The following is a 132,927-nucleotide window of genomic DNA, read 5'->3' on the forward strand; positions in this document are numbered from 1 at the left end:
AAGAGGTACTAATGTTAAAATTTGAGGAAAGATTTCATTCAGTGATGCACAACATGACCATTTGCACTGACCTGAAACAGAAAACACAGTATCCTGCTTGAAAAACAAAGCACACACCAAGACAGCTGGCTATGTATATTACTTTTTCTTTTCTTTTTTATATGTATGTTACTTACAACCTATATCTCAAGTTAAGAAGAAGATGTAAAAAAAAAAAAAAAAAAAAAAAGTTTATGCTGTATATAATCCTGTGAAAAGCAGTTCTTGCTTAAGGAAAATGTGTAGAGCATGAATTTTCTTTTTGTATGAAAGAGATCTCGATCATATACAAAAACCTAGAACTGTCTATTCACACCATTCATTGGAAAGATCGAAGACACTCTTACTTAATCCTTCATGCTGCATATCATCACTAAAGCGCAAAAGTTCTTGGTTTTCATCTGAGATGCTGCCAAATTTCTTAAATCCAAAAGTATAGCATTGCCTGTTCATAAAAATTTGTTTGTGTTATTGAACTTTTAGTTCAGGGAGAACGTAAGCATGAAGTAATCATGAATCCAGCACACATTTTGAAATTCTTGTATCCATGAACATAGCACACATTCATTATGATGAGAATAGCAAACATGCAAGAAAAAGTAAATGGATTAACAAATTAAAGACAAGAAAAAGATCCATACCTCAGTAAGAGAATGCAGAGGTTGCTGATCTTGTGGAGGGGATTTCTGAGATCTCCAACTTCTTTTTTTGATCGGCGTAGTTCTCCAACTTCTCAACTCGGTCTGTATCATATTAAGCTGCTCACGTATCTCCTTTAGGAACTTCAACTCCTCATCCCCTGCCTCACTAATTTCTTGCCTGAAACAAATTCTCTCTCCCTCAAGCCGTTCAATTCGCTGAGACAACCGTTGAAAACTGGCTTCACATTCAGAAACACCCGTTCTTGGGTCAATAAAAGCCATATTGCAGGCAGCACCTACTGCATTTCTTGCTTTACATAATTTGTTATCATGGTTTGCACAAAGCATTTTATTTGCCTCTTTCATATTCAATTGAAAGGTATCCCTGGCAACCAAATCTGGCTTTCCTAGCCTGTTCTCACCTTCCAAGATCGGCTTACTCTGTTCTTTTTTCCGTTGTTTAAGTGCTTTGCAATTTCCATTAGTTTGTGGGACTTCAAAAATATCCTGGACATTTGAGGGACAAAAAGAACTAACAATTGTCTCCCTTTCCAGTATATGATCAAGAAGTTTGACTCGATCCAGATTAGTAATACTTTCTCCACCTGTTTGGTCACATAATTTGCCAGTGCTTTCTTGTGGATTCTCACTCTTCAAACTTGCAGAATTACGTTTTCCAGAAACTTTACAATCAGATATCTCTTTTACTTGTTCATCTAACGCTCTGATCTGCTCCAAGTACAAATCAAAGGTTCCACTAGTGAAATGTCCGGCTCTCTTCTCTAAACCCAAGTTTTGAACATTAATTTCCTGGTCTGTATTTTGCTTCACCATCTTTGGAACCAAATCTGACACGGGGATCCCAGATCTTTCTCTTTCCACATTATTTTCCTTCTTATGGAGATCTTTGGGCTGAATTGAAGGCAGAGAATTCCATCTTCTTACAATGCTATCAACACCTGTTTCCACCTTGCAAGAGTCATTCATTTGCAAAAACAAATTCTCTGGAAATCTACTTTCATGGGCACCCAAATCACCACAACCCATGCTAAGAAGCTTCCACCTATAAGCCTCAACTTGAAACTCAAGAGATGCAATTTCCATCTCTTTATTATGCATAAGATCTTCAAAAACTGAAAGAGAGTTCTCAGCATAAGACATTTTTTCCTCTGCCAGTCTCTTATATTGACTTGCTTCCATCTGTACAACAGCCTTTTCTTCTTGCAAACGCAGTATCATGGACAGAGCTTCACTAGCTGCGGTTGACGAAGCTTCTCGTTCCTGATCCAACTCAATGTACAGTTTTTGCAAAAGTTTTTGTTGAGCTTGAAGAGTATCTTTGAGAGCTGTCACTTCAGTTTCAGACATCGCTGAACACATAGCACTTTTGACCACAGCACACTTGATTAGTTGCAGCAATGATCGTAGTTCTGAGCACAAAATTATAATAGTTTCCGATCTGCATCAGTGACATATACAAAGAATTACCATTCTGACAATAAATAAAAAAAGGGGGGGACAATTTTCAAATTAGAGTGATAAGTAGGCAAATCTGATGTATCCCAGTGAACAAACACAGAGGCTTGAGGCTTGATCCTCTTCTAACCTCTCCCTCCAAACTTGCTAACAATGTAAGGCTATTGAATTTCTTGTTTGGCCGTGCACTTATACATATTAGTGAGAAAGAGAAAGAGAGAGCAATAAGCTTTCAGAGTCTGTTAAGTCAAAACCACTTCCAGAAATTTTTTTACAAAGACCGACTCGATCGAATATAATTTCAGGAAAAAAAAAAAAAGAAGAGTTAACTAAAAAGGGGAAAAAATCAAAAACAAAATGCGCCTGCTTTTTAAAAAATAAAAAACCATTCTTGAAAGATGCCCGTCCTTTGATAACGTGAAAATGGTGCTTTCTACTCCTGTTCTATGCTTATGAAATGGGAACAGGGAACACTAGCGTTTCATCAATAGAGCCAATTTTCGTGGGAAAATTGGCCTGAAAAGACCAAAATGCATTAATTGAGAGGTGGTCATGGAGAAAAAGATACAATCATAATTGATATGCAAACAACATAAACATGTACAGACAAAATGATAAAAAAAACAAACAACATCCAGAAAAGAAGAGAAAAAGAAACCGAAAGGAAGGTGACTTTACCTGGTCGTGTCCAGACTGATCCAATTTCCCCAGTTCAAGACCCAGTTGATAAGAAAAAAGAAGCTCTGACTCTTTCTTGAGAACAATAATCAAACAAGACAACATATGTGTTCATGAACAAGTACAAGAACCCACCATCAATCATATCAGCTTTACAACTCAGAAGAGCATGAACTAAAATAAGACTAATGCCGTGGTTTCCACGAAGCTCCATGAAACTTATTTCACGCAAATATTAGTAAGGAAAGAGAGTAAAAGAAATTCAACTTCCAAATCACACCCCAAATCAAGCTTGATCAAAAATAGCAGGCCCATCAATGCAAACTCTCTCTCTCCTCCAAGATTTCAGACCCTTGACCAAGAGGGTCCTCTGGGATGCCAAAAAAAGGCTGCAGTTTAGCAAGAAATTACAAGAAAACGCTACAAAGAACCAATCTTGCTTGTTTCTCTAACACAAAATGGCTTCGCTTTTCTTGCAAAAGCAGTTTTGGCAACGCAGATATCCGGAAAAGAACATATCTATTTACAAGGTCGAAAACTGCGCCTATTACCAACCAAGAAGTGAACAAACAAACAAATTTTCGCAAGACAAAAGTGTGTGATTCCTGGGCACTCTGTATTGGTGGTCCAAGGGGTCAGTACGAGATCGTTTTGAAGTGTTCAGCTGGGAAAAAAATACAAAAAGGAAAAGAAAAAACTTTAGACCCGTCACTATCATATCATTCTTCTTTGGATTTTCGCTAATCCAAGCCTGATCTAAAGTTGATTTTTTTAATCTTTTGACTAATCGTTGCATTGTGGACCCACTTGGCTCCCTTGTCTTTCCCCGCAAAAAGTAAATGGAGTTCTTTAAAAGGTACGGAAGCGGAGAATACAACGGCTACAATAAAAAGTTCTTGCATTTATTTATGAGAATCCAACGTGAATCTGAGCTGACAAGATGAAAATATTTTAAAGGATAGGATTATAGCAATGATGGTTGTCTAAATATTACGTATTCTTTTAAAAAAATAAAATTTATTATTAAAAAATTCATCTTTTTTCATAAATCTGATATTTATTTATTTTTAAATAAAATGAGCATTTTATAACTACAAATATTATTTTTTTTCAAATAATTCACTTTCATATTTTGAATGAAAAATACTGCCTCACAGAAATTATTTTTATATAATTTTTTTAGTTAAAATATTTATAATTTTTAATTGTTTAAGCTTGAGAAATAAGTTAATGATGATGATTTAATACATTAATACTTCATCCTAAATTTCAATTAAATATCATCCTGAAAAACAACAAGTTACACTAATTGTATATTGAGTTTCATGCTTCAAGGTCAGAGCTATGAACTTTTTACACTCTCAAATGAATGATTTGACCCAAAAATTAAAAAAAAAAAATGCATCCTTCCTACTCCTAACATCCACACAAACGAAATAAAAGCTTAAGAAATGGAATATGTTTAATATTTGACTTTTAGTGAAAAATATGTGTTTTATGAAGCCAGTGTCAACAAGATGACAACCTTGACATACTGCTCAAGAATTTTTAATATGTGAATATCATAATACTTGGATCATCAGTAAAATAGTCATGTTCAACAAGACGTATCAGTTGAGCTGAAACTATCTATTCAATAAGAGAAATGATATTTATAGTAATACGTTTCGCATTCTTTTCAAAATGAATATATAACATTTACACAACCCATGGCTGTATTTGACATTAATTTTGACATTAATTATTAAATTTATCTCTGGTTGAGTTTGAAACTTTGAACCCTGTATTAAGTGGGAGACTATTTTTCTAGCTTCGGATAATTTTTTAACTTGGTTAGAGTAAAACAACATTTTCTTTTGTCCATTCTGTTTTATCTTTAATGTGCAATCCAAAGGACTCCTCAGAGAGAGAGACAAATCTGGCTTTCCTAGCCTGTTTTCAATTTCCAAAATCAAAAGGGGAAATGTTTCCACCTGTTTTTGTCTCATTATTGGTAAATGCTTACTTGCGGAAGTTATGAACAAGACAAAAGGTATGCAGCAGAGTGGCACCCAGCAAAAACAGCGTCATCAACAAAATGGAAATGAATGGCTAATGTGCTGCTGAGAACAATTTAATTCAAATGTTCCAAGTTTATTAATTAAATACAGTACAAGCATCTCCCTGCCATGGAACTATAAGCAGATTAATGGTGAAAATCCTAAAGCCAAGAAATGCCTATGGAGCACCAAAGGGAGAACAGGAGAATAATTGACATAACAAATGACAACATTTAATGTTGTTTACAAGAATTTATTTTTGTTCCTTCGAGTTTAATCCACTGGAACCTCGACCTCCATCTTCAAACCAGTATTGCCAAGAATCTGCATGAAGCAAAGGCAAAATTTCTTTTAACAGCTTAAACAAAACACTAAACACATACATGTCTTAATGCAATGGTGTCTGCTCAAAGTTCAAAAAAAAAAAAAAAAAAAAAGTCAGTTAAAAAATATCTAATACACATATACATATGTCATGCACAATCTAGCATGCTGAGACATTTGATAAAGACTCCTTATATATCAAGTAAGCTACAAAATACACAATGACACCTCAGTAACACATCTTAGTAGCTAATGATGGGAAGGAATCACCCTAGAAAATCTTTTAGAAGATGGCTAATGATAACAAAGTGAATGAGCCATATTAAAGCAAAAAATATCTCTCAAGAAATATTAGAATAAGTAATGGATGCTTAATAGGACAGGTTCAAGGACACTAGAAAATGCAATCTCGTAGAAATCTTTTTTTTTTTTTTTTTTTTTTTTTTTTTTTTTTATAAGTAAACATTCAATACCGATAGGCGTAGCTAAGTCCACTGGATGCATACAAGAGAAACACCTAGTTGGGGTGCAGAAAATCTCCGTACATACAAAATCCATACAGAATCAGTATTTCAAAACTCCCATCTCACATCCTCAATAAACTCTTCAACAACTCACCTAAATGACCATATGCATGCCCCTACTGTCATTACTCATACACAAGAAGGAAACTATAAATGAAATGTTTCATAACAATTAAATTAAATACATTTAAAAAAATTAGTGCAAAGTATTTGGAAAAACTTCATGAAATCTTAAATACAGGGAAATTTATTTTGAAATAAATCTAAACAGTACCTTCATGAAGTCGGACAAAACTAAAAAAGAATCCTTTGTGTAGCCTGCTTCCTCAAGGACTTGGGTTAGAACTTGCTGTACCAGATGCCAACAAAACCACACACGAGAAACAAGATGTTCAGCAGCATAATAAGTACAGTACTTGTTTAAGCTTCAAATTTTACTATCTCCATAAGCAGTAGCGAATATGATCTGTCCCAAGGTTTCTAAGTTAAGACATGCTATGAAGATCAGTAATATGTAAATACAGCTGATTTGGTTCAATGCCCGTATGACAACTTAGACCTAAATTTCCAACCCTGTTGGTTGCCAAATCAGGTAATATTTTATTAGTCCAATGAGCTCTAGCACGAAAAGTACTTCCCCTCTTACAAATAGATTGGAGAGTGGTGTCATGGGTTAGAGAAAGAACATATTGCATATATTGGAATCTTCATAAATCTTAAAAATAAAAAAAATAAAAATTAAAGAACTTAAAAGTCCAATAGCCCCATGCCAAAGAGCATCAGCATTTTGAAAGTGCCAAATTAGACAATGCCAAGTCTTTCAAGTGTCTCCCCTTTGTATTTTTATTTTCTGTTCGTATTGTTTCCAATAACCAGATCACTTGAAAACAAGCTAAAACCTAGATGCAAATACCATGCAATTGGAGATAACTCTGAGGGCATGTTTGGACACTTCAAGAATTCTCATAATTTTTCATAATTTCATTCCCAAACATCACCCAAACAAAAAACACTTTTCGATTTCAAATTTTTAACCTTTTCATTTAATCATTACCTAATCATTATTCAAACAAAAAAATCAATACAACTTTTACAAACTTCTTAACAAAACACAAAAATCAATACAAATTTTACAAACTTAAAATAAAAATATTAAAAAATAATATTCAAACAACTTTTTAATTTTATAATATTTTTATTCAATTTTTTCTCTCTCATTTCCCAAAACCTAATAAAACATATTCATTCAAACTATTTCACTATTATTCACAAAATTCTGAGATACAAAAGGCCACTGGAGACGGCTAACACAACTCAGTTGGCATGTTCATTGCCCTAAGTTAAAGGCAATCCACAACAGTTCACTTCACAGATTAAAAAAATTTTACGCCCAATATCTACTCAAGAGGAACCTTTAAATTGTACGACTACTGGAAACCTGTGGATTAGAAAGTAAATTTATATAAATTGCATAGTCCCAAACCTTTTAAAAAGGCTACTACATGAGATCTAACCTCTCTCTGTTGTTGAGATATAAATTGTCCAGTCAAATCCCGCAAAACTTCCAGCATGTCATTCATTGCGACTCGCCCATTGCCATCCGAATCGTAAACCTTAAAAATAACTAGGGAAAAACGAGACGCTATCAATCCAATAAATGGGAGTTCAGAGAATAAATTTCTAGACAAATGACTTCACAGAAACTACAAGAAAAAGAGTCTTTACATTCAATCTTCTGTTGTGTGGTCGCACGAGGACTGAATGCGGACAAGAATGCCACAAATTCCTTAAAGTTCAATCCATCCAGCATCCTCAACAATCTCTGTAAGATAAATGACGCAGTACCACTATCTTAGTAACCAAATTGCACACAAGAAATAGATATAACCATAACATGCATAAATACATACAGCAGACTATAACAACTACAACATTACAACTTATGTGTACGCCATATGCTTATAGACAATAAATGTACACACACAGCAAAAGGGGGACCTGAGACACAGGGTTGACGGCGAATTCAGGAACGGACAAGAACTCCTCGGCAGATATGAAACCACCGCCATTGCGATCGAGCTGACAAAACCTCTGGTACAGTGACACTATCTCCTGCTGCGAAACTACGCACCGAAAACAAATCTACGACTCATAAACCCTAAACTTCACCATCCATAAAACACGAAATCCAAAACGACCAACAAGAATTTGAATAAATGCGTAAAACTTACAGGTGCAGTTGCAGTGTTCCTGAACCTCTTCGATATCGTACTGCGTGAGCATTGACGATGTGTTACCCATGGTGGTGGTGGTGGTGGTGGTGGTGGTGAAAGTGAAGACTTTCGGGAAGTGGGAGCGGGAATCAGTTGGGATGGGGATGTATGAGAGCTGTGGAAAGCCCAACTAGATTAGATGATGAGAAGAAGATGGGAGGAATTGGGAGAAACAGGCAGACAGCTGACAGCCACCTTGGTGAGGTCGCAGTTCGTCGGAAAGCGATGTAAAAAGAAGTTGGTTGGTTGGTTGGTCATTCAATACGAAACGGTTTTTGTAATCTTTCGTCGAGGTTTATTAAAAGCCACCTACCCTTGAATCCTTTGATTTAATTTTTTTTTTTATTTAATAAAAGATAAGTAGAGGAATGATATTTACGATTGGGAAAAAAAACTACTATTTCGCTTAAGAGCATCTCCATTAAGTTTCTTATAAAATTTTTTATAATTTAACTTAAAATTATATTTTTTTAAATTTATCTTTAAATTTTATTCATCTTTTAAAAACTTTCTACATTTTATTTCTCCTCCCTATCTCTATTATATTAAATAATATTTCTCTATTTTTTTTATTACTTTTTTCTCTCTCTTCCATTTACAATCTTAACTTCTAAATTTTTATCTTATTATCTTTTTTTTATATATAAATCAAATTATATAAAATAAATACTTCACTTATTATAATATAAATACTTTTTTTGATTGATATTGAATTTGTAAAAAAAAAAAAATTCACAGGCACTATAATCCAAATAATCTCTCCAGCCACCCTCTCTCCTCTTTCTTCATCTCCACGAAAAAAAATCCCAGCAACTTGCAAGTCTCATGGAACACCTCTCTCTCAAAACCTCACTTGTTCCAACGTCCCAAAAACTCCAAATCTCTCTCCGAAAATCTCCCTTCGTTCTCCAGAAGCTAGCCTCCTTCTTGCCCAGTCTATTCTCACTTGGCCCCTTCGTGGGACCTTCCTTTTGGCCTCATCCTATCCGTAAGTCAATTTCTCTCTCTTGCTTTCTTCATGCTTTTATTTGCAGCTCAAAACAAAATGTATTGGCCGTGGAGATGAATGATTAAGTTTTGAAAACTTAAATTTTAGTGCTGCGTGAATTTTTGGTGCTGAAGTGCATGGGGAGTGGCCAACCTTTTACAGAGAAGAAGATGCGGGATGAATGAGAGAATGCTCGGGAAATGGAACAATGCAGATGTATAGTACTTCAACAAATATGGAAAATTCGTATACATACCGAAAACGAAAATCGCATAATGGGAAACGGGATGGAGATAGATTTTTTTAGCAAAAACCCTAAATTATTTCCTAAATTATAAGGAAAAATAGAAGATGTAGATTTGGATGAGGATGCTCTAAGAATTACCGCTTTAGTTGACCACTTGCCAAATTATTATTTTTTTAATAATTAAAAAAGTGATTTTAAGTGTATTGATATATTTTTTTTTTTTTAAATATAGTTAAAAAAAGTGAAAAGAAAAATTAAAAAAAAAGTTCAAAATATGAAAGCGGTAACAATGAGCAATGCAACTCAGGCGGCAGAATAATACTACTCTTACGATTTTATTTAATTTTTATCTCAATCATCTCATCTTAACTCATTATTTAAAACTAACTCGAGAGAACTTATGCGAGGAAAATGATTTCATGCAAGTTCTAGTATACGTGAACTATGCCTATCTATATCAATGAAATAACTTATTCAAAAAAAAAAAAATTACTTTCATGAATGGTAGCGGATGTTGCCGTTATGCGGTGGAATATGTGCATCAATTTTAAGATTGCATTTTCTAAATTTCATAACTTTCAAATGATTGCAAGAAACATCTTGTGTCTTTGGCCATTGATTTTGTTGTCTAAAAATAATATTTTATTTATTTTTTATTTATCATATATTTTTATATTTGTGTAACCAAACGAGACTTAATATTTTGCTTATATGCTTATTGTACTCTAATAGATGCTACAATAACTTCACCTTGATTAGGATTTCTTTGGGGAAATTGAAGCTGTTGTGCTTCCTGTTGATCTCATTGCTGCATCAGAAGTTGGTAAATAAGAACTTATTTAGATACTAAGAATATCTTAAAATATCTATAAATAGTAATAAAATAGTTTATAAATAGTAGTGAAATAATTTAAATTAAAATATTTTATTAAATTTTAAAAAAAGATAGAGAAAATTTTGAATAAAATATTATAAAGTTCAAAAATTATTTAAATATTAATTTTTAATATTCTTTTTATTTTATAATTTGAAAAAAAGTCTTTTTTTTTTTGAAAAATTTGTAATAATTAGATAATAAATAAATCAAAAGGTTGAAGATTTAAAATTAAAAAATTTTATGTTTAAATAATGTTTAGAGAAAAAATATCTAAAAATACCTTTAAACATATGATTCCAAACAGCCCTAAAAGGTTGTTTAGATAGTTAGATGAAAAGGTTTTAGATAAAAATTAAAAATTAAATAAAATTTTATTATTATATTATTTTTTAATATTATTATTATTTAAAAATTTAAAAAAATTAAATTATTTATTATATTTTATGTAAAAATTTAAAAAAATTATAATAATAAGATAAAATTGAAAATATTTCCCAATTCAAATGCCTCAAAATCCAAACGCCTCTAAATCTTTTGATGATGGGTCCCAACATCTCAACCGTGTAAAAGAGTGAGGTAAAATATAGAATCTGGCCCAATGAGAAGGATTAAGGAATTTGATTCATTTAATTAAATGGATCAAGTAACGATAGACTCACACTAACCCAATTTGACATGACCCCGATCCGAATGATCAGCCCTAGTTTTCTACATTTTTACCTACCCAACAAGAACCAACTCTAATAACTGAAACCCCCTTCTTTTTTAATAACATCTAGCTTTTAATTTTCACTCACCAACCAAAATGCTCTTCCTAAGCATGTCTTCAAGATAGTGTAGTGGTACAAGAATATTTATTGGACATGAAGTAAATGGCAATCCAAGAAGCCTTTAATTTTGATTCCTTGACAGGTTAATAACCCTCCTGAGGTTCTGTTACCAATTGCCACCATCTCCATCACGAGATTGATAGAAGTCGTTTGGCCGTACAATGTTCACCTCCTCAAACTCATTATCATCTGGAAGCAAAAAGGAAAGACTGTCATAAGTTTATTTTAAATGGTAAACAAGTTGGACACAGTTGAGATAAGAGGACTGCTATAACTACAAAGAGATTACACAAAAGCAATCCCACAAACTGACGTAGTTTCATGTGATTCGTTAGATCTACTTTACAATAAAAGTAACTTTATAATATAACGAACCACATAAAGCCATATGTCAGTTTGTGGGATTACTTTTACTCAATCCATTTGTGGATAAAGTATTTCTCAAGATAAAAATCTCTAACAATCGTCCAGAAACTACCATGAATGAATTCTACTTGTACAATGACCAAAGTATGATCTCCAGTTGATATTCATGGTTGCCATTCGCTCAAACAACAATCAGTCAATATAAACACATCAATTTTTGTGAGCAGAGAGAAACATCTTCACTAGTTTAGAAATAAACTCATATATCTGTTTGTGAAAGGTAAGAAAAAATATACAAATAGGGTTGCATCCCAAGTTTGGAAAGTGCAAAAATAAAACTATATTGTTGCATCCCAAGTTTGGAAAGTGCAAAAATAAAACTATGTTGTGTAATAGAATAACATATTGATGATAGTAGTTCTTTTTTATAAGCATTGATTGTGATAGTAATAAGAACAAGATCAACATGTAAAGTGCCTGTCGGCGTGGAATACTTCTCAATATACGAAATATAATCCAGAGAATATTATATTTCCTCTCAGATATAGATCATCTGAGCTCCTAACTATTTTCTACAAAGAGTGGCTTAGGGTAGAACCAAGGTAACATTATAGAAGTTACACACATACAACTTTTTTTGATAAGTAGTTACACACATACAACTTAACTTTAGTTCGATCAGTAGACTTACAAACCAACATTACGAAATAAATAAAAGAGCCAGTTGGTACAAAAGAGTTGCATAAAAGAGAGAGAGAGAGAGAGAGCAAAGTGAGAAGGAGGGTTTCAGGAAACTACCTTTTCTCAAGGTCAGTGCCACAACTGCATCATTTTCAACCTAAAAAATGCATTGACAATGTTACAACATATTTACAGCTCACACGATTAGTGACAGAAGGTTTTAAGGGTCACACCAGAAAACAGTTCAGTCACTTTCGAGCACTAATTTAATAATTACAATAATCAGAAAAAACGTTGCAATTGATGGTACCTTCTGATCTGCCAATGTCTTTGAATCCTCTAATACTTCCCCGGTACCAACTAGGATTAAACGCTGATTGATAACTGGTTGTTCAATGAGGACATGCAATTTCTCCTTTATGTCTAGAATTGTTTCAGTCGGATCACATCGAATAAAGTAAGTTGTCTTGATACGCTTAACACGGATATACATAGCCTGTATTTACAACATGAATCAGTCAAAAATTTGCAGGAATCCAAAAGAGTGGGAGGTTTGTTTTTAGAACTCTAACAGTAGCGACTAAGGAAAGTAGAACTCCAACAATTGCTTCCTATAAAGCATGACCGGCATGACTTCCACGCTTTCATATCTGAATTCATTATCTTGATCACATACTAATCAATGTAATCATCTTATGTGGAAAGTGATTCATCTATGTTCGTGCACTAACTAAGACATTTTTATACTGAATAACAGTCCTACAATTGACACAAATTAGGGATGCACATACCATATTAACTGCGCACTAAATAAAGCTTCAGACCCAACTTGGAATGCTTCTTTCTGATGTTGTGGAACACCTGTAGAACATTATGTTTGGTGCAAGTGAGAATGATTTTGGAACCTTTTTACTTAAAAAAAACCTAATTAAAATCTGAAAATGCTCAGAAATACTTCGTCTAATTATCTCACCCTTAAAAGATATAAGGTTTTCTTTGTAGCAAAGAATTAATTTAACTTTATCAGTAATTCAGTAAATATAGTAGAAAAAGCTCCAAATTTTCAGCAATGGAGCTTCTTATTATGGCTGGGATCCCTCAGAAAAAAAATTAAGCTACAACACGAGATTCCAAACTCACAATTGAAAAAAATCAAGCTACAACACTATCAGAATAACAAAGCTCAAAGCTTTGTCTTGAATCAAGACAGTTCTAGATCATGGAATAAGGATGTTAATCACCCTGATTAAGATACGTCCTCTGTTAAGCACACTTTTAGATTTTTTTTTTCTTCCATATAACATTGTAGTTGGGTATGAAGGGGATTGACGAATGAGTTTCTGGAACGACTAACTCCATCTCTCCCTTTTTATATATTAGTATGGATAGTACTTAATATGTTAATAGATATGTGGGCTCCATCTACCTTCATGAGACGATAAATATAGAGATTGAAAGCAGTAAAATACATCAATCACGAATAAAACAATTCTCAAGGCTGAGATGCTTGTATACATCCGTGTTTGTGTGTGTGTGGCTGGCATATCTATCTCAAATTCATGCTAATTATTAGTCTTCTACTTACCAAGTTATTGTCTGACTTTGACATAAATAGTCCTCAAACTTTTAATTGAAGATTTATTGTTTGGTTGTTCTCGGGTGCTTGAAATTTAAAAGGAAACGCCTTTCCGTAATCACCATGACAGACATTACCTAGGCACCACACTGTAATCAGGTTGGCCATAATCTAACACAATAGTAACCTCAAGGAAAGTTTATTGATTCCGAGAGTCATCCAAAACAATAACAGAGGAAACTCATGCCAAAAATGATGATAATAATATCTTCCAGAAACTACTCCCAGCCATCTACAACCTAATCCCACAAAAGGTAATGTGACTGTAACAATAAGATAATACTTGAGGAAACAATTAAAGAGTAATAATAAAATAAAATAAAATAAAATGAAATGAAATTCATAGTAAATATCAAAGAAAAATCCAAATCTTCAAGCCATTCGATGGGTTTCCACCTAACATTCCCCTCCCAAAGAACAGCGTTCATGAATTCTCATCTCCCTATATTTTCAACACCGCAGAACTTCAATTATCATGGCACAACGGCCCCCAAAAAAGCCCCCGCTTCAATTGATAGGTACTTTGCGGGTTACAGAGGTAAAACCGAGAAGCAAAAAGACTGACTGGGGGTTTCATTGGCGAGCTCAAGCTCAAGAACCTCCATCCCCAACCACTTCGCACTTCCACCAACAGCGATCACAGAAACGCACCCCACTAATTAATCATACAGCTAACTTCAAACCACACCCACCAACTAAAAACCACAACCAAGCTTACAAAGCCCCCGTCAAAACAGCCATAGCCTATTTGCAATAGAGGGTAGAGAGTCACCTGGGATGGATCGGAGAAGGGAGAGCACTTAAGAGTCCGACCACGCTGGGAAGATGGGTTCGAAGTCGATGGGCTACACCCGTCGCTTTATATTCGGCAAAATTGCGGTCAATTAAAAACTAAAAAGGATGAGATTTGTTTATTTATCATCTTTCAATTCGTAGTCAGTTTCATCTGTCTATTTATTTAACGAAATATATCAATTGAACGCAAAGAAAACCCATTTAGAGCATCCTCATCCGGTTTCTCATCATCATCCCTATAATTTAACTTAAAATTACATTTTTTTAAATTTATTCCTAAATTTTATTCATCTTCTAAAAACCTCCTATATCTCATTCCTCATCTCTATCTCTATTCTATTAAATAATATTTCTCTATTCTTTTTTTATTACTTTATGCTCTCTCTTCCATTTACAATCCTAACTACTAACTCTTTTGTCTTATTATCTTTTTTTCAAATATCACTTTCTACTAAATATTTATATGATTATGACTACCCAATACAGTATTTTTTCAAATCATTAATCGTATTATAAAAATAGTAAATTTTATTAATAAATTAATACATTTTCTAACGTGATGAAAATTTTATTTAGAAGAGTACTCTTTATCAATTAAAGATTAATGAGGATCCGTAGTCACGTATTGATGATATAATTTTTTAAATTGGTTGTAATGGTAATATTACCTGTCCTTTCTCCAACGATCATATTTTTTGTCCTTTTTACAACGGTAACATTTTTTGTCATTTTTCCAACGGTAATATTTTTGTCTTTTCTCTAACGGTAACTTTTTTTATCTTCTCTCAAACGGTAACATTTTTTGTTTGTAGTGTAACGGTAACTTTTTTCTCTATAAATTAGCATATTGCTAACATTCACATTCTCACAAACTCAAGTCTCATTTCATTTATAGAACAGAGATTTTATTCTATCCTTTGATCTCCCACTCCCTTCATCAAATGGCTCGTACCTTCTTTCGCAAATTATTGACATACGTATCCTTTGAAGATGATAGCGATGTTCATACTGAGGAGGTCGATGGACAGTCATCGAGGCAGCGTGACAATAGGCACCCACGTAAGTTTATTCGGCGTGATCATGCCCAGGGGCACGAGCGCCTATTTCGTGATTATTTCGCAGAGAATCCAGTATATCCCTCGAATCTATTTCGAAGGAGATTTCGGATGAGCCGTCCCCTATTTCTTCGTATTCTAAATGAGGTAGAGTCTTACGAGCCGTATTTCGTCCAGAGAAGAGATAATGCCGGAAGACTCGGTTTATCTTCAGTGCAAAAAATAACCGCAGCACTTAAAATACTGGCGTATGGGGTTACTGGAGATTTTATGGATGAATACATACGTATTGGTGAAAGCACTGCAATGGAGAGCCTAAAAAGATTCTCTGAGACAATAGTAAGTGTTTTTTCAGATGAATATTTACGGTCTCCAAATGCTAATGATATAGCCCGATTGCTGTTGGTTGGTGAACAACGAGGATTCCCAGGAATGCTCGGAAGCATTGATTGCATGCATTGGAAGTGAAAAAATTGTCCTGCAGCCTGGAAAGGTATGTACTCTGGCCACATCCATGAACCAACTATTATTTTAGAAGCAGTTACTTCATATGATCTTTGGATATGGCATGCATTTTTCGGTATGCCCGGTTCACATAACGACATTAATGTGCTAGAAAGATCTTTTATTTTTACGGAACTTGCTCAAGGGCGTGCTCCTGCTGTCAATTATACTATCAATGGCAACGACTACACTATGGGGTATTACCTTGCGGACGGTATTTATTCCAAGTGGCAAACTTTTGTGAAGACGATTCCATCACCACGAGGAAACAAGAAGAAAAATTTTGTGAAAGCACAAGAATCCGTAAGAAAAGATGTCGAGCGTGCATTCGGAGTACTTCAACAACGATTTGTTATCATTCGTGGACCTTCCCGAATGTTCAAAGTTAAGGACCTAACAAATATTATGAAAGCATGTGTTATTTTACATAATATGATCATTGAAGACGAACGTGATGATAGTGAGAGTCCTAACATTGAGTATGATCAACTTGACGATGATCTTCCAGAATTGTCACGCAATCATACAATTGAGCTTACGGACTTCATCCAGCATCATCATCATATTAGAGATAGCTCAGCACATCATCAGCTCCAAGAAGATCTAATTGAACATCAATGGTTATTATATTCCCAACATTAGCCCTGTTGCATTTAAACTATGTCCTCTTTTCCTTCGTGTTATTTACTTTTATTGTTTGAGTTGATATGGCATGCATTTGTATTTTCTTCATGTTATTTAAGATTTATGTTTAACTTAATTTGCTTTGAGTTTGTATTTCCTTCGTGTTATTTACTTTTATATTTGAATTGATTTGCTTTGCATTTGTATTTCCTTCGTGTCATTAGTAACTATGTTAATGGTAAAACCCTTTTAGTAATGCATTTCCTTGAGTATAATCTTTGCAATCTATATGATGATGAAAATTTTATTTTTAATAAAAATTAAAATTATAATAACATATTACCTGCACAAGCATATTGAGGGACAATACTAAAAATGTTAAAAAATACAATCACATGCTTTTTATATATTTATCATTGTTCAAAACAAAAAATAAGAAATACAACTGAAAATGGTAATATTAAAAAACAAGAAGTTCAATCTTGAGAAGTATTGCGTCTCGCCATGATTTCCCTCTGGAGTTACTGGAAATATAACCGCTGCAATTCAGGCATGCCACTCACGTCCATCATCATAATGCGCTGATCTTGATCTTTCGTAGCAAGCTCCACTTTCTGCGCCTCCAACCTTAACCTTTCGTCCTCTTGACGAATTTTGGCGAGCTCCTTTTCCCTCTCAATTACCATCTTCTCGGCCTCCAACCTCAGTCGTTCATCCTCAAGGCGTATTTTTTTTTTCCTCTTTTTCCTTGTCATACTTCATCTTCTCGGCCTTCATTCGATAAAACTATTTCTCCTGAGCGCGTGACTCCTCCAAAAGAGTATACTTCATCTTCCTGAGTTGGAAAGTTTCCTCTACTTGCTTGCTTTGGGCTTTTCGTTTTCCTTTCTCAGCTTTCCTTCCAATTGGTCGGTCCAACTCGATAACTTCATTCTCCATGACTTCATCCGCCACAATATCAAAAGCTGAATCAATTGTAGCGCCAGAACATCGAGTTGGGGTCGGGGATGGGGACATCGTCTTCCTTTGTTTTGGATCCTCCTTTGTGGCGCGCCAAATCCACTTAGGTTGGTCCTTCAACAGGTGCCAACAATGCTCAAATTGGAAGGAGCATTTTTCTAGCGCTTGGTACATAACCTTGGCCTTGTCGAACTTGCATGGAAAAAAAAAAACAAATGTTAAACCAATATAGAAGATAATAAATTTTAGAGTAAAATAAGAAGGATTTCGAATTTTTACCTTGTCTTGGTCGGTCATGCCACTTTGATTTAACCCTTCAACTTGGGCTAGTTTCGCACAAAATTTGTTTGTGGCCTTTTGGATAACCGACCACCGATGAATTAAAGATTTTATTGTCTGCTCATTTGTGGTTTCTTTAAATTGCTAGAAGTACTCATAAATTTTTTTTCATAGTTGGGAGTGTTTTTGATTTGTTCCCTGAACGGCATCAAGGCTACAATTTAACCAAGCGGAGACAAGTAACTTGTCTTCTTCGGGGGTGAAATTCGCACCCCTGACTGATTTCCTAACGCTGATGGGCTCGTTAGGGGGTAGGGTTGGAGAGTCATCAAGGGTAATTGGAGAAGTTCCACTTTGCCCACCATAAGTGGGGTCGAGTTGAGGATCTTGACTAAGGAGGTTGGTGAAGTACATACTAGTCAAGTCTTGTGAATCCATCTCTAAAAAAACATTTAGAGATTAGAAAAGATATTTGAATTGATGTATGGTTTTTGATCAGGGCTCAAGAACCAAATGGCAATACAAAAGATAAGATTGCCACCCACTCATAGCTGCAACAACCGGTTGTCAGTACTTCATGGCCATCCGGGTTACCTAGCCATTGAGGAGATGGTAATCAAAATCCCGTATCCCCACATGCTGTTGTCATCATCACAGCCGAGGAGGTTGAGTTTATACATTTATTTCTCTATCAGAACATAATACAAAACACCAACCAAACAGTATGCAAATCATGAAAATTTATATAAGAGCATCCCCATCCGATATACATTATTAATATAACATATATTAATAGGAGAAATGGCTCAGAATGGTGTAAATATGCTCAGCATGCGTAAGTAAGGTGGCGAACATCGAATGGCTGCAAAACCCCACTCGGACCCCGATTGCCTTTTGTGGAAAGTACCACAAACTGCAATATGGTCATCAGAATGAGGATTACCCCGCCATATCGATGGGTCCCCTAGTACACTAGTGAAATACCAACATTATAACCATCATCATAGCCTGTTAACAGCTCCCCTCCCCGACATATATGAATAACTGCAAAGAATCCAAAAAGGGGCAAATATTCAAGCAAACTACAAGGAAACTGTCACAGCCACAATACTATTATCCAACAAGATTGAGTATGATCATAAGAATAGGCAAGAGCTCTAGCTATAGGATCTACACGGTGCAAAACAAAAATTCTTGCATGATTTTCTCAAGTGTGTCATCAAGCAGCTTAAAAGGATTTAAAAAGACATACTATGGAAAAAACGATGCTCATACATTTATATAACTACATTTATGTCCACCTCTTAAAGCTGAAAATTAAATCTTTTCCAAGTCTGAAAAGGGGCATATCAAGTTAAGGCAAATTTGACAGTATATATATATATATATATATAGATGGCAAAGCAACAAAACAGAGATGACTGCGAAAAAGAGAGCTAAGCTGTGAAATGAGAATTTTTACATCCAAGTAAACTGCTTTACACATGCACATTGAATTTAAAAAGTATAACCATTTCATTTGACAAGCAGCAAGGTCCTTTTAGTAAAGAAGAAATATAATCCTCATCCGGTTCCACAAGCATGTATAATTAAAACAAGGGAAACCAATAACTACTTAGGAAACCAGCAAATCCGCAAGTATAACCATTTCATTTGACAAGCAGCAAATCCGCAAGTAAAGAAGAGATTTACATGAAGAGGTTCCACAAGCATGTATAATTAAAACAAAAAAAATCAAGAACTACAAAAGAAACCAAAGCAGATTCATTAAATTATAGAACAGTTAAAAGAAATCAATAACTAGAATAAAAATAGAACCTGGAACTACAAGGAAAAGCAACAAACAATTGACCTTTGATCCTTAATTACAAAGGTGCAGCATATGGTTTCATGAACTCTTTCCACAAGCATGTGTAATTAAAACAAAAGAAACCAATAACTACAAAAGAAACCAAAACAAATTCATTAAATTATAGAACAGTTGAAAGAAACCAATAACTACAATAAAAACAGAACTTGGAACTACAAGGAAAAGCAACAAACAATTGACCTTTGATTTTTAATTACAAAGGTGCAGCATATGGTTTCATGAACTCTTTCCACAATCATGTGTAATTAAAACAAAAGAAACCAATAACTACAAAATAAACCAAAACAAATTCATTAAATTATAGAACAGTTGAAAGAAACCAATAACTACCATAAAAATAGAACCTGGAACTACAAGGAAAAGCAACAAACAATTGACCTTTGATCCTTAATTACAAAGGTGCAGCATATAGTTTCATGAACTCTTTCCACAAGCATGTATAATTAAAACAAAAGAAACCAATAACTACAAAATAAACCAAAGCAGATTCATGAAACCAATAACTACAAAAGAAACCAAGAACTACAATAAAAACTCGGTTTAAACTACAAGGAAAAGGTACTCAAAAAGTGTAATTAAGATCCTAAATGACAAAGCTCCACATTATCCAAAATGAACTGTTTCCACAAGCATATATAACTAAAATAAAAGAAACCAAGAACTACAAAAGAAACCTTTTATAAATACATGAAATTATAGAAGTACAAAAGAAACCAATAACTATAATAAAAACAGAACATTAAACTACAAGGAAAAGCAACCGAAATTTCAACCTTTGGAATTTATCAAAAGCTGGTCCAGAATATGGAACCAAGAACTCTTTCCACAATCTTCCTTCCAATTAAAACAAAAGATACCAAGAACTACTGATGATGCCGAATCAAATTCATGAAACCAAAAACTACGAAAGAAACCAAGAACTAAAAATAAAAACATAACAAGAACTACAAGATAAATCCTCCAAAAGTGTAATTAAAAGGCTTACTCATCAAGGTCCACAATATCCAAAATGAAGAGGTTCCACCAACATGTGCTATTAATCAATGAAACCTCCATCTCAAAACATCATCACAGCAAATCAGCGCCATGTTTAGTGAATAAAAATCCATGCATTTTATTCATGACAAAGGGGCATATGAGTAACATTTTCCTCTACCACACAGCCAAGACATGATATATATATACTAAATAATCAAACAAGTCCAAATGCAAATCCAATTCTGAAAGAGAATTTCCTTCGTATAAGATTTATTATCGGCCAACAAATTCCAACAGAATCACAAATGCATGTGATGCTCATATAGGTCCATGTTATCAAATGGATCCATCCCTTTCCCTCGAGTTAAGGTATGAAAGAAAGCCAACAGAATCACAAAGTAACGCAGAGAGAGAGAGAGAGAGAGAGAGAGAGAGAGAGAGAGAGAGAGAGAGAGGGAGAACCTGAAACTTATAGGCGATTAGCCCCCAACACCGAGGTGAGCTGTGAGAGCTGCGAGCAAGAAATAGTCAGAGATTTCCTTATCAACAAACACCTAAACTAAATGCAATAAGCCGTGTACTTTGAAGAGAAATTTCAGCTCTCACAGCTCTCCCATGGCGTCGAGAGGAAGAAAAATGGGAAGAAATCAACAGGAAAAATAGAGAGAGGAAACAACCAGAGAAGAAAAATAGTTGGGTAATCGGGGAAGACAATCAACCAAAGAATCGAAATAGGAAATTTTTCTCTTATTTTATTCGGTGATTCACTGGTGCATCGATGGTGCTTGAAATGTGAGGGAGGAAGCAAACCATTCACCCTAGCGAGAGGGAAGAACACGCGGGACAGAAGGGAAAAAACAGGAGACAAATACACGATGCGGATGTACAGTAGGTCCCCAAAGATGGGGATTTCCTGTACAGACCGGAAACATAGATCGTAAAATGGGGAACAGGATGTGAGGTGTTTTTATGGCAAAACCCTAAAAAAATCTCTAAATTATAGGAAAAACTTCCATACGCAGACTCGGATGGGAATGCTCTTATAAGGAAAGAGTTATGCTTAGGAATCCTATACCATATACATGTTGAATAGAGTTAGTAATATTATATACAGTTTTATAATACCTAAGTTTTGAATATTATTTAAAAAAATAAAATTTTTTTCATATAAATCTTATGTTTATCTATTTTTTTAAAAAGAATATACGAGATTGTATATTTTAAAACTGTAAATATCATTTCTCTTTTTTAAAAATGTAAAATTATAATATTATTTTTTTAAAATAATAATTTTTTTTACATTTATTTATCAATAAAACTGTATACGTAATCTTTCATTCAAGACTTCAAATAAAATTTTTTAAAAATTAATATTTTTATATAAATTATATATATATATATATTTTAAAAAGAATATACGATTATAAATATTATTTTTGGTAGCGTAAAACTGCTGAATAGAATTATTCGTAAGGTAACAATCTCGTCTTAGATGGAGATTGATGATATATGCCGACCGTCGGATGAGATTGTGTGGACTGAGGAGATTCTAGTCAAATTGTTTGCGTGAATATTCCGTTAATTCTTTTGAATAAAACTGCAAGATATGATTTGATTTGGAAAAATAAAAAAAATAAAAAAGGGAGAGGTCGTGCGCGTTAAGGCCACTTCGTGCCAAGTATCATAGGGATCCGGATTCGAAAACTCTTATGAGATCTCATCACAGTTTCTTGGGCTAATGGCCTCTTGCCACGTGGTAAGTGGTCCTTTCGGCCGAGATGATATGGTTAGTGGGTCCATGTATACTCCTGGGATGGCTTTTTTCTTTTCTTTTTTTTTTTTTAGTAATTTGAAAAGCAATAATGATATCCTATATTTTTTCTATTGTTATTTTACTATTTAATGATTTTTTATTCTTTAAATCTAGGTTGATAATTTGAAAAAATAAAAATTTTCTATAATTTAAAAAAAATTTAATTAATTAACATAATTACGTAATTTAATTAAAAATAAATTATATTTTATACAAATTGATTAAAAAAATAAAAGAATGTCAATTTCATGAGTAGTATATTATGTGGACCAATTCGTTAAATGAGTGGTACGATACGATCGTATAACTCATTTAATAATTAATTTCTATTGGATTAATTTAAACACGACTTATTTAATTAATTTTAATATTTTTTATTTATTTCATATAAATGAGTTAAACTTATTGGTATATTTATTTCAGCCAAAATCCAAAACTAAAATTATACTCAATTTTCAAGTAATTTAAACTTGAAGCAACGAAAACTCAAGCTAAAAAGATAAGGTTATGTTTAGATGTTAATATCATCTCAGTCTATTTTAAACCAATTATTGATAGTACTATTATTTTTTTAATTTTTTATAAAAAGTTTAAACTCATCTCCACCTGATTCATATATTCAAATATATATTTGGACCTATTTATATTTAAACCCTAGCTAAGAAGAAATAATAACATTCATGTTTTGGGTTGTGACTATCGTAAGGATATATACTTAAATTCGATATTTTGATTACACAGATGAGATGAAATAAAAATTATAAATTAAATAATATATTATTAAAATATAATTTTTATTTTGAAATTTAAAAAAGTTTATTGTTTATTATATTTTGTGTTATGGACATATTTCACTACCACTTACCCACAACTACATGCAACCAAAGATCAAGATGGTTTGGGGGATTCGAGGGAACATTTCCGATATTTAAGTCAGTAATCAAATAAATGTTTTTCAATACCAATGAATTAAATGCCTTTTACATATCTAGATTCTTCATTTATATAAAGCCTCTGAAATGTTTTGTTATTACATGATAACGAACACATGTTCTTTGAAACTCAAACTCGGGGATGAAGGGCTCATCTCATATTTATTTAAAATGATAAGTACTTTGATCCCACGCCACTTTCGAATGGTTATTCAATTGGTGTTAGTGATGCCCCCAAAATTGAGTTGTGCTTTTGTGTAGTGAGATGGGTTATGGGCTTGACTAATGGCCTCGGCCCATTTGGGTTTGACCGATTATAATGTCCTCTCAATTTTGTACGAAAATTTAAAAAAATTATAATAATTATATAATATGATGATCTACCAAATCAAATCAAATCTTATTCTATAACAAATTTATATACATACTTGACCAGCAGTTAGAAATTCTAACTATAATATATATAGATTGGCAAATTTTATTTACAAGTCGGTGTGGATAACACATTTAGTAAATTGCTTATAATATATAGTTTGATTTAAAACATAAATTTTAAAATTTAATCTTATCAATTAAATAATATGAATAATACCATTTTGGTTCTCTCCAATATTTTAATTGAAAATTACGTAGTTCAGAGGAAAACATAGTCATGATTATATAGTTTGGCATGATGGTGCATAGGGTTGCAAACGAATCGAATCGAGTCGAATTCGAACAAGGGGTTAAGAGCTCGTTTAGCATATATATCTACTCGAACTCAACTCGAGCTCGAAAAAGATTGAGAATTTCTGATCGAGCTCGACTCGTCTAATGTAAAGTCTGATCGAACTCGACTCGAACTCGAGTACAAAAAGTACTCGAGTTGATACGAGCTCGAGTAGCTCAACTCGAGTTCGATTTAAATCATACCCACAATTTTTTATTTTTTATTTTTGTTGGCTGAAGTAGAAATGAGATTATTTCTCTTCATCAACTTTAACTAGAATTATGATAATATATATTAAATTGAGTTCTTAATGATTATTAGACATAAATCAATGATTCATCACTTATCACAATATAATTAAAACTTACAAATAGGTAAAATAATAATTCCAACAAAATCTATCAAACTTACAAAAATAATAAATTATAATTTCAAATGATAAATCACTAATTACAGTTACAATTTCCAGCAAATTTACTAAAAGAATAAACTTAGCAGCTTCAAAAGCTTACAAACTTACAAATAATGCCCATTACAAATATAACACAATTCAATGACTTAGTTCTTAGTAGCTTTAGAGCTTGACAAATAATAATAAACAAAAAATTATTACAAATAAATTAGTAGATTGATAAAACAATATCAAAGCCTCCATGGCACACATTCAGAAATCTGACTAAAAATTAGACGAAATATCAAAAAACAAGCCCACTTACCTTTGTTTACAAATCTCTATCAAATAATAAATTCCATTTCTTTGATCACCAAGTACAAAAAGAAACACTACAAAATACATTCTTATAATTATTCATATTTCTCCATTCAACACAATTATACTTTTACAAAAAACTAGGGCTGCAATTCAAGTAAGTCAGATATTCAATTAATGAAATTACTTAGATCCAAGCTTCCAAAAAATTCCAAATTCCCAACCTTGTCTAGTTGGACAGGTTCAAGCCTCCAACCTCTAATGAGTCAATAAGTTTGATCCACAAAAATAATTACAACTTTTGTCTTAAATAACATGTTCTATCATTGTTCCTTGTAGTATTTCTAGTAGATCAATTCACAAAAAGAAAAAGAGATTAAAAACTAGTCAAATGCCAATCACCATCAACCTATAATGCAAAACACACACGATATAATTAGCAACATGATATAACAAAATAACAATTCAAAAATAAATAGCATTATACCAAAAAAGCAAAAATATACACTTGTCACTTGATTCCCATCAAGGCAGTAAAATCTCCTCATAAGTTGGTTCTTCTCTCTAGAAAATGAAAGAAAAAATTAGTTAAGACAAGTTCTCAATAAGTTAAGACAAGTTATAGATGGCAATAAAAAATCATTAAATAAAATTATACTTATATTTGATGATTTTTTCAAATAATCAAGTAAGATACGTACACAAAAATTAACATTACATTTGTTCTTGTTATAAACAGGAAACCTACAATATGGCATGCATATAACTTTCTTGATATCCACAACAGCCTAAAAGATAATAGTTTAGGTGAAAATAAATAATTAATGAGAATGAAGAAGAAAGCATCATAATATCAACTGTGGATTGCATGCCAATTTTTAAAAACAATAATGCATTATATTGGGTTGTTCTCATTCCTTTGAGAGTTACCTTGTATGTCACATCTGTGAACTGCGATTTCCCAAATAAGAATTCATCCTCAGTGAGCAAATTGATTACACATTCTCTTACTTTAAGCTTAAGGTCAAACTCGGATTTCCTAGCCTCAAAACAGGAGTACTCAAAACCAGTTAGGAATATGAACTAGTTCCTCTGCTTCTAAAACCCAATAGCCGTTACTACTGCTGGAAAGAAGGGGAAGTCTTTTACATAAATATCATATAGAATGAATCTCAGTACAAGATTGAACCTGTCCATGCTATATAATATTTCTATTGCTAGCCATGTTCTATGGATAGCGTTGATGCTATATATGTGTGTGTGTGTGTGTGTGTGTGTGTGTGTGTGTGATCAATGCCCATTTATCAACTATGCAATTCCATAAACTTCAAACAACTCACTTAAGAAAAAATCTATAGTCGTATTTGATATATAGAATGTTAACTTCACACATGGTTAACCCCCAAAAGAAAGCAATAGCAAAGAAAAGAGGCCGACCAAAAATAAACCAGATCTGTGCAAAACAATCTAGCAAAAAAAATCCAGATCTAGCAAAAAAAACCCAGATCTAGCTAAAACAAAAATACCCAGATATAGCAAAAAAAAAAAAAAACCCAGATATGTGAAAAACACATTACAAGAGAAGTGCAACGACCCATGCATTCAGGCAGCTTGCGTTTCCGGCCATTCTGAAAATAAATAAATAAATATATATCAATGAAAATAACTCTAATTATAAGGTACCCCATTGGCTCGGTCAAAGCAAGATTCAATAAATTGCAATTTGTAGCACTTAGATAGTCAGTTTTCCACTTTATTTTGAAAGAGAAGCCTCCACATGGATCGACATAAAAGGCAAAATTATAAAGAAACAAATAAACAAGAACAGAGCAGCAAGACCCTTACAACAAATTTATCAAGTTTAGAGAAGAAAATTTAAGAGAGACATATAAGGAGATCTTCACAAAAAGAACAAAAAAAAAAAAAAAACAACTGAAGTTTACATGGCTAGGAAGAGACACTCTAGTGGTGAGACCAGGGATGATAAAGCTCTGGATGGGGCCGTGACAGCCTGAAAGCGATTTGTTAGCATCAGGCAAAGGCTGTCCGGCCGATGGGTGGCGAAGATCAAGGACACCTTTCAATAGAGTGTGAAAAACACGTAGTTGAGAGGGATGAGGGATCTAGGGTTTCAAGGATTTGGGACGATTCTGGGATTCAGAGAGAGAGAGAGAGCGAGCGAGAGAGAGAGTGTAATTATTTTTTTAGAACAGTGCGGCGCAGAGAGGGGGAATGGGAAAATTAGATGAAACTAGGGTTATGGGAGCTCCAAAACGATGTCGTTTTGGATGGGTTTAGAGGGCTGGGCTCCAGCGCACGGGCTGGGCCCTTCATATTACCAAAGCCTACAAGATTTTTATTATAGTATTTTTGTTATTTCCTATAGACTTATAGTGTCTTTTAAAAATGAAATAAATTAAAAAATATTTTTAAAAAATACTTAATAAATTTTTTTGCAATTGGTCATTTGTAATGTGGTTTAAATAATTCAATAAACTTGTTTCTACTTAAAAAAAATGACATTGAAAGAAAAGCTTTTTGTTTTCATAGATAAAATTTTACCTATATTTAACTAAGATGCTTTAGGCCATATATTTCTCTTATTATCAATTTATTTTCCATTATATTGATATTTATTTTTCATATATTCATTTTTCTGTTATACTTAATAATTATTTAGGTGAATGCTATATAATAATTATATTTTAATAAGAGCATATGAAAATGTAAATATTTATTATAATAGATTTGTATTTTTCACAATGCACATGTGCCTCTTACTAGTAATATTAAATATGGCCAAATAATCAAAATGAAATTAGATAAGAAAGTGTAGTAATCAAATTAAAGTTGCTTACTCTTTATAAACATTTGACTCAATAATTCTTTTGTGAACTTAATACATTATTATACTCAACATTATTCCTTCGTCACCTTGTTATACATAAAGTAACAAAATATATTACTTATATGAAGTATAAAAATAATACATATAAGTTTATAACACATAAAATATATACAATAAAAGAATATATGTAAGAGTATATATATAAATATTACGAGTATTGTGACGAGCTCAAAACGAGTCGAATCGAGTTTATACGAATATTGTTCACGAGCCTAAACCGAATCGAGTCGAGATTATACGAGTTTTGCTCGTTTAATATTCGAACCAATATTAGTGCTCACGAATGACTCATTTATTAAATGAACCGAGTCCGAGTCGAATTTATATGAGTTGATCTCGAATTGTTCACTAGCGGCTCTGTTCGTTTGCAGCCCTAATGGTGCAAGAAGTACTTGGACTTGGAGTGATGATTCATGACAAAATACAAATGTTTTTGTTTTTACCGTTTAAGTATTTTTGAATAATTATTTGTGAAGAAATACACCATGTAGTCCTTAAAACATTTTGACATAACAACAAGAAGGATACATGGTCGGAATTTTCTATTCTTCAGTGACGGAATTCTTAATACTAACCTTATTTTACAGGTGGCTCTACCGCTATTGTTGGGAGCTCCCGATAGTGTATATATATATATATATATTTAAAAAAAAAAAAAAAAAAAAACATAAGGAGCCCTTAGCGTTAAGAATAACATTTTCCTATTCTATATTATAAGGGTTTTTCATCTTTAGTCAATTGCTTAAATAAAAATGAACTTAAAATGTGACATACTGGTTGTTGATTAATATAATATAAATTTTTAATTTTATTATTTAAGTCTATTATATATAATATAATATTTATTATATACACTACTTATACTATATTAGTATAATTAGACACTGATAAATTAGTAATTATTAATAATAAATATTAAATTATAACAATTAAATTTAATATTAAAAAAATTATAATATTAAACTTATGTAATGCCATATGTGTAAACCGTAAGCTAAAAAAATCGGATTGAAATTAAAAAAATTTTGATTTTGATTTTGATTTTATCTTATATATTTATATACTTTAAAATTATATATATATATATATATATTTTTATCTTAATACTGTATTTAAAGTTATTTTTATTAAAATAAATCGTATTTTACCCTAGACAACTGCTGTTCTCGCAAATAAATAAATAAATAATAATAATAATAATAAACCTGCTGTTCTTGTTAATTTGAAAACAAAAAAGAGGTATTAAGCGGAAGGTATTCGTTATCCCAAGTTCCCAACTCGAGCAAAACTGCCGCTCTTGTTCTTCTGCTAACGATGTCTCTTCTTCCCTCCAAGCTCTTCCCCCTCCATGTCCAACCTCTGATTCCTAACTCTAGAATCCCTCATCACTACCATATACTTCCTTACCCTCGTCGTCCCCAAGCACTGCGAGTTCTCTGCTCCAGGAGGTCTGGCAAGCAGCGGTACCCGTCGGAGAAGAAGAAGCTCAAATATAAGCTCAAGGAGAACCGAATCCCGGTCGAGGAGAACAAGTACGATGGAATCTGGAGGCTCTCCAACCTCGGCGTTCCGGTTCACAGGGATCCCGGGAAGGACTTTCTGGGCATCTCGGACGGTTTGCTTGCAGCGATTGCCAAAGTGCTCAAGTTTCCGGTAATTTGGGCAATTGAATTTGTCTTTCTTTAGAGTTCGAGGAAAATAGATGAGATGGAAAATTTGAGTATCTTGGGGATTTTGGTACGTTGGATTACGGGAAAATGAAAGACTGACCTCGATTATGACAACTATTTTATGGCCAATCAATTGAGAACATGACTACTATAGATTTTCCGTTTGGGTTTCTTGAAGCCAGATGACAAGTCTAGTGAATCCTACACTCCTTGTCGGCTCAGGGAACAAATTTCGATCTCGTTGTTTGTCGTAAATTTTCTAGTCAGCCAAACTAGATTTATTTATAATTCTCGATATTTTTTTCAAATATAATTTTGTTTAGTGCTTTATCTCATATATAAATTATTGGTTTTTTGGTTTCAGTTGGGACAAAATTCTTTTTTCTTTCGGGGTTTTACATTCAAATGGTGAAAATTTAAGAATCAAAGTTTTGCGTATCATTCAACTTCCCATATTTTCGCAGTGACTACAAAGTCCCACTAATGCACTTGGTTATTTTATTAATGGATGATAGAACTTCTCGTGGTGAGATATTTCATCAACATTTATTTTTCCCATCGTGCCAGGTGGCTTCGATGCTGCCAATGGCTGCTTTCACCGTTGTTCGGAAATCTTTTGATGCCAGGAAGGTTTGCTACAGAATTTTAGGTTTATGATTGTGTTCATTTTGAATCTATTAGCCTTTGAAAGAAGATAAATTTCAACTGTTGCCTTTTTATTTGAGAATGAAAAATAACCTCGGTAACAACTTGTTGCATGTACTTAACCCAACATATCGTGACAGTTTTATGTAATGACACAAACTAATGTTTTATCCATGTAGACTGTCTCGATGGGGATGATTCATGCCTATCCATATGAAGCTCTCTCTCTCTCTCTCTCTCTCTCTCTCTCTCTCTCTCTTTCTCTCTCTCTCTCTCTCTCTCCATAATTTAAACACAGATGCCTTTAACGGAGGCCACCACATTCAGCACTTTGGAAGGGTTTCCATGCATCTTATTTATCTTTATAGATGTAGATAATATGAAATGCAGCAGGCAGTAAATTTTTGGGAAGCTACCATATAGCACAATATAGTTTTCGCTACACGTTTCCCATGGAACCTGAAATTTTACTGAAGGATATCTATTTTCATTGCATGAATATGACATTAGACTTGTGATTAAACTGTTGAAAACATAAAAGGAGTATTGTATAATAAAAACTTATTACTTATCATACCAAAATGGTTTTAGTGTTAAAAACCATATTCCATTGAAGGTAGAGGAAAATGCCATAGAAGTAAAGAATTGGCTGCCTTTTTAGATCACACCTCAATGACCTATCAATAATTCAGAATTTCAGATACAATCCTCGGAGAAAATATGGTTTGCTCATACAGTAGACTCTCTATTGCTATGAATAATGTTCTACCTACAGAGTAAAATAAAATGAACTTATTATATGATGGACCTGATGCTTCACGTAAATAGTTTTATTTAAGAGTTAGTTTTCTTAGCTTCTGCCATTTTATTTTAGTTTATTCTCGAAGTTGCTGCAGCTGATTTCAATTCGTATGGAACATGCTTTGAAAGCATTTTAATGGGTCTTTGAATTTACATAACTAGTTCATGTCTGTATAATGCCTATTTGCAGCAATGCTTTCTTCAGCCAAAGCCTATTTTCTTTTGTTCTAGGTGATATGATATCTTTGTTTATTTATCTCCTGTTGTATCTCTGTTACCTCTGTTTCTTGTTGTTAATGGCTATAGACAGAGGCAGGAGGAATATAGAATTGTGTTATCCATTTCTCCAAGTAATTTTCTTCACTGATGCTTTCCAGCTGTCAAAGGAGCCAAGATTTGTATATACTGTGGATATAGATGTCAGAAAACTCCTGAGTTTAGAGCCTCATACTTGGGATTTCATTTATCGACTGAAGCCTAAAGTTGGGCTAGTTGAACATATGCCTAATGAAAGAGTTTCTGGTGATTTGATCAGTATAATAAATGATGTCAAAAAGAACCACCGCGGTTCACCAACAAGAGAAAATGGATCCAACATTGGTTTTGGGTCAGAGAAATCATACAAGTGCCCAACAACCAGAAAGCCAAAAATTGCAGTTGTTGGTAGTGGACCCTCTGGCCTCTTTGCTTCACTTGTTCTTGCAGAACTTGGTGCTGATGTTACCTTAATAGAAAGAGGCCAAGCAGTGGAACAAAGAGGGCGTGACATTGGTGCTCTAATTGTCCGTCGTGTTCTGCAAATGGAAAGCAATTTTTGCTTTGGGGAGGTCATATCTCAATTCACTTAGTTCTTTTAAGGTTGTTTTAGTATCTTCAATTCTAGTTGATGCAGTTGCTTTGTTCAATTCTTCACCCTATTATTTTAAGAGGAATCACGCGTGTTTGCCTATTTGGCCAAGTGATGTCGAGAATATTCATTGTCACACTGCATTCTATTGACTGAGTCCATGACTGTTTACGTCATATCTTAGACTGATTGTTGACTTTTTGGAGACTAGAAGGATCTTAATAACTGACCTAAAAGAGTATACTTGTGCTTCTCTTTTTCTTCTTGTCCTCCTTTCTTTGTTGAATGAAATTTTGAAAATAGTGGTTAAATGGAAGATATGGCTAGCTAAGAATTATCAATTTAAGGAAAAAAGAACTATCTCTTTTATATGCTCTCTATGAGAAGTTGGTTCACTATCATTTTCTTTCCAGTTTTTTATTCACTTCAAAGACAATAGTATTAATCAAATCACCAGACATATACAGAGGCATCAAAACTGACAAAGTTGTCTGTGTTGGAAAACTTAATATAACATACGTATATGCTATATGCCTCTGTATGTCAATCTAATAGCCAAACTGGGACACCCTGCATCTTGATAAATTTTTCGGTTTTGATGGCTCACGGTCTTACTTTTGAATTTTTCTCTAGTTGATGCTTTAGCTAACATGGCATATGAATTGATGGCATAAATCCCTAGGGGTTGACTCAAGTTGTAAAGGCCGTCGTCTTGGGGGTATGCTCCCTCTAGGTCTAAGGTTCAAATCCTCTTAGGTGCAAACAGTTCCTAGGGGCCATCAGAGTGGGGGATTTTTCTCTTGAATTACCCGAGGTGCACTTATAGGTAACTTCTTGTCGAGGGCCTGTTCACCTCCAATGTTAGTCGGGACGCTGTTCTTGGACACCCGGTGCCAATAAAAAAAAAAAAAAAGAAAAAGAAAAAGAAAAATTGATTTTGATTCTCCTCTAGCAACATTCCTTCATGCTGTCTTTTTTCTGTCACTAAGAGATGCTCCTCTTTATTCGAAATCAGTGAAATTATGCCCCTAACTAAGGCATGCTTCCTGGATAATTTGAGGAGCAGGCATCTGGAACCATTGGTCCATTTAAACCAATTATGCAGCCTGGTTTCTGCATGCTATGAACTTATAAAGAAGCAATTGCCAGAGTTTATGGCACATAGTGCACTTAGCATGAATTTTCATGGCATATCCCTTATGCCAAGCTACCAGTTATTGTGTGTTACTGTAATTGCACAGAGGGCAACATCTTGTGTTATAGCTTAATCCAATATGCGTAAGAAAGATTGCTTATTTGTAACTTCAAATACATTCACATGGATTTTTTTTTTTTTTTTTTCTTTCTTTCTTTCATCATTCTTCTTCTTTTTTCATGATCATTTTAACTTTTTTCTCATCATGAAGGTGATTTTTCATTATTTATGTACTTTTGAGCTTTGAGATTTATTAAGGACTTATGCATGGCAGGGTGGTGCAGGTACCTGGAGTGATGGTAAGCTGGTAACTAGAATTGGAAGAAACAGTGGCAGTGTTCTGGCGGTAGGACTCCACTTCTATTTTTACATTTTTTTTCTCTGTTTTTTTTTATTTAAATTATTATTTTCGTAAAATATAAATTCTTCTGTTGTAACTTTGTGTTGGAACTATAGCTATCATACTCCTGTTAAAAGGCAATTTGTGAAAAAGTTTGCGCATGCCTATGCACACACACACATTTTTTTTTTTATAGGTAAAATAATAAGTAAAATTGATAATTATATTGCCCTGTTCCTTTTTTTTTTCTTGGCATGTATATCTGCTCCCTGTTTTGCATAGAAATATTCTTTGCTTCAACTGACAACATAGTTTATCCAGTGATGATACTCAGTAAAATCGAGGTATAACGTTTAAGATTTTTAGCGAAAATTAGATTTGAGATATGATTGGTTTACTTTATAATGTTGGTTGCTATTCATGAAAAAGGAGAATTGTCAATTTAATGAACTCTTTGCCTTTCCCATGACACGAAGAAACCCATTCTATTCTTAAATGTAATTGTTGCGCCAGCAGTTTAACCTTGAGTCTCCTATGTCATTTTTCCAAAGCACATACTTGACGCTTTTAAGTAATTTGAACCCAAAGAACACAAAACACAAGCAAATGATTGGCAGGTGGTCCTGTAAGATATTCAATAACAATAATAAGTAAAAAAGACTTGCATGTAGAAGTTGCAGATTATGTTTACCACAGAGATGCAGCAATGGGACCATTGAAGTGGTTATTCGTATTAGCTAAACAAATGTGTTCATCGCCTTGTTTGAAATGTTGTTGGCCACATGATCATTTCTTCCACAAGTCTACTGACATTTTTTCTTGTCTCAGGTTATGAAAACTTTGGTTCACTTTGGAGCTCCAAAAAATATCTTGGTGGATGGTAGGCCTCACTTGGGAACAGATAGATTGATTCCTTTGCTCCGTAACTTTCGGCAACATCTACAAGCATTGGGGGTGAGTAATATACATCTACCTTCTTCCAATTAGAAACAAATGGATGCATACATATGCCACGGTCAATTGGCATACTTGTGCATATTCTGAGATTTTAATGTAAAAGTTTATGTGCTTAGGTCACTATCAAGTTTGGGACCAGGGTTGACGATCTGCTTGTAGAGGGTGAACGTGTTGTGGGGGTGAAAGTTTCTGATTCAAGTGACAAATTGCAGTCCAATAGCCAGAAGTTGAGATATGATGGTGTAGTTTTGGCTGTTGGGCATTCTGCACGTGATATATACCAGATGCTTCTTTCTCACAATATGGTGTTGGTCCCAAAAGATTTTGCTGTAAGTTTGCTTCTATTTTCTTTTTATTAATTGATCAGCTCTAATTTCAATATGTATGTGTGTACTCGTGTATTTTCCAGTTGAGAGTGTGTGCATAATTTTTTTTTGTTTCCAACTCCAGAGATTATATTGCATGGGTAAAATTCTTTCTGGCACGTCTGTTCAATATTACAAAATAATAATAATAAATAAATAAAAGAGGAGATTCTGGGAATGGAAAGAAATAAATGGAAGCTGTTTTGGCCGATTGACATGTTGGCGCCAGATGAACATCTTGTTTAGCCAAAAGCGTTTTTACTTAGTTCACTTCTGCGGCGCCATGATGGATTGTGGCTTGGCATTATGGGGATTCTCAGAGATAACAGTCTTCTATACATATAACATCCTTAGGCACATGTATATGCATGAAACTCTAGTCTTATTTGGATTGTCTATTCATATAAATAGACTGTGGGGGGTGTTTGTCTTCTAAAGAGCAGTAGAAATGGCTTGCAAACTAACTTTTAGGTCTTCACAGGATGGAAAGGTACAGATATTGACTTTTGACATCCATTTGTGTATAAACTTTATGTATTGGCTTTGATTCTTGAGTTCATGAGTTTTCTCTATTTTCATTGCTCTAACATGGCTGAACAGGTTGGTTTGCGGATTGAGCACCCTCAAGAACTAATAAATAGAATACAGGTTCGTTATATTTCCAATTCATTTCAACAAAATTGATCACCCATCGGTTCAACAAATTTACATCCTTTTTTTTTTTTTTTTTTTTTTTAATAAATGCGATATCATTCAGTTATTCAGTTTTTATTTTTTTTTATTTTTTATTTTTATTTTTATTTTATTTTATTTTTTTTATTTTTTATTTTTTTAATTATGGACGTATGTCCTCACGTTTGTTAGTTACAGCAGCCAAGCAATATTATTTGATCGCAATATTTCTGGTTTTATTGTCATACAACTGATCAGAGAAGAGCATAACTCCTTAAATTAATTTATGCTTATTTCTACTTTAACAAACCTTGAGCTTCTAACCTATGCGTTGAAGAAATGTGGAGTCTTCCAAAATAATGATTTGCTGCTCATGGGTAATGTTAAAAGTTAAAACCTTATAATATGACTTCACTTTACACTTATGATCCTTGGATGGGATCTGGCAAATACTGCCCACACCTCCTTGGCTAACTCTAAAATTACACAAGAGAAATATCTCAATGAGTACTTCCATTTCGAATTTGCACATTCTCTGCCACACATGCGTCCTTCAGCGAGCAATTCCATACAATTCCAGGTAGGATATCTTTAGAGGTTTATCCCCAAACCACATGCCTTAAACTAACCCCAAACCAACTGATTTCATTGGAATACAAATTGTTGACAGGCTTACCACATGAAATTTAGCAACATGATGTAATTGAAGTATATGTGAATCTAGTGGTATGAAGCTTGGATATGTTTTTATTAGTGGGCAAAGTTCTTGCAGTTTTCCTTCTCTTCATAAAATAGATAGTAGACTAGTTCATTTAGTCCAGTCTATGATTTGATGCCAATAACCCTAAATTTTCAGCTAGGGCTTGGAAAAATTCCAAGTCTATTGATTTCTACTGCTTCATTTTGTCGTGTAATTCAGTTGTTTTCACTTTTCATTATCTGTTGTTTATTTTCACCAAGATGTAAACACTCATTTGTACAAGTGCGTAGTATTCTGCATTGGCCACTGAGGTTTGTAAAGGACGTGGAAAAGTACCGGTGGCAGATTACAAGGTCGTCAAGTATGTTTATGGAGAGGATGGTGACCCACGTTCCAATTCAGGAGAAATGAGTTGCAGCTGCTACTCCTTCTGCATGTGTCCTGGTGGACAGGTAGCTTTGAAACCCCAAACCCCCCCCCCCCCCCCTCTCCTCTCAAAAAAAAAAAAATCCTGTTAGGGATAGGATGCTACAGTATATAACTTAGTGTGTGAAGGGGCAGGGTGTAATGGTTGCTTATGGTAAATATTGACAGATTCAATGAATTCATTCACATTTATTTTCAGGTAGTTCTTACTAGTACAAATCCATCCGAACTATGCATCAATGGCATGTCTTTCTCTCGACGTGCTTCAAATTGGGCAAATGCTGCACTTGTTGTTTCTGTCTCATCAAAGGATTTTGATGCACTAAGTTTCAACGGACCTCTTGCAGGGGTGGAATTTCAGGTATCTTTCAGGCCTTACTCATGACCTTCTGAGTGTTTTACTTTCCTGATTACATCACCGCACATGATCTAAATTGTCATTGAATGTTCTTCTATGGTTTCAGAGGGAATTTGAGCGAAGGGCAGCTATAATGGGTGGGGGGAATTTTGTGGTGCCTGTGCAGACGGTTACTGATTTTTTGGAAAACAAGCTATCAGGTAAGTTTATAATATCATTTCCTCAAATTTTTTTCACACATTTGTTTTAAAGTCTGCAGCTAGCATTATCTTTACTGGTTTTGTCAGTAACATCTCTGCCACCATCAAGTTACCGATTAGGAGTGAAGGCAGCGAATCTCCACGAGCTATTTCCAATCCATATTACAGAGGCTTTGCAGTATTCCATCTCAGCATTCGACAGAGAGGTTTAATATTTTTTGTTATCTTCATTTTTATTCTTCAGCTGTGCTTTATGATAAATTTGTGGAACTACAACTTGTTTACACCCCAAATTTTGGAACTTTTAGTTGCCAGGATTCATATCCAGTGAGGCCCTTCTCCATGGAGTGGAGGTAATCCCATTGAATTGTGTTTCCCGTTTATGTGCCAAAGGGATCCTTTAGAACATGTTTTCTTCCTTGAGATTATCAAAAATCATTTTCATTTAATTTTTGGATCCAGACTAGAACCAGCTCTCCCATCCAGATTCCACGCGACATTGACACATACGAGAGCACATCATTGAAAGGACTCTATCCAGTTGGTGAAGGAGCAGGTTATGCTGGAGGGATTGTAAGTGCTGCAGTTGATGGCTTGTATGCAGGTTTTGCTGTGGCAAGAAATTTTGGTTTGTATGATGATAGCATAGAGAACATTTTGGGAAAGGCTCAGAGCCCAGGACTTGTGAAGTACTAGGAGCTATTTGGTTGTTTCACCATTAAACAATGCAAGCCGCCTGAACAACCTCAATTATCTACATGGTTCCACATAGCCAATAAAGGTCAAGGATCAGGTTTCACTTTCGAATCCTTAAATTGATTGATAACCCGTTAGTAGAATGCTTCACCATTTTCTTCATTGCAAGAACAGTAAAAGAATTCCTGAACTTTGCAGTTTGCATCCTACGGTCATACCTGGAGGCAAAGTCAAGGAATAATGTCTGTTGGTGTCGATTAGACATTCCTACATAGTATGATTGACTATTATAAATCCGTCAACTGTCTCTGTCTTTTGGTTTTGGTAGGGCAGTTTACTGTATAATTTGCTTCCAGTCTGCTGTGAAGTGGATCCTAGGGTCGGCCACCGATCACTTCGATGATGCAACCATAGTCTAACCTTGGGGAAGTCCCGTAGCAGGGGCAACATCTCAAGCAACCAGGACTTGAAAAGAAATTTTGTAAAATTAGCCCTTGTTATTTACAGTTGATCAGAACATTAATTACTTAAATTGAGCAAGTGACGTTTAAAGGATGAACATATATTTGTCATATAGAAACCTTGAGTAGGTACTCATTCTATCAATGTAAAGTTCTGCCCATCAGTGTTGTAGCTTCCTGTTTTGTCTTTGATTTATCTTACTTCTCCCTTTTAACAAACCATGTAAACTATAAATTAAGCAGCATTCATATATGAGAAATGATACTTGCAATCATGAGTGCGTAATGAGTATGTAAGCACTACGCAATTATTTTGAGAAAAAAAAAGTGCATAAATATGAGACACATGAAAAAAATTAATTTTTTAATGATAGATTTTACTCTTTTTCAAAGCGACTGCTTGATGCTTACACACTTTACGATTGTATATAGTATCACTATTCATATATATATATTATGCAGTTTTTCATCTACTAAATCTATCTTCCCTTCAAGTAAGACACTATTCAAAATGGCAGAATAGAACTTCACCCTTTTCCGGAATGAAATAGGAAAATATATCCCATGCGGGAGAAATTTAAATAAATGCAACATGCAATACGATTTTCAATAAAAGATTAATAAACCTCAGAGCCGTAGTCTTCTCCCATACCATATATTATCATGTTGATCATCATGTTGAAGGGCATCCAATGTCAACCAGTACAATGATTCTTTAGAGCAAACAAAACTACAATTGGCCGGTGAGAAAGATATTACACCATTCTATTACAAGGACATGCACCAACAACATTCTGAACCATTCCTGGCTGGCCTGTGCCAAACAACATTTGATCTGGTCCCAATAAACTGTTCCAAACAATAAAGAATGCCCACATGAAATTTGGAAACTGGGGCACCTTATCATGTGTTGAGAGCGCAGATTTGGGTGAATTGTTAATTGGGACCCATTAAGAGATCTTTTTTTTTTGGGAGAAAAATCTTGAAAAGGCAATCAACAAGACATGTTGGAGAAGAAATGCATCAGCATGGGGACATGCAAATGGCATATGGCGTTTGCATGGGCTACTCTGATCACTGGCCATAATTGTGCATGCAGCATCTTTTCGGCACATGATCATGATCATAATGAGTGCCCATAATTTTGTCTTTGGAATCGTTTAAACTTTAATGCATGCGGAAGATTGGCTGATCTGATGTGTATCCAAATCTATATTAATTAGCATCCTTTTCACATTTTAAAATTTAATTTCAGACGATCTGTGGCACCATTTGCTGTTTTAATTTTTTAAAGCTATACATATATATACATGTATATATGTATATATATAGTTTGAACCCTATTAATGCATTTCATCATTTCTAATTCCAACCAGTCATTAATCCCCGCGTGATGTATGAGAATGCTGGCTAAAGTTTTTTAATGAATAATGAATAAGAATGATGTCGAAGCATGCATGCAGTCTTCTAGCTTAGCTAGCTAAACATTCCTCAGATTTCACAGATAGAAAGCTTCTTCTTCTAATTACAAAAGAGCTCTCTCCTTTCAAAATTACACGTACAGCCTAAAAGATATACATGACAAAACTTTAGAGACACATGCACGCACATACAGTCGAGAGAAATAAGCTCATGTGAGTACTCACACATATGATATTGAAGCCATAATTAGATTGCTCTGCAAATATCCAGTTGGCTTTGCCTGGCATTTTCCTTGGGATAATATTGTACATAAACGTAGCTAAAGAAGGCTATCTTCCATTAATTTATGATCTACATATTCCTTGCGTGAGGGAAGGGGAAAAAAGGGAACACTGATCTTTAGTAGATGGGACAAAGGCCCACATTCTTGTTGTTCCGAGAGTTACACGACACACTGTACGTCCGAATCATTGCATGTGGCTGCTGTCATGTCAAGACAACTCGATCCGTCAACAAAATCCTTTCCACAAACTCCACAAATTATATATGATCAAGATCATGAATTTATATTTAGAAAAATGTTTTTCCATTAATACAATATTGCATCAATATGATGAATGCATGCATGATGCCCTTTAATTAATTTATATCATAGCACCAAGCATATTGCATGAAGATCACTCTAGAATTATATTAATTTATGAATATTTTGTAAAAATAAATGGGTTGTGAGTTAAACAAGTATGTGTGTGTGTGCATATATATATATATATATATCAATTAATGGATAGCTAGTTTCTAAACAGTTCGACAATTTATGTTTTGACTTTTAATTTTGAGAGCTAGCTGTTTACTTTGTAGTTAATATATATTAGGTTTGGGTTACTAGCTAGAACAAGGTTATCAATTTCCTTTATTTCTCATATACTTAAATATATTTATATATATATGTATATATTCCAAGATAAGAAGTACTGATTTCAGGAAGTGTGGAAGAAGGGAAGTGATAGATGTTTCTTCTTTTTTTTTTTATTTATTTTTTCTTCCTGGAGGATTGTAGGAGAAGTGTTGGGCATGCATGACTAAGGGTTGGGAACACATTTCTCTTTGTAAGGACGTACATGGCAAAGATGAGAGTGAGACACACGATCTCCCAACATGCAACTGACTGACAAAAGTTGATCTTGAAGTTGCATGTTCAGTTAATAATTGTAACTAGATGATCAAAACAGAAAAAGATCCTAATTTTGTTGCATTGGTGGTCTGCTGCTAGGGCTGGTTTGGCCCAATTGGATTTGAATGGGAGGCTGTGCATGCATTTGTCTAATTGTCTGTGCATAGTAGGTTGAAACCTACTTTCCTAATCATAGTTTGTGGACCCAAACTTCACTTTCCCCTCTATGTTCAGTCAGTATCTTTAGATGTTTCTTCCACCTTTCGGCTAAAAAGTGGTGGGTCAGTATTACTTTCTTCTTTTCTTTTCTCCAAACTTCTTTGGCTCTACCCCTCCAGTCTTCCTAAGATCAGTTCTTTCTGGTTCAGTAAAAGAGATAAAAAAAAAAACATGTGGAAGAACTTCTCTTTTGATTATACATGATGCAATATTAAATATACAGCAACTCAAAAGTTTAAACTGAAATATATCAGTAGTACTGTTCTATGGATATCTTTTTCTTCAAGTGAGATGATAATTTATATGTATATATACGAAAGGCATCAATATATACTTAGATACTTCTTTATTTGCGAGATGCTAGATTCAAGAAATTTAAAACTATTATCTTTAGTATGATTCAACCTTCTATACATGCATGCTGCTAGCTGCTAGCTGCAATGCAGTGACTGTACAGGTTTTGTTTTTTGTTGTTATAATCTAGGTGGCCTTTGAGAATTTCCAAAGGAGAGGGATATATGAAGTCTAAAAGCATACATTGATATCACTATTATTGGCTGTGTTAATTAGGTCAACCCAGGGACATAATTTGTTTGCTTATGAAAAGGGATTTGAGGAAGATGGAAATACATTAACATTGTCAAACCAGAACAACCTCGACCCAACCCTAAACCCGAGTACGTACGTACGTACTGTTTGTTCAGAATGTTCCCACATGATCACCTCCACATGACCACTTTTGGGTTTTTGATGATTCACACATTGTTTTACTTGATGAGTATTTTCATCCATCTTGACTTTGTCCATGCATGATTAATATTGGATAGCAGCCTTAATTTGGAAGAAACTCAATGGAAGAAGATTTTGTATGTAGAGAATGACAAAGTAACACCATAACTGCTATAGTTACAAATAAATATTGTAAAAGTAAATTTATAAATTGACATAATTTTATATGATACGTTCGATCTATTTTATAATAAAAGTAACTTTACAATCTAAGCTATCACATTAAATCACATCAGTTTGTAGATTTATTTTTATAAAATATTTTTATGACTAAAATATATATTTCTTAATTAACATTAAAGAAAACAAAAAGATTTTTCAACTTGTGCTTGATAAAAACCTGATAGCTAATATTGATGGTTAAATATGAACCTTATAAGTTGAGAGAGTAAAAAGAATTAGAAACTAGGAGACAAGCTAGACAGATCAGAATCGCTTGCGGCAAGTGAAAGAGAATTCCTGTCCATTGATGATGGTGACAGATGGTGATCACATATAATGTTCGCTTCCTTCTGTCGGCCGTGGCCCGTGGGTCAACATGAATTACATTTAATTTGGATCATCTTCGATCTGTTACTTCAACGACACTCGAATATCTCACTAATATCTGAATTATTTGTAACTTGCCGGAAAAATACGACTCAAAGTACTATTTGTTACCACAATGAAATCGAAGAGAAATACTTTAGTGAGAAAGAAATTTTATAAATATAAATTTATAAATTGACGTGACTTAATATAATACGTATATTAGATTGTAAAATCATTTTTATTATAAAGTAAATATAAATCATATTAGGACAGCTTCTAAGTATATTTGTCTAAAGTCTTTTTGTGATTGTATTAGTTCTCAGAATTAAATGTGTATGTATATGAATTTGTTGTATGTTCCCTCTCTACACAGAGTTTCTTAAGGCCATTGGGGTCTCTTGTTCATTGGATTAAGTCGTATAAAATGTTTATAGATCATGAGGACCATGTCATTAAATTAGCAACATCGAAATTCTATAGTATCCTTGGATGAGGATGATCTTGTGGTGGTAATTGTTTCTTAATGTTGTCGATCGATGGTGTTTGTATATTCATGAATCAATATATTCTTTAAGAAGCCACGTTTTTCATTATAGTGTAGATGGAAATCATGTAAATGTATCAATTTATGAATAAATTGGTGACATAAATTAATTTCCATGAACTTTTCTTCCCTTTTTATTATATATGAGACTCTATTTGATATATATATATATATATAGGTAATGGGCAAGAAACTTGGCATCCACTTTTTTATAAGTTGGAATACTATCACGGTGATGAATAAAAGAACTCGCCCCGTTTGAATAGTAAAAATATTTCATGATCTTATTTCATCATTATAATCTTTTAAAATTCTCACACAAAATATAATAAACAATTTAACTTTTTCAAATCTCAAAACAATAATAATATTATTTTAATAATATTTTATTCAATTTTCAACTTTCATCTAAAACCATCTCATCATATCTCATTATCCAAATCGCACCTTAATTTTAAGTGAATTAAATAGACAGCATCTATTTAATATAACATACGAAATATTCCAATTATTTTATATGTCAAACATAATGCGAAATGAATAAACTACTCCATATTTTATACTATTTATTTTAAACGAAATAGAGAAGATATTCATGTTTAGTCCTAATTAGATTCATACTACTGATGAATTTAATGTCACAATTATGGTTAATGCGATATATATAATTGGAAGGTAGTGATAAAATTATTAGCACTTTAGACATGATTATTTTGTTATTATATGTATGCAAGCATATATAATTGCTAGGGCAAACTCTCTATATATAAAATCAAGTAGACTTTATAGCAAAGATTAATGCTACACGATCTACTAATTATTAACATTTAGATTTTTTTTTTGTAATACCTTAATTAATCAGAAGATCAGAATGCAACCAAATATTTCTTCTATTCTTTAATTTGGTGTAGTTGGGCAATCTTCTTGGTTTTGAATCATGAGAGATCAGCCTCCTGGCTGTGATCATCATGTAAAATATACATATTTCATGTTCAACAGAACATCCTTTCTAAATTTGAACACCCACATTAGCATGTATGCATGGTTTTAATGTTTTTTTATAGAATATGTTCGTACAACTTTACTTACAATATTGTATGTAATATTTTAATGAAAGATCCAAACTATATAATCTATACTTTAAAAGGACTAACTAATGATATAATTGGAATTCTATCGGAACCTTATAAAGAGTAAGAACTTCTAATTTCCAAGCAATATGAAATTTCATTTACCACAGATCCTTATCTTTATTATATAGGGTATTACAATTTATCTTTCTTAAATTCCCGATGTCCTCGTTGGGCCTATCTATCATAGATGACACGACTCAAGTCTCATATTTCTAATTGAGATAGACTCTAATATCATTTGTAACACCTCAATAAAAAATTCAAACCATATGACTAATATTCCAAAAGGACATGATATAATTGGAGCTCCATTACAATCTTATAAAATGCAAGAACTTATTTTTTTCAAGCAATATGAGATCTCATTGATCACCTATCATTATTCTTATCATATGGCCGGGTATCACGTTATACTTATTGAGTTTCAGTCTCATTTTATCAGTTTTTAATTTAAATTTTGAATAATTTCAAATTTTAAATTTTTATCATTTCAATAGATGATACGTCAACCCGCATGATGATGTATATAAAATTGTAAATATAGATAGTATTTTCCATTTTCGTATATAATATGTTAAATAATTTAACTTTAAAAAATGTTAATATATAAGGGTCACTGTTGATGAACTTGGGGATATATATATTTTGTATCCTCAAATGATTTGTGTTTTACACTTTATGTCTCCTACCATCAAATTAACACATTAAACATTCTATTTATAAAATCTTGGCATTTTGCACCCTCATTCAATTATGATTTTTTACCACTAAAATGGATGAAAAAAAATAACAAAGCAATTTTGATAGTTGGATTTTAGTGAAGGGTATATAATTAAGGTATCAATTTTTAATAACTTAAATAAATAATATTTAAAATACTTTTTTATTTGACTTTAAAAGAAAAAAATAGAATTCATTATTTTAAAATAATTATTTAAAAAAAGGAAAAAGGAAATTAAAAGCCAAAACAAAATATTAGAAGCAAATAATAGCAATATAATTTTTTTTGGGGATTTTTTTTTTTTTTTGTTTTGTTTTTTGTTTTTTGTTTTTTTGTTTTTTTTTTTGTGTTAGGAAAAAAAAAATTAAGTAGAAGAGTGTTTGTCAGTTTGATCAAGTTAAGTAAGCGCTAATCGGAGTAGGTGGCGCGAAAACAACGTCCTCGTCGTCGTCCTCGTCGCTAACTCCCAACTGAATCAAACCGTTTCCTGTCTTTCTTTCTTTTCTCTCTTTTAATTTATTTTATTTTATATATATATATATATACACACACAATCCCAGCAGGAAAATTGACTCTCCGACCGAAGTCCGGCGATTCCTCTGATGCCTCAGCAGCTTCTTCCGATGCTAATATTTTCCTTTGAAGAGATCACAGAGTGATTACTGGTAATTCTAGAAGGCTTTGGTGGTTTGGTGTTTTTGGGTGAATGCATACAGCTTGTGACCGTTTCGAGTTTTAACGTTGTTGCAGAAATTTGCCATAGTTTCAAGGTGAGAAGATCGATTGGTTTTGATGTTTTTTAAAGGAGATTCGCTTTGTTGTTGATTACTGAAACTGAAAGTGAGATCAATTCACCAAAACTAATCGATCTGATGGTCGGTGTTATTTCAAGTTCCAGATTGAATAAAAAAAAATAAAATTAACAATTAAAAACTTTATTTTAATTATAGATGTCAGATTGTTGCTACTTTAGGAATATATCTGAAATTGTTTATCAGAGAGATGCAATGAACTCTCTCTCTCACTCACTCACTGAGAGCATGTCTTCAAAACCGGAGACAGGGAACCTGTCGAACGCATTTGGTGTGTCACAAACCGGTAAGTCTTTTACCTGTGTTTCATCGATCTCCGTTCCTAAATCTCCACGATTAATCCCGGATCGTCAAAACGGAAACTATTTTTTTTGTTTTGTTTTGTTAATCTCATTGGTCTTTGTTAATACTTTTTGCTTAAATTAATTTTTTAAGTCAAATTCTGTGCTCTGTGTTTGCATACGTAAATTCATGTTGATGGACGATGATATCCCTTGCACGTGGCCTCCATTGTCTCTGTCTATTTCCATTTCGCTAATAACATTAGCACCTCCAAGCTCAAACCTTTCTGCTAATCAAAGAATACTAACAAAATGCATAATTCACTGTTTTTCTTGAAAAAAAAAATATTTTTCGAAAGCCCATTAATTGAGTAAAGTAATCGTGTACTTCATCTCTGGGAATCACAGTGGATCCAAGAAAATTGTGTTTCTTCACAGAGAAAGAGAGAGAGGAGAGTTTTGTTTTGGGTTTCTTTTTTTCTTGCTTTGACAGTTTTGGTTGCATTTTTGTATTCACTTCATTGAATTGATTTAGCGTCGTGTTGTGCTGTGCAGTGACCATGGCACTCCCGTGAGAGGGACAAAAGGGAAAACAAATAGTATTATAGGATCAACCTCCGTATCCTGCGCACCTCTCTCTTTTCCTGCACCAACTACTACCCCAGTTCACTCCCTGGGGCCTGGTGGTCTCCTCAATTTCTCCAAGGGGACCCCTCCCCTGCGAATGCAAACCTCTAATGATAATCGTCAGTGCACGTTGTTGCACTTTCCGCAAAATTTATGTGACCCCATTTGTACCTGATGTTTTCTTATCACTCTCTAACCGCTTCGTTACGCTCTGATCTGCTTGGATTTGGGCTTACTTTGATTAAAGAACAAGACCCATTTACGCTTATTGGCTGTGATTCTCGAATTCATTCTCTTTCAGATCTGGGTCTCTGTAAAGATGTATTCTTTTGAATTTTCTTTTCTTTTTCTATTTTTTCTGTTTTATGGGTTTTGTTATTCTTTGCTTTAGTATCTTTATTACTTTTGGTTGTGCGTTTGTGGCAGATTTATTGCAGAGAAAAGGATCTTTCTTTTTGAGTGGGTGGTGCTATTCCTTTGAGTTTTTGGGGTACATGAATGCCAAGGCTGTCAAATGTGGTTTAGACATGTGAAGATTTGTGTCAATGTGGTCTAATTTGTTTTGTGTGGATGGATGTATGCGAGTCAGAGCAAGCATTGCGGAAGCACAGGACAGTGGAGACGCCAAGACGACCGTTGGTCCCGGCCGAAAAGAACAATGCAGTCACCACCGGCAGGCCTCGGACGAGGGACGTTATATCTAGGTACAAGTCACCTTCCCCTGCAAGGCCGGCCACTCCCCGGCGTTTCCCTTCTCCGAACCTCACAAGAACACCGCCGACTTCCTCCCATGTGGCATCTAAGAGAACCCAATCAGCCGAGAGGAAGCGGCCTTCTACACCCTCTTCCCCATCTAGGCCGTCCACACCAGTCCATGATTCAGCGGTTAATATACAATTGTCATCCAGGGGAATAGGGAATGGTCGGTCACCAGAAGGTTTATGGCCTTCCACGATGCGTAGTTTGAGTGTTTCATTTCAAACTGATGCCATATCAATTCCTATTGGTAAGAAGGAAAAACCAGTGAATGCTTCTTCAGACCGCACTTTGCGGCCGGCATCAAATGTTGCACATAAACAGGTAGAGACACCTACTATGGCGCGCAAAACTACGCCGGAGAGGAAGAGGAGTCCTCTTAAAGGAAAGAATGTGCCTGATCAGTTGGAGAATTCTAGACCAGTTGATGGTTTACGTACCCGACTCATAGATCAGCATCGATGGTCAAGTAGAATAGGTGGGAAGGTATCTTCCAATGCGTTGAGTAAAATTGTGGATCTTGGTGACAAGACAATCGGGGCTTTAAGTACCCCAGTCCCGGGAATTGGGTTATCTCTGTCGAGGAGAACATCTACTACACCTGATGGTATAGGTAAACAGTTACAAACGTCTGCAAGCGATGGCACGAGGCTGTTGTCATCACTTAATGGGAGTGCTGGATTAGGATTTGAGACAAATTCAATTGACTGTAATCCACTGCAGGTATTTGGACCTCACAAGTCTGTTTCTACTAGTTTATCAGATAGGACAACATCAGTGACGCCTGCAGCTCGATCCCAGTCCTTGCCTAGTCCTAGATCACGGATACCTTCGCTTAGTAAGGCCTCGGTGGTGTCATCCTCTGTTAATAATAAGGTCTCGGTGGTGTCATCCTCTGTTAGTAGAGGTATCAGTCCATCTCGGACCAGACCATCAACTCCTCCTGCAGCAGGGATTAGTCCATCTCGGATTCGGCCTTCCAATTCTTCTACCCAATCCAACAGTACTACTTCAGTGCTTAGTTTTATTGCGGATGTTAAAAAGGGAAAAAAGGGTACGAGCTACATAGAAGATGCACATCAGCTGCGACTGCTATACAACAGATGTTTGCAATGGAGATTTGCAAATGCCCGGGCCAAGGCTGTATTTTATATTCAGAATGTAATTGCAGAGGTAGGTTTTGATATCTATGGAATTAGCGAACTTTTTATAATGCAGGCCCTCTGATTTTGCCATATGTTTGATTGCCTATATCCATTTGTTATTCTGTTTAATGGTATCATATCTAGGTTGAGAAAGAAAATGTTGACAACTTATATACAGGCATGCACACACATAGATAGATATATGTATACATACACTTGTACTCGCACACATTCACTTAGATTATCTTGGTCAATGATTTGCAGTACACAACGTATCGGAATTTTCGGTACATACTAAATAATGTATCCCATACATTCATGCCTAGATCTACACACGCTCGTACACATTTGCTTCTAATTCTATTGGTCATTGATCTGCAGTCCATAACTAGTATTTTTTATTTTATGCCGCAACATGGTACTGTTGTATGTTATCCACAGTAGTGGTTTTAATCTTAGAGAATAATAGAAAAACAATACTGTCAGAGTATGTTAAGTCTTGTGGAGAAGACTGAATACTTTTTTATGGTTTTATCAAACATGTTTTACTAATCACGGATTGAAGCTAACATCCCGTGTCCTCTAGTTGTAACTTTGAATATTGGTTATTTAGTGCCATACTTATCTTCATTTGTTAAGCATGGAATATAGATTTTTGTTTTTAAGTTATATGTTAATATTTACCTGAAACTCTGTTTGATGGTGCAGAGAACTTTATTTAATGTTTGGAACAACACTACACTAGATCTGTGGGATTCAGTAATCAGGAAAAGAATCAATCTCCAACAGTTGAAGCTAAAGCTTAAGCTAAACTCAGTTTTGAATGATCAAGTAATGTGTCTTTCTCTCCACAATTTTATCATGTTAGTAATTTTATCATGTTAGTATAAGCTTCTATTTAATCGAATAGATCACAATTCTTTCTGGTCAAGAACATATTATAATTTTAAGTTCTCTATGATCTTTTTTCTTAAAGTTGCAACTCTATGAAGCATATGGAGGGAGGATCTATATGTCTTAGAGTTTGTACATAACATGTGGGGCATAGTGGCAGACAGCCCCTCTTTACTTGAATATATATATTTAATTTCCTCTTTACTTACATATCTCTTTATTTTAAAAGACATGAAGTTATTTTACGAATTTAAGATGCAGTTAGCAAAATTAGTGTTGAAGTTGCCTTCCAAGTCCAAGTTTCTCAGTTGTGCGCATAGAGATTGAATATTGTAAGATCTCAATTATATGTGTTCCAAATCGTGATCTGATCATGAGGAAACAATGAGAGTCAAATCCGATAAACTTCTATGTCTTCAGTCCTACCTTTTTCTGGTTCCCTCTGATTCTGGTTGGGGAGGATTGAATTCACTTGTTGGAAAATGCAAGATTAAGTACCTGATCTTCTTTTCTTGACAAATGCCTTTTCTAAGTGCTTGAATGTGTAATGATCATTCAGATGGTCTACCTCAATGATTGGGCTCTACTTGAAAACGATCATATTCATTCTTTATCTGGGACTGTGGAAGATTTAGAGGCAAGCACTGTTCGTCTTCCAGTAACCACAGGGGCATGGGTATGTCAAGTTTGTGAAAACTTATTGGATTTAATTTGTGAAGAAAGAGCTCTTTGCCCTCACTTTTAGATTTTTACTTTTACAGGCAGATATTGAATCTTTGAAGGCTGCCATTTCCTCTGCTGTTGATGTTATGCAGGCAATGGGATCTTCTATAGGCTCTTTGCTCTCGAGGGTGAGATTTGCATTGTTGATACAACCATTTCTGTTGCTTATATTGTAATGCAGGTTCTATGTGTGAATAAATTTCTCTTTACCCCACTTCTTTTTGTTACTGGACAAGTCTCATTTTTCACTCAAGTGGTTTGTCCTATATGCGTGTGGGACTCAAATTTACATGCCATAATTCAGAACTTCCATGTGCTTTTGTAAATTGATTGTTCCAATGTTTGTAGTTGGATAGTTAAGAGAATGAACCTAACTCTATAAGATTATAACCTGTTCGGGAATATCTGATTGGTCTTCTGTGTTTTGACAAGTTTATTATGTGGCAGGAAAGGTTGATCATAAAGGTAGTAGGTGCAATATTTGCCCGTGATTTCCTGCAATTATGTGTTTTTATATCCGACGAAGCTTGATTTAGGAAGTTTCATTGTCACTATAAATCTAAGAATTAGGACCGTATAGATGCAACAATTTTCTTCCACTTTTTATAGAACTGAGATCTACCCCAGCAGACTTTCACGCTTTCACCTCTTGACCCATCACACAGATGGCAAGACCTGTGCTGCTCCTGTGTTTACAGGATGTCATGACTACTTTGTTAATATTTGTTTTTTTTGCTTATATTGAAGCAAATTCAGTTGTTAATAATTGATGCTGAATGCTACCTTGTATATATATTCATGTGTTTAGGTGGAGGGCATGAACATTCTGGTTTCTGAACTTGCTGTCATGGCAGCACAGGAGAAAGCCACACTTGATGAATGTGAAGCACTGTTGGCTTCAATGGCCGCTATGCAGGTGAGATGATAATATATGGTTGCAGGAGCAAAATGAAATTTGTGCACTTGAAGCTCTAGTACTTGAGACTGCCATTTTAGATATTAAGTAGGCAATTATTGCGACAGTTTCATATCATTAGAAACTCAGTGCTGCAATTACTTTATGATTGAAACCTAATGCTTTAAGGATGTCAAAAAATCAGTTGTAGTGTTGCAAGATTTGATATTTCAGTGCAGAATTGTTCTAAAATTAATGCTTTTCGAACCATTAGAACTAATGAGATGGGTAGCTTGCTTGTGACTTATTTTTCCCTGCGGCATACTGGTTCTTATTACTCATGAGATGCAAGCAGTTTGGAGTCTCCTATCAAATTGGATCATATAGATAGTCTTTCATTGCAATTGCTTAGCTTGAGCTATTACTTGTTTTTTTCTTCTTTTAAGTACATGTTGCTGCTTGCTCCTTAACAATACATACATGGTGGAATTTCTGAGTACTTTTGGCTTGAAGCAGGTAGAGGAATACAGCCTTAGGACACATCTCATGCAAATGGAACAAGATCTGGAGAATGGTAAGCAACCAATTTTGTCAATCAAGACGCTTCCATGGCCCTGACCGGCTGCCAAGCTAACAACTTACTGCTTTGTCACTTCAGCAGATACAAATAATTGTCTGCTCGGTTCATTGTGAATGTAAATTATTTATTTTTTTCTCCTTTTCTTTTTTAAAGTTTTTATGATAATTAATCATGTTTTATCTCATTTTTTGCCCTTTCCTCGACACGAGCTATTGGCTCCATATTCCACTTGTAATTGTTGTATCATGCACATGAAAAGAAAATGCAAAGGAAGCAAAAAAAAAAAAAAAAAAAAAAAGAAATTCACTGAGATTTGTAGGCCTTGTAAGTTGTAAGCCATTATTATGAACATTCACCATGGATTTGCATAGCTCAGTACTCATAAACTGCCAAATGGCCATATTCATGGCAGCAGGGAACAAAAAACTTAGGGTTTCTGGTTCTTTGGCAAACACCCCATAACATTTTGTGATTATGCACCTTCTAGGATGTTTCATACTAATAATGACTTCATGTAGCTCCATGAGCATACCCTTGCTTAGTTAACCTAATATTTTGACCTGTGTAGTAAGGCTATCCTAATTTTCCCTTAAAGCGATGAGTTTAAGGTTTGGTTTGTCCAAAAAAAATCTCATCTCAAACTCAAAATTCTCATTTCATCATTACAATTTTTTCAAATACCCATACAAAATATAATAAATAATTCAACTTTTTCTTAACTTTTTCAAATCTCAAAACAATAATAATATTAAAATATAATTTCATCTTAAAATTCAAAATTCTCACTTATCAAACCATACCTAAGAGAATATGCTGCATTTATATTCTGATGAGTAATGCTATCACCCACTATCATTTTTATCATCATAATTCTACCGTTTCATCATGTGGTATTAAATTATTAGAGATTATTTATTATGCTTAACGTGTGGGTCAATTATTCGATGTCACTTTATAAGATGTGAAAGGGATGATGCTAAAATGGATAATAATTATAAATTTTTTAATACGATAATATAATCTTTTGGAAAGTTTTATTTTCTTTTCAACAAGTAGAAATACAATATACAATGTTGGATAGAAAATAAAATGACAAGCAAGGCATAAGTACAATATACATTGATTTTTTTTTTTTCTCAAAATATTTAGAAGACGAATTTTTCTGTAAATTGATTTGATATTCACAAGTATCCCAAACATTTTCCAATGGACTTAGAACTTCATTATAAATAAATAAATAAATCCATCAAAGATAGAACACAGAGAGAGGAGAGAGAGAGAGTTTCCCGCCCAATTTGGAACAAATAGTCTATGATCTATATACGGGGAAATGACCCGAACGTTTTATTTAACGGTCACTTAAATAAAACATTTTATCGAACATCTTGCAAGGCTGACGGCTCGCACAGATAATGATTTGCAGGAACATAGCCGTAGCTTCTTGTACACCACGCGACCGCAGCTTCTTCTTGGACCTCCTAAAAAAGGCCACAACTCTCTCCCACCTCTCCCAAACCCACGCCCAGATCATCCTCCACGGCCTCCACCAAGACCTCGCCACTCTCACCAAACTCATTCACAAGCTCTCCGACTTCAAGGCCATCCACCACGCGCATCGCCTCTTTCTCTCCACCCGAAAACCAGACCTTTTCCTCTTCAACGTCCTCATCAAAGGCTTCGCCACCAATAACTCTCCTCTATCTGCGATTTCGCTCTATACCCATCTGAGAACCAGGACTAATCTTAAGCCTGATAAGTTTACATACGCCTTTGCGATATGGGCCGCCATGGGTCACGAGTCCGAGAGGTTTGGGATTTTGTTGCACTCAAATGCTATTGTGGATGGATTCGGCTTCGATCTGTTTGTTGGATCTGTGGTGGTTGACTTTTACTTCAAGTTTTCGCGGGTAGAAATGGCAAGAAAGGTGTTTGATTTGATGCCGGAGAGGGACACTGTTCTGTGGAATACAATGGTATCCGGGTTGGTGAGGAACTGTTGTTTTAACGATTCAATAGAAGTTTTTCGGAACCTGGTTAAGGGAGGTGTGGAATTGGATTCTACAACTGTGTCTACTGTGCTTCCAGCTGCAGCAGAGTTGCAGGACTTGGAAGTTGGGATGGGCATTCAGTGTTTGGCTCTAAAAGTCGGGTTTGGTTGTGATGTGTTTGTGATTACGGGTTTGATTTCGTTATATTCAAAATTTGGGGAGATTGACACGGTGAGGTGGTTGTTTGAGCAGATTGATCGACCAGATTTGGTATCTTATAATTCGATGATTTCTGGGTATACTTACAATGGTGAGTCTGAATCTTCGGTGAGGCTATTTGTGGATCTGCTTGCTTCTGGGCAGAAAGTCAATTCAAGCACATTGGTGGGGTTGATTCCTGTGCATTCCCCCTTCGGGCATCTGCAGCTCACTTGTTGTATTCATGGTTTCTGTGTTAAGTCTGGTGTTGTTTCACATGCTTCTGTTTCAACTGCTTTAACTACTGTTTATAGTAGGCTAAATGAAATTGAAACAGCGCGGCTACTTTTTGATGAAACTCCAGAGAAAAGTTTGGCATCTTGGAATGCCATGATATCTGGTTATACCCAAAATGGGTTAACGGAGATGGCAATTTCTCTTTTCTGGGAAATGATGCTTGAAGTCCGTCCAAATCCTGTAACAATTACAAGTATTCTTTCAGCTTGTGCTCAACTTGGAGCGTTGAGTCTTGGCAAATGGGTTCACAATCTGATTAAAAGCGAGAATCTTGAGTCTAACGTATATGTCTCAACTGCTCTAATTGACATGTATGCAAAGTGTGGGAGCATTGTGGAGGCTCGGCAATTATTTGACTTGATGAAAGATAAAAATTCGGTCACTTGGAATGCCATTATTTCTGGTTATGGCCTCCACGGACATGGGAATGAAGCACTAAGACTCTTCAATGAGATGCTGCATTCTGGGGTTCCTCCTACTGGGGTTACATTTCTCTCTGTGTTGTATGCTTGTAGCCATGCCGGCTTGGTGAGGAAAGGAAACGAAATTTTCCATTCTATGGTCCATGATCATGGATTCCAACCATTACCTGAGCATTATGCCTGCATGGTTGACATCCTTGGTCGGGCTGGACAATTAACTGAGGCCTTGAAATTTATAGAAAAAATGCCAGTTGAGCCAGGTCCTATTGTCTGGGGTGCATTACTTGGTGCTTGCATGATTCACAAAGACACAAACCTAGCCCGTGTGGCTTCTGAAAGACTATTTGAATTGGACCCAGCAAATGTTGGATATCATGTCTTGCTTTCTAATATTTACTCAGCTGACAAGAATTTTCTAAAGGCTGCTACAGTACGACAAGTAGTTAAGAAAAGAAGGTTGGCAAAGACCCCTGGGTGCACTCTAATTGAAGTTGGTGGGACTCCACATGTCTTTACCTCTGGTGATCTGTTCCATCCGCAAGCAACAGCAATCTACAAAATGCTAGAGAAGTTGACTGGAAAGATGAGGGAGGCTGGATTTCAGTCACAGACTCTCACTGCTTTGCATGACGTGGAGGAGGAAGAGAAGGAGCTAATGGTCAAGGTTCACAGTGAGAAGTTAGCCATTGCATTTGGCCTCATTGCCACTGAACCTGAAACTGAAATCAGAATCATTAAGAATCTCCGAGTTTGTTTAGATTGTCATAATGCAACTAAATTTATATCCAAAATTACAAAGAGAATTATAGTGGTTAGAGATGCGAATAGATTTCATCATTTCAAGGACGGCATCTGTTCATGTGGAGATTATTGGTGAAAATATTGTTTTCTACACTGATCAGGTATGTGGGTAACTTTCCAGTTTCATACTCTATATAACGGAAGAAACTAGGCCCCATCCAAAGAGGCATCATGATGGCATTTCACACCAGTTTGCTAGGATGATCAAAAGAGTTCTGCCCAAAAATGTTTTTAAATTTTGTTTTCATATTTGAATGCTATTTTTATTTTTAATGTGGGAGGTAAAAAGTGAATATAAATATGAAATGTGAGCAATTGCCTTGTAGCAAAGCATAATGAAGACTAATATTGCTTCAAGTCAACTCTTCTCATTAATTAAACTTTTAAGCTCTTTCAACATTATGTTTATTTTTATCCTTATATTTGGATTCATCTGATTTTTCAATATTAATCTTAAGCCAGTTTTTTTCTCTTCAATTTTCAAGCTCCATCAGAATATTGCTGGACTAATCAGGTTATTTTTCTTGTCATGCTGTTGGGTTCAATTTCATGCTATTGGGATTCTACAAATTCAAAACCTTGTGATAATTTTTTCATTTCAGTGCGAGAAGGAACTTTTTTTTTCTCTTTACAATTGAAATAGGTTAGCTTCTCTTAATATCTTGTGGGAAACATAGTTCACATTCACAATAGATGATTTTACACATGTCAAGGTTTTGTGCGAACTTTTATTTGGATGTGCCTGTGTTTTATTTGATTAAGGAGATGAGATTGATGTTTATTGCACTTTTCTCTGCTTCCTTTTCTTTCTTAGATGTTCCTGAATAAAGCTTCGCAGCCAGGGACAATGAAGGCAGTACAATTCTGTTTTGGAGAAAGCAAAGAAGGTATAACACATTTCAATTGAACTTTAGCTGAAGATGCATGGAGTTTTAAGCAATTTTTGAAGTTTGCCTTTGACAATGATCCAAAAAGAAGTTACTAAATTGTACTTCACCTTTGCCCTGAACTCTGTTCACAATATTTACCTTCTTTTTGTTCCCTCTTTATTTTAGCTTTGTTTACCGTATGCACTTAAGTTTTCCTGTTTTTGTACTTGTATTAGGTTCCATGAGCTAAACGCCAGTGCTGCAAGTTTACAAATAAGGAACTGAAGTTTCTGACGTATTAATTGTGAATAAATTTACAACGTTACTGATAAAAGAAATTACTTGTGAATAAATTTGCAACGTTTGGCAAAAGCATTATAAGCAACATTGTCTTTCCTTCACTCTCAAAACTGGGTACCTAGCATATATACTGCAGAAAAGATTTCACTCTTACTTTATTCGATCCTCTGCATCTCTCCTTTGTTGGTTCATACACTACACTAACGAAAGAAGATTGTTGTGTATCTTCTAGTAGCTCAGATCTTAGCAGTTAATTCCACATTGCTTGGTGGCAGGTCCCTTGGTTTTTAATACAAATGGATAAAAGAAGTTACTGATAAAAGAAATTACTTGTGAATAAATTTGCAACGTTTGGCAAAAGCATTATAAGCAACATTGTCTTTCCTTCACTCTCAAAACTGGGTACCTAGCATATATACTGCAGAAAAGATTTCACTCTTACTTTATTCGATCCTCTGCATCTCTCCTTTGTTGGTTCATACACTACACTAACGAAAGAAGATTGTTGTGTATCTTCTAGTAGCTCAGATCTTAGCAGTTAATTCCACATTGCTTGGTGGCAGGTCCCTTGGTTTTTAATACAAATGGATCAATGCGGACCCAAAGCAAGGAGAAAATGGAAGCCAAAAGGATTGACCATATGACAACAATGGTCGGTGTTCGGTTCTGCCGCCCCATCAAACCTTTAAGGAATGGATAGAGATGGACAATCACCCAGAAGGAAAAGAAGAGCTTGCCAAATAGAGGGCCCCATGATTCGTATCCATTGTTTATGGCATCTGAGATCCCAGCAACGACTCCAACAAGGTTGATGATTAAGATGGTGGTCGGAGGGATTAGAAGCGTTGTCCATTTAAAGGTGTATAATTCTCCAAAATCCTCATCGTCTGATGCCTTGGATGTGACAGTGAAGTTAGTATCAATTCCAGCCAAAACCTTCAGCAGGCCTTGCACAACGGCAAAGAGATGTGCTGAGACACCTCCAATGACCCAAAATTGCTCATTTCTCCACCATTCCTCAATGGTGACTCCGCTCCATCTCAGCTCAAGAATACCAGTAGCAAAGATTGAGATGAACAGGGCAATGAAGTAGAGACTTGCAAAAGTGCTTATCTGGTTTCATGTATATATTGAGAATAATATCATTAGTGGGCACAGAAAAAACATTTAGAACTCACACTGGAAGCTATAAACGCTTTATTAAACAGTTTCTCCAACTTTCATATGATTGGAATATGTTAAAATACAAATTGGCATATGCAAATTCTGATCTTCTCATCGACTTAAATATTTTGTACAGTGATCCAACATCTTATCGAAGTACGAGGTCCTAAATTTGAATTATGACCCCACTCTTCACCTCCAATTTTAGTTAGATATTCTACGTGCTAAGCCCACATATCAAGAGGATGTTTGGCTCACATGAGAGGGGGGTGATAAAATATAAATTTAAATGTTAATTTCATTTCTTAGGGCTAGAGTAGTGCTTAACTCTTGTATCTAAAGAGATGGCTATAATTCATTATATGTTCTTTTCCACTAGATTCCATTGAAAATCATTATCATCCTTGGTCTAACTATCTCCTAATTGTCATATTTCCAAGTTTAAATAAAAAAACAGGGGTTAGAATGCTACCGGTGGCATGATGAATTTATCAGTGAGCAGGCAGATGGCAGGAAGGGTACAGTATGCAAGGAGAGGTAAGGAGGTGAAGGGGTAGACAGTGGTGTTGACATAGGCAAATCTCTCGAGCCACTTGAGTTTCCCTTTCTTGTAGCCGTACCAAACAGGGCAGTGATGACTGAAAAATATCTCAATGGAACCAAGTGCCCACCGAAGGACCTGATTCAGCCGATCTGACAGATTGATTGGAGCTGTGCCCTTGAATGCAGGTCTCTTTGGCATACAGTATATCGACCTCCAACCCCGGCAATGCATCTTGAAACCAGTGAGGATATCCTCTGTAATAGACCCGTAAATCCAACCAAGCTGCTCATGCAAAAGTGACAAACCTGATTACACATTTGAGATATTGATCCTGGGAAATCTGTAGGCATATGCTGAATAGAGTGGCTAACATTACCTCAGTACCCCATTCAGTTTTGTCTTCATAGCCACAGCTGATTACATGTATGGCTTCTTTTAGCAGGGCTGCAGGACTAGAGGAAGGAGGAACACCACCCTGTTCCATTAAGGTTGAAGTCACAAAAATTGCAGACTGTCCAAATTTCTTTTCGAAATTCATCTGGGACATCAGTAGCTCCTTGTCACCATCCATATCAACTGATCAAATGAATATGATTACAAGTTAATGATGAAAAGATATATGGTAGGGAGTGAGTTCACAATGAAAATACAAGTTACAAGGCAGAGATCTCAGATAACCTTGTACACTTGAATCATCTCCACTTGCCCCATGCTTGGCATATTTTAGCTTCTTGCGGCGTCCGAAACATGGGCAGCAGTCACAACTTACCATCTTTGGGCGCTTAGAACCTTTTGGAGGATTATAGCCATACAAAGCCTGCCTTCTGAAAACACATCCTGTGCCCACATATACAGGACCTTGAATTCCATCTAGACCTTTCATGTTAATCTGCATAAGAGTAAAGGAACATTATTATCTCGTTTCAGGACAATCCAGGAAATAAAAATGAGCAACAAAGATCATTGTAGCAGTAATATTGTATCACTGACTTACATCGAAGAAGACTGTGTTTCTGTTGGCATAACGATCATGCCTATCAATACCATCGAATCTTTGAGGGAATTGGACATAGCAAACCTTTCTTCCAATCTGGGGGTCCATCAAGAAACACATGGCCTCTCTCGCAGCTTTGCTGTTGTTAATATAGTGGTCACAGTCCAAGTTTAGCATGAAAGGAGCATTGGTAAGCACAGCAGAGACCCGAATCTGAATATTATCAAAGTTTTAGAAGAAGCATAAATATAGGAACTTATAAAGATGAGGGAATTCTGATCAAATAGATGATAGGGGGAGCTGGAAAATCTTACCAAAGCATTCATGGCTCCTGCTTTCTTGTGGTGTTGAAAACCAGGCCTTTTCTCACGAGAAACATAGACAAGGCGAGGAAGCTCATTTCCTTCAGCATCAAGACCTCCACTGTGACCAAGAAAGACCTGAATCATACCAGGGTGATCCTTAGTATTGTTTCCTGGCCATGGTGTCCCATCTTGCATGATCCATCCTTCTGAAGGAATCTTCACAGCTTTGGCTACAAGTGCATTTATCCTAACCTTGAATTCTTCATACTCTCTCTTTCAAAACACCAAAAAACAATAAAATCGAATGTTAAACAGCTTACATGATGTACTAATTTTGGAATGGATGACATTAATGGGTTTAGTACAAACCTTCATAGCTCGACGCTCCTTAACAAAGGTTGGCTGAACTTTGTCCTTGAGATAATCAATCTTCTCGGAGAAGTACATCTCGGGAGCTCGAGGCTCTATAGAAAATTTCTTGCAGAAAGGTACCCATTTCCGCCCAAATTCTGCAGTTTCAGACAAGGCTTCAAACGTGAGCATGGAAGCACCATCATCCGAAATGTAGCATGAGATCTTATCAACCGGGTAGTCCATGGCCAAGATCGAAAGAACAGTGTTGGCTGTAACAAGAGGAGGTTCCTTCATGGGATCCACAGTACTGACAAAGATATCAACTGGTGCCAGCTGATTTGGTTCGCCTTCCCTCTCATACCTGCGTCATTTATGACCATTAAACCTCAGAATGGAGATTCTAGAGACAGTTGGCAGAAGAATTCTAGTCTTGAAGCTATTGGAAGAACCTCTACGACTAGTACTGCTTTCTTTTCTTTTTTAATTTTTTTTGTTCTTTTCCTTTATTCTTTCAATAAATGTCATGGAAACTAGTTTTAGGAGTCTGTTAATACTGTTATACATGTAGAACTTTTAGGAGTTGATCTGATAATGAAAAATAAACAAATTTGTGTACCTGAGAGAGAGACGATCAAGGTAGGTATCACGATCAATTGGAAACCATTTTGGGAACTGATCAAGGATCCATGAAAATGCAAACCAAATTTCACATATCACAGACGTTAACCAGAGCCCAAAGGCATCATGCACAGGATTCATAAGTCTATATCGGAGGAACAAGGCCAAAACAAGAAGCCGGGCAAGGATCACCATCCGATAAGGACTGATTTTACTAGAAGCAATCGGTACTTTCCTTGACAGGGGCTGCCTAGCTTCATCTATCCTGCATCAGTCACCATATCGTCAAACATGTTAGGATTTAGCTTGATAGCAGATTTTTCATTTTAAGTTTGGTAGGGATGAAGGGTTTGTTGAGAAAGTCTTAAACTAATGCAGTTGGAAGATTTGGTACACACATATCCATGTCAGGGTCATAGTCATCCGGTTCAGGCCCCAGGTAGCCTTGCTGCATTTTCCAGTCATCCATCCTCTCTTTCCAACCATCTTCTGCTTTCTTTTCATCCCACCTCGCACTTCCTGCATATTGTCCAAGCACCATACATATTGTCAGGAATTAGCTTTTATTTCCTTTACTATGTAATATGAAAGGTTTCGAATAAAAAGTTGCAAAAATTGCAGTATTAATATAACTGAGAAACTGAAACGGGCGTATTAAACAAAGGTGGCTCTGAAGCTTTGACTTCAGAGAGTACTTGATTAATATACATCTTTGGTGCAAGGGCAACAAACAACCAATTGGTTTGCTAAAAGATGTTCATAGAACTCTTTGAATATTTCCAGCCAATGGAAGGTGGCAGATTCATATGGAATCGAGATAATCTCAAATATCCAACCCATAATGGAAAGACCGATCATACACACCAGGTTCAGAAGCTGGATACGGATGCACCCGTTTATGCAACGAGGGAGATAGCGTATTCTGCTCTCCATGAGCTTGAAATGATATTGGAAATTCACCGCTCACCTGCACGCGTGCATGCAAAAGCTTTACTTCCATAGTAATTAGAAGGATCTGTTTGATCGAAATCTAAGCATATATTGGAGCAAAATATATGTATTTCAATGATTAACATGATGCAGATCTTTTTTTCATTACCGGTCGTGATCTAGCACCAGAGATGACTGGTGGGATTGGTAAGTGGCCATTTTCATTGTCTTCTGGGCCTCTTCCGTAGCTCATCTTCCCATGAAGCATCGCTTCTGCAATATGGTTATGCTTGTTCCGCTGATCCTCGATTTTGAATTCATGCTCAATATCGTCAACATCCTCTTCATCTTCATCTCCTTCAACCCTTGGGCTCCCTTCACAATATTTCCAGAGAGAGAGAGAGAGAAAATCAGCGTGCTTTTTGTCTGGTAATGAGTGTAAACTTAACTAGTTAACCTCATGCTTATGATCTACCAGTACACCCAGCTAACGCGCGCAGGTGGAGTTCTCTTTCTAGTGGTTATATACATGCAGTGTGCCTAAGATTATGCATGCTTTACTTACCTTTGAGACGCTTGTATCTTGTCCTGCACTGAGGACAAAGCTGGCTCCCTTCTCTCCTCTCATATTCATAGCATGGCCGGCAAACTGGAAAACCACACTCATTGCAGGCCACAAATAGGTCTCCATCCACAGTTAGCCCCACCTCATCCCCGCATATCTCACAGACTTGACCATCCAAGTTCCTCAAAGCCTTCCGCTGCACCAAAATCACAAAACCCAAGATAATTCATATATATAATTACTCTAGCTAGCTTTAACACATGATATAATTTACAAACAGCGACTTAGCTATCTAGCTAGGATTTTTGTTTTTCTTTTCGTGGCTATCGTTGTATGGTTTACCTCTTCATGGCCATGAATGACAACGAGCTCGTTTCGGTTGTGAGAGCCAGCGACAAGTCCAGCACTGGCTTCCATGGTGGCTGGCGGTCTACGAGAATTAGGAGCTGAAAATATACTGATCAGGTAGTACTGCTGCTGAGTGCGCTGAGTCTCTTTTTTTATGAAAGAATGAAGAGCATAAAAGCCTGGTAGCTTTCACCTAAAGCGTCCACATGAGGGCCGGGTGGTGTGCGTAATATTGTTGGTTGCAGGGTCTCCATTGCCTTGAAGTGAAGCTTCGTCTATTTTTCAACTACCATCCACGTCTTTCTTCAGGCTTTTTCTAACGACCACATAGATGTCCATTTTCTTTTCTTTTTTTTTCTTTTTTTTTTCCAATAATTTGATTTTAAATACATAGTGTTACTTTCATTTATATGTGTATTGGTTGTGCATGCACCACACCAATAGTGTTACTTTCATATTATATGCATGTATTAATAAGCCTGATATATATATCTCCATCTTGAGTGTGGAAGTATGACTAGAGATCATTACTATTAAAGCTAGTTAGTGAATTCTTCTTCTTTTTTTTTTTTTTTTTTTTTTTTTTTTTTTTTTTTTTTTTTTCTCTTCATATGCAAGGAGTAAAAAGTTTCGAATTCAGATTTTCTATTTGAAGAATCGGATCATATATCATCAGACCATTAAACTCTTAGTAAGTTAGGAATAAGCACTCATTTGATCATGTAAATGTGCAAATACGAAGTTCATCTACTAATTACAATTAAATCAATGACGAATTATGACATACTTTATCCATCGTAGACATCATATGATTTGATTGCAAAATCAATTGAATTTCTTTCATAATTCAAATCATGATATGAATTACTGTATCTTCTGTATTGACTTGTAAATATAATTTTTCAATGTAAATAATTATCGGATTAATATTAGTTATAAGAAGAATAATTTGGTAGGTCAAGAATTATAATTTATGTTGTGAATGTAAACGTTTTGGGGGATAAAAACGTTTATAAGTTGATTAATTCGTTGGAAGCCCATATTTAAGGGTGAAAACTCTGATTTGTCATGCCAAACGAACACCGGATATATATACTATAAGAAAAATGACTTTTTACGTCATCTAAATTTATTGAAAAAAACAAAAGACGCATTGCGATTATTTGTTAGCGATGAGTTTTGTATTTTTTTAAATGAATTTAGGTGATATAAAAAGTCATTTTTCTTATATATATATATATATCCTTCCATAGCCTAATTATATCGAATCTATTCTCTATTTTGGACACATTACTCATGATCCCCTCTTGAATCTTGCTTTTTTTTTAAAAAGAAAAAAAAAAAAAAAGAACCTTTTTAATGCAGAAGAAACTTCATGTTTACGGCCATTGTCGATCACTGATTATGCATTGTCCACGCATTAAAAAATGATGGATGAAATGCTGCCCAGCTGCTCCATTAGTTTTCAAGCCTTATTTTTTACATACCCAACACACCGCTGATCATGTAGAAACTTTCTGCAACAACTTGTCATGACATCCTATGATTTTTCTTCCTTTTTTTTCCAGTTTTGCCAGATAATAAAAGGGCTGAAAGATATGTTATACTAATCTTGTGCTATAGGTTTTGTTATTAGGTAAATGGTATAAGATGGTTGACAATAGAAGAATCATTGGCTTTTGAATTCCTGTCCCTCAGTCCATTTCTTACCTAAACCGTGAAACCTTAACTGTCAACAGACAATTATTCGTTTTGGGATAATGCAAATCAAATTAGAAATATTCGGAAAATGAAACATTTATCTGGGAATTACATGCCTGGCTGGAACTTCATGGAAGTCCACCTTCTGCCAACCAATGTACTTAAAATAGCAACAAACCCATTGCTTTCAGAGCCTCAGCGGTTTACCGGTTTCATGACAGAGTAATAGGCAAGCTTGCAATCTAAGAACTTAGAAAAGAAGCCAAGCCAAATCGTTAGGTGAGTAGGTTAAAGTCTCTCCATCTGGTTGCCGCTCCAACAGTTGTACATATTTATTGGCACAGCATATACAATCCTAACGTGGAAGCCTGCCATATCAATTTGCATGAAAATGTACTGGTACTTCAACCACAAAGACGTTACACAAAAATAAACTCATAAAATGACATGGTTTGATGTTGTACGTTAAATTATAAAGTTACTTTTAATATAAAATAGATCTAATAGATTACATGAAGTCACGTCATTTTGTGAATTTACTTCTATGTAATCTCTTTATATCTATAACACTTCTCAAACCAGAAAGCTTAGAATATGAATTGCAAAAATGGTCCGGCAAAGCAGCAGAAGAGAGTTGGCCTAGCATTTTCAGAGGAATGTAGTCATTTCAACGGAATTATCCAAATGAAAAATATGCATTTTGGGGATATATGTGGTAAGCAAGCTTAATCAGTCCAAGCAAACCAGGAAAGCTACACCAAAACTGAGAATAGGGAAGTCGCTGCTGTAAATCATTGATATGAATACTCATTAGACTCTAAAGAAGCCCCAATAGGATCAACCAGGATGAGACTGCATAGAATACGAGAACAGAACACTACAATACAAAGTAATAAGTACCATAGACAGATTCAAACTCAGTAACAGAGAATGATATTAAACAAAATGTATTTAAAGAGTAGTTTCTTCTGTCAGTGGTATCAAGTTTAGGATATAAGCAATCTGCCCATTTGATACCACCATAAAATATAGAGATTGATATTAAATGCCACAAAAGGAAATGTAAATTTCACATCATACTGGTGTCCAAACTCTGCCTTTACATTCTTACTTGATCCATGAATCATCCTCCACAGTTCCTATCCAGTAGTTGGGACACAACCACTTGTGAACTTGATCTCCTTTGGACCCATCACAAAAGGCTTGCTTGAATCGACAATGCGATGGAATAGACATACCCCTAATAACTCAGCCTTTAAAAAATGGTCCAAACTAGTAAGCTTCCAGAACTCTACATGTATTAGAACTGAGAAGGTAGATTCTATCATTAAAAACTCAGTTAAAATATTCTCGCACATATGTTACACTGATGCTATACAAGACCTCTGGATCCTCAATCAAGCTGAAGAATATATATGAAGATCACCCAGTAACTGTTCTCTCTCAAAAACCCCACAGACAAATGAAACTTTCGAGCCCACTCAGACATTAGCTGATACTTCATTCGCAGCTGGCTTATCTCGTTTCTTTGGTGGTTCTTGAGGTTTTTGTACAACAGCCTTATTTGGAACCAAAAGTATGAAAACGTTCCGGTCACGAAAGTTTTTGACCTCCTCGGTTGCAAGCTGCATGTCAACCCAACAGGAGGTAGAAGAAAGATAATTAACGCAGTTACTATACTTCAAAACCACCATAATCAAGATTAAATACAGACACCGAACTTGAAAAATGTAAAGAGAAAAATAAAATTGAAATCATTTATTCTAATGTTTAGTGAAAACAGCACCCATTGGTGATTGTTCCACTAGAACGTATTAGTCAATTGTTTGACTAAGTGTACTTTATATACCTGTTCGTGACAGTAGATACACCTAAAGAGAACATGCACAGAAGGGGAAAAAACACTTATGTTATGAGTACCTCTCCAACATCATTCTGAAATCTTCTAACAAGCTCGATGGCCTTATTCCTGAATTCGTTTTCACGACCTTTCAGGTTCACTATAATCTTAACCTGCGTGATGTAATATCTCAAATGTTCAAATCATAGACAATTTTGATATAAGTAGCTACATACTGACATCATAAGAAAATCTCAGCAACCTTGTCGCCATCATTCAAAAACTTCCTTGCAGCTTTCAAACGCACGGTATAGTCATGTTGATCAATGTTGTAACTGCGTTGAAAATCATTTAATAAATTACAGAGTGACACCGACAGATATAAAATATTTGGATGATCCAGCTTCCTGTGTCGAGAAATTATCACATGCCTTGTGGCCTATTAACATCCAGTTACCTCCACGTGTGCCAAGACCAAGGAAACAAGTCACACTTGTCCAGGTAACAGCTAAAAATGAGATGAGTTGGGAGACTACAAAAGGGCTTTCCCTTGTGATGATTGCCCATCATTAGATACACTAGTTGTAAACCCATGCAATGCACGCGCCGGAATAACTAAACTGCTAGTACCATTTAGTCAAGCACCTGAGGTGGAAACTGAAGGGGTTTTTTTTCCAATTATCTGAAAAGGAGAGGAAAGCCTCTTTTCAATAAGAGTAGAGGAAAGGTTGAGAAACTGAACAGTGTACATCACATGAGAGGAAAAGTTTTTTCCAGCAAGGAGGGAAAAGTTGGGAAACCGAAAGGTTTCTAATACAAAAGAATGAATAAATAATTAAATTTATGAAAATGGTTGATAACGTGGCTCATTCTTTTGTGAAGACCTTCAGCTTTTATATAGGTAATTGATGAATGTGAAAAAGCTACCAAATTCTCTATAAGAAGGCTAAGGCGGCAACTTCTCTTCTCCTAAAGCACGAAGAAGTGCACATAGCCAGGTCGCCTAATCTGATGACTAGATGTTGAAACTTGACAGAAGGTTCACACTTCTGGATTTGTTCGTTACCAATCAGGCATTACCTTTTCAGGTCCTAAACAGAATCTGAGGCAGGCAAAAGATAGACAGGGAGAGGGAGAGTAATTAGAATAAAGAAACTAAATATAAGCAATTTTTTCCTGTGGGGATAAGTAGAGGATTTGTTAAATAGTGAAATAGCCTGCACATTGTGATGCAGGAGGATCCAAGCCCAATGATGAGTATTCCTAGGATTTGGGCGAGAGGATGTAGATTTGGGCGAGAAGCGGCAAAGTCGGACTTATCCCTTGGATGGGCGAGGAGACTTATCTCTTAGTTGGGCGAGGAGACTTAGTCTTCAGTGCTAACCAAAAATGTCAAAATTGTAATTAAGGCCAAATCATAGAATACATAATAAGATAATTATGGTTAAAATCTAGCCTAAGAATCCGGAATAAAATCGTTACCAAAGATAAACAATACTATAAAAGAAAAATGACCAAAAATGGAAGAATTAACTAAAACTGATGATTTGGAGGTAAAAAGGGCTGAATTTGGGGTCGATAAGGGGCCCCACTAGGCAAAACATGGTGAGCATGATGTGCGCGCCGGATTGGGGTCAAATGCGCTATTTTGACACCTGTAGCCAAAGTTATAGTTAAAACACTAATGTTGCCACTTCTCCTTGCCCTATTTAAGCCCGGGTTGTGGGCTTTAGAAGATGGTCTTTGATTTATGTTATCTTAAAACCTTAATCTCAGAGTTTATCTAGAGTTTCTCTCTATTTGTGAATTTTCTCAATCTCAATCTCTAACTTCCGTTGTTTAGTTAACCGTCAGAATAATCTTCTATTCTGATCCGGCGTCACATTGGAAGTCCAACCCTTTAACCTGAGGCAAGGAACCAAAATTATCCCAAGGTGTCAAGTTTATAGTGGAATATTGAACTTCAATTAATCAAGTAATTAGCTAAATCACTTAAAAATTAGAATTATTTTTACAAACAAACAACCAACCCCAACCCATACTGTGAGAAGGCTACCCTACCACTACTATGACCATTTTTTACATTTTACTTACCATTTCAAATACTTATAATTATAGTCGCATTTAAGTTTCAAGTGGGCGAAGGATCCAGGATAAAATTCTGGAGAGACGTATGGTGTGGTGACAGGGCATTAAAAGATCTGTATCCTAACCTTTTCCAGTTGGCAAGTGAAAAGGAAGTCTCAGTGGCAGATGTGATGGAGTTAGCGGGGGGATGGACTACTTGGATCATTAATTTCAGTAGGGCAGTACAGGACTGGGAGATAAGTAGCATTGCAAATTTTTACAGTTTCATTTACTCCATAAGACCAAACAACCAGCAAGAGGATGCTATGTGGTGGATTCCAGCAAGTAAAGGTATTTTCTCCATTCGATCCTTCTATAAAGCTCTCACTCCAAAGCTTAATACCGAGTTCCCTTGGAGGAAGATATGGAGTCACAAGGCATCAACCAAAGCCTCGTTCTTTGTTTGGACAGCCTCCTTGGGTAAGATCCTTACCATTGACAACTTGAGGAAAAGAGGGATCATTATCGCAGACTGGTGTTGCATGTGTAAAGGAGGAGAAGAGTCGGTTGATCATCTACTACTGCATTGTGAAATAGCGAGGTTTCTATGGTACGGGGTTTTCACTTGACTGGCGATGGCCTGGGTGATGCCTAAAACCGTGGAGACAATGTTGGCTAGCTGGCCAAGCATAAGAGGCAGACAACAAATCAAAGCTATGTGGAAGATGATCCCTATATGCATTATGTGGTGTTTGTGGAGGAAGCGCAATGAGCAGATTTTCGAAGACCATGAAAGATCACTGGAGGAACTCAAACTTTTATTTTTTTAGAATTCTTTGTAGATGGGCCATAGCTTTAGATTTTAATGGTATGGCCTTTCAATATTTTCTTGCCTCTAATGTGCCTATTTAGGTGGGGCATCAGAGTTGTAATTCAGGCTTTGCCTTTCTTTGATCAATAAAACCATTTATTTATCAAAAAAAAAAAAAAATGTTACAATGTGCTGTCCACTAGGTTGACTATTCAGCAATTTAACCGAGTAAGTCAGCACTTGAACTTCCCTAATCCAACTGATGCCAGCCAGGCCAAACAAGTATGACATGGCAATGAAGTCTTTCTAGGATGCTACTTTACTTATAAAAATGATGCTATATCAGATTATCTTTTCCTATATGGATGTGAGGTTGTGTGTGTCTGTCTGTGAGCAATAGAATGGCTGATAGACATTTATACCTTTAAGGTATTTCAATCTACCTAAAAAAAGGTATTTCAATCTACCTAAAATCCCAAACAAAGACAGGGTGCGGCATTCACCCACCTTCATTGAACCTTTTCTTCATAGCAAGAGTCAACAGACGGATCTTTTTGCATGACATAACTCCAACCATGACATTTCAGTTTTCTGATTAAAATTAGATGGCCAGACAACCTTGGTGAAAATGCACTTTTATAATTTCAAAATGAAACTGCATATTCAAATTGATTACAAAAGTGAAATTCAGACCATACACAGCAACAAAATCAAAGAGAAAAATAACATACCCCATTTTGAGCTCCTTCAAGTCCATGCGATTGGCTAACATTTAAGAGCACACTTTGTCAGTAACTTTTCTGAAATCTGAGAAACATAAATCATAGAAAATCAGCAAACTCTAATTAGGGAAGACATTCACCAGCACTTTTCTTCTGCTGTTCTCTTTTCTTCTTTTGCTGTTCATATTTATATTTACTGAAAAGAAAGAAAATATAAGCATCAAGAGACCTTTCAAAAACCCTCTGAGGTTAGCATTCAACAAAAGAAAAAAAAAAATCGAAATGAGATAATATAGAAAAAAAGGAAAAGAAAAATTAGAAGGGAAAGAGGCAAAACAGCATTGATTATACTTACGAAAAGAGACAATACTACAACCTAACTAAACATATAAAGCCTTCATATTTTGAATTATTAAGCATTTTGAAACAAAAAAAAAAAAAACAATTATAAGTAATATTAAATTTTATTGATATAAAGAAAGGTGTAAGCCAGGTACATTGGAAGTATACATGTGAATACACCGCTTTAAGAGCTAGAAAGACCCTCTGAGGTTAGCATTCAACAAAAGAAAAAAAAAAAATCGAAATGAGATAATATAGAAAAAAAGGAAAAGAAAACTTAGAAGGGAAAGAGGCAAAACAGCATTGATTATACTTACGAAAAGAGACAATACTACAACCTAACTAAACATATAAAGCCTTCATTTTTTGAAGTATTAAGCATTTTGAAACAAAAAAATTTGTTTTTTGATAAGTAATATTATATTTTATTGATATAAAGAAAGGTGTAAGCCAGATATACTGGAAGTATACATGTGAATACACCGCTTTAAGAGCTAGAAACTGTTACAAGGAAATCATGGAAGCTGAGACCATTAAACAAAGAATTTAAGATTCAAAATCCCATTTACTGCTTGACACATGATAAATTGGTCAACGTATTTCTAAACTATAGATGAATCATAAGCAAACATGAATTGCATCAACTTATTTTCATTTCAGAAAGTTGACATGCAATTATAACTTGAAAAAAAAATTGTAGCAAACGCATGAAAGAAGGATCCACTCTTTCTTAAAAATTAAAAGATAGAATAAAACAAAATTGACATTAAATATATCTATTGTATGTAACAACAATACATCAAAAAAATATATATATAGTACAGCACATCGTACTTATAATCCATCATTTTCACAACGGGAGGATCTGCATCCGGGGATAATATAACCTGCAAAAAACGAGTAGAATTAAGTTCCTGCATAAATGAGTGGATATAATTATGCATCACTCTAGAAGCAGCTCAAAAGAAAAACCTCCATTCTCTTATATGGAAAGCAACACATTGAATATATTTGAGAACACATTGCCTCCCCTGTTGTGTGTTACATTCAGTGTATTGGATGCAAAGAAGCATAGGTTGCTGGATAGATTCAGTTCTTTGCAGATGACATTAGTTTCTCAATAACAATTATTAAACTATAAGAATGTATTGATAGCTCCTATACCAGCTTAACAGCTTCCATTCTAGGAAGTTATTAAAATTCCAGTCTAATTATAGTGAAGACAAATGAAGCAGAACTTAATTCTGGAGACCTAGCATGACCCAATCAATTGATGCATGTGGCGAAAAAACCAAAGGTGAATCTATTGTTAATTAAAATTCCATCCGATTCAAGGGTTAGCCAATTCACAGATGAATTGATAGTTCTTCAAACTAGCAGTAACTCATCTGAAATATATCATAATCATCATATGACTTTAAAAACAACCTTTTTTCTTCCTTTTTTTTCTCCTTATTGAAAAGCTACTCATAAACCCAGCACGTCTCACGACCTTTTCTTCCACCCTATTCCTATAAGAGGAGGAAAGAGTTGTTTGAGCTATAGCTCATTGGCTATATCAACTAAAAGTGAAGCAAGAACACGGGCAGCTAATAAAACAAACAATAGTAACCCAATTACTCAAAGAACCAGTAGTTCATTTGAAAGAAAATATAAAAACTGAACAAAAGCAGTTCTTGGCTAATGACCCATCTGGGATGCAATGTAACACCCCAATGGCAGGCCCAAATCACATGGTCTATACTCCAAAAGGACTAATCAATGATACAATTGGAGCCCCATTCGAACCTTATAAAGAACAAGAACTTTTCGTTCCCAAGCAATGTGGGATATCACTCACCACCTACTTTTATTTTTATCATATGGGATATCACATGCAAACTATTCTAAATGATTGTTAACACCTACCGTAGGCATACACACAACACAAGTACATAGAAACTCCTGGCCGTGAGTCTAGCCAACCAAAGAACTGGATTCCATGTGTATAGACAATATAATGCATTAACAAGTTTATTGCCACATATTTTAGCAAGCAAAAAAAAAAAAAAAACGTGTACTCCTTGTTTTGCACACTTTTCAGCCACTACATTTAGTTGTTCAGAAAGAAAATAAATAAAGCACACTTAAATTCGGAAATACCAGATCAAGCTCAGCATCCTCAGCCATTTGAATAGCCTCACTTTTGGACACCAACCCCACCTACAAATATAAAGACATCAATCTCCCGACCATAAAAAGCTCAGAAATTAAGAACAGCTCGACCAAGCACACTGTCGCTTCACTAAGAGCACTACAAAAGATCAGAGTTTTCGCAATTTTCTCCTCTTCCTGTGTTGTTTCAGCTGCCAAGCGAACCTTAACAAAATAACACCAATGCCACTCACCATATTCTGCTTGTCATCAATTAGCCTGACAGTAGCGGACCTGTTTGAAAACCAAAAAGCTTATTTTCAATCTCCATCAAATCCAACTTAAAAAAATGCACACATACACACAGCCATAAATAACCACCTAATGGTGGAGATGTCAAGGGCTTTTTCATCATCGGAGTCGCTCTTCCTGTACTGCCTCGAATTTCCAGAGCCCGAGAAGCGTGACCCACCGCCGTACCGGGCGGTGATGGAACCAGCAAGACTTGAGGAGAGAGAGATGGAGCTAGGCCTGATGGTATCCGGATTGTAGAGGCGGACTCCGAAGAGGCTGGACTCGAGAAGCGACGGCTTCATTTTGGTGGCCCGCGTTAGGAGGGGCTTGCAGGCAAAGCTGCTGGTGATCCCATCCATGGCTTCGGGAAAGAAGAAGAGTGTGCCTTTGCTGTGGGTTCGGCCGTTGGCGCAAGATTTCTACCGAACTTCTTATCCACATTTTTTCGGAATATGCGTGGTGGGCCATGGCTGGGCTGTGTCTTGGGCCAATCCGGGTTGGTTATTGAGTTTAATTGCGATTCTGGACCTTCATGAAATCAATTTGTCATTCTCAGTCAATAATGAGTGATTTCTTCTTCATTTAAATTTCATAACTTTTAATGACAATTTTATAGCTACAAGAAATTCCAGATTAAAGCATTACTGTTTTATGCATAAAAACTCTAGAAAAAACTAACATTTGACAACTTAAATCGAGGTTTTACCAATCTTAAATCAACCAATCATCTTAATTATGTCTGTATTTGTATCAGTCACATTCGATGCAGAGGTTTATTAATTTTACATTAACCCGACCCGCATGAGCAGTCCTATTTCAACTCTGTTTGTATAGGCGGCACATCATGTCATTGATATGTGTTAATGAAATACATAATAAAATAATAAATAAAATTACAATAAAATTACCACTAAAAAGAAATCAGTTTGGATTGAAGTATGAAAATTTTACTTTTTTTAAGAGATTCAATCTGATCGAGATTTCATCTTAAAGTTCAAATTCTCATATCAAAATTTTCTACTATCAAACCGAACCTAACTCCACCCAAATGAGCCAATTTGTATAGGTGGCACAGTCAAGCCTTTATTTGTACAGGCGACACATCATGTCATTAGTATGACAAACATCAAAGAAAGTCATCAAAACATGAATCAAACATATCCAGAACAGGCATAATTACTTGGTATTAACAAGGATTAGGTAAACACACGTGCTAAATGTGCCAAACTGGAATACAAAGTAGAAGTTAAATCAGTTTGGTACCATAAACTCAAAAGGTAGTTTTATGTATAGAGAGGCTGATAAAACAAGAAACCCCAACATTACAAAGTACCTTTACACATAACTAGACATGATAGAAAGATAGACTCGACCAACTCGAAATGCCCACCCACTACTCACTAAAGAGACAAAACAAAAAGCTAGCTAACCCCATGCAGATGCAGCCACTTACATACGTAAATAAACCTCAACCTTCAACCTCAATCAACCTCTTCAATCTTCGGCCCTAGTCCTGAACTTGAACCAGTTGAGCGCCACCATCAGGCATGCCACCGCTGGGAGGCATATCTCCACCACCACCACCCTGATACATCTTAGCAATGATAGGACCGCATATCCCCTCCAACTCCTTCAGCTTGTCCTCGAGATCGTCCACCTCCGCCAACTGGTTCTTCTCCAGCCACTCCAATGCCTCGTTTACTGCCTTCTCGATCTTTTCCTTGTCTGCCGAGTCCAACTTGCTTGCGATCTTCTCATCTCGTAGTGTGTTCCTCATGTTATACGCGTAGTTCTCTAGCGTGTTCTTTGAGTCCACTTTCTTCTTCACCTCCTCATCCTCTGCCTTGTACTTCTCTGCATCTCGCACCAGCTTATCAATTAGCTTTCCCTTCTCGTTTGTGATGGTAATCTTGTTTTTCACACCAGCTGACTTGTCCTCTGCCGTGACATTCAAAATTCCATTCGCGTCTATGTCAAAGGTGACATTGATCTGAGGAACGCCTCTGGGTGCGGGAGGGATGCCAGAGAGCTCGAATTTGCCGAGAAGATTGTTGTCCTTGGTTCGAGCTCGCTCTCCTTCAGAGACTTGGATCAAAACCCCAGGCTGATTATCCAAATACGTAGAGAAAATCTGTTCTTTCTTCGTCGGAATCGTTGTGTTCCTCGGAATCAGCATTGTCATAACACCACCGACAGTTTCAAGCCCAAGACTAAGCGGCGTGACATCGAGCAGCAACAAGTCCTGCACCTTCTCGCTCTCTTCGCCAGTCAGAATCGCGGCCTGAACCGCAGCACCGTAAGCCACAGCTTCATCGGGGTTAATACTCTTGCAAAGCTCTTTCCCATTGAAGAAGTCCTGCAACATGTTCTGAATTTTGGGAATCCTCGTCGACCCGCCTACAAGAACCACCGCATGAACTTGGCCCTTGTCGATCTTCGCATCTCTCAAGCACTTCTCCACTGTCTCAATACATTGCCGGAACAAATCCATGTTCAATTCCTCGAACCTCGCCCTTGTGATCGTTGTGTAGAAATCAATCCCTTCGTATAGAGAATCAATCTCTATGGTAGTCTGCATCCTCGAAGACAGCGCCCTCTTGGCTCTCTTGCACGCATTCTTCATCCGTCTCAACGCTCCTGCCTTGCCACTGATATCCTTCTTGTACTTCCTCCGAAACTCGGCCATGTGGTGATTCACCAGCCTGTTGTCAAAATCTTCACCCCCAAGATAAGTATCACCCGCCGTCGCCTTCACCTAGAAAATACCCTTCTCGATCGACAACAGAGATACGTCGAAAGTGCCGCCACCAAGATCGAAAATGAGCACGTTCTGCTCACCTTTCCTCGTGCCCTTCTTAAAGTGGTAAAGCCACTTTTATGGACTTTTATGAGTAAAAAATAGTGGCTAGTTGACAACCTATATCAAGTTTGCGTTCACATTTGCAAGCTACCATCTTCCACCGCCAAAACCACTTTTATGGGTCAAAAATGGTGGCTAGTTGACAACCTATATCAAGTTTGTGTTCTCATTTCCAAGCCGCCATCTTCCACCTCCTTTAACTCCTATAAATACATGTTTTTGCTTTTAAAAATCTATCCTATTTTGAAAGAAAAATTTAGAGAAAGAGAGAGAGTTTTAGAGAGAAAAATAGTGAAGTTTCTCCTATATATTGTCTTTCCTTTTATAAGAAAGAGTGTATTTTTCTCCTTTTATAAGAGAGGGTATTGTCGATTGTGCTCTCCTTATTCAAGAAAGAAATTCTTGTAATCCTTTTGTTATAAGTGAAATTATTCTACAATTGGAATTCCTTATTATTATTTTTTATTCTTTCTCATTTCTACTTCAGTTGTAATTGTATGCCTTGTACCACAACGTCCTAACAGTGGTATCAGAGCATCAGGTTTATAGCCGATTTTCGTGCTGTAGTTAGATCCAGTTAGTGGAAATGAGGCATCTTCAATAATGGCGACGAAGTACGAAATAGAGAAGTTCAATGGGAATAATTTTTCATTGTAGAAAATGAGAATAAAAGCAATTTTGAGGAAAGATAATTGCTTGACGGCAATTGGAGATAGGCCCGATGAGATCACTGACGACTGTAAGTGGAATGAGATGGATGGCAATGCTATTGCTAATCTACACCTAGTACTAGCTGATGAAATATTGTCAAGTGTGGCGGAGAAAAAGACAGCAAAAGAGATATGGGATACTCTGACTAAATTCTTAAGAAGAAAACTCTACACTCTTCGGATGATGGAGTCAACTATGGTGACAGACCACATCTACACCCTCAACACTTTATTTTCACAGCTCACAGCAATGGGGCATAACATAGAGACGGGTGAACGTGCTGAAATTCTACTTCAAAGTCTACTTGATTCGTATGATCAACTCATCATCAACTTAACCAACAACATTGAAGTTCTAGTCTTCGATGATATTGCAGCTGTGGTTCTTGAAGAAGAAAGTCAGCGCAAAAGCAAAGAAGATAGACCAGGAGGTTCACAGCAAGCCGAAACTTTGGTAATGATGAGAGGGAGATCAACAGAACGTGGCCCCAGTAGGAGTCAAAATCAGAGTAGATCAAAATCCAGAAGTAAGAAGAATATCAAGTGTCATCACTATGGCAAGAAAGGGTACTACAAAAGGGAGTGTTGGCATCTCAAGAAGAACGAAGAAGCCAAAAGAAAAGGCCTTGAGTTGTCAAAAGCTCAGGGTTGTGTAGCAAGCACCTCAGATGATGGTGAAATTTTATACAGTGAGGCAACAACAGTTACTGAAGATAGAAGAAGATTCGCTGATGTTTAGCTTATTGACTCAGGAGCAACATGGCATATGACTCCCCAGAGAGAATGGTTCCATCAATATGAACCTTTCTCAGGAGGATCTGTGTTCATGGGAAACGATCATGTCTTGGAGATTGCTGGTATTGGTACCATCAATTTGAAGATATGTGACGGTACAATTCGCACCATTTAGGAGGTACGACATGTGAAAGGCCTGAAGAAAAATCTGTTGCCTTTAGGACAATTAGATAATAGTGGGTGTAAAACCCATATTCAAGATGAGATCATGAAAATAGTTAAAGGTGCGCTTGTAATGATGAAAGCGGAAAAGATAGCTGCAAATTTGTACATGCTTAAAGGAGAAACACAACAAGAAGGAGAAGCATCCACTGCGTTGGCAAATTCGGCAGAAGAATTAACAATGATGTGGCACCGTAAGCTTGGCCACATGTCGGAACGAGGTTTGAAGATTCTTGCTAAACAAAAGCTTCTTCCAGGGCTCAAAAAGGTTTCATTACCCTTTTGTGAGCATTGTGTTACTAGTAAGCAGCACAGATCGAAATTCAGTAGTTCCTCTGCTAGAAGTAAAGCTATCTTAGAACTAATCCATTCTGATGTTTGGCAAGCACCAGTTTTGTTCCTAGGATGAGCAAAATACTTTGTATCATTTATTGACGATTACTCCAGGAGATGTTGGGTGTATCCAATAAAAAATAAACCATATGTATTTCCAGTTTTCAAAATATTCAAAGCGCGGGTTAAGCTTGAATCTGAAAAGAAGATCAAGTGTTTAAAGACAGACAATGGAGGAGAATATACTGGTAGTGAATTTGATAGCTTCTGTCAACAAGAATGTATCAAAAGGTAGCTCACGGTGGCATACACTCCACAACAAAATGGAGTAGCAGAGTGGATGAACAGAACCTTGTTAGAACGAACAAGAGCAATGTTAAGAACTGCGGGAATGGCCAAGTCATGTTGGACAGAAGCAGTCAAGACTGCCTGTTATGTGATCAATCGGTCACCATCAACCGCAATTGATCTGAAAACGCCGATGGAGATGTGGACTGATAAGCCAACGAATTATTCTCACTTACATACATTTGGAAGTCCTGTTTATGTTATGTACAACACCCAAGAAACATCAAAGCTAGATCCAAAATCTAAAAAATATATTTTCTTAGGGTATGCTGATGGAGTTAAGGGGTATCGCCTGTGGGATCCCACTGCCCGCAAGGTGCTAATCAGCAGAGATGTTGTATTTGTAGAAGATAAGGTACAAGAAAAAGAAAATGATAGCGCTTCAAAAGAGAAACCAGAGACTACTACAGTTCAAGTTGAAGAAAAACAAGAATTAGAAGTTCCAGATTCTTCTGAAGCAATATCAGAGCACGAAGAACAAGAACAAGCTGAGTGTGCAATTCCACAAGTTTGACGGTCAACTCGGGAGAGAAGAGAACCAGCTTGGCACTCAGAGTACATCATGGAGGGAAATGTCGCATATTGTCTACTAACAGAAGATGGAGAACCGTCAAATTTTCATGAGGTTACAGATAGCCAAAAAGCTTCTCTGTGGATGGTTACAATGCAAGAAGAAATTGAAGCTTTCCATAAAAACAAAACATGGGATCTTGTACCACTACCACAAGGAAGGAAGACCATCGGAAACAAATGGGTTTACAAGATCAAACGAAATGGCAATGATCAAGTGGAGCGGTATTGTGCTAGATTGGTGGTGAAAGGATTCGCTTAGAAAGAAGGCATAGACTTCAACGAAATATTCTCTCCTGTTGTTTGACTCTCAACGGTTCGAGTAGTCCTTGTAATGTGTGCTACATTTGACTTGTACTTAGAATAACTGGACGTGAAAACTGTATTTCTCCATGGAGAAATTGAAGAAGAGATTTACATGCTCCAACCAGAAGGATTTGAAGAAAAAGAAAAAGAGAACGTGGTTTGCAGGTTGAAAAAATCTCTATACGGTCTCAAACAGGCGCCGAGATGTTGGTATAAGAGATTTGATTCCTTTATCATGAGCCTTGGATACAACAGACATAGTTCAGATCCTTGTGTTTACTACAAGAGATTTGGTGATGGTAATTTCATTATTATGTTGTTGTATGTTGACGACATGTTGGTAGCAGACCCCAACAAAGATCGTATTACAGACTTAAAGGCACAGTGGGTTAGGGAGTTTGAAATGAAGGACTTGGGACCAGCAAACAAGATTCTAGGGATGCAAATTTACCTAGACAGAAATAATAGGAAAATATGGCTTTCTCAGAAAATTATTTGAAGAAAATCTTGCGACGCTTCAACATGCAAGATTGTAAGCCAATTTCTACCCCTCTTTCTATTAATTTCAAGTTATGCTCAAGTATGAGTCATAGTAATGAAGCAGAGAGGATGGAAATGTCTCGAGTATCGTACGCATCAGCAGTGGGTAGTTTAATGTTCGCTATGATTTGTACAAGACTAGACATTGCACAATCAGTGGGAGTGGTTAGTCGATACATGGCGAATCCTGGTAAAGAGCATTGGAGTGCTGTGAAGAGGATCTTGAGATATGTCAAGGGTACCTCAAATGTCGCATTATGTTATGAAGAATCAGACTTTACTGTTAGAGGCTATGTTGATTCAGATTATGCAGGTGATCTTGACAAGAGCAAGTCCACTTCAGGTTATGTGTCTACTCTTGCTGGAGAAGCTATAAGCTGGGTTTCAAAATTGCAGTCTATCGTGGCTACTTCTACAATGGAGGCAGAATATGTCGCAGCTACACAAGCTAACAAAGAGGCAATATGGTTGCAAATGCTACTGGAAGAGTTCAGACACGTACAAGAGAAGGTTGATTTATTTTGTGATAGTCAGAGCGCTTTGCATCTGGCAAAAAATCCAGCAATTCATTCAAAGACAAAGCACATACGAGTTCAGTATCACTTCGTTCGTGAGAAGGTGGAAGAAGGAAGTGTGGATTTACAAAAAAATCCATACAAAAGACAACCTAGCAGATATATTAACAAAGCCAATTAATAATGACAAGTTTATTTGGTGTTGATCCTCCTTAGGCCTAGCAGATATGTAAGCAACATGGAGATGGAAAGTGTAGAAAAGATAGAAAGATTACAAAAGTGACTTTAAGTAGGAGATATATAGCGATAAAGCCACTTTTATAGGTAAAAAATGGTGGCTAGTTGACAACCTATATCAACCTTGCGTTCACATTTGCAAGTCACCATCTTCCACCGCCAAAGCCACTTTTATGAGTAAAAAATGGTGGCTAGTTGACAACCTATATCAAGGTTGCGTTCACATTTCCAAGCCGTCATCTTCCACCTCCTTTAACTCCTATAAATACATATTTTTGCTCTTAAAAATCTATCACATTTTGAAAGAAAAATTTAGAGAAAGAGAGAGAGTTTTAGAGAGAAAAATAGTGAAATTTCTCCTATATATTGTCTTTTTTTTTTTTTATAAGAAAGAGTGTATTTTTCTCCTTTTATAAGAAAATGTATTGTCAATTGTGCTCTCCTTATTCAAGAGAGAAATTCTTGTAATCCTTTTGTTATAAGTGAAATTCTTCTACAATTGGAATTCCTTATTATTTTTTTTATTCTTTCTCATTTCTATTTCAGTTGTAATTGTATGCCCCCTACCACAACGTCCTAACACTTCTTGTCTAGCCCGTAAGCGATAGCAGCTGCAGTTGGCTCGTTGATAATCCTCATAACATTGACCCTAGCGTCTTTCATGGCCTGCCTCTGCGAATCGTTGAAATAAGCCGGGACCGTGATCACTGTGTTCTTTATAGGCTGACCCAGAAAAGCCTCTACGATCTTCCTCATCTTCGCCAGTATCATGGAGGATATTTCCTCTGGAGTAAACTTTTTTTCTTTGCCCTTGTACCTGACCACGATCAGAGGCTTGTCGCCAGGACCAGGGATCACTTTGAAGGGCCAGAGCTTCATGTCGTTCTGGGCAGAAGGGTCTGAGTATTGCCGCCCGATGAGACGCTTGGCATCGTAAACTGTGTTCTCCAGGTTCATGGCCACCTGGTTCTTTGCTACATCACCGACCAGTCTCTCTGTGTCGATGAACGCTACATACGACGGGGTACTACGGTTGCCTTGGTCGTTGGGGATGATCTCGACGCGTTCGTTAACCCAAGCTCCTACGCAGTTGTATGTGGTGCCCAGGTCGATGCCTATACCTTTTTCAGGATTGGCCGCCATGTTAGGAACTCAGGAATCACACAACAACATAAAAAGGTTGGTCTCTATTTCAGAGCTTCGAAAACTGTTTTTGAGCTGCTTTGAGTCCGAGAATCTGGAGGTGAATCTAGCAGAGAAACCACAAATTTATAGTGTCTTCTAGAGAGAGATGTCTGAGAAAGTTCAGGAAAACTTGAGTCAAGAATCAGAGTGTGGGCTGGACCGCTGGAGGATTCTGGAGAATTTGAGTTTGGTTCTAGTGTGGGAATGAAGGTTAGATTCGAAAGACATTAGAGCTGAAGTTGATATAATTTACTAGAGTACCATTGTTTTGTAGGAGTGAATTACGGGGAACTAGGGAGGGTAAGTTGGAAATGTGGCTTTTACAATTTGAGTCAGTCAGACAGTGGCTTTTTTCGACGTGTGAGTAGAGTTAAGTGAAGAGGTGGCAACTTGCTTACGGATTGTTGTACACGTGGCTATCCGGTGGCCTACACGACAAAAGTACCAATTTTTCACTGTAAAAACTAAAAAATAAGAATAATTAGCCACGAAAATAAGAAAAATGTTAATTGTATAAAATAAACATTTAGACAAAAATTTATTTATCTATAAGTCGGCTATTAGAACTTTCATTGATTACTTTAATTATTGATTTAGACATAGGAAGCGTTTAATACAATTCAAGCTTTCCATGAGTTTTTGGTGTAGGTGACGACATGGATTGATGAGTGAGAAACACATATGGAAGGAATATTTAAGGTTGAGTTTTGTTACATATAAGTAAAGTCGCGTATTAATCTGCATACTAATACTGAATTTTTCGTATTTGAAATTTAAATTAGCATTACTTTCAATAAAATTGACTTTTTGACCAATCATATTACATTGATGCACATATTAATGCGCAGTTATATTTACAACTAGATTTATCCTTTAAGACATCTAAAAAATAAGCCCATCATGCTCATGTATCAAAGGTCCCAAGCCTAAGATGCTAGGGGCTAAACTACGAGCTCAAGGGCTGATTTTGTTGATATGTATTGTAAATAATGGGAATAGATATATTTCCTAGTGATTAAGAATGTGATCACTCTTATTTACACGAAAAATCTTCAAGATAAGTCTTAGAAATTAGTCGTTATCATTCTCGTCATGTTTTTATAAATAATACGTGAAGGTAATCCATTGACTATATTCATTTATATATTTATATTGAGATAATTTTTCTCTAACTTAAATATCAGAGTTCTACTAGACATCCTCGACCGTCCTCTCATTCCGTTGCAAATTATATGTGTTATTGGTTGTGTGAAACACGTCTTTAACAACTTCCAAAACAATTGATATGTTAAAAATTATAAAATTTAAATTAAAATAAATTGACAAAATGAATATTGTACATAAAATTATAAATACATACAACACTACTCAAAAAATAAATTATAAATTAATGCGATACGTTATATTATAAATATGTATATCTATTAACCCTTCTCTTTTTCAAAAAGGAAAAATAAAATAAAAGCTAATTGAAAAATAAAAAATAAAATATATAGACAATATCACTCCCTCGCATTGTATAGCTCTGTAATTAATATTTTGGTCTCTTTTACTTGTCCTTTCTATCAACAAACCTAATGTCATACGCCTTCAAATGTGACTTTATATGTTCAATGAGCAAAGAATGTAACGTGTGCTAATTGTTCCACCCACGACTCGAGTGACGAATTTCGGCAAGAGTTGTCAAAGATGCACGAGTCCCCGTCCACCATAAAGTTATAATAAGGAAGTAAAAGGAAAAAAAGAAGAAAGTGACGAGACAAATCAAGACAAATGGATAAAGTTGAGGAATGCAAGTAAGACACAACTAGGAGAAATGATGAAATGATATAAACCTAACATTCCTCACTCCCTAAGCCTCCATATAAGGGAGGAATCAGGATTAGAGGAAGGGCACTCTTGCAATGGGATTGAGGGATTTCTTCTTCAAACTCACTACAAGAGACTAGAGATTTTCTCTAGGCTAAAAGTGTCATTAATCCCCATTATATTGTAACATACGAGATGTTATAAAAGACTATAAAATATTTTAATCATAATAGATTTACCTTCTAAACGACATGTTGATGTAGGTTTTGTGTCAAACTATGTAAGTCCGTACGTATCATTTTTTTTTTTTTTTTAACATTTTATGTAAGTCCGTACGTATCATTTTTTTTTTTTTTTACATTTCATGTAAGTCCATACATATCATTTGTTTTTTTACATTTCATGTATTCTTTTATTATCTACTGCTCTAGATGTACGTACGAGTATCGTTTTGACGCCCTAAATTGCAATCATAGACTTCACACTAAATCATTTACACTTGAATCGTCATTGTGGGCTGAGATGACTCTTTCCTCCATTCTAGCCTATTGTATGATTTTATGCATTAACACATAGCTATCAATCTTCACACATGCTGAAATAGATAACTCCCTCCAAATTTCATGTCTGTTTAAATTTCTTTCTAAAATAAATAAGAGATTATTCAAGGATGATTAAAAGTGTCGAGAAATAAGAAATGATTGAAACTAATAAAAAGTGCATTTAAACACAAAAACGGCGTGAAATACCGACATACACTCGTATATATAATATACATATGGGTATACACATAAGGAAAATGCAGATAAAAGAGTATAAAACAGGTTCATGCGGTATTTCTGATCCATGTCTAGATTTACAAGTAATATAACTCTAGCTAGCTGAATGCCATAGTTGGAGACAGTAGCCAATTGAGAATTGAGATGTACCGTAAGTTACAAACTGCTTCTCCAAGTCCTCAACAAAGAAAACTTCGGATGCCTACTTCCCATATACAATGTAGGAGAAAGGAAGTTATCCACAATCACTTAAAGAGTCTTTTACATATATAAAGAGAAATCACAACAATCCAGTAATTACTAAAACCAGACTGTTTGTTATCCTGCAGTTTACTCAGAGGATACCATATTAGTTGTGTTCTCTTCCATTCTCTCCGTTTTAGTCGTTAATAACAGATGTAGCTAAACTCAGAAGCTCATGTTTTTAGCTAAACATGCCTAAGTCTTTTCACATAAAACAAATAAGTAATGTTAAATATAGTTTTAATTAGAGTGTGGAAGTCTCGCGCGTTACTTTGGAAGAAAAAGTGAGATTCAATTTGGTTAGGATTGTGCTCGAGTTGATAGTGGCATTTCCCTTTGGTTAGAAGGTAAAATTTGAGGGAACAAATTATACTTGTGTCATATTTATACAATCCAATTCATCTGTATCTCTTTAGAAAAAATATTTTAACCACAAATAGATCTCACAAAATATTAAGAAGAAACTTAAAACAATAAATAAGAATAATAATAGAATCAAGAATGACTTTGGACTCAATTCATGAAAGAATGAAGATCTGATTTGAGGCAAGATCCAACCTCCATACAAGAACATGCTAATCTCCAAGATCTATAGAGCACTACTATTTCCCCTTTTATACTAAACATACAACACAACGTTTAATAGAATGGTAAAATACATCGTTTTATTAACTTCTACATGCAAACTCTAACATGTTAAGTGTCGTGTCTTATTAAAGTTAAACGTTCCGTTTTACTTCATAATCCATTCTTCGACTGCTAGCTTTCAAATTCAATTGTTGCTTCTTCCCGTTACATAAAATAAAAATAAATTTACAAATTAATAGGCATAATGTAATAAGTTAAATTGTAAAATTATTTTTATTATAAAATAAATCTAATGAATATGAAGTCATGTTAATTTATAAATTTACTTTTATGAATTTTTTTGTGATCATAATATTTATATTTTTTAATAATAGTCTTGTGAGAGGGGTTATTCTCGAAGCCAGGTTGGGTCCAACAGGCTCAGACCACGGAGCCCAAGAAGGCCATGGGCCCAAGAGCGAGAAAGACGCTAGGCTAGACCGGCCTAGGAAGCCTGGCAACAAGAGCGACTGGAGAGCACGTGCCAATTGGAAACTAACTAACATCCTTACTGGCTGACAGGCCTCTACAAGCAAAGATAGGAACAGTCCTTGCCCCAAAGCCCTAGCGGCTAAACATGTCCAGGAATGGGGCAAGCTTGATTGAAGACGCACTGCATTAAATGGGACACAGAGGAGAGCACGCCACAGCTAGGGCCATGCCGCATTCAATGCTCTCCGGGGGCAGGCACGCAATGACGTGCTTCCTAGAGCGCTAATGGTTGACACACTCTGGCTTGGCAAGGAAGCTGACAGTAAATCTAACCTGATTATGGACTGGCACCCTAATATTCCTCTCACTGGTTGAGCCCGAGCCAAGTATAAATACCCTTATCTTCACTGAGGAGGGGGGAACTTCTACTTCTTTCTCTAATTTTCCTTCTGGATACTTTGCTCTCTTACTCTTTATAGCAATCTTGAGAATCGTTTATTGATTTTAACATTAGAGGTGTCCCATACCATCCTAAGCCCTCATTTCTTCTTGATTGTAGATTATGGTGTTGGATTTCCATGAAACCATTCAAGCTGCAAAACACGATATCAAGAAGTCTCATCTTTTTATAAAAAAGAATGCTTCTGACCTATACCTCTAGAAACTATATGTATCATTATTCAAATCAAATTAAAATTACACAAAGCAAAATGAAAGGAACCAAGATATAGCACATGACGAAAGGATTTGGCAAAAAGGTTTTTTCTAGATCTGGCAAAAAGGCACAGAATCATCGTTCATTTCTTTGGATGTGAAAGAAAGCCAACACGAGGGGTTTGGCTGAACCCAGTAGCACCACTACTTCGTTAAAAACCCACCGAACGAAGATCGGCCGAATGAATACTTGGCAGAAAATTTCAAGGTGACGTAGATTATTACACGTGGCCAGACCGTGTAGTCCCAAACCCAACCCCGGCCACCAGTCACTGACAGCAGTTGGATTGTAGGACGATTGAAAGCCGAAGTTGACCGGCACGTGTGGGTTCGAGTGAGTTGCTGTCGCGTTGAGATTGTGTGGACCATAGCCTGTAACCGGAAATAGTTAGGGCAAACCGGCTAAGGAGTTGAAACTCCAAACACCCTCTGGTCTTTGTTTGTTTGAAAACGGTGGGCTTTTTGTGAGAAAAAGTAAAAAGTTTTTTAAGGAAGCAAATGGAATTTTTAAAATAGTCGTACTTGCAGCTTATTATAAGTATAAAATTTTATCTTTTATTTTTATCTATTTTTTTATTATTTTTAAATATTTTTAAAAAATAAAAATTATATCAATATATTAAAAATTTCTTTCTTAATCATTTAATAATAATAATAAAAAAATAACTAAGAGATAAAATAGAACAATCACTAACAGAGGCATAGTAGCTTCTCTCTTTTTGAAAAGATTTAAGTTGGCTATTTATAATTTACAGTCCGAATGACCCTTTTTTATATGACGTGTGATGGCACGCAATTTATTTATAAAATACATAAACACAAAAGTGGAGAGGAAAATTGGTTTTACTCTTCATTTTTTGTGTTTTCAAACAATATATTATTTTGAGTTAGTTTTTTGTTTAATTTTTTAATAAATCACGTGGTACCATATAGCAGTGTCACGTTAAGAGGATTATCTGAATGGTAAGCGATAAGTTTTAGATGATCTAATAACAGTACTTATATATTTAAAATGTAAGTCTATAGCCAATAGAGGATTTTAAAAAAGGCAATTGAAGGTGATCATAATATCATCATATCCACTTAAACTAGACATAAGTCACATAATAGATCTAAACGACTAGAAGTTGAACAAGAATTCATATTTGGATAAAAAATCTAGTTGCAAGTATAATTGTGCACTAATATGTACATCAATCTATTGTGATTAGACAAAAAAGTAGATTTTATTAAAAATAGTATTAATTTAAAATTTAAATATGAAGGAATCAGTATTGATACGCAGATTAGTACGTAACTTTACTTGTATGCAGTAAAATTCTATTTGGATTTGAATTCAATAAATCATACATGCTAGGTTAAAGATTAAAAACATACAATATCTAGATGTTTGAGAAAAATATTTGTGAGATTTATTTTAATTTTAATTTTATGAAAAAGTTTAAAATCAATTTGATGATCTTTATATTAATAACTATTATATTAGAAGTTTTAAATGTTATGTTTTTATCACTTAAAATTGGTATTCGAGACCAGAACTACCAGATATGTAATTTGAGCAACAAAAACATACATTACATATTTGGATATAAATAATATTAAATACAGTCGTAGAATGTGCAAGTTACACGTAATTCTTTTGAAAATAAGAAGATTTACTATTAAAAAATTAAATTTTTTGATATAAATTTGTGTTTACTCAATTTTTTAAAGGAATTGTGTAATGCTTATGTATTCTATGACTGTAAATTTAATTTCTTTTTCAATATTTGAGATAAAATTTTATGAGATTTATTTGAATTTTTATTTTTTTTAAAAGCTTACTTTTTATATTTGATTAATTAGAGAAATCGAGACAAATTATTAGAAAAAATGTATTTCAAGAATATTTAAAAAATAATTTGGAATAAAAAAGGGGAAATTTCGTAATCCAACGGACGACACACGGACGCACAGCGGCACAGTCACTCACCTAAACAGATACAAGGGTTTGCTTTTCCGCTCCATCGGCCTCTCTTCCTTTCACTTCTCTTCTTTTCTCTCTCGCAGAAGAGAGAGAACCCAGAAGCCGCTCTCTCTAAAAATCTCTCTATCTGATATCTGTTTCTTCTGATTCAGCGTCTCGGGCAGCTGAATCTTCTCGCTTTTCAAGTTCTTAATCGGGCGGCTGAGATTGTTTTCCATTTTCATCTGAGCGAAAGATCCGAGGTATGCAGCAGGGTGATCAGACGGTGCTGAGCTTGAGACCTGGTGGTGGCCGCCCCGGCAGACTCCTTGGTCCTTCTTCTTCATCCTCTTCCAATTCTGCCACTTCTTTCGGTTCTTTTTCCTCCGATCTTCCCCTCCTCCGTCCCCATGGCGGCGCTTCTCCTTCTTTCTCTCTGAAGGTCTACATCCAATCCCAGCTAATCTTTTTGGATCTAATTCTTCTTAATATATAGTTATTGGTTTTTATTTTGTTTGCTTACTACTGTTTCTTATTGGATTTGGATATGAGTTGCCCTTATTCTTACTTTGGTGGAGGAACTTACACTGAAAAATATACTGGTTTTGTTGTTTGAATTGAGCTCTGTGCTGGGATGGGTTGGGCTCCGTGAAATTCTCGATCTTTTTTAGGGCTTACGTATGTATATGAGAGATTTATATACTTTTATTATGGTTCTTATACAAATAAAGGGCTTTATGATTGATTTGGAAATTATGGGGTTACTGTTAGCTATTTTTATTCTCTCTTTTCGGTAAGAATTAGGGTGGGAATAAATACAACTGCTTTTGGTACTGTTTGATTTGCGTTTGGAAATCCCTGTTTTGCTTTCAGGGGCCTAAAATGTGTGACGCTTTACTTTCTAAAAGTGAGAAGGGCGCTTTAAATACGCAAGCCCGAGTATCACTTTTGCTATCTTATCTTCTTATCATCTATTAATTACCGGGAGAATGCCTTTCAAGCATCAAAACGAGTTTACGAAGTTGAGGCCATCATTAGAGGGCTTAATGCGATGCTATAGTTTAGGGTAATGTCCTAATTCTTGGTGGGCCACTCAGTATGTGTACCTGCTGTAAATATGGACAGACAGCAATATGTAGGCTTTAGGTGGGCATGCAGTGAGTTCCGTGTTGCTCACAAAGGACCTACAAACATAGACGTCAATATGGGGGATTTGGATGGAATAGAGCAAGCTCGTTTTAGGATACAAGAATCAGGTCTATGGCGGTTGGTGGTTCTCTCTTTTGTAGTCGGTGTGGCACACACATCAGAATTTTCTTGTTTTTTGATCTTTCTTGACTTGTGTTAAGACTTGGCAACCTGTTGAGTGTTTTTTTTATTTTTTTATTTTTTGGAGTGTGCATATACTAGGTAATGAGGCAAGACAATTGGGATACTTGCAGCAGTTATTTTATGGGTAAACTTAGTATGTCAATGTGTATGACCATGCGATTTATACCATCTTGTTATGGGTTATAGTTAACTCAACTGTTCATGCATGAATTCCTTCCTCTTACCTTGAACTTCTCTTTACAGCTTATTTATATTCTATGCTGCCTATTGAACTATAATATGGTTGAAGCTTCTTGACTCCTTAGTTGTTTTGTTGTTGTAGAGTGGAGACTTGAGGTTTGAGGGTCGTGAGCGTGTGCGGTACACCCGTGATCAGCTGTTGCAGCTTAGAGAGGTAATATGTTAATAACTTCCAGCTGTTGCAGCTTAATTATTTTCCCTTTCCCTTTCCTTTTTTTCACTATCCTCTCGGCTACTCTGTTTTGTATTAGTATTCTTAATATGTTATCGTCGTCTTCTTGTTTCACTTGTACCACCATACTTATGGGTCATATGAGGAGAGAGTTGATCGTCATTTTCTGAGCAGTTGCATTTACTATCATTTATGTTCATTGAATGCTTGATTATTATACTTTTTTTCTTCCTGCAGGCTGTTGAAGTCCCTGATGATGTTCTAAAGATCAAACGAGAAATCGAAGCTGAGTTTTTTGGTGAAGAACAAAATTGGGGTCGTGGAGAAACCAATGTGAGTTTCTGACCAACTTCGAACACGGATGATTAGTGTTGTTAAAAGCTCCAGTTGCGCTTAAAAGCCTTATGGTGCCTAGGCACAAAGTTATTGAAATAAAGTTCATGATTTTATATATAGGTCAAGTCATTTATGTTCTTCAAGTTTGCTAGATAGGCATTCTAGCATGCAGGATCATACTTTGGAATCCTTGGTGAGCATAATGTGACGTAATTAAACTGTCAGAATGTTCCATATTCTAATTGATTGGTTTGACTTCTAAATAAAGAGCAAACAAAATCAAAGTGCTCTTTTAAAAATTGCATTTTTTCATATTTTTTTTGTTTAAGCGGAAAAGACTCTGATCTCCTGAAATGCTGTATGGTGTAATTGAATTTAAAAATTGAGTTGTAATGACTTGACGGACCAACAGTAAACTTTAATTGGCCAATAACTTCAAACCTAGGTTTTTTTTTTTCCTCAATAAAAAAATGAAAGTGTGAGTTTTAGTGCTTTGCCATTTTTTTTTAAAGCATGATTGCTTGCTGCGTTTTGCATGTAAGAAAAAAGTTCCGCACTTTTTTTCTTTGAAGCAAGAACCATTTTCCTCTGGCTCTTTGCACTATAAGCACAGCTAGGCATGCCTTTAACGGCACTGGGGAAAACTTGCTGACAAATTGAACGAAGGCCCAAAAATTCTCTCTTTAGAGAAATTGTATATGAGTGAGTGTTTGTAAGTTCTGTGCATTCATAATATGCGATAGCAACGATGATATTATTCATCTTCTATTTAGCTTTGAAGTTTTCCTACATTCATCTCTTGTGAATGGTTTTATTATGCATAATCTTTTTTTTTTTAATTTCTTCTCCAGTCCCCTCAGAATCCTCAGAGCCGTTCTTCTGAGCCAGATAATCGTGACTGGCGTGTTCGATCTGCACAGTTTCCTACCTCTGGAGAGAGCAGGGAATTTGGTGGCCGATTTGACTCCAGACTGCAGGAAGACAATCAATTTAACCGCCAAGACCAACTCAACTCTCAATTTGGGAGGGCCCAGATCTCTTCCAACCAAGGGGTAAGCTATGTATAAGAAATATAATTATTGCCTCTTTATGTTTGGGCTTTTGAAATCCTATTGGCATGAGCTTCACCATAGAGTATTTTTTGAACTGTTACACTGATTGAAGTTGATATCTACTTGGGTGTTGCATCCAAAATTTCTTATGGTATGATAATAGACAAACAAAAGTATGTTGTGTCATTACTTGTGAAATATCTTGTTATGGGTGATATTTGTTTATTTAATTCGACGATGAAGTACTTTTTTTTTGTTGCATACAGCCATAAGTTACTGCTGATATGAAAAAAAAATTATTTTACTACATACGGAACATCTCCTAGACTATATGGGTCACGTGGTTTTCAGTAGTTCATTCTGTTGTGCTCAGTGAAGGAACTGCAAGTTGCACATTCTTTCTATCCCATTGTTCTAAATGAAGTTTTAACTTCTACCATAACATTTCTTTAGTGTTGGTCTCCCACAAATGCTTTCTGTAGCTCCTTTCTGCGATAGTGTTGCTTCCAGGGCAAGAATGTGTATATCATTTATTGGTCATTCTTAACTCTCAATAAGGTGTTGAGAGTTTTTTTTTTTGAAAAAAAATTGGCACTGGGTGCCTGGGACAAAGTCTTGACTAATTCCAGGGGTGCACATTGAGATTCTTGCGTGGTATGTACTAGTTTTGCATAATATGTTTGGTAATGTTTTGATTTTCATGTCGTTAAACGTACCTGATCAACTTGATCATGTAAAGTGTACACCTAAATACCCTAATCTAAACTGCTTTTACAATGTGCTCATTTAAAATTCTGTCTTTTTATATTCTTGGCTCTCATGGATTTTGCATGGTTATTGGTTTTGTTTTTTTGTTTTGTTTTTTTTTTTAATTTTTATTTTTTTTTATTATTATTACCAGGGAGGACCTGCTCCTGCTTTAGTCAAGGCTGAGGTGCCATGGTCAGTAAGAAGGGGAAGTCTTTCTGAGAAGGATCGGGTCTTGAAGACTGTAAAGGGGTAATTTACCATGTAGATCTTTTGTTTTAATAGTTGCATAATATGTCTTTTCTGTATTGTGTACTGATGTTTTTTTGTTTACTAGTAAGAATTCATTAAAAAGTGCAAAAGTACAATCCAAGTGCAATGAGATTTGTACAAGAGTCATCTTGGCCAAGTGTAATTGGCCTTTTAGGGCTGGTATATGGGAAAATCTTAGAAGGGGTTGGGGGCTTTTTTCTCGTTTTGTCAGTTTGCGGTGGGTGATGAGTTGATTGATGCTTGGTGCGGTGGTTCTTCATTTTGTTTAGTATTTCAAAGCTGTAAGTTGGCTTTGGTAGCAGAAATTGTGCATTTCTCAAGACAAAAGATCATAGCAGAATATTAATTTATCGGATAGTACATGATTGGGAGGAAATCTCTTCAGTATGCATCAAGTATATTCTGTAAGGGTGGGAGGATAAAATGTGGGATTCCTTCCTAAAAACGAACAAACAAGGTCAAATCTTTCAACCATGCATTCATCCATCAAGCTGGATTTTCATCCCCTCGGAAGATTTTATGAAGGAACAAGGCTCTTTCGAGGGTTGGGTTTTTTTGTCGTATAATAAACCCTGAGAAGATTTTTTTTGGGTAAACCTTGGGAAGATTCTTATGAAGGACATTATGAGAAAAAGACAGATCTTCATAATGGTGTGGTTTTGTATTGTAATGAACCAAAGAAAGTCTCCAAAGGGACCAGTTAAAGATACAATTGGAGCCCTTGGAATCATTATAAAGGGCAAGAAATTCTCCCTCTCAAGTAATGTGGGATCCCATTCACTACCATTCTATTCACAATCTGGGGTGTGCAAGTGGAGTAGAGAGTATCGATCATCTCTTGCTAGACTGTGAGGTGACTAGAGAGTTATTGGTAGGGACCTTTCTTCTTTTTGGGTTTGAGTGGTCCATGACCCAACAGGTGGTAGAGATGTTGATGTGTTGGAAAAACCTTGAGGATGGCTAGAGGACAATGTTAGAGTTGAAAACCATTATGCTCTAATCTCTTCATAGTTGGATGGTTGCCCATAATAGTTTTTAATTTGCTAGCATATAGAGGTTTTATGCACTTTTGTTCTTTTTCATCATCTAGTTAGTCGGGTGTGTTTCTCTTGTATACCTCGTGTAAATGGGTTGCATCCCTCTGGGCTATTACTAATATTGATTTTACCCATAAAAAGTGCTTTCACTTTATGAATTAGTCAGAGTGATGTGGATTGTTTAAAAGTTGGAGTAAATAGGAACAAAGTATTGTCAACTATGATTTCTCCAATATTGCTGACCAGATTTTTGGTACTCCAAAATTTGAAACTCTGGGGTATGCTATCTGGAATTCGTGAATGCTGCTGGAAAATGCTTTAGGATCTTGAATGTTAAAAGTAATCTACTCTAGCTCGGTTATGTAAAATGGTCGCATGCTAGTTTTGCAAGGAAATTTCCGATTGAGCAATCTAATGCATGAATTCTATCCCTGCACAATGATGAACATTTGCCTAAGATAAGAATACATAATCCAAGATAAGACAAGGACAAATAAACCTTTATTACTTAGCAGAAAAAATCAGTAAACATACATGTCAAACCATCAGCTGTCTTGTCCTAAAAAAGAAAAAAGAAAAAAAAACCTCTTAAAAACTTATTACCTCTCCTCTTTATTGGTGACTTAAGCTTTTGAGGTTGACAGGGATTAATTTCAATTCATGTGCAGAATTTTGAACAAACTTACCCCTGAGAAGTTTGATCTGCTCAAGGGTCAGCTCATTGACTCCGGCATTACATCAGCTGATATCTTGCAGGTCTTGAAATTTAATAATTCACATATTTATAGCCCCCACCCAAGTAGTGTTATTGTTTACTTCTACCTTGTGTCTTAAATTCCACTCACAATTAACTTGCTGCACAGGAGGTTATTTCGTTAATATTTGAGAAAGCTGTGCTGGAACCCACATTTTGTCCTATGTATGCACTTCTGTGTTCTGATCTTAATGAAAAGCTTCCACCATTCCCATCTAATGAACCTGGTGGTAGAGAAATTACGTTCAAGCGAGTCCTCTTGGATAATTGCCAGGAGGCTTTTGAAAATGCTGGCAAATTGAGGGAAGAAGTGAGGCAGATGACTGCACCTGAGCAAGAGATGGAACGGAGGGATAAAGAGAGATTGATCAAACTTCGGACTCTTGGAAACATCCGTTTAATTGGAGAGCTCCTGAAGCAGAAGATGGTACCTGAAAGGATTGTCCACCACATTGTTCAGGTTCTCAATTACCCATCTTTGTTGCTTGATCTCTAAATTTTTAAATGTGCTCTCAACTTTTGATACTTTGAAATATCTTTACTGTCATTAATATTGCTTTTGGTCGCTTACTTATGGGAAACAGGAGCTTCTAGGACCACCTGGTAGCAAGTCCTGTCCTGCTGAGGAAAATGTGGAAGCCATATGTCAGTTCTTCAACACCATTGGTAAGCAGCTTGATGAGGGTGCAAGATCACGGCGCATTAATGACATATACTTCAGCCAATTGAAGGAACTGAGCACAAACCCACAGCTGGTCCCACGCCTGAGGTTCATGCTTCGTGATGTTCTTGATTTGAGAGCAAACAATTGGGTCCCCAGGCGTGAAGAGGTTGACATCTTATTATCATCATTATTTATATATAGATAATCAGCTGGTATTACTTATAAAAAAACAAAAAAAAAGATAATCAGCTGGTATGAATATATGTAAATTTGTGTTGGATTGTAACTTCTAATCATTTCTTTACTACCTTGTCTTTTGCAGGTAAAAGCGAAGACCATCACTGAAATACATTCCGAAGCGGAGAAAAATCTTGGATTGCGTCCTGGTGCTACTGCAAGCATGCGGAATAGTCGTGGTATTATTTCTGGTGCTCAAGGGAATACCAGCCCTGGGGGTTTCCCCATAACCCGACCTGGTTCTGGGGGTTTGATGCCTGGAATGCCAGGAACCAGGAAGATGCCTGGGATGCCTGGATTTGATAATGACAATTGGGAGGTACCTCGCAACCGTTCAATGTCGAGGGGTGATGCTTCAGTTTTGCAGCCTGCTGGACGTGGTCAGTCACCAGTAATTGGGAAGGCGGCACTGAACACAAGGCTGTTACCTCAGGGTAGTGGCGGCTTTATAAGTGGGAAGACCAGTGCCCTATTGCAGGGCAGTGGGCCCCTTCCTGCTCGTCCTCCCAACTTTGGTTTGGGTGCTGATGAGCCTGCACCCCAGGTCCCTGTACCTGCTAAACCTGTTCCTGCTGCATCTACACTTCCACTCGCTGAGAAGCCACTGGCTCCAGCTGCAAGGTTGAATGTGGATGATCTTCAGAGAAAAACAATCTCTCTTCTGGAGGAATATTTCAGCATCCGGCTTTTGGATGAAGCATTACAATGTGTGGAGGAACTAAAGTCTCCAGTGTACCATCCCGAAGTTGTCAAGGAAGCGATCTCCCTTGGACTAGAGAAAAGTCCTCCATGTGTTGAAGCAGTCGCCAAGCTTCTGGAGTATTTGCTTGCTAGGAAGGTTATCACAGCTAGAGATATAGGGACTGGATGTTTGCACTATGGTTTAATGTTGGATGATATTGGCATAGACTTACCTAAAGCACCAAATAATTTTGGTGAAATTATTGGGAATTTAGTTTTGGCTGGGGGATTAGATTTCAAGGTGGTGAAGGAGGTTCTTAAGAAGGTAGAAGATGATCGGTTTCAGAAGGCTGTTTTTGAAGCAGCTGTCCGAGTTGTTAGTTCCTCTCCGGCTGGGCGCAGTGTGTTGCACTCACAAGCATCTGATATTGAGGCTTGCCGGAGTTTGTTCCAGTAAGCCTAATATAGAACTAGACATACTTCTGAATGAGGAGAGCAATTTGCCCTACAATATGTGATAAGGTGGAGCTGCAAAAGCAGGTATTTTTATCAAGTTGTATATTTTTTTTTTTTTCCCGAGGTCATAGCAGTGTGTTGTTGAGGAAAGAAATCAAACCATAAATGCCATGGATGTTGTTCTCGAGTTTGGCTAATCATGTGCCTCCACATAGCTCGAGAAGAGTGGCCCTTTAAGGGTTCCAGTTGTTTTGTATTCGATTAGTTTTTTCCAATCAATTTTTTATTGTCTTGACTGAGTAATTTTAGTTTATTGTTAAACTTGATAGATCATAAATGCCGCGTTTTACCTTTCACTTCAGAGGAAACCCGATCATTTCTTGATCTCCATACTTTCTTAAGATTTGACCGTCTTTTTCCTTCTGTGGGGTTCTGTTGTTGGTTGGCATGGTGCTTTTTGTACTCTTCATGTGGCTAGGTTTCCAGGGTTGGTGTTTTATTCAGTTATATAGCATTCATTGCCCTTTTAACCCTCGTCTTCGTCTCTTGATGTGGTATTAAACAAGTGAAACTATTTATCAACTCTTATTTATCTACCATTGGCAACTCGGCAAGGCATATGCCCCCTGTAATATGTAATGTATAGCCTGCTATTGTATGTAATTCTCCATGCAAGACAAGCAATAGAACTTTTGGAAAATAAGAAATGGACTTGATGTGTTTTACATGGATAGATAAGAGTAACAGGTGAGTTTGAGTTGGCTAAACAAGTAGGCAAAAATCTTCATCACAACAGAAGCTCCAACAGGTGTTCATCTTGGCTTATCTGTGAGATATTTGATAAATGAGATGTGAGATGTTTGATAAATGAGATGAAATGAGATGAGAAATCTGTTAATAATAATGAAATGGGTTGTGAATGGTAGTAAAAATAGTTGAATGATATTGTTTTATAATATTTTAGAAAATGAGAGAAATAAATAAATAAAAATATTATGAAATTGAAATATTATTAGATTATAATTTTTTAATATTATTTTTATTTTAAAATTTGATAAGGTTGAGGTATTTTGATATTTTAAGTTTGAAAAAATTATAAAAATTAAGTAATGATTAAATATAAAAATTAATAATTAATAATTAAAAAATATTTATATTTAAGAGATTTAGAAATAAGATCACATCTTCCAAACAAGCCTGACACTCATAGTTGATAGTACGACAGATTTCTTGTTAGAAAAAAGGAAAAATATAGTTGCAAGCACAATTGTGTACTAATCTGTGTTTCAATATGATGTGATTGGTCAAAAAGTAGATTTTATTGAAAACAGTGTTAATTTAAATTTTAAGTATGAATAAATCAGTATTGGTACATAAATTAGTACGCAACTGTGCTTGTATGTAGTAAAATTTTAGAAAAAATCTACACAATTTCTTACTATTTACATAACTTCCACACATCACTATTTTTTTAATTTTTATTATTTTTTTATCAAATATTTAATATATGAATAATAAATAAAAGAATTAAATTAATTTAAAAAGAATAAACTAAAAAAAAATTAAAAAAAATTAAAAAAAAAGTGGTATGTGGAGGTTGGGAGATTGTGTAGCATTCCTCATTTAAACTCACTTCTTTAATCACTAAGTAATAAAAATAAATAAAAAATTCATGACCTATCCCCCATTTGTTAGATTGACCTAATACTCTTTTTTATTAGGGGGCAATAGATTCATTTTTAATAGACTATATTTTTTCTTAAAAATTTAAATATCATTTATTTTTTATTATATTATTTTTATTATCACAATGAATCCACTCGATTTTTTTACATTAAGATTAATAAAAGATTTAATGATGAAAGGTTTCCTACTAATCATGATTACTAATTCAATAAAGATAACAAGACTTTTCATCATGGACACTGCTATTCTGAGTGTATCGTTAGGCGTATCCTCTAGTATATTTATACATTTTTTTTCAAATATCTTTTAAATATTTCTAAACATTCTTTTAAAAATACACTAATGCACTGATAGTTATCATTAACATATGATTTCCACGCAAGGACAGAGTTTTGAAACTTCCTCCAACCCATATATAAATATCTACCATATATCCTTATAATACGTGAGAGGCACATGCTTTTTTAACTAAGGACGTGACAAATTTTCAAATTAGACTTAATTATTTAAATATTAGTATATTGATATATTTTTTTATTATTTTAAAAATATTTAAATATGTTTAAAAAATGTGAAAAGAAGAAAAAAAAAAAAAATTAAAGTGGCATTTAGCTTGTAGGACACGCACAGTAGTGGGCGGTGACAGTTGGGCGGCAGAGTAGCATGGCTCAAAAATAAAAATATGTGTTTATCATACATGCTCTCAATGGACATTTACCATTTCTAAAAATGAACCCAAATTGGAGAAAAATTTGTTCCAAATATAATAAGGCGCGCATCATGCGGATTGGATATCAATTAATATAAGAATGAAATATGTCGTATGAAGGTCATGAGAATGAGACTAAGCACGTTCTTTGTATGGACAACAAACGCCATCTTATTCGAACAGAGTGTGAGTATTTTCAAATGCGTCCACCTTCTTCTGTTTAATCCAAACATTATATATATCATTGTCATGCTATTGTTTGCTTTAGGCCTCTCCCACCTTCCAGCATCTTTTTCCTTAGCACCAAAGTTCAAGTTCTCCATTGAACCTTAGGCATCTTTTGTATACCAGAAGCTTTGCTTTTTTTGTTTTTTTCTCATTGAGATGAGAAGGATATTCTGTCTCTCACTAGTTGCCCTTCTCTTGTTCTGTCAAACTTTTCCAAGTTCTTCGGCTGCTCATCAAGAGAAAAGGGCTTTGAATCCCCTTCGCAGAGCTGTTGGCCGGCAGCATCTGCAACTGGAGGAAACACCCTTGACAGATGGCTCGTTTTACAACCGGAAGCTTGGAGTTTACACTAGACAAAAGGGGTCATTCGGAACACGTACACGTACTCCTGGTGTCAAGGGATCTTCAGCAGTTCGAAACCAGTTATCTTCTTTCCATGTTGCCTCTCTTCTTTGCTTCTCCCTTTGCCTTGGTTTCTTCATGTAACAACTAGTTTCTATTTCTTCTTCAAACATCTTTTAAACTCTTTTCTCAAACACAGGAGATCATTGCTTGATTTGATTGCAAGCTATCATAAAGTGTTCCTTGTTTCTGTTCTTTTTCTTGTCATGTTAATTATATTTGATACTTTTTTTGGTTGCCTTTTCATAATGTGTGAAGTTGAATTCAGTTTGTAAAGTTTGTTGATGTTGTGTTATAAGATCTAAAGTTTTGGGTTCTCTTGCAAGTATTCTTTTCCTCTTTTTTATTTTTTATTTTTTTTTCAGCTTTGAGTAATACATTCTGTTACGTGCAGTTATTTTTGTGTATTTTTCGCACATTTCATTGATGTGATTGACCAAATCAATTATTTTATATATAAAAAAAAGATGCAGCTAATCACATAAGTGTAGTATGTAAAGAATATGTAAAAGTGACTGTATATATAATTCTTGATATTTTCTTTAGAGATGGCCATAGATGGAAAGGTTGGTGGCCGGAAGTTGAACGCCAAGTTCATGCCTATCCATTAACTCAGAATCTCTACCAATGAAATAAACAAAAGCTCGGCTACTTGCACAGGCAATTTTGTGACATAGCAAAGCTTGTTTTTCTTCCTTCAGAAGACGTGGTTAGCTGTCCTTGCTATGAGTAATGCATAGAATGCATGAGTCTCACTTACTATATTAAGTTATTGAATAATCTAGTTTACCAATAAATATGTCTTGGAAAAATGAAAAGAAATGAAAGAGAAGTGATACGACTGTAAAGAGATCACATAAAAATAAATTCATCAATTAGCAGTCTTCATATGATACGTAAGATCTATTTTACAATAAAAATAAATTTACAATCTAACATATTACATTAAGTCACTTAATTTGTAGATTTATATATGAAAGATTTTTTTTTGTGATTAAAACATTAAGAACTCTATGTACAGTCACTTTTACATACTATATTAATGTGATTGATTGCATCATTTTTTTAAATATAAAATAATTGTTTTGGTCAATCAAATCGGTGAAGTGCGCAAAGAGTATGCAAAAGTAACAAAATCATTTTGCTATCTGATTGTTGCACTTAACAAAATCAAATCAGAATATCAAAAGATTTACAATTTTGGCAAACGACCCAAATGACCACCGAGAAAGAACAAGAGAAGAGGACAAAATATGTAATGTAATAAGATGGAGCCTGCATAATGAGTGAAAATTATATTGTAATAAGTGATATGTCTCGTAATTTGAAAGTTAATTATTTTTAATATTGCTGAGACACTACATCATTAAACAATAACAAAAACTACAAAGTTCTTTGTCCACCAAGATTGAAGGGTCAAATTGCTTATCTCACTCTTTTTTAATCAATCTTAGCTGTTATGATTGAATGCGCCATACAAAATGAACTAGGGTTCACTCCATTTGAATCCCATCATCAAGAATAAAAAGAAAATATAATATAAGAAAGAGATAAAGTTAAAAGTGATTGACTGACGTACAAAAATGTAAAAATGACATAAGATAAGTAGGACTCAGCTACTCTTAAAAAGGATGGAGACTTATATAAAATGAAAGAATCTCTACAAATCTAGACACTCTACAATTTGTCTACAACTCATGGGATCCTCCCTCTCCAAATGGAAAACATTTTCTTCAATCTCACTTTAGCCCTATTTTTTCTATTGTATTGAGGGTTATTAGAGGTCATGAGAAACTGTATAATTATCAAACATATTGAATTTCTCACCCAAACGACCCATGGAGGTACCTTTTCATGCAGAACTACGTAAATATCTATTTATTTACATTTTCTATGCTTTATTTATTATTTATTTCATAGATACCGTATCAACACCAGGATCATCAATGTGGGCCATCCAATTGTATTGTTGAGCTCTGACCATGTCGAATGCATCAACAGAATGAATGATATAATCTGACAAAAATGGATGTTTAGGTATAAATGACTCAATTTGGATTGCATAAGTATTATTTTACCAAATTGTATGTATATTTAGAGATACAAATACTTTCGAGCATCATATGCTGATCTATTTGGGTTTGAGTGGTCCATGATTCAACAGGTGGTAGAGATGGTGATGTGCTGGACAAACCTTGAGGATGGCTAGAGGACAATGTTAGAGTTGAAAGCCATTATGCTCTAATCTCTTCATAGTTGGATGGTTGCCCATAATAGTTTTTAGTTTGCTAGCATATAGAGATTTTATGCACTTTTGTTCTTTTTCATCATCTAGTTAGTCGGTGTGTTTCTCTTGTATACCTCTTGTGTACATGGGTTGCATCCCTCTGGGCTATTACTAATATTGATTTTAACCATAAAAAGTGCTTTCACTTTGTGAATTAGTTAGAGTGATGTGGATTGTTTAAAAGTTGGAGTAAATAGGAACAAAGTATTGTCAATTATGATTTCTGCAATATTGCTGACTAGATTTTTGGTACTCTAAAATTTGAAACTTTGGGGTATGCTATCTGGAATTTGAGAATGCTACTGGAAAATGCTTTAGGATCTTGAATGTTAAAAGTATTCTACTCTAGCTAGGTTATGTAAAATGGTCACATGCTAGTTTTGCAAGGAAATTTCCAATTGAGCAATCTAATGCATGAATTCTATCCCTGCACAATGATTAACATTTGCCTAAGATAAGAATACATAATCCAAGATAAGACAAGGATAAATAAACCTTTATTACTTAGCAGAAAAAATCAGTTAACATACATGTCAAACCATCAGCTGTCTTGGCCTAAGATAAGACGTGTATAAATAAACTTTTATTTCTTATAACAAATTTGTTGGAAATACTAGATCAAAATACACAGCGAAAGCGATATTACCTCATTGGAAATATCTTGGATCTAGTACGGTTGTTCCATGGATTCTCCGGCGTCGTTATTTACCCAAAATCGTCCTATCGATGGTGGGGTGTGCTACGTGGTAATACCAAAGCAACACCCACAAATTCCATAGCCTAAATGCGGGGACTAGAGAGAACCATTTGAGAGAGAGAACTCGTTTGTAATCCACACACCTCATCCAAAGGGGGGAGGAGCTATGTAAATAGCCCCTCTAGTGTAACCCCTTGGCTGGCCATCAAGGGCTAGCCATCAAGTCTCATGAAACCCCCAAGAGAAGGTGAAGGGGTGCTCACTATGGGTGCTCCTTTCTTACATCTCCCACTCGCACATAGTGGGCAAGATTCCAGGTCTGCATTTCTCAATATGTTCTTAATTTTGTTCATATTGGCAAATAGGCCGTGCGACCATCAAGCACAACTGTAAAAGAAAAATGGGAGCACTATACCAAATCTCTCCAAAAGAAGATCGATATAGAAACATCCCTAAAAGTGTCTCGTTATGCCCCAACTCATTTAGTCACATCAGACTAAGCATCCCTAATCCCTCTCAAGTCCAAATGACTTAGACTAATGCTCAATCTCCATAAAACATAATGTACTCACAGTTACATCGCAACTCCTAAGAAGCAACATAACTTGTCGGCAGTGAGCACACACCATTATCGATGTGTTACCAAATAGTCTTCCCTTTGCCTTCATGTCATTCAGTTTCAGTTCAGTTGCTTTCCCAGCAATGTCTCTTTAGACCGCATCATTCATGGCCATAAATAACATGCTAAAGTAGTTGACACTAAAACATCAACCTTGTGACACAGTCAAACGTCTCCTAAGGGTATAAATAAATTAAGGCCATCAATTATGACTTTCAGGACTCACACAGGGATCCATTCACTCATCTATACTGTTGGTCGCTAAAGCACATGTAGTATGAAATACATGTTATGGTGAAATTCTCTTTCCAAAGGAATAGTGTATGTTTTATCTCAATACACCGTACAGATCTTAGTGTAGTCGCTATGTCAGCAACTAACCCGAGTCCCTCCATTTGTTCCCTATCCAATGCGCCAAAGAGGATCTCACATCTGGCTAAACCATAGGCTACATGGATTGTGGGTAACTATGTACGGTCCTTAGACCTCATCTTAGCTCCCACTAAGGCGACATATTTTATGTATCTTATAATTTATTCTTCTCTAAACAAGTTCCAAATGACACATTGTCTTATCTTTACTTACTATCCCTTAGTAGCGCCAAAGGTGATCGCTCGTGTGAGTGAGCCAATCTAAACCTGTCAATATACCTTTTTCACCATAACTATCAAATTTATGGTGAATGTGTAATAGCCCGCTAGAAATTTAATTGTGAAATTTCTATTGGCTTTAGGAACCTCGTGAAGATCCTATAAGTTTTCACGAATCCATTAATCATATAGGTTTCAATCTAACTACATAGTTAGTGTTATTACTCATTATGGTATTAGAAGTGTGTTTTTGATTATTAGAGATAGTTAGAAGTATCTAAATGTATTATGGTTTATGTCATTAGACACGATGGGTTATTTAAGGTCTTATGGCGCAATAACTCTTTTTCATATTTTCGGACGAAATGTTTGTTCAAAACTGTACATATTATTGGATAAAAATATCTTGAGCTAATTTTTGTGGATATTATTGGATAAAAATATCTTAAGCTGATTTTCATAGATATTATTAGGTAAGAGAGACCTACATTTAACTCTCACTCTGGGTAAGAGAGACCTACACTCAACTCTCATTCTAGCCTCATCTCTTCCATATCTCGTCCATAAGTATCTCCAGCCACCTCCATGAAATTATCTTCATTTATACTTTCCATTGAAATAATACCAAACACTCTCTCTCGGACAGCTTTTAGGTGTTATTTTGTATGCCCATTTCAAAGCTTTTGTAAGTGTTTTATCATAAAGTCTCCTTCATATAAGTTGTTCCTTTTTTAGTCTAGTTTACGTGGATATCTTATTTGTCCCATTTGAAGATAATTTGTTCAGTAAAATATTGTGTAAAATATAAAAATGTCATTCTGGGAGATAAACTGAAGAATATGTTATAGTTTGGAGTTTTTGACCAAGCTAATAGATAGATATTGATCCGAAATTTTTATGGAGTATTTTTAATATGTGTATATGATTATTGGTTGAGGATGTTTGCATGATTAAAGGTTTTGATGAAAGATTTTCTTAGATTTAGAAACTTAGAAACTGGAAGAGGAAAAACATTTTATGTTTTGAGAAAGTTTAATTCTTTGGTGGTCTAAACCTATTCCAATGGCTTTGATAATTTTATTAGAGGATCCTAAGCCTCTTATATACATTTTATAATATTATTTTGAAGATATTTGATGTTAGTTTCAAATATATGAAATTTTATGCAAAGAGATATTCGGATAGGCCAAAGTGTGGATGTTATTGGCTCAATTTATGTTTTGGTTAATGTTTAACCATGTGATCTTGAATTAGAAGCTTATATATGTTTTAGGACATCTTTTTAAACCATGTGATGGTTTGGTTTGAAGATCACATCTTTATAAGTCATAGATCAAAAAGTTAATCAAAACAAGTTAGAAACAAAAATCAATGGAAATAACATATAGGAATTTCGGCCCTATGAAGTTTTAATAGTTGTGATTAGTTTTAAATTTTTCTAAATTGATATTTGAGTTGACGATAAAATTTACATGAGACATGTAAATTTTGGTGACTTTTGGAATTAGTATGCAAAATCCTTAAGTTATGGGTAAAACGGTCATTTTCCTACATGTAGAGAGTAAAATAAAAATTTTACTCTTTAAGTTAGTATTTTCCATATTTCAAATTATTAGTGATTTAGTGCTAACTTTTAGAATCACTAATTACAGTTTCTCGTGATCGCGCTTGATGTTTTATAACAAACGCGGAGATCGATGTAAGTTAGCTTTTAACTTACTAGCAGTCTACTGTGTATGTGTGCTAAGTAAAGGAACTATAGTGTATGTATGTGTGTTATCATATATGTCATGGCATTCCAAGTCATCACATAATTGTCTGTTACACAGAATTTACTCTGTCATCAGTTTTCATCTGTTATACAATATATTCTGTCATGTATTGGTATACATTACAAGTACATCATGTTAAGTATGCCATCTATTACATGTATGTCAAGTCATGTAATATTCACTGTTGCAAGTATGTCATGTTAAATATGTTGTCTATTATATGCCATGTTACGAAATGTTCCTATCTCAAGTTGGTCATGTCTTTCAAGTTATGTTCAAGTCACGTTATGTTACGTCAGGACTTCAGTCCTTTCGTATTCCAGTCATGTTTCATCTTGAGTTACATTTAGTTTCGTAGGGTCTACAACAACTGTGGCACACGAAGTATGAGGTCACAACAATTGTGACGGATACATTACATGAGACACAACAATTGTGATACATAGAATACATGAGGCCACAACAACTGTGGAGTATGTATTTAACTGTATTGTGACACGTAGAATACATGGGGTCACAACAACTGTGGAGTATGTATTTAACTGCATTGTGATGTGTAGAATACATGAGGCCACAACAACTGTGGAGTATGTATTTACACATAGAATACATGGGGCCACAACAACTATGGAGTATGTATTTTTCATGTTAAGTCAAGTTTCAAAACAAGTTCATGTTACGTCAAGTTTCATATCAAGTTCATGTCAAGTTAAGTTCAGTTTACATTTCAATTTAAGTTATGTCAATTATGCTATGTTGTACGTCAAGTTATGCTTTAATTACTTATGAATTTGATTATGCATTCATGCTTTTACTGTCATCTATGCATCATTCGCCTGTGTGGAAGTTTTTTGTTAACTTACTGAGATTTGTAATCAAATCTCGCTGACCAATTAGACACAGTTGACTAAGCGACGGTGTGACGTCAATGTTAATATAGTAGTTAACGTAAATTACTACTTGAACGATAGAGTTGCATCTCTAGTACTTTTTGGATTATAACCATTTTGGACTAGTATTGTGATCTTAATTGTTCAATGGGTCTTTATGTATGAAGTATGTTTTAAGCATTTATAATATTTTTAATTTGGTGTATAGTATCGCTAAATAAAACAATTTATCTGCTGCGAATATTGCATAATGTTATATGCATGTTAGGAACATTGCATCTTATATGTCATGAATGGGGGCAGGTAACCTTGTGTTGCATGTCTCGACACTTCAAATGTTCGTCTGATCCCAAACAGAATTTGGGGGCGTCACAGAATGTGTGTGCTTACCAAAAAAATACTTCCAGCCGTGCCACACAATCCTAAAACACATCAGTGTCACGTGCATGACGAGCAATACCATGACGAAGGGAAATCACATGGTCAAAAAATTCAAATCACAACTCTCAAGTGAAGTTCTAGGACCATTTCTCTTCGCGCGCATTCTCATGTATAGTAACTTTTCAAAACATGCACATTCCAAGAGACTCTACATTTATATATATAAGTCATTAACACAACCACGAAGTCAGCGAAAACTCATCGTGAATCTCATTGAAGTCAAACTCACAATTTTAAATCTTAAATTCTAGTCAACAAGTCCTACATGCGACTTTTAAGAATCTTCAATGCGACCTCAAATGTCATTCAACAAACTAAATTTGCGACTTCAAGGTTTCATATGAATCTCTTGTACTCAACAAAAAACATGTGAGATAACCATTATTTATTTTTCTTTTAAGGGTAAAGCGATTAGGGCCTTTGCCCACAAAGACAATCATAATAGTCTAGTCATTACTTTTAACGACAATCGCATCACAAACTCACTTAATCAAGTAAGCCATATTTACCCTTTAATAAGATTTCAACCTCTAACTTCCATAAGCAAACGATAATGGAAACACCAAATTGTATACAAGGCAAAAATCGATTCTTTAATATTTTCCATTTCATTAATTGTCTATGGATTTTGAACAAGAGCTCATAGAAACTGTTTTTCTTATACATAGTCTCACAAGACGTAAAGTCTTAGCTACTTTTCACAAACCTACATCTATTACCTTGTAGTATGGAAACCTCTCATTAGGCGACAATTAATAATTTAAGATAACCAGATTATCATCTCTCTCATTAGAGACATTATTCTAAAACCGTCAACAGCTTTCAAAGAACCCCACTTTATTCAATAGGTCGTTAATAAAAACGACTAGGTATATTGGGTATCTTTGAGTAGATGGTTCGTTTAGGCCACATGTAAACAATCTAGCAGCATTCATTTACTTTTTGTACCAAAACAGTACAAGTAACAATCATGCTTTCACAGTACTTGCACCTAAACATTACAAAAAAGCTTAACCATCTAATTCTCCTACGAAAATTAGCTATTTGACTATTTCAAGAAAAACTCCAATAAATTTGTGATCAATGGTTATCTAAAGGCAACTCAATTAGTGCCAAGAGATGGATCTATACCTCTATCAACTCCACTTTTTCTTTATCAAACCGATCAACAACCTTGGGTTGGATCATATAAGTGAAGTGAATCTCAGATTCTATGTTGATGTTCCTACTATGTGAATTCTATAACTTTAGTAGAGCCATATTACAAATATTCTCTTCTAGTATTTAAACGACGAGATAATATTGATATATTGCTTCCACGCTATTTATGAGGATTTTTATATTCTATGAATTTTATGAGTCACTATCACTAATGGTACACCTTAACTCAAAGGTATACTCCCCACTAATTGTTGAATTACTCCCACTATCTTCGGCGATCTTTTTTTTTTTTTTTTTTTTTTAAAAAAAAAATGTAACAGGTAATGTGGAATGGAATATAATGAAACGTTCTTTCCAAAAAAAAAAAAAAAGTGTTTTAAAAAAAAAACCACAATATCTCACCCTTGCTGAAAAAACAAGTAATTTTCTCAATTCAACCAAAAAAGATCAAACTTAGATCCTCTAGATAGAATTCACGTTTGTACAAAGTAGTCACTCAAGCCAACTCAATGGCGAATGAACTTGATTTAAAGACAACAAGTCAAAAATTAAGGCTGCAACTGCTTTTGCGCCATAATTCATTTAGAACTCCATTATCAACAAGTCATTAAATTGCGAGATAATTGTTCCCATCATATAACTCATAAAATTTAACCGAAAATATATTTTCCTTAAAAAAAAGAATCGTATTTATATGATGAAACAATATTTTTATTCCATGTCCTTATTGTGCATCTCTAGAAACTTTCATATAGAAATGCTTATATTTGCCTTTTTTTCTTTGACTCTTCAAAAATAAAGGAGAGGGTTCTCATTAATGAGAAAATCTTAAATTTCTCAAACTTCACACCTATCATCCTATGCCTCTACAACATATTTTAATATATCATTTCTCGGGTTTCCCCACCCGAGAAATAATATCACTGAGTCAATAAGTGACCATCCAACTTCTAAACCTCTAGGAATTCTCACTAACACCACTACTTTTAACTAGTCTCAAATCAAATTAGGTCTAGACTTTTCTAATATCGTGTTAAAAGCGCTAATAAAAATATCTCTTTGTGCAGCAAATGCAGTATGTGACGTTTTAGCCGCTAACTATCAATATATCTTCATTTCTCATTTACTCAATATTTTCATATTCTCCAATCCACTACACAAGAGAAAAGAAAACTTTATAAGAAATTATCTTTGCCTAAAACCAATCTTGCATCAGTGCAATCATGAGCAAGCTTTTTTAGACTTAATTAAGTCATACCTAATTATTCAGACTGATACAATTACCATGCAAACCTCCAATGTGCTTGGTATTACTCTCAATAGGTGCTCCTAAGTTCATATTTATGCAAGAACCTACTTGTTCTCACTAGAGATAAATAAAATTTGAGCAATATGACCCGTATTAATACCACATGGAGGTGCATTGATAAAACCTTTAAAATGAATGTGCCAATCAAGAATGTCTTCAACACTCTTGCACACTCAAATTTTAATGTCCTTACTCGCCAGAGATACTAGCAAGTTTTAGAGAGTATGTTCTTATCAATGAATTAATTTAAATTGCTTCAAGATTATAATGCTCAACCTCAAATATAGGATCAATTAATCTTTGTGTTACATAAATAATGCGCAAGTTCTATTATTACCCACAAGATTCTCAAAGGCAAAATAGTGGTTTAGCTCTATATGACAATTGATCCCATCAACTTCTATAAAAAATTGTAGTGCATGCATCCCACGTGCACTTCCAATTTTACTCTAGACCTTTCAGAGGCTTTTACTCTAATGATGATCTAAGATTATTTAACCCTGTTAATAATCTTATTTATTTCCAACTATTGCTCATGGAGGAGATTAATGAAACACTTAAGTCACATACATAATCTCGAGGCTTTCTTCTCGGTTATCTCAAAGTTTCTAACCTATGAGCATCTAATTGCACACACATTTAAGAAATTTGCCGTGTTAATCTAAATCAGAACAAAAATAATTAATATACGTTGCAAGATTGAAAGTTCGCTATGCTTCCTAATCATCTCTTGCGTCTCAATGTCTAATTATTAATTTCTAACTTAATTTTTGCATAAATTTATATCGTATAAGAGATTAATTTCAAATCAAATTCAACCATACTCCCACTAGGATAAGCAATCTATCGAGTTAGTCACATGCAAAAATAATTTCTTAGCATGTACTAATAAAACTCAGGTACTTAATCCTCTATATTATCACATTAAAAAAATGACTAACTCTTAAGATTAGTCCAACAATACATGTGATAAAACAAGCTCATGCAATTACATGTAAACACAATACATGTACAAGAAATTCATCACATTTCATCCAAATAATTATTATTCACAAAAGAAATAATAATCTAGGCAATTTATAATATAAAATAAAAGGCCTAACAAATGTGACAAGAATTATCTCATGGTAGGCATGTATTCAATAATAGTAATCATGAAAGAATATTTCAAAAAAGATATTCATATGCCATAATAACATGCTGAATAAATAAATAAAAAACCAGCAAATACATTAGAGGTGGAGTTTTTTGCGTGGGAAAGTCTGGTAAGGCAGTTACAGCAAGAAGATTGCTAAGGTAGGATGGTGACGACAGGGGAAGGTATGGAGGGGTTGGAAGGAATGTGGGAGAACCTCAAGCTGATAGAGAATGAGAGCTCACTAATTGAGCTTGGTGGAATGGAGGAAAGGATGCGAGAGAAAGGGGGGAAGAGTTTGGTTGGGAAGATCTGGATTGATAGACAGATTGGGAAGGAATTTGTGGAATCCACGATGGGGAAGATCTGGAGGGTGAGCAAGCCAGCAAGGTTCCAGGAGATTGGGACAAACACGTTCATTATCACATTCTCAACTCACGCAAATAAGGATAGAGTGCTGGATGGCCAACTATGGTTATTTTATAACCATCTTTTCGCACTCAAACTGTTTGATGGATTGGCTCAAGCACAATCTATAATGTTTGACACTGAAGTGTTTTGGATCAGAATGTTGAATCTACCTCTGGGAAGTATGAATGAAGAATGTAGGAGGATGATTGGAAGTATGGTGGGCAGGGTTTTAGAGGTTGATGTTCCTGAAGATGGCATTGGATGGGGTAGCTCATTGAGAGTGAGAATTGAGATCCCAATCCAGCAAGCTATTACAAGAGGGCGCATGGTTGCTGTGGAAGGTAAGAAGGTGTGGGTGAGTTTTAAATATGAAAAACCGCCTCGATTATGTTTTGAATGTGGGCTTATGGTTCATGATGAGTCTGGTTGTTGTAAGCTAGGTGGGGGAAGGGGAAAAGGGCCTCAGTATGGGGCATGGCTTCGGGCTGAAAAAACTACTAAGGGAGCCTTCTGGAGAAGTGATTATTTTAGAAGGAACAGAGGTGGTTTTCACCTTGGGAGTAGTGAGAATGTGGGAGGGAGAGATAGATGGGGTAAAGAGGTGAGTGAAAAGGAAGGGGAAAATAGGGAAGAGGGTATGGTGGGGGAGGCTATGAGTGAAGAAAGAGGGGTAAAAGGAGGGGGTGAGAAAGGTGAAGAAAGTTTTAATGAGAAAAGAAGGGAGGAGGAAGTGGTGAGGGAGGTTGTGAAGGTAAAAATGGGCATTGAAAATTCTAAAAATGAAGAAGTAGTAGAAGGAGAGATTATAGGGCCTGAAGCTAGTAATAAAGGGGTGGGTATAGGAGAACTAATGTTGCTGCAAAAGGGAGGAGGAGAGGAGGGGGTAGCAGAAGAAATGCAGAGTAGGAGTAAAGGAGAGGTGAAGGAAGTTGAGGGGGAAAAAAAATTCAAAAAACAGTGATAGAGAAGATATGGAGGAAAATGTGTATGAGGGAGATGGAAGAGGAGGGCAAGGGAAAAAGGTTGTAATCTTGTTACTGAGGCCCTGAAAAGTTCTAAGAGGAAATTACTAGGGGAGGGGATAGAAGAGGGAGGTAGTATGAGGGGTCTAAAAAAAATCAAATCTGAAAAAGGGGGAAGAATAGTTGAGGTATCAAATGTATTGGTGGAGGCTGTGAGACAGCCCTGCCAACAACCATGAAAATCTTAAGTTGGAACTATCGAGGGCTAGACAACCCTCGAACAGTTCAATCCCTTTATGTAACAGTATGGGAAACTAGGCCTGATATAGTATTTTTGATTGAAACTAGAATGTCAGTAAATAAAGGGTGTATCCTGTTGAAGAGAATGGGTTTTGATGGGCTGTGTAGGGGTGGACTCGAGAGGTTTTAGTGGAGGTAGAAGCTGCTGTGGAGGACAGACGAGAGGGTGGAGTTGATTAATTTCTCCCATAGACACATCAATTGCTGGATTGATGATGGTGATGGGGGAAATAAATGGTTGCTTATTGCTTTCTATAGGCATCCAGATTCGAATAAAAGGCAAGGTTCTTGGGATCTTTTGATCCTGGGCAACTTAAGGGGTGGCTGGTAGTGAGATATTTTAATGAAATATTATGTAATAGTGAGAAACAAGGGGGAAGGGATAGGATGGAGGAACAAATGGAGGCATTTAGAAGGGTGTTAGAAGATGGAGATCTAACAGACTTGGGATGGAAGGGGAGTAAATTTACTTGGTGTAATGGGCAGGAGCATGGATCTGTGATCAGAGAAAGGTTAGATCGAATGGTTGCAAATCATTGCTGGAGAAATAAATTTGTGGAGAGTAGAGTGGATATTTTGCCTGCTGTATGCTTAGATCACAGCCCAATGGTACTAACTGCAAATTGGGCAGTAAGAAAGGGTGGGGTGAAAAGAGGTTATTCTTTCAAATATGAAATAAGCTGGGATGTGGGAGAAGGGTGTAGGGAGGTTGTGAAGGAAGTATGGGAAAGAAGTAGAAGAAAAATGGGGCCACCAGAAAAAATTCAAAATAAGCTGGCAGGTTGTAGGGGGCTTTGAGTCAATGGAGCAGACAGAAATTGAAGGGAGGAGAAAAATAATTAACAAAAAAAATAGGTGAGTTAAAGAAACTGCAAGAGAGGGAAGATACTTCACAGTTTGCTCTAATAAAAGAAAAAAGTAAGGAAGTGGAGGAGTTGTTGGAAAGGGAGAATCTGAAATGGAAGATTAGAGCTAAGAGACATTGGCTTCACCAGGGAGACAGAAATACAAGATATTTTCATACATGTGCTTCTCAAAGAAAAAGAAAAAGTGTAATTGTAAAGATTGATGATGCGGAGGGGAATGAGGTGCAGGGTGGGGAACAGATTGAAAATGTATTTAGAGAATACTTTAGTGGGATTTATTCTTTCTCAAATCCTGCACTAGAGCAAGTAGAGTCCTGTGTTGGTGGGGTGGATTTGAAAATTGAGAATGAGAAGAGGAGGAGAATGGAGAGAAAGTTTCTACCTGAAGAAGTGGCAAGGGCTTAGCAGATGTCTTCTTTAAAATCCCTTGGACCTGATGGATTTGGAGTGGGTTTCTATAAAGTCATTGGGAGGTGGTGGGAAATGAGGTTTGTGAGGTTGTTATAGACTTCTTAAATTGAGGGGAAATAAGGAATGGAATTAATCATACTCTGATTGCTTTAATCCCTAAAGTGAAAACTCCAAATTCAGTAAGGGATTTTAGACCAATAAGCCTTTGTAATGTGTTTTATAAACTTATTTCAAATGTACTAGCAAATAGGGTGAAAGAGGTGTTGCAAGGCTGTTTATCCCTAAATCAGAGTGCATTCATTCCTGGAAGGCTAATTTCTGATAATATAATGATTGCTTATGAGTTGTTACACTCTATGAAGACAAGAAAGAAGAATAGAACTGGTTGTATGGCTGTGAAGCTGGACATGGCAAAGGCTTATGACAGAGTTGAATGGGTATTCTTAAAGGAAATGCTGTTGAAGTTGGGGTTTGGAATGAAGATGACAGAGCTTTTAATGAAATGTGTGAGCTTAGTTACCTACTCAGTCATAGTAAATGGCATTGTTGGGAAGCTAATCAAGCCCTCTCGAGGTCTAAGGCAAGGGGATCCATTGTCCCCTTACCTTTTTCTGGTTTGTGCTGAGGGGTTGAGTCAGCTACTGAATAGTGCAGAGCAAGAAGGAAAAATTCGAGGTGCTTCAGCTGTAAGAGGGGGGATTAAGATTAATCATCTTATGTTTGTTGATGACTATGTAATTTTCTGTAGGGCCAAAATTGAGGAGTGGAAGAGAATTGATGGTATCCTGGGCAACTATGAGCTGGCATCTGGCCAAACTATTAATAAACAGAAAACAACAATTATGGTTAGCTCAAATGCCAAGAAGTCAGTGCAAGATGAGATGGTGAAGGTGATAGGGGCATCTGAATGTGATAGTTATGAAAGATACCTTGGACTCCCAGCAATGGTGGGAAGGGCGAAGTATAGAACTTTCCAAGGTATCAAAGAAAGAGTTTGGAAAAAAATCTAGAACTGGAAAAACATTTTTTTATCCGAAGTAGGGAAAGAAATAATGATCAAGGCAGTGCTTCAAGCCATACCAACGTACTCAATGAGTGTGTTTAAACTACCAAAGAAGTTGTGTAATGATCTTGAGGCAATTATGGCAAGGTTCTAGTGGAAACAAGGCAAGAAGGATGTCGATATACATTGGAAAAGTTGGCTGAAGTTGGGGGAATCTAAAAGGTGGGTGGTCTTGGCTTTAGGGATATGGAGAATTTTAATAAAGCAATGTTGGCAAAACAGGGTTGGAGACTTATGAAAAGGGAGGATTCTTTGGTTGCAAAAATCTTTAAAGAAAAGTATTTTAAGGAAGAAAATTTTATTGAGGCAAAGTTGGGTAGTGTGCCCTCATATATATGAAGAAGTTTGTGGTCAGTACAAGAGGTAGTAAGGAATGGAATGAGGTGGAGGGTGGGAAATGGAAGGGATATAAGGATTTGGGGTCAAAGATGGCTGCCTGTACCAAGCTCTTTTTCTGTCCAATCTCCAGTAAGGGTTTTAAACTCTGATGCAAAGGTGTGTGAATTGATTGGTAATGGGACAAGAAATTGGAACCACAAGTTGGTCAGGGAGGTGTTTAGTAAAGAAGAAGTTTCTGTCATATGTGCTATCCCTTTGAGTCGAATGGGTGCATCTGATAAAATAATATGGGGTTTGACTAAGGATGGTAAGTACTCTGTTAAAAGTGCCTACCATGCAGAAATCTAAAGAAGTATAGAGATGAAAGGACAAGCTTCAAGTGTTGAAAGAGGGGGAGAGATGGAAGAGTGTATGTTCATTGCAGGTGCCAGGGAAGTGGAAGCATATGATTTGGAGGGCCCTTCACAATATCTTGCCAACTAAACTGAATCTTTGTAAAAAAAGAGTGTTGGAGGACTCAAAATGCTCAGTATGCCTTCAAGAAGAGGAAGAAGTTGTTCATGCTTTATAATCCTGTCCTGCCTCTGTAGATGATTGGGCAGAAGAGGGTAGTCCAATACACAAATGGAGCTCGAATGGAGGGGATTTTGAAGAACTGTGGAGGAAAATGGATAAGGAGTTGCCTCAAGTAGATGTGGAAAGGATGGTGGCTATAATGCAATCGATATGGAGTAGAAGGAATACTTGGATTTTTGAAAATAAATTCTGCAGTCCTACTAGTGTTATGAAAAGAGCTTTGATTAGTCTGATGGATTTCCAACAAGTGCAGAATGAAGGTAATTCAGGTGAGAAGAAAAAGAACATAGCTAAAGAAGCAACGACTTGGCAGAAACTTGAGGAACCATATGTTAAATTGAATTTTGATGCAGCTGTAGAGCAAAGAGAAAAAAGAGTGGGAATAGGGGTGGTAATGAGGGATTTCATAGGGGAAGTACTCTTATCCTTAAGTGCAAAGATCATGCATGTTGCCTCTCCATTTATGGCTGAATGTAAAGCTCTTGATAGAGCTTTGGAACTTTGCAAGGAGTTAGGCCTATATTCTGTATGGTTTGAAGGGGATGCATTGCAGGTGATGGAAAGAGTAAATAGAGAAGAAGAAGATGAATCGTGAGAAGGCCAAGTAGTTGGGGATCTGCATAAAACAATTCGAAAATGCAATGGATGGAAGCTGAGCTTTACTTGCAAGGAATGTAACCAAGTGGCACATAGTCTTGCTAAGATAGGATTGAACATAGAAGAGGAAATGGTGTGGATAGAATGTGTCCCACATTCTTGTAATCAGAAAGTTATAGATGACAGAAATTGTATACAGATGATTCATTAATGAAATGAATACAAAAAGAGGTTATTTCAAAAAAAAAAAAAAAAAAAAGCTCTAGCCTGTTGAGCTCATTGTCTTGTGTTCAAAACATCACAAAAATTTGTTTTGTTAAAGACCCAAATTGAAAAAAGTTTGGATGGGCTGAGACGTGCGCCGAATTGAGAAAGAATTGGAACTGGTTTTAATGAATTTAAAAAAAAAAAAAACTGGTTTTTGGCCCAGATCCAAGTTCTTTTATCAGAAAAAATGGCTCATAAGTTATTTTAAAACAAACTGGAACTTTTGAAACATAGAAGATGATTTAGTGATAAAATGTTATAGTGAAAGTAGGGCCCAGTGGAGTGGGTGGGTGGGTGAGTTAATATAAAAAGATATATATTAAGAAGATATATTGAGAGGGATATGTACCACATCATACCAGTTAATGATGATTGGACGTTGGTTTTTCATGGACATATAATTATTGAAGGGTCAAAATCCCAAACACAGCTCAGCACCATTAAAAAACTAATCAACATGCTGTGTTGTGGGACCGACTTATTAGAGGCTGATTTTCTTAATCAAGGGTTAATCTTTCACGCAATACTTGCAGATTTTCAACGATGCTGACTCCAACATTTTTTAAGACATCTCAAGCACTTAAAACTTTATTGTTATGAACTGTTTTATATCCATAATTCCTTAATTAAATAACTGTGAACTGAATTTCTTTATGAATTTGAACAAATAAATCTGACTTTTTATCTACACAATTAACAGGTCATCATGCCACGACAAACAACGACAGGGTGGACTCCCTCAATGGACAATGAGCTGGTTACCACGTGTATTGAGACAAGGTGTTGGTGACGATAAACTATAATTAATTGCAATGCAGAGAGAGACAAGCAATTATCATCCTTACAATTCATAAAAGGGCCCTAAAATAGACATTAATTGCAATGCAGAGAGAGACATCATGATTAGCTTTAATTAATTTAGAAAATTCTTTAAACAAACAATTTAGAAAGTGATCATATTTAAAACCTTATCCCTTGCTTTCTTCGAAAGACTTTTCCGAGAAAAGAAAAAGTTAAAAGGCATGCATGCATGAAGAATATATCTTTTATGAGAATTTTCTTACAAAATTCTAAGTGAAAATTCTTATATGTTGACGATGGTGGAGATCAAGAATCAAATAGATAGCTCATGATGCGAAAAAGTTGAATTATTTATTATATTTTATGTTAGAATTTGAAAAAAATAAAATATTTATATGAGATGAAATAATTTGAACTATATAATTAAACCAAATCTAACATATTTATTCAAGTGATAAAAGTCTTGATTTTGGTGCTATGCTTTCTCTAGGTATGAGGCTTGAATTATATTAAATGCATATCATAATTTCTAGAGGTCATTCGGATTGAAGAAATTTTATATTAAATTATTTAATGTGCACTTATGAAATTTTTAAAATTTTTTTAAAATTATAATCTTAGGACAACATTTATATATTTTATTAAAAAAAATAATATTTATAATTATAAAGCCTAAAAGTTTTGTGAATTATTTAAAAAAAATGATAAATTTGAGCTAAGATATTATTGTTCTAATATTTTAAAATTTGATTAGATTTCAAGATCTGATCGATTTGAAGTGTGATTGACAAGTGAGGAGCCAATTAAATAACAACACTTGCACTACACGTGACCCCTTTTCCATCACCACCGCATGACACGTTTCAACTCTCGCATTTAATTGCTCACTGAAACAACCGGTCTCCGTAAATCTTTCTTTTAATTTAATATAATATTATTTGATCTCGAAAACGGGCGGCAGCTTATGCGGCTTCGGTGCATGTATGACGCCACCTCAGCTCTTTGTCCTGTCACGTGGCAAGGCCAGCAGTTACATTGTAGAATCAACCATCCGTTTTCGAGACTATGCTTTTGACGACTAACACTATGCGTTTGACGACTAGCACTATGCATTTGACTGCTAGCTAAATGTGGTCATACAATTCAAGATAGTTTATAACAATAATATCATTATCATTATTACTACTATTACTACTTTTCACAGGTTGCCCTCGTTCCTAATTATCTAAAATTTTGTTTTGCATTTTTACTCTTTCCTTCAACGACAATCAATGGCATCTAAGAACAGAAAGACTTACAGTAGTGGCAACCCACCACGCTTGAAGACGAAGTAACGGAATATCACATAATTTTCGGTGGCCAACCGAGCTTGGAACTTTGCAGATAGGCCGGTCCCCCAACCTACCGCTCCGTCGCTCTCTCTCTCTCTCTCTCTCTCTCTCTCTCACTCTCTCTCTCTCTCTCAAGACACATGCATACATCATTTACAAGCACAACGACTTTTACTATGTGAAGTTTACCTCTGGTTTGTTTGTCCTTTTCACGAAGCTGTTAGGCGTTAGAGAACAGAGAAGCTCCAATTCCTTCGGTGATTCTCTTCTGAGTCCCGCATACGTCGCCGCTTCAGCCTCTTTGCCCGCGTTGTTGTGAAAAAAACCCAACTCTGAACGCTTCGGCCTGGCTACTCTGTCTGCTCGCTCTTCCTCAACGTCCCTTGTCTGTAGCACAAAATCCAAAACCGCTTTATAAACTAATGTAGTATATATTACGCTCCTGAACGAACTTCAAAACGCTTTCCCATAAACTCCCCGAATTTAGCGCATCTAAACGTTGGTGCTTAAAATAAATCCAACGGTAAATGCATTCAATGAAAATACCTAAACCCCTTCAAATCCAAATAATTCACCTTCCGAACTAGGAAATACACTTCGAAATTCGAATTACTTGAAAATCAGAGGCATCCAGTAGATCTTCTAAACGGTTTTACAATAGGGTCCATAATTCTCACAAAAATCGAGGAAGAATATTAATTTCACTGACCTAAGCAAACTTTCTGTGGACCACAATACTAGAGAGACGGGAAAAATATATACAACGACGTAGCTTCGAAGCGCAAATATGAAGCAAAAGCAGAGACAATGAAGCTTTAAGAGTGGAATAAAGCGATGAAAGCTGGAAAAGGAAAGAAACTGAGGAAAAACGAAGAACAAGTACCAAAACAAAAAAAGATAAAATATATAAATGTTGTCCTAAGATTATAATTTTAAAAAAAATTTAAAAATTTCATAAGTGCACATTAAATAATTTAATATAAAATTTCTTCAATCCGAATAACCTCTAGAAAGTGCATTTAATATAATTCAAGCCTCATACCTAGAGAAAGCATAGCACCAAAATTAAGACTTTTATCACTTGAATAAATACATTAGATTTGGTTTAATTATACAGTTCAAATTATTTCATTTCATATAAATATTTTATTTTTTTCAAATTCTAACATAAAATATAATAAATAATTCAACTTTTTCGCATCATGAGCTATCTATTTGACTCTTGATCTCCACCATCGTCAACATATAAGAACTTTCACTTAGAATTTTGTAAGAAAATTCTCATAAAAGATATATTTTCATGCATGCATGCATGCCTGCCTTTTAACTTTTTCTTTTCTCGGAAAAGTCTTTTGAAGAAGGCAAGGGATAAGGTTTTAAATACGATCACTTTCAAATGTCCAATATGAGCAAGACTACTTGATTCTTTTCTGAGATGGTAAGTGGTAGCCTTTTAGGATATGGACAATTTCAAATTTCCAACACTTGGAAATTTTCCACATTTTATATGATTTACTTTGCTTTCAAGAATCATATCGCACTTTAAAAAAAATACCAAACACAAGAAAAAATGCATGCGCGCCAATAATAGACCATGCACGAGCCAGCTTACCAGAGCGTTGATGCGAGACATTTTAAATTGAAGATCATAAAATTTAAAATAAAAAATTATATATCTTTATTATATTTTAGAAAATTGTTTGTTTAGAGATTTGTCTAAATTAATTAAAGCTAATCATGATGTCTCTCTCTGCATTGCAATTAATGTCTATTTTAGGGCCTTTTTATGAATTGTAAGGATGATAATTGCTTGTCTCTCTCTATATTGCAATTAATTATAGTTTGTCATCACCAGCACCTTGTCTCAATACACGTGGTAGCCAGCTCATTGTCCATTGAGGGAGTCCACCATGTCGTTGTTTGTCGTGGCATGATGACCTGTTAATTGTGTAGATAAAAAGTCAGATTTATTTGTTCAAATTCACAAAAAAAATTCAGTTCACAGTTATTTAATTAAGGAATTATGGATATGAAACAGTTCATAACAATAAGGTTTTAAGTACTTGAGATGTCTTAAAAAATGTCGGAGTCAGCATCGTTGAAAATCTGCGAGTATTGCGTGGAAGATTAACCCTTGATTAAGAAAATCAGCCTCTAATAAGCCGGTCCCACAACACAGCATGTTGATTAGTTTTTTAATGGTGCTGAGCTGTGTTTGGGATTTTGACCCTTCAATAATTATATGTCCATGAAAAACCAACGTCCAATCATCATTAACTGGTATGATGTGGTACATATCCCTCTCAATATATCTTCTTAATATATATATCTTTTTATATTAACTCACCCACCCACCCACTAACCCACCCACCCCACTGGGCCCTACTTTCACTATAACATTTTCTCACTAAATCATCTTTTATGTTTCAAAAGTTCCAAACAAAGATATTTGTACAAGGTCTTCATTGGAGTATTAAATTTCTCTCCTGGCTGCTATATATGATAGCTTGATACATAGATTGATGCTTACGGTGCGTAATTATTGAGCAAAAAGTTGTATAAGAAAAGATTGAATACGATTTTATATATATAAATATTAATGATTTTTAGAGCTAATTAATATAAAAGTATATATTTTTCTTGCATAACATAAACAATAATTAATAATGAATTGAGTTGATCATGATCAGTTTATTTCAATCTCCAACCAGCAGTTTCCTAATCGAATGGGGTCCACTCAATTATTCGAACCCATCTTATAAAAAGTATCAGTTACTATTCATGTGTTGGGAAAGAATCCAAAATTGATTGACGTGTTAAATTGAAGATTGCAAAAAATTAATGAAAACCGTTCAGTTATTTTTCTGTCTTCTCTCTCATTTTCTTTCTTTAACTTAGAAGTATAAGCACAATTTTTATTTTTTATTTTTTTATTTTTTGCAATCTTTAATCAATCATAATTAATGTTTTTATATTTTTTTTGTTAAGACTAAATACCAATACTGTAATTGAATGATTAATTAATAATGAAAGGGTAGTGTAATGTATTAAATATGGTGTTATATCATGTTGATGGTGTTGCGATTAGAGTAGTCACAAATCATTTAGAGTTAGAATAATTGATAACTCATGATGGATAGAAGGGTTATGACAATCATAAAAGAGAAAGTATCAAGTTTAAGTTATTAACTGGTCAGTTATCGAAGTACCACCTAGGAAGAGGACTGATTGTTGCGATTATAAAGGAGTAAGTTAGTCCTAGACCAGTAGAACGCCTTGAGGTTTTTATTAACTTGAAGATTACCGAGAGTTTGGATATGCATGATTAAATGTATATTTATATGAGTTATTGGATCATGTCATATATATGAAAATCCCTGAAAGAAATAAAATGGAGCACATAAAATATCTACCAGAAGATAGAAACATAAATATGAATATTTGTGAAGTATTATTTTAGTATCACAAAGCAAAATTACAGAAATTTGAAACTCTTTGGCTCAATCTTTAAACGCTCTTGCTTTTCAAAAATCTGCATGCCATTCCTATCTAAAGGAGTAGCCACTCGAAAAGAAGAGTTAAGCAAAGATTATAAATCTCTGTTCTCTCGCTTTAGTGCTTCTATCTTCATGTTGGACTCCATAAGAAGCCGTTGAAGAATAGAAATATTCTCGTGGAGTTTGTCAACCCCACCAGTCCTAGATTGTAGTCGTTGAGAATATGCGACAAGAGTTGATGAGTATCGGGTACCAAGACTCACAAGCTCGTAGATAATTTTATTATCTGACTTATTAGTCAGATCATTATTGGATTGCATTTAGCACCTACGGAAGAAGCAGAAACAACTGGTGAATGAAGTGCAGAATACCTCATATATTGGTAATGAAAAGATTGTTGAGCCATTGCAAAGTGAGAAAGCAGAAAGTGATTGCAGAGTAAGAATGCGGACTAATTTCAGAAAAGTGAAGAAAATGAAATGCGAAAGAAGATGAACTGAATAATTCTTTTATAGAGAAAATTATGACAAATCATTTCTCGTGAAACATTTCTCTACAAGAGACAAGAGTGATGTAGTATCATAGCTGCGGCCCTGACAGCTACAGAAGACCTGTAAAAATCCTACGGATCAGAGTTGTCTGGTCTAAAACAGAGGGCCACCGCTCTTGTTAAAGAGAGAGAGTGAGAGAGAGTGAGAGAGAGAGAGAGAGAGAGAGAGAGAGAGAGAGGTTAACGGCTTAATTTTGATGAATTCTTTACTAAGTATGTTATTTAGAAGAACACTTAAAAATATATCATTTATGTTTTTCTAAAGCAATCGAGAGTTTACCACTGAAACCGAAGATGTTAGACATGGGTACAGCTGAAAAAATCCCGGGAGGTTGAATCCGCACCGTTTTCCATCAAAAAACCCTCCAAACAGAGCAAAAAAAAGAAAACCAAAGAAGACAACGGCCAAAATCTCTTCATACTGAGCTTTATCAACAAAAACGGAAACCCACATGCAAATTCTATAAGATAGGGCAAAAAAAAGTAGAGAAAATAAGTGAGAGGAAAGAGAAGGTGAGGAGCGAAATGATAGGAGTCGGGGTGGGTCAATGGAGAACAGTTTTATTTCGTGAGAGGAATGTGGGAGGTTTGTGTACGTGATAATACACACAAGGAAAACCCACATGCAATGTATTTGTGCTGAGAAGTAGATTCTCTCCCACCAAATGAAAACCAGGTGTCCTTAAACCGGTTTTCGGTTTTGTTTTTTGGTGAATTACGACTTGTTTGGATGCTCGACTAAGTATTTCTTCGATCCGTTAGATCCCTAGATTAACCACTCTACTCGCAACACCATCAACATGATATAACATCATATTTAATACATTACACTACCCGTTCATTATTAATTAATCATTCAATTACAGTATTGGTATTTAGTCTTAACAAAAAAAAACATAAAAACATTAATTATAATTGATTAAAGATTGCAAAAAATAAAAAAATAAAAAATAAAAATTGTGCTTAAACTTCTAAGTTAAAGAAAGAAAATGAGAGAGAAATCGACAGAAAAATAACTGAACGGTTTTCATTAATTTTTTGCAATTTTCAATTCAACACGTCAATCAATTTTGGATTCTTTCCCGACACGTGAATAGTAACTGATACTTTTTATAAGATGGGTTCGAATAATTGAGTGGACCTCATTCGATTAGGAAACGTGCTGATTGGAGATTAAAATAAACTGATCATGATCAACTCAGTTCATTATTAATTATTATTCATGTTATGCAAGAAAAATATATACTTTTATATTAATTAGCTCTAAAAATCATTAATATTTATATATATAAAATCCTATTCAATCTTTTCTTATACAACTTTTTGCTCAATAATTACGCACCGTAAGCATCAATCTATGTATCAAGCTATCATATATAGTAGCCAGGAGAGAGAAATTTAATGCTCCAATGAAGACCTTGTACAAAGATCTTTGTTTGGAACTTTTGAAACATAGAAGATGATTTAGTGAGAAAATGTTATAGTAAAAGTAAGGCCCAGTGGGGTGGGTGGGTGAGTTAATAAAAGATACATAGAGAAAAAATAAAAAAACTCTTCGTGCAAAAAAAAAAAAAAAAAAAAGAGCGAAGGGAATCACAACATGCACGCCAAACATAAATCGGGAACAACTGATTTTACTCTGATACCAATATTGAAAACACTAGATCAAAGTACACAGCAGAAGTGATATTATATTGTCGAAAATATCTTGAATCTAGTACGGTTGTTTCACGGATTCTCCGACATCGTTGTTTATCCAAAATCGTCATATCGATAGTAGAGTGTGTTACACGATAATACCATAACAATACTCACAAATTCTATAGTCTAAATGTCAGGACTAAAAAAAACGATTTGAGAAAAAAAACTCGTTTGTAATCTACACACCTCATCCAAAAGGAGGAGGGATTAACTCACCCACCCACCCACAAACCCACCCACCCCACTAGGCCCTACTTTTACTATAACATTTTCTCACTAAATCATCTTCTATGTTTCAAAAGTTCCAAATAAAGATCTTTGTACAAGGTCTTCATTGGAGCATTAAATTTCTCTCTCCTGGCTGCTATATATGATAGCTTGATACATAGATTGATGTTTACAGTGCGCAATTATTGAGCAAAAAGTTGTATAAGAAAAGATTGAATACGATTTTATATATAAAAATATTAATGATTTTTAGAGCTAATTAATATAAAAGTATATATTTTTTTTGCATAACATGAATAATAATTAATAATGAATTGAGTTGATCATGATCAGTTTATTTCAATCTCCAACTAGCACGTTTCCTAATCGAATGAGGTCCACTCAATTATTCGAACCCATCTTATAAAAAGTATCAGTTACTATTCACGTGTCGAAAAATAATAATACTATTTGACCGTTACTAATTATTATTATTATTAATTTTTTTTAAAATTTTATAATTTTTTAATATATTTAAATATTTTTAAAAAATAAAAAAAAATTATCCAACGGTAAACTTGAGTTGTATTAATTGAGAGGTAGATTGGCTTTTTTCTTTAAGGAATGTTATACATCATCTCACATCAAACACTTTATATATTAAAATATTATTTTTTATTATGTTTATTTTTTATTTCATTTTATTCTTATTAAACTAATTGAATTATTCTATTTATCATCCATACACTACATATTTATTATAAAAAAATAAAAAAAAATTTAAATAAGTATAGTGTGTGAAGTGTGAGGATGATAAAAAAAATTTTCCTTTTTCTTATCCCTGTCCCCCATTCGTTAGATGGACCGAGTACTATTTTTTATTAAAGAGCAATAGATATAATATTGGGCAAGTAAGTTTTGTATATTTATAAAATAATATTTATAGTTGTGGTTGTGTAAGCGTTGCGTAATTTTTTTTAAAAAAATAAATTAATATGGGAATCATATGAAAATTAACTTTTTAAATTATAGATCTCACTCTTTTTTAAAGTGATTGCGTGACGTTTACAAATTCTATAATTGTATATAGCGTTACTAATTTATTTTTAATAGATTATATTTTAAAAAAAATATTAAATATCATTTATTTTTTATTATATTATTTTTATTATCACAATGAAGCCACTTGATTTTTTTTTTTTAACATTAAGATTAATAAAAGATTTAATGATGAAAGGTTTCTACTACTCATGCTTACTAATAGGGCTGTTCATACGGGCCGGAATCCGATTTTACCGGATTCCGGTTCCGGGTTTCGGTCCGGATTGATTCTGGGCCGAAACCCGGATTATGAAAACCGGATTTATCCGGTCCGGACCTGGATAAAAAATCCGGATTTCATATTCAAAATCCGGTTAACCGGATTTGTGTATATAAGGGACTGAAAAATAAAACCTAGCTCTCGTCTCTCAGACTCTCATCCGTCTCGCCTCACTCTCATACGTCTAGCCTCACTCTCATCTCCCGTGACCCCCTCTCCGTCTCCTCCCTCTCTCTCTCTCTCTCAACAGACGAAACCCTAGCCGCACTTGCACTTTGCACTCGGTTTACTCCATTTGCACACCCAGCTGGACGAGAATCTCACATCAACATACAACTAGATAGATCGGCGGATTTTGGTGAAAAACTGGGATGGGTTTTGGAGATCGGCGGATTCGGTGAAAAACTGGGGTGGGTTTTGGTGAAAAACTGGGATGGGTTTTGGAGATCGGCTGATTTGGTGAAAAACTGGAGTGGGTTTTGGTGAAAAACTGGGATGGGTTTTGGATTTTGTTGTTCTTTTTCAGTTGTATTTCAATGTGGGTGGGCGGGCCGGGTGGGGCGAGTAGCCATGGGGTCAATCTGTCCCTCGGCATCTGATCGAGGGCACAAACGTTGTCGCCCAGTGTCACGGTACCGGCGGCTAGAAGCACAAATGGTGGAAGAGAGGCGGCGTCGGCGGAACCGTGGAAGAAAGAGAGAAGAAATATTGTCTTTTATAAAAAAAAATAAAATATTGGATATATCACATTTATCAGATTAAAAAAAAAAATTGGATATATCACATTTATCAGATTTAAGAAAAAAAAAAAAAAAAAGACACGGGTTTAATCCGAAACCCGGAATCCGGGTTTTGAAAAATCCGGATTCATCCGGGTTCCGGACCATTTCTGATCCGGGATAATCCGGTCTGGGTTCCGACCCGGATTTAAAATCTGGGTTTCGGTTTGGGTCTACCCGAATTTCCGAATCGAAACCGGATGAACAGCCCTACTTACTAATTCAATAAAGATGACAAGACCTTTCATCATGGACAATGCCATTCTGTTGTTCAGAGTATATCGTTAGACGTGTCCTCTAGTATATTTATATATATATATATATATATTTTAAAATATCTTTTAAACAGTTGTAAACATTCTTTTAAAAATGGAAAAGTCTAAGTGCAGTCGTGTGATGCAAACGGCTTGCCGACGTGGGTTATTTTAATATTTTGCGAAACGCACCGTTTCACTTAAAACTAAACGGTGACATTTCGAAATATCTGAAAGCTCGAAACCCTCACTTCCCTCTCTGCTCATTTCGACATTTCCCCCCTTCCGAAACCCTTCTCCCCCTTCTCCCCCTCCTCCGTATCTGCTCTGATTCGATTTCCCCCAAATTTCCCCCCTTTCTCTCTGGTTCTCCCCCTCCTCCGTCTCTGCTCTGCTGCGATTTCCCCCAAATTTCCCCCCTTTCTCTCTGGTTCTATTTCCCCCAAATTTCCCCCCTTTCTCTCTGGTTCGATCGAAATCCCTTCCCTTCGAAATCATTTCGAAATCCCTTCCTTTCGAAATCCCTTCCTATCGAAATCCCTTCCCTCCGAAATCCCTCCGAAATCCCTTCGAAATCCGTCCGAAATCCTAACCCCTTCCGAAACCCTAACCCCCTAGATCTAACCCGAACCCTAACCCGTACCCATCATCCCACACCGAAACCCTAACCCTAACCCTAACCCTCTCCCCCGAAACTGGTAATTAGTCGCACCTCTCCAGGTTTTTCATTTACATTATTATTTCATTTTTGCATTATGGTATTGTTATATTTTAATATTTTAGCATGTTTGTAATTTTTGTATTTGTTGTATAGTTGCCATTATTTGTATTTCATTATTTTGTGTATTTGCAAGATTACCATTTCATATTATGTTATTGTAATGAATATTTGGAAGTTGGACTTTGCATCAGTATTATAAGTTCCATGTAATTCTGAAGAATGTACGTATAATAGCCATAATTCCTTCCATATAACTAGTAGGTCATGGCTAGTTATGATCCTCACTTATAGCTAATAATAAATAATTATTAAAATAATTAGATAAGAGTTGTAAATGAAACTTGTGTCCTATCTGTTGAGGAAGATTTGTATGATCTATTAAAATTAACATAATAATGAAACCTTGGACCCGACTTCTCTTAGACAGCAAGCTTGACTTAAAGCTAGGTATCTGTTAATTTGTTCCAATATATGTATCTTTGAGACATCCATCCAAGTGTGGTGTACATGGTGTAAGCTAGCTAGCAGATTCATAATACAGTCTCGAACAATTTTACTTTAATTTTACTATTACTATGAGAAAAATGCTTATATTTGACACGTTATTTGCAAATGAAAATTATCATTTCTACTAAAAAAAATCTATTCTGATCATCAATAGTCATTTTTGTTGTGGTATGCATGAGTATGATTTGTATATGAAGCAAAGCCGATGGACCATTAATATATGATATTGATGATCAATAGATGATCAATAAGGGTTATAATATTAGCAATTCAATTAGAAAAAGTTCAAACATGATGATAAAAAGTCAATACAGAAATGCCATTAATAGACACTCATGTGCTTCATATGATCGGTTCAACCAAATTGGCACATAATAGGACCTACACATCATTCATCATGTGGTGGCATATATGCTTAAATTTTAAAAGATAGCTCATGCATGTAGGGTTTTTTTCTCTAATTAATTTTCTAAGGAGGGTCCTCTCTCTCTCTATATATATATATATATATATGGAAGCTGTTACGGTCACCACTCCCAACTCCCACTAGGAGTTACTGAAATGCCATTATAGTATTTTTTGTGTATTTTTTCTACATGTATTTTTTTACAAAAGATTTTGAAGGTTTCAAACATATATAATATATATATACTCTCTGATATATACTCTCTGATATATACTGATGTGGGGGCTCTGTTTACTGATTATATCATGATAGCAAATGAGTTCTGCTTCTCATTCCGGGTCAAGTTTGGAGAGACCACTGTGCTATTGTGGCTCCCAAGCGAAGCTTCGGATTTCTGGAAAAGCAAATACTTTTGGCCGAAGGTTTTTCAACTGTCCAAACTATAAGATGAATAAACAATGTGGCTTTTTTGAGTGGATTGATCTTCAAAGTGAGCAAAACAGTTGCTGTAAGCTGACCTTGGAGTTAGCTGAACGGAGGCACGAGAGGGTACTTCATCAGCGGCTCCTCATCGAAGAATCCAAATTAAAAGCATTGGAGAAGAAGTATAACCGAGTCTTCAAAGTATTAAAACTGACATGGTTATTTTTAGTAATAGTTGCTGGTATACTTTTGATGTATGGAACCAATTATAATGTATCTCAGCCATGTCTACAACTCATGTAAGAAACTGTACTTATTTGCAAAATCGATGGTTCAGTTGAATGTAGTAAATGTGTTGAATGGTGTAAATGTGTTGAATGTTGTATTGACTATGAATATTGGAGGTTTTTTGCGATTTATCGATATAGTAGTAAATGTATTATAACTGCTGATGTTTCAGTCTGTTTTGATTAGAAAATGACACTTTGATGTTGCAGAAAATTTGGTACCCAAGTACAATTATAATGCATCTGTTTTTTTGATTTTTTCCTTTCTTACAAACAACAAAATTGCTTTGTATGAATATCACTTTTCCTATCCACGTTGGCCATTCATTTTGCAGCGGTTAGTTAAGGGGTACTTATATGAAATCGGGAACCCGAGTCATGTGTATCCAGTCATGAGGTATGCCTTAAATTTTCCAGAAATTCGGCTTGTACGTGCAATTTACCCCATACCCGATCAAGACTAAATGAACTCCACCTGAAATAATGAAACACAAACTTCTTCTAACTTTTGAGAACCCATCTTAGGCAATTAACCCCCAACACAAACTGCTTCTAACTTGTCCTTCTCCAGCTTCTTCATAACCTATACGTAGATGACCAAATAATACATTTTTCCAAAAATAACCTATTTAGCCAAATATAAATACAGCCATAACTATTATGATAATTTGTATAAATAAAAAACACATCTGGTACTTATACCCCCTCCAAATACGAACTTACCCCTCCTGCCTCCATAACCTGTTAACATTATGTAAACCCAATAGCCTCCTCCTTCTATCCACATACATAATTACATCAAATTTGCATGGTATAAGCAACCCAGTATTTTCGAAGGAAATCAAAAAGAATAATGAACTATCCACATGGTATAATTACACCAACCACCAAAATAACCTTTTCCAATATATACAATTTTCCAAAAAAATGACACTTATAGTAATATTAGATGCAACCAATAGTTTATCTGACCTAAAAAAATTCTCTGTACATTTTTCCTATATCAAATAAAAAACACGCTCGATTTCTCAACCATTTTCCACTAGTATTGCCATGCTTGTGCTCCATCTCCACCCAGTGTGCTCTCGCTCCGCGACATCCAATCAAAATATATCTGAACCTTTGATAGATATCCACACATTAGCCTTCGAAAGGGATGCTGACTAATTGAAATGTGCAAAGTTTAGAAATCTTACACTTTCTTGAGTACCAATCATGGGATAACACTGTGTGGCGCTAATGCTGTCCAGTACCTTTTAATAGAAAAACAATAATTTATTTACAATTTTAAATAAAACCAACCATTAAATAAAATGATATATACAAAGTGCTCTTTCTGAATACCTGCCCTTCTCCGGAATTGGTGATATCTACTTCTGAATCCCCAAATAAATTCCGGCACGTGCCCATGGGAGCTATATCTCCCTCATCTCGCTAGCAATCAAGTAAGGTTTAAATACTCACTAGAAATAATTGAGAAATAATAAAGTAAGGTTTAAAACATCCACCTGTTTGCGCTTTCCTCCTGCTTGTGCTTTTTTCTGTTTGGCTTTAACCTTCCGCATATCTGTCTCCATCTTTGATGCTCTTCTAAGAGATGGGGGTCTCCCTTTCCCTCTGACAACAATTGGACTCTTTACTCCTTGTGAACTACCAACTGCAGCAGCTGTGTCCAATGTCGTAACAAGTTCTAAATCTGTGGTTGCAAAGATCAGTTTAGAAAACTTAGTTAACCTCCCATTGATATTATTATACATGAAAAAATAAAAAATGTGATTTAACATTCAAACCTTTTTCACAGTTCATAGATAACGGGTTATGGTTCTGACGATATAATCCAGTCATCTCATGTATCCTCTTCTTTGCATCTTCAAATTGCTCGTTACATTCTACCGCATAGTCGATCATCTCATAACACATATTCAATAGAATTGCATGTCTATTACCATTTGCCCTCTCATCCCCTGCATCGTAGCTACTTCGAATTAATGTGTATCTCCTCTTGATGTCCTTTCTCCATCGATCTAAAATGTAGCCTTCTGGCAATGATTTTATACCGTTTGATTTGAATACAGCCAAAATGTGCCTACATAATATCCCTCTCATCTGAAATAACCCACATGAACACTTTGCTTTTCCTGCCTCGACATTAAAATCCACTGCATATGTAACCTGTTTTGTGAACTCCTGAATACGAACTTCATCTTCTACCAAATAATTCTTCATTACCCCATCCGATGTCTGCAGCGCTGGATCCAAATCAAGCACGCCAATTACTTGTTGTTGAACTTCTTTAAATTTGGCATTGGTGTACAGCTCTTGAAATTTCTTCTCAATTGGAGATCTAGATACGCAGGGAATGGTGCCGCTAAAGGACAGGAATTCTGCCTCACATTCATTTTCAATTTTCTTCTTCAACGCATTGTCAAACTGATCAACAAACTCCTTCAAATTTGTCTTCGAATGGACATAACCGTCAAAAAAGGCGTTCATACTCTCGCTCCGCTGGGTTGTACTCATTCCAGCCCAAAAGTGCTCTTTCAGGAAAACTGGTACCCAATGCTCGCGCTCGGAGTATAAACTTTTCAACCAAGCATTCTCATGTAAGTGGTATGTGTTAATAAACTGGGACCAATGCTTTTCAAACTCGACAATAGTTTGTGTGTCGTACACACATTTCATCAGCTCAGTTTTCAGGCCACTTTTGTACGCAGCATATGAACCCAACTTCTCTGGAACTTTCTTGAGTATATGCCATAAGCAAAATCGATGTCGAGTTTCTGGAAATACTATCGCAATTGCATTTTTCATTGCTCTGTCCTGATCAGTAATAATAGCCTTTGGAGCTATTCCGTCCATACATTGCAACCAAGTTTGGAACAGCCATGTAAACGTCTCTGTGTCCTCACTGGAAATCAACCCAGCTCCCAAAAGAATCGACTGCCCGTGGTGATTTACACCAACAAATGGTGCAAACGGCATCCCATACCTATTAGTCAGGTACGTGGTGTCGAATGTGACGACGTCACCAAAATACTTATACGCAGCCCGACTACGTGGATCTGCCCAAAAAATATTTTTTAACCTCCCATCATCGTCTAAATCCATCAATGCAAAAAAACCGTTATTCTTGTATTGCATCCTCATAAAATAATCACGAAGTGCTCCAGCACCACCTGCACCAAGTCGTAGATGGCGGGCTTTGTCGATGTAATTCCGACAATCCTTTTCCAAAAATGGCAGGTTCTCAAAGCCACCTGCTCCAACTACAAGAGATCCGTAACTCTTGTTCAGCCGAATACCAGCTAAGTCGTTTGTGTCAAGGACCCTTTTAACAGTCTCATTCACTTCTCTGTTACATCGAAAGAAGCGGGATTTCTGAGGGCTAATTACATGATTATGTGAGTTATTCACTGTTGTCAACCGCATCTTTCCCTCGACTCTTAAGGCATTAATCCTTGCCTTACAGTCCGTCTTTCCCGTCGGACGTGGGTTGGCGATATTGGAACTCTTAATCCGAGCCTTCCCTCCCCGTGCACAACCGAGGGTGACATATCTGACACTTTGATCCTCTGACCTCTCACTCCTTTGTGTCATCACTCCAAACCCGCAATTTTTAGCATACTGCTTATAATAGACCATCAAATCTTCCAATGAATTGAACTCCATCCCCGGCTTTGGCTCCTCAATGATATCATTACAATCCGAAGATGGCAACACATACGGTGTAGATGGAGTGCCATCGTCAGTTTCCAGTTCATCTAGTCTATCCAACAGATCTTCATTGCAACCAACTCTTGCGGAAGTGCATTGCTCTTCAATGTCTATGCATACCGTTAAGGGAGATGCGTGTTCTTCTTCACCACCCATGGCCTGTACAAGTTGATAACTATATTATTAACACACATGAAAAGGCAATTGCTAATCGCATAAGAAATTAAAAAGGAAAAAAATTAAAACTCGGCAATAGTTATGGCATGATAAATAGTTTCAAAATAATCTACTTGGGTCCCATTAAAAAACAGCCATGATAAAATTGATGAATTCTTTTGGAGGGATTTGCATCTTTATAATCTAACTATTGAGTAATAATAGTTTAAATTTCGAAACTATTACAAAATTACCTCCAAAACTAGCTACCTAAACTTCTTGTACTCAACCATTATATATTTGATTTGATTTGATTTAGATACATGCAACTCGCAGTAGCAAGATAGAAATAATTCTAGCTACCTACACTTCTTGTACTTGCATTTGCTTTGATATTTTGTGAAATTACCATCTTGCGAGCTTATCATTCAGATTTCTACATTCTTCTAACATCTCAATATATAAATTTTATTATATAATTTATATTTTATCAAAGAAGCTAATCAATTTTAAAAGAATTGAAGCCCTTTTAAATTATAAAGGACGTATGAATCTCCATCCTGTTTAACTTGTTGAAACGCTCGATTTGTCACATTTTTTTCCTCAATCGCATACTCGATACCCAAGCGGATGCTTTCCATTCAAAATCCACATTACTTGATATTTCACATTTCTAAACTGGGACCAAAATTTTCAGATTTTCACCATATATCACTAATCCAATTGTTTCTTCTAATTTGGTTTACAACAAGTAACATAATCAAACAGTTGCATAACAACTTCATTAAACCAAATAATAAAATACAAAACTGTATCCAATTAAAAATATCCAACTGATTTAATAATAAATTAAAAAATAAAAAATTCATTAGCCAACAACCTGTTTGTAGGCAGCATATATCTAGATTAACTTGCATATAGTATTTGGGAGGTTATCAATCACATAATTATATTTGTACTCATCAAGCAACGTAAAAAAAAAAATTAATCAAACCAATATTATCGGATGCTTGTAAAATTATATAAACAAAAGTATGTATGTAATTAAGAGAGTAATAAGCTTCTTTTTCATTTCAGATTTCCCAACCTAGTGAGCTTATGTAAATTATTACAATTCCTCCCTTCCATAATCAATGTAAATTATGTAAACAGTCATATTATATTGTATCAACATGCATGGGAAAACCAAGCTACACGAAATTCATGCTAATGCTACACGGGTATTTCATCCAATCAAATGCAAAATATGCCAAATTCATGCTAATGCTACACGAAACCAATCCAGAACTGTAAACAACCAACACATATTGATCCTCATGTGAAAACCATAGTTACACCAATCCACTGCAAATCCCACGAAACAGAGCCAAATCAGAGTTTTTCATATATCAAACAACTTATAATCCAGTTCAAGACCCATGTTTATTTAAGTAGAAAAACCATTTGTTTACATTCACAGAACCAGAACCTGCCTGTGGTGGTGCCGACGGGGTAAACTCAGAAGCTGACCCACGAACCAGAA

The 132,927-nt window shown here is 35.4% G+C and overlaps 10 protein-coding genes, 1 non-coding gene and 1 pseudogene across 24 annotated transcripts; 5 read left to right on the top strand and 7 right to left on the bottom strand.

Moving 5' to 3' along the window:
• Positions 1-4,918: 4,918 nt before the first annotated feature.
• Positions 4,919-8,260, bottom strand: LOC122295725 (calcineurin subunit B-like). Its single transcript, XM_043104828.1, has 6 exons — positions 7,953-8,260; positions 7,720-7,844; positions 7,447-7,543; positions 7,236-7,345; positions 5,996-6,070; positions 4,919-5,197 (listed from the first exon to the last, which is right to left on the bottom strand). Exons 1-6 carry the CDS (start codon positions 8,020-8,022, stop codon positions 5,147-5,149), a joined length of 528 nt encoding a protein of 175 aa, XP_042960762.1. The 5' UTR covers positions 8,023-8,260; the 3' UTR covers positions 4,919-5,146.
• Positions 8,261-10,714: 2,454 nt separating this feature from the next.
• LOC122297823 lies at positions 10,715-14,546 on the bottom strand. Of its 2 annotated transcripts, XM_043108028.1 has the most exons (6): positions 14,392-14,539; positions 13,569-13,696; positions 12,775-12,844; positions 12,294-12,479; positions 12,101-12,140; positions 10,715-11,125 (listed from the first exon to the last, which is right to left on the bottom strand). In XM_043108028.1, exons 3-6 carry the CDS (start codon positions 12,775-12,777, stop codon positions 11,043-11,045), a joined length of 312 nt encoding a protein of 103 aa, XP_042963962.1. In that variant the 5' UTR covers positions 12,778-12,844; positions 13,569-13,696; positions 14,392-14,539; the 3' UTR covers positions 10,715-11,042. The 2 variants fall into 2 exon arrangements, with proteins under 2 accessions (XP_042963962.1, XP_042963961.1); XM_043108027.1 differs by lacking the exon at positions 13,569-13,696 and having other exon boundaries at positions 14,392-14,546.
• Positions 14,547-16,963: 2,417 nt separating this feature from the next.
• LOC122297404 lies at positions 16,964-18,642 on the bottom strand. Its single transcript, XM_043107453.1, has 2 exons — positions 17,837-18,642; positions 16,964-17,749 (listed from the first exon to the last, which is right to left on the bottom strand). The coding sequence occupies exons 1-2, from the start codon at positions 17,852-17,854 to the stop codon at positions 17,384-17,386; spliced, it is 384 nt and encodes a 127-aa protein (XP_042963387.1). The 5' UTR covers positions 17,855-18,642; the 3' UTR covers positions 16,964-17,383.
• A 10,347-nt stretch (positions 18,643-28,989) lies between these two features.
• On the top strand, positions 28,990-38,280 carry LOC122296365 (uncharacterized protein Cbei_0202). Of its 4 annotated transcripts, none has more exons than XR_006238469.1 (14): positions 28,990-29,408; positions 29,993-30,055; positions 31,249-31,698; positions 33,188-33,259; positions 34,082-34,207; positions 34,327-34,539; positions 35,176-35,223; positions 36,238-36,399; positions 36,573-36,734; positions 36,838-36,931; positions 37,019-37,137; positions 37,240-37,284; positions 37,394-37,724; positions 37,826-38,280. XR_006238469.1 is itself a non-coding variant. In XM_043105982.1 (13 exons), the coding sequence occupies exons 1-13, from the start codon at positions 29,070-29,072 to the stop codon at positions 37,625-37,627; spliced, it is 2,127 nt and encodes a 708-aa protein (XP_042961916.1). In that variant the 5' UTR covers positions 28,990-29,069; the 3' UTR covers positions 37,628-38,280. The 4 variants fall into 4 exon arrangements, 1 of the variants encoding a protein (XP_042961916.1); XR_006238470.1 differs by having other exon boundaries at positions 37,394-37,712; XM_043105982.1 differs by having other exon boundaries at positions 37,394-38,280.
• A 7,467-nt stretch (positions 38,281-45,747) lies between these two features.
• On the top strand, positions 45,748-51,518 carry LOC122297126 (AUGMIN subunit 8-like). The gene is made up of 7 exons (XM_043107029.1): positions 45,748-46,662; positions 46,768-48,270; positions 48,951-49,073; positions 49,696-49,812; positions 49,898-49,987; positions 50,668-50,775; positions 51,271-51,518. The coding sequence occupies exons 2-7, from the start codon at positions 46,912-46,914 to the stop codon at positions 51,370-51,372; spliced, it is 1,899 nt and encodes a 632-aa protein (XP_042962963.1). The 5' UTR covers positions 45,748-46,662; positions 46,768-46,911; the 3' UTR covers positions 51,373-51,518.
• A 1,154-nt stretch (positions 51,519-52,672) lies between these two features.
• Positions 52,673-57,482, top strand: LOC122296087 (pentatricopeptide repeat-containing protein At4g30700). 10 transcript variants are annotated; one of them, XM_043105506.1, is made up of 4 exons: positions 52,673-55,141; positions 55,503-55,554; positions 55,643-55,927; positions 56,773-57,482. In XM_043105506.1, exon 1 carries the CDS (start codon positions 52,747-52,749, stop codon positions 55,114-55,116), a length of 2,370 nt encoding a protein of 789 aa, XP_042961440.1. In that variant the 5' UTR covers positions 52,673-52,746; the 3' UTR covers positions 55,117-55,141; positions 55,503-55,554; positions 55,643-55,927; positions 56,773-57,482. The 10 variants fall into 10 exon arrangements, with proteins under 10 accessions (XP_042961440.1, XP_042961444.1, XP_042961441.1 ...); XM_043105510.1 differs by having other exon boundaries at positions 55,855-55,927; positions 56,485-57,482; XM_043105507.1 differs by having other exon boundaries at positions 55,855-55,927.
• Positions 56,232-62,235, bottom strand: LOC122296086 (cellulose synthase A catalytic subunit 7 [UDP-forming]-like). Its single transcript, XM_043105500.1, has 13 exons — positions 62,026-62,235; positions 61,684-61,879; positions 61,288-61,493; positions 61,053-61,155; positions 60,587-60,707; positions 60,187-60,453; positions 59,586-59,931; positions 59,226-59,489; positions 58,912-59,124; positions 58,596-58,806; positions 58,294-58,493; positions 57,846-58,199; positions 56,232-57,322 (listed from the first exon to the last, which is right to left on the bottom strand). Exons 1-13 carry the CDS (start codon positions 62,098-62,100, stop codon positions 56,741-56,743), a joined length of 3,138 nt encoding a protein of 1,045 aa, XP_042961434.1. The 5' UTR covers positions 62,101-62,235; the 3' UTR covers positions 56,232-56,740.
• A 2,405-nt stretch (positions 62,236-64,640) lies between these two features.
• On the bottom strand, positions 64,641-72,360 carry LOC122296309 (translation initiation factor IF3-4, chloroplastic). The gene is made up of 9 exons (XM_043105898.1): positions 72,029-72,360; positions 71,902-71,941; positions 71,657-71,716; positions 70,349-70,401; positions 69,313-69,368; positions 69,182-69,215; positions 65,835-65,907; positions 65,653-65,745; positions 64,641-65,357 (listed from the first exon to the last, which is right to left on the bottom strand). Exons 1-9 carry the CDS (start codon positions 72,298-72,300, stop codon positions 65,214-65,216), a joined length of 825 nt encoding a protein of 274 aa, XP_042961832.1. The 5' UTR covers positions 72,301-72,360; the 3' UTR covers positions 64,641-65,213.
• Positions 72,361-73,261: 901 nt separating this feature from the next.
• On the bottom strand, positions 73,262-80,650 carry LOC122297214 (annotated as a pseudogene).
• A 6,424-nt stretch (positions 80,651-87,074) lies between these two features.
• Positions 87,075-95,335, top strand: LOC122296145 (eukaryotic translation initiation factor-like). The gene is made up of 9 exons (XM_043105595.1): positions 87,075-87,493; positions 88,706-88,777; positions 89,033-89,128; positions 89,983-90,183; positions 91,085-91,182; positions 92,909-92,996; positions 93,104-93,454; positions 93,579-93,824; positions 93,981-95,335. Exons 1-9 carry the CDS (start codon positions 87,317-87,319, stop codon positions 95,031-95,033), a joined length of 2,382 nt encoding a protein of 793 aa, XP_042961529.1. The 5' UTR covers positions 87,075-87,316; the 3' UTR covers positions 95,034-95,335.
• On the top strand, positions 88,143-88,247 carry LOC122298045. Its single transcript, XR_006239101.1, has one exon. It is a non-coding gene; the product is annotated as a small nucleolar RNA snoR103 (small nucleolar RNA).
• A 32,729-nt stretch (positions 95,336-128,064) lies between the features above and the next one.
• LOC122296958 (protein FAR1-RELATED SEQUENCE 9-like) lies at positions 128,065-131,405 on the bottom strand. Its single transcript, XM_043106753.1, has 4 exons — positions 129,326-131,405; positions 129,044-129,231; positions 128,880-128,969; positions 128,065-128,118 (listed from the first exon to the last, which is right to left on the bottom strand). The coding sequence occupies exons 1-4, from the start codon at positions 131,403-131,405 to the stop codon at positions 128,065-128,067; spliced, it is 2,412 nt and encodes an 803-aa protein (XP_042962687.1).
• Between the last annotated feature and the right edge of the window lie 1,522 nt (positions 131,406-132,927).

This window comes from Carya illinoinensis, chromosome 15 (assembly GCF_018687715.1).
Source record: "Carya illinoinensis cultivar Pawnee chromosome 15, C.illinoinensisPawnee_v1, whole genome shotgun sequence".
Classification (NCBI taxonomy): domain Eukaryota; kingdom Viridiplantae; phylum Streptophyta; class Magnoliopsida; order Fagales; family Juglandaceae; genus Carya; species Carya illinoinensis.

Excerpts from the sequence above, each read along its gene's own strand:
- LOC122295725 (XM_043104828.1), bottom strand. The coding sequence starts at position 8,022 with ATGGGTAACACATCGTCAATGCTCACGCAGTACGATATCGAAGAGGTT. Across the intron at positions 7,845-7,952 it reads GGAACACTGCAACTGCACCT|TTTCGCAGCAGGAGATAGTG; the intron begins GTAAGTTTTACG and ends TTCGGTGCGTAG. Across the intron at positions 7,346-7,446 it reads CACACAACAGAAGATTGAAT|TTATTTTTAAGGTTTACGAT; the intron begins GTAAAGACTCTT and ends GTTTTTCCCTAG.
- LOC122297823 (XM_043108027.1), bottom strand. Across the intron at positions 12,141-12,293 it reads AGACATTGGCAGATCAGAAG|GTTGAAAATGATGCAGTTGT; the intron begins GTACCATCAATT and ends TGCATTTTTTAG. Across the intron at positions 11,126-12,100 it reads GGCACTGACCTTGAGAAAAG|ATGATAATGAGTTTGAGGAG; the intron begins GTAGTTTCCTGA and ends TTTTGCTTCCAG.
- LOC122296365 (XM_043105982.1), top strand. The coding sequence starts at position 29,070 with ATGTCTCTTCTTCCCTCCAAGCTCTTCCCCCTCCATGTCCAACCTCTG. Across the intron at positions 35,224-36,237 it reads AACTAATAAATAGAATACAG|TATTCTGCATTGGCCACTGA; the intron begins GTTCGTTATATT and ends ACAAGTGCGTAG. Across the intron at positions 36,735-36,837 it reads TTGCAGGGGTGGAATTTCAG|AGGGAATTTGAGCGAAGGGC; the intron begins GTATCTTTCAGG and ends CTATGGTTTCAG.
- LOC122297126 (XM_043107029.1), top strand. The coding sequence starts at position 46,912 with ATGGATGTATGCGAGTCAGAGCAAGCATTGCGGAAGCACAGGACAGTG. Across the intron at positions 48,271-48,950 it reads TTCAGAATGTAATTGCAGAG|AGAACTTTATTTAATGTTTG; the intron begins GTAGGTTTTGAT and ends TTGATGGTGCAG. Across the intron at positions 49,074-49,695 it reads ACTCAGTTTTGAATGATCAA|ATGGTCTACCTCAATGATTG; the intron begins GTAATGTGTCTT and ends ATGATCATTCAG.
- LOC122296087 (XM_043105503.1), top strand. The coding sequence starts at position 52,747 with ATGATTTGCAGGAACATAGCCGTAGCTTCTTGTACACCACGCGACCGC.
- LOC122296086 (XM_043105500.1), bottom strand. The coding sequence starts at position 62,100 with ATGGAAGCCAGTGCTGGACTTGTCGCTGGCTCTCACAACCGAAACGAG. Across the intron at positions 61,880-62,025 it reads TCATTCATGGCCATGAAGAG|CGGAAGGCTTTGAGGAACTT; the intron begins GTAAACCATACA and ends ATTTTGGTGCAG. Across the intron at positions 60,708-61,052 it reads GTATCCAGCTTCTGAACCTG|GAAGTGCGAGGTGGGATGAA; the intron begins GTGTGTATGATC and ends GACAATATGCAG.
- LOC122296309 (XM_043105898.1), bottom strand. The coding sequence starts at position 72,300 with ATGGATGGGATCACCAGCAGCTTTGCCTGCAAGCCCCTCCTAACGCGG. Across the intron at positions 71,942-72,028 it reads CTTGACATCTCCACCATTAG|GTCCGCTACTGTCAGGCTAA; the intron begins GTGGTTATTTAT and ends GTTTTCAAACAG. Across the intron at positions 65,908-69,181 it reads TTGAAGGAGCTCAAAATGGG|TTACAACATTGATCAACATG; the intron begins GTATGTTATTTT and ends TTTTCAACGCAG.
- LOC122296145 (XM_043105595.1), top strand. The coding sequence starts at position 87,317 with ATGCAGCAGGGTGATCAGACGGTGCTGAGCTTGAGACCTGGTGGTGGC. Across the intron at positions 93,455-93,578 it reads TTGTCCACCACATTGTTCAG|GAGCTTCTAGGACCACCTGG; the intron begins GTTCTCAATTAC and ends TATGGGAAACAG. Across the intron at positions 93,825-93,980 it reads GGGTCCCCAGGCGTGAAGAG|GTAAAAGCGAAGACCATCAC; the intron begins GTTGACATCTTA and ends TGTCTTTTGCAG.
- LOC122296958 (XM_043106753.1), bottom strand. The coding sequence starts at position 131,405 with ATGGGTGGTGAAGAAGAACACGCATCTCCCTTAACGGTATGCATAGAC. Across the intron at positions 129,232-129,325 it reads ATCTATGAACTGTGAAAAAG|ATTTAGAACTTGTTACGACA; the intron begins GTTTGAATGTTA and ends TTGCAACCACAG. Across the intron at positions 128,119-128,879 it reads CCAATTCCGGAGAAGGGCAG|GTTATGAAGAAGCTGGAGAA; the intron begins GTATTCAGAAAG and ends ATCTACGTATAG.